This window comes from Lytechinus variegatus, chromosome 12 (assembly GCF_018143015.1).
Source record: "Lytechinus variegatus isolate NC3 chromosome 12, Lvar_3.0, whole genome shotgun sequence".
Taxonomy (NCBI): Eukaryota; Metazoa; Echinodermata; class Echinoidea; order Temnopleuroida; family Toxopneustidae; genus Lytechinus; species Lytechinus variegatus.
In genome coordinates, this window is record NC_054751.1 from 20,077,281 (window position 1) to 20,221,459 (window position 144,179).

The 144,179-nt window shown below is 35.7% G+C and overlaps 5 protein-coding genes across 10 annotated transcripts; 3 read left to right on the plus strand and 2 right to left on the minus strand.

Annotated features, from left to right (window-relative positions):
- Positions 1–21,340: 21,340 nt before the first annotated feature.
- LOC121425176 (adhesion G protein-coupled receptor A3-like) lies at positions 21,341–27,440 on the minus strand. Its single transcript, XM_041621179.1, has 2 exons — positions 26,484–27,440; positions 21,341–21,641 (listed from the first exon to the last, which is right to left on the minus strand). Exons 1-2 carry the CDS (start codon positions 26,711–26,713, stop codon positions 21,566–21,568), a joined length of 306 nt encoding a protein of 101 aa, XP_041477113.1. The 5' UTR covers positions 26,714–27,440; the 3' UTR covers positions 21,341–21,565.
- Positions 27,441–39,363: 11,923 nt separating this feature from the next.
- On the plus strand, positions 39,364–44,431 carry LOC121425325 (serine protease HTRA2, mitochondrial-like). Its single transcript, XM_041621355.1, has 6 exons — positions 39,364–40,088; positions 40,766–40,985; positions 41,415–41,606; positions 42,136–42,280; positions 42,655–42,862; positions 44,145–44,431. The coding sequence occupies exons 1-6, from the start codon at positions 39,580–39,582 to the stop codon at positions 44,308–44,310; spliced, it is 1,440 nt and encodes a 479-aa protein (XP_041477289.1). The 5' UTR covers positions 39,364–39,579; the 3' UTR covers positions 44,311–44,431.
- Positions 44,432–47,363: 2,932 nt separating this feature from the next.
- Positions 47,364–86,724, minus strand: LOC121425729 (leucine-rich repeat-containing protein 27-like). 6 transcript variants are annotated; one of them, XM_041621896.1, is made up of 14 exons: positions 86,592–86,724; positions 81,373–81,645; positions 79,627–79,757; positions 78,770–78,828; positions 78,075–78,221; positions 77,153–77,438; positions 75,357–75,383; positions 71,181–71,318; positions 69,423–69,511; positions 68,821–68,838; positions 65,842–65,927; positions 64,680–64,756; positions 63,613–63,739; positions 47,364–50,079 (listed from the first exon to the last, which is right to left on the minus strand). In XM_041621896.1, exons 2-14 carry the CDS (start codon positions 81,634–81,636, stop codon positions 49,948–49,950), a joined length of 1,581 nt encoding a protein of 526 aa, XP_041477830.1. In that variant the 5' UTR covers positions 81,637–81,645; positions 86,592–86,724; the 3' UTR covers positions 47,364–49,947. The 6 variants fall into 6 exon arrangements, with proteins under 6 accessions (XP_041477830.1, XP_041477832.1, XP_041477831.1 ...); XM_041621899.1 differs by lacking the exon at positions 47,364–50,079 and adding an exon at positions 61,828–61,890; XM_041621898.1 differs by lacking the exon at positions 75,357–75,383.
- Positions 52,927–54,004, plus strand: LOC121425730. The gene has a single exon (XM_041621902.1). The coding sequence runs from the start codon at positions 52,928–52,930 to the stop codon at positions 54,002–54,004; it is 1,077 nt and encodes a 358-aa protein (XP_041477836.1). The 5' UTR covers position 52,927.
- A 40,533-nt stretch (positions 86,725–127,257) lies between the features above and the next one.
- LOC121425061 (homeobox protein Hmx) lies at positions 127,258–137,163 on the plus strand. The gene is made up of 2 exons (XM_041621015.1): positions 127,258–128,389; positions 135,780–137,163. Exons 1-2 carry the CDS (start codon positions 127,867–127,869, stop codon positions 136,472–136,474), a joined length of 1,218 nt encoding a protein of 405 aa, XP_041476949.1. The 5' UTR covers positions 127,258–127,866; the 3' UTR covers positions 136,475–137,163.
- The last annotated feature ends 7,016 nt before the right edge of the window (positions 137,164–144,179 follow it).

Sequence of the window (144,179 nt, forward strand, 5' to 3'; positions counted from 1 at the left end):
TATTCTTGGAGGTAAATGAAAAAAAGAGGACAAACTTTAGCATAAATATCGCTTCCTGTGGAAATAAATATTGGGTTATGATTTCGAGCCATGCTGTGCTTACAGAGTGTATGCAGGTGGGGGCTTTCATTCTCCCACTAGGAAGAGAGATGAAAGGGTCAGCACTGTTCACATTCAAAAACAAAAATCTAGAGCAACCCCTGGATTTAATGGTCACTGAGGACACAATCAATGGATGTGGTGCGAAAGCCCTTCCATTTCGCAGTCCTAATTAGGCAGATTTGTGTCAAATGCATGCGTTATAAACTGGGGTAATCGTCAATTTATGTTTGAAATATGGAAAATATATGGGCACAACTGGGCGCTATCAGATTTTCTGGATCTTCAGAGAAAATGGTTTCTTTTAAAATACTATTTGACAAAAAATACACTGTTTTTTCATTGCATTTGTACTTTCAATCATGTGTTTATTGGTATGCTGTTGTTTTTATAATTAATAAATGCCATTAAGCATTGCAGTAGCTTTAAATCTTGTGCTTATCTCTCCACCTACATGAATATTCTTTTAAAAAGAACTCACTTGTTCATATTTTTCTCATTCTAATAACCTATTTTCCTACTAGAGCTCCAGATCCAACTAATGAAAATGTGTAACTATTAACATACATGTAGGTATACCCAATCAAGAATATAATTATTATATCTAAATTTTAATGAATAATTCTAGGTGCATAATTAGCAGATTGACTGAAGTACATTTCTTTAACCAAATAATATCAATATTCCTAACTGTATCCTTTTTTTCATATGGTTCATCTGTAGGTCACACAAATGACATGACTGATCACATCTTTCATTCCAGAGTCTATCATTCTTAAAAAGATGTAGATTATACCCAATGTTTGTTCTCCTTACATACCTACATGTAGTTTTATTCTCTGGACCCTTCCTTTTCTCCGGTCTAAATCAAGTTAAATTTCCAGTGCGAATGGTGACTTGAGCGAGGGTCAAGTTTGTATAGTTTTGGCTCAAACAAGAAGATTTAGCTGGAGGCATGAGCAGCTCAGTTTGGTATGCAGTCGTCGACCTTCAATTCACACTCTTCTCCAACACCCCCATCTAATTGTTGGACTGCATGATTGAAATGCATAAAACTTTGAAACGAAGTTCTGTGAGGTATAAAGGCCTATCATCCATCTCTGTCAACTATACATTTCAAAACCGAAGAAATATGTTTATTTAAAAATAATTGCAAATATATCTATATTTCAAAATCATGAGTCAATGTTGTATAAAAAGGATGTAGTTGATATATGAACTTGATTTTAATTTTAATCTGTTGAGGTTGAACTTTACGAGCTAATCACCACTAAATGTTTTATTTCATACCTGTATGATTTTCCAAGGCTGAAAACTGTAAAATAATTGTTTCATTCATTTTAATGTTTTGTAATGTTCATAGTACATTCTTTGAGTTTTGCCACTATGAAGTTACAGTGTGAAAATCAAATTCAAATCTATTAATTTTTTAATGGCATTGGAGTTTGTATTTCCACACAGCTTTTGAATTTATCTAAAAAATTGAATAATGAAAAATTCTAAGCATGTGGTGTTAAAACTGACACCAATTGGTGTTAATACAGGACCACACCCTGAGGTGTTAAAATAACACCCTAGAGATCGAACAAAGAGTGTAAATGTAACAACCATAGGTGTTGTAATAACACCTATAAGTGTAAAACCAACACCACCAATTTATCACCAGTGTAAAATAAATGGTGTGGTCCTCTATTTACACCGGTTAACACCACAGTTTTTGCTGTGCAACACCTGGGAGAAGTCTGGTCCAATAGAAAAAAAAACATAAGTGTTCCAAAAACTTTTATAACATACATGTAAGAAATGTCTTCCAAAGTTCACTAGACCAAAATGTCATGATGGGAAGACATCAAACAAACTCACGATGTTAATAGATTTATATACTTGTTTATTGGTGAAGTGCTTCCTACTATCGTAGATCTTTATTGTAAACCAAGTATGACACATTGACTTCTGAAATGTGTTGTTCATGTGAAATCTGCTCATGACTGATAAAAAATATACATTTCACCATCATGAGCTAGCATTGCATAAATAGAACAAATATGTAGGATATGAAATTATGAAGTAAAACCTGGGAGTTAAACCACCATATATCATATAAACCAAGAGTATGCTTGATAGCTTGATAACAATTGTTATTTGATTTACATGAATCTTCATTACAGTAAGTAATCATTCTTGATTTAATCAGGAATGGTAGATATTCATTTAATATAGAATGGTATATATTGCCACTTGTTTTTCCACAATATGCCTACTTTCGATTTGGTCTAATATACCACATGGTCATCATTCATTTAATCAGGAATGATATATATATATATATATATATATAGGCCTAGATATATATTCACTGACTTATTAATAGAATGGTATTTATTGCCACTTGGTTTACATCTGGTGGGTGTTTCATAAAGCTTTTTTGCAAGTTAAGAGCGAATTTAAGAACGACTGGTGAACATTTCTCATGCCCTAAATAATCATCAATGAACATTTAATGGTCAATATCATTTACCACAAGAAAGGATCACCAGTTGCTCTTAAAGGACAAGTCCACCCAAACAAAAAGTTGATTTGAATAAAAAGAGAAAAATCCAACAAGCAAAAAACTGAAAACTTCATCAAAATCAGATGTAAAATAAGAAAGTTATGACACTTTCAAGTTTTGCTTAATTTTACAAAACAGTTATGCGCACATCCTGGTCAGATGCAAATGAGGAGACTGATGACGTCATCCACTCACTATTTCTTTTGTTTTCTATTACATGAAATATTCACATTTTCTCCTCATTGTCAAGTGAAACAACGCTTGATTCCTCTGTGAACATGTGGAACTAGCATTGCTTAAAACTATATGATTCAGTCAAGTTGGTCCCCAAATTGTCAAATATGTAAAAAAATGAAATATTGTAATGTAATTAAAATAAAAAACAAAATAGTGAGTGACAGACATCATTGACCGTCTCATTTGCATGTCACTGAGTTGTGCATATCACCGTTTTGTGAAAAATATTAAGTGAAACTTTAAAATGTCATAATTTTCTTATTTTACATCCAATTTTGATGAAATTTTCAGAATTATGCTAATTTGATTTTTCTCTATTTATTCAAATTAACAATTTTTCTGAGGTGGACTTGTCCTTTAACTTACGATCAGCATTATGAAACGGCCCCCAGGTCAAATCTTATTGTCTACAATCAGTTCCTAGATACCATTTTGCGTACATCTACTTGGTTTAACACAAGTGTGCTTATGTATGTAGATGTACATGTAGGACTAAAACTCTTCATGAACCAAATTTTCACTTGACAAATTGCAAAAGATTAAGTAGATGAAGTGGAACTTATATCAATTTTGTAGGCATTGAACTACATGTAAATGATTAAAACCATGTACCCTACAAAAATTCCATATTTAAACAAAGTCACTAAAAGAGAAAGAGTGAATTGGCACTTGTACATGTATAAATATCAGAGGAACTAGAAAGTTGTGAATTTGCGATATGTACAGTTGCAATAATCATGATAAAGAAAAGGGAAACAAAAAATCAGTGAAGCTTAACGAGATGCTGTCCGTTCATCACCCACGTTATCACCCAACGATGCCCTCGATATCTCTCTACAATATTACGCATGAGAAGAGCAGGTGCATCCATTACCGATGCTCAAATGTGTCATTACTTCTTTGATGGACGATGGATGACCTATTGGACTAGCAAACAAAGCGTACCAGTACACAGCACACCAGCCAGCTGAAGAGTGTGAAAAATGTACTAATTGAGCTGGAAAGGGATAAAACCTGTCATTGCTACGGATCATTACATCATCTTAGCTAGTCTTCTGACAAGGACCTGTGAGTCATCATTTAAGATACTATTATCCAGAGCAAGCAGCTACTACATGTAAGATCCGGGACCACCTGCCTCCAGCTCAGTGGCATGCAGTCAAGACCCAGGGTACGAGGGAATGCCCCCACTCACAGGCCCACTGTGGCCTTTAACCTCATAGAGACAACAAATCATGCCTTATTCATGAGCACACAAATGCCAGCAACACTGACGTATAAGTACTGCATGTAAACATATCGTCCATATTTCGCATGGTCATTTAAACAAGTGGAGTGCATCTTGCATTCTCGCCTGCATTCTGCGATTCGATATAGCAGCAATGCTGGCTTTGAAAACGATCATAGAATAAATAATCACTCACAAAAAATACCATTCATATGATAATAAAATACTATGTTCACTGACCCTAAATGACCTTTGACCTTGATCATGTGATGTAAGTCTCATGCAAAACAATCAGTAATACTTGATTTCCCCATATTTCCATGTTTCATGAAATTTCAAACAATGACAATTCAACAAATATCCTAAACATGGCCAAAGTTCATTGACCTTACATGATCTCTGACCTTGGTCATGTGACCTGAAACTCAAACATGACGTTCACTGATTCTTGATTACTCATATGTCAAAGTTTCGTGAACTAGATCCATATACTTTCAAAATTATGATGGCAATCAAACAGGACTCTAAATGACCTTTGACCTTGGTCATGTGGCCTGACACTCAGGCAAGATGTTCAACAATACTTGGGTAAGGCCCCATATTCCACAGAACGGAGACCGTTGAAAGACCACTGAAAGACTGAAAATTGGTGAGGTCTTACAGCAGTCTTCAAGATCACTGAAATTTGTCATTTCTGTGGAATGGCTCAGAAAGACCCCTCAAAGAACTTTGAACGACTGATGGATATTTCTTGTCTTACTGGTCTTAGAGTAGTCCTCTCGAGATCTTTCAATGGTCTTTCAGAGATCTTTTATGCAACAAGTGATCTTTCAGAATTCTTTCCATGGACTTTGCCTGGTCTTTCAATGATCTTTGAATGATCTTTCAATGATCTCTCATGATTCTCCACAAAAATCTTGAGAGACTGCCGAAAGATCATTGAAAGACTATTAAGACCTTTGAAAGTTCATCTAAAGACCGCTGAGAGACCACTGAAAGACCATTTCCTGTAACACCGTTGTAAGACTGTTTTGAACCGTTTCAAAAAGTTTTGGAGCCCATGAAGACCACTGAAGGATTGGTTAGGACTCGTGTAAGACCTCAAAGACCATTGCAGGTTCATTGAGAGACCTCCGAAAGATCAACCAAAATTCATGGTCTTTCAAAGGTCTTTCAGCGGTCTTGATCTCTGTGGAATGGGGGTTTTACCCGGTATGTCCAAGATTCATGAACTACATGTAGGTCCATATACTTTCTAATTTATGATGACATTTCAAAAACTTCACCTTGGTTAAGATTTCAATATTGAAATGTTGCTGCTGAAAAGGGGCACGTACATGTATGTAGTCTCCCTTGGCTACTATACAGTGATAGGCTAGTGAGACTAAAATGTAATTCTCATTTTAATGTCCACTGGTAAAATGAGCATAACCTACAATATGAAAAGCAGTGGTATTTCATAAAGATGAAGAAGTAACTCGGTTAAAATATAACAATATTTCCAGATTTATATTTCATGTCTCATAATGTAGAGTACATGAATGAAGACAAAAATGATGAATGTCAAAATAACAATGTCATGACCTTTATGTCACTGCAATGTCATCACCCACAATATTTCAAAATTCATGTTTGTCTTTCTTATTCTTTCTCCTGAGGCAATGTTCACTTGCCACAGAACCGTTCATGCTTGGCTGCTGACTGAAGTTATGGCATGATGATAAATTTATGACTGGCTGACCCCAGCACAATAAATGACATACAGATGTGGCTAATGATATGAAGTCTGTACTCCGAATTGGACCTGAATTCCAAATGGCAAACCATTGCAGTAGCAATAAATCATTTTAGATATTGTTCACAATCCATTCAGATTCGGTAGCTATCAAATGTTTCTGATGGATCAGATTCACTTTATAGCAGCCACACAACCATCCTTTTTAACTCCATAATCATGATACAATGAAGTCTTACACCAAAATACACTCGGCACCATCCCACGTATACTAAATACAAAATTTCATTAAATCAATTTTCACAGCAGGGGGCTAATGAACTCTCACTGTTCAAGCAGCCTAGTACCCTACATGTAATCTCTGTCTTTATATCGGAAGTGGTTGGACTATATTACCAGGCTGCATTCAATCAACATTTTTTTAAAGACGTATTAGTTCAAAGCTTGGATGCGTTCAAGCGGTTTTCACTGACTGCAAAGTAAACATACTTCAAAACACAAACATGAGACACAGGACGAGGTGTGTTTTGATTGTGATTTTGCAGAATTATGGTAGCTGAGAATCTCTAGAACTCAAAGGAGATCGTGATCTGGTCAGGACATCCCTTGCGACTCTCCAAATTGATCTATATGCACATGTTCATGTACACATCATTCCTAGATCAAACTCACTGGTTAGGCCATGATGATGAAATACGTGAAATAGTTGTGACGAAAAATTGATTGAATAATATTCATATTAAAAGGACCATGTTTTGTGATCGCATTTGACTTAATCATTTACAATCGTAAACTTGGCTTTAAGAAATCTCTACACCCATGACCTATAGGCCGACCTGTATGGTTTATATCAACTGTGTACTCAATTCCTCACTTTTTTCTTTCATTTTATGATAATGTGGATATCCCCTTCTGATTTCTGTAAAGGAACTTAACAAATGAGATCAAATAAACTCCAACATCAAAGGGGAGGAGGGGAGAATGTATGCCAATGTATTGTTATACAGTATTGATGTGAGGAAGGGGAGAAGTGTATGATATCTGCAAAAATAATCCATTTAGGATGAGGAATGGAATGAATGGTGACAGGAGGGAATGGAGGAAGCAGGGAATCCGGCGCCAGAGATATGTGGAGCACAGCGGACCCCTAAATACAAAAAAAATTGGGTAATACTCGAAGTATATGTAGGCCACTGCTGATATATCTGCTTTCACGAAGATGGAAAGAATATCCACATACATGTATGTACATCTAAGGCTAGGAGTTTGATGGATGATAGTTAATTATTTCCATTTGCAACCAGAGACAGATACATACTATTAGAATAACAAAATCCTCAACCAACATTTCTCCCCATCCCCCCAGTTTTCTCCTTGTTTATTTCACTTCACAAATTTTTCATGGCATTGTTTAATTACATGTAAGAGCACACACACCTTTCATAAGATCTCAAAAACAGTAAAAAAGAAATTATTTCATGAAATTTCAACGATAGGGAAATACGACAACTTTGCTCTAATGTAGGTATTAAGTTTCTAAAAATTACACAAACTAAAATGGGTGATTTCTTTTTCCCCAGAAACAAATAAAAACAACAATTTTTAACATTAAGCATTAATCTATTTCTCACAAAGTTGCATTACATGATTATTATTTTCTTCATAACATCCAATGTAGAGTTTACGCATATGAAAACTTGTTTCATTCTTAATTTTTCTGTGAATTCAATATTTTGTTGGCTTTTTGCACAAAGTTCTTTCAAGAAATAGAGTATTATTTTGTCAATCACTCTACAACTCTAGTTCATTCTATCCAGCTCCATTAAATGAACATTATAATTTAGAGTTTTAAATAGTCATGTTCCTTTAAAAATTGGTAATTCTTCAGAGGTCCTGTCCTGCGTGACATACACAGTACCACATGTATGCTGTAGTGACCATGTGACTTGAAGTGATGAAGCGACTGTAATATTCTTTGCAACAGACAGGACTCTCTACGAGAGTTCCTTGAGAAGTGAAAGAACGATATTAGAATGTGTCTTGGTCTACTAACATCAGCCACCATGACAGGCTACCTTCAAGACGATAATTGCCTCGCTTATAAACACATTTACCCTGCTGACTAAATCGCATATGCAGCTGGGCTTTGCACCCTCGAGATCAAACTGTTCCCGTGGCGAAAGATCTCGATGACGAGTCGAAGGCAGATATATTCTGCGCTCATCCAGAGAAACCCTCAGAAGAGAAGTGCTCCCCGAATTTCCCTTTCAATTTCCAACAAGGTCTGCTGCCTGAGAAATCAATCTCCAATTGGTCCGGGCAGAATTGCTCTTAGATGTCGAGTCATTGACCAATATCAGGCGACATATGTGCATGTTCTCCAAGGCACCACGCTTCCAGAAGACATTAAAACATATGTTTACTTGCTTAAGGAATAGGAAAGAAGGGTGTGTAACGGAAATTGAAGAAAATGTCGGGTTATCAAGATTGAAAAAAAGTGTCTGGGAATGGAAAAGGATGGCATAAAACGTGATAGGCCTAAAGGTTATAGATTTGCCAAATACTTTATAAGAATAAAATTTCATATAGATTGAAAAATGAATGGAAATGGAATGAAAACCAAGAGACTACTGTACAAGAAAATAAAATATAAAAGTCAATTTCAAGATTTGCTTCAGGAAAGGTAGTGCTCATGATGTATGGAAATGGTGGAAACATGAAGAGCTGTAGGGCCCAAAGAAAGAAAATTATGTCCAGCAGAAAAATAAACACATGTCATAAAAGACTTTTCAATGAACTTCATATTTTATCATTTAAAGGTACGTCAACTTGACACATACTGAACAGGGAAAAATAATGAACAGTTTGGAATGGACCACCGATAGAGTTTCTTGTCAAACGTTATTTCCATCGAAGCCAAGTGGCTGTCACAATCGCAATTGAACATCCTCAATTTAAACATTATTCAATTTACCCTGACACTTTGAATTGAATCGATTTTGAGAATGTTACATGTACAAAGAAGACACCTGCAAGTGATTTTCTCACCAAGCGAAGTCTCAAGTACAATGCTTGTCACTACATGTATTTGTTAAATTATGGAGTGCCAGGGAGGGAGCGATGTTTTTAAGTTTTAACATTTGATGAATGGTCTATTTTGTCTAATATTCTTAAATTCAACAGATTGACACATAGGAAATATAAGGCAAAGAAATAAGAAATTACAATTAAGTTGCTGCCTGCATTTCTATAATTCTGATATATGAGAAAACAATATTGCAGACAGTGTGAAGACAGAATTCTAAGAAAATGTACCTGTACATTCAATTAAAATAGGCCTAACAGTATGCCTACATGTACAGTAGACCTACATGTATATGTAATTCAAATTAAAATACAAAACATCCAGATAAAAAAGTTAATAGTACAACATTACAATTCCAGCTCAGCTACATTTTAATGATTGGCCTAATTATTCAGTGTACTTAACACATGTACATGTACAGCATATGATGTACCTTGTAGGCCTACACTTGTACTCATAATGGATGATTTCAAGTACGGTGTTGGCCTTGGTGTTGGTATTGAAATTTGGATTGCTTCCCCTGGCTCTAAAACTTATTCAGAATTTGTCAAACTGATCCAGATCACATTATTGACATCTCAACAACTACATGTAGTGAGTGATATTTCGAGATCATCTTCATTTTTTGTCTGGTGTCAAAATCGTGTTGTGCCTAATACCAAACCAAAAGGTCAACACTGAACTTGAAATCACCCAATGTGTTTCATTGACTATATCATGTCTACATGGTATTCTGAGAGATTTATTTTTTAACCAATTCAAGTTTAAAGCATAGATGATATTATGCCTTATAATATATCAATAAGAGATCTGTTTTTGATAGGAGGTATAATAGTTTTCCTTTTATCACATCCCTATGGATCCTCCCAAAGTCCACCTCCTTCCCCCCCCCCCCCATCCCCATCTCCATTCCTCCTGTTTATTCCTCTCTTCATCTTTATGGATATCTCTCCCTCCCACATTCCCCTAATCTACATGGTCCACCTTCGCCTCTCCTCCTTCCCTCACTCCACCATGCAGGCCTACACTACAGTTCTAGGAGCCAAAGCCACTGGTCTTAAATCAAGGATGAAGAGAAATTGACATTGAAACAAATCTCATCTGTCATGGGTCCGTCTCATGTGGCCATTAAATATCAACAACTCATGATCAAATATCGCAGTGATGAAAGGCCTCACTATCCATTCCAGAAAACATGTTTGGATTAGGCCTGGAATATATTCAACATGGTAATGAGACATGAACATCGGATAGGCTACATGTACCTAGCTCTGTTGTTGTCCTGTACAATTATTTCATTTTCTTACAAAAGACCCCCATGTGATAATGGATTCAAGTCTTACCACTGCTTTCAAGTGTCAATATTCCAGTTTTAAATGAAGATTTATGAAATGAAATGTAATGCTAATATTCATGAATGCTGTAATTTTGTAAGGAATGAGGAAAATAAATTAAATAATGAAGAAGCATCTCAAAAGCCATGACAGTGATGACACAACTTGAGTCCAATACATTCACTAGTTACATTATAAGCTTGAATATCATACGAGGCCTACAATGTAGGCCTACAACTTCACCATTTGAAGAAAAAAATCTCTGTTGGCCAAATTGATTCAACTACCTATCCTTATCTTACTTCTTTGTACAGTGCAGAAGTAACATGTGTGACAAGGAAACATATGTTTTGGAATGGACTAATGAAAAAAATACATCCTTGTATGATGATGAAAATATACCAACAATATAAATGTAGCTTTTAAATATCTGCTGCTCACTAAGACACTGCTCTCATTACCTTCCTAAAAATAGTTTACTGGAAACTACATGTAGTTTAACATGTAATGAGAACGGTCAAAGCGATCTTGGAAGCGATCTTCCAAACCAGTTCAGAAAACCACTTCGCGATGTACATGTAGTTTTCAAGATCGCCTTGCCTCGTTCAACTGGTTTTAGCTTAAGTGAGGTCACAACCGTTATTCAGGAAGCGATCTTCGCACATTTTGAGCACGCTTCTCCACACGACAGGTGTAGAATGCCTACTCTCTGGTTTCAAATTTTGCGCGAAACATGTCACCCCACTAAGAATGTTTCCATAGCAACAAGATCGCTTTGCGTGAAGTGAATTTCAAAACCACTTTCGTGTGATCAAATGGGAACGTCAGCGAAGCGGTTTTCCAAATTGGTTTCCAGTAAACTAGTTTTAGAAAGCGTATTTGAGAACGGTGTCTATCAAACTGATGATTTAGCAAAGAACTCACTTCAGCCTAGAAAAAAATATGTATCCAGTTTCATTATCAGCAACACTATCTTTATTCATGAAAACCGAAAGAAGAAGGGAGGAAAGTTTCAATAATTTTAATTTAAATGGTTATATTTTTTCAACTTATCTTTTCAATAGATGTGACTGTTTACAGGTAAGAACTATATGTACGGCCATTTTATAAAAAGTATAAATACATGGTTTGGGACTTGGCAAAGTGGCGTACATGGAATCTTTGAATTCAAAGCAAAACTCTTCAGCATTTTTCAACAAAACTGAAAGATTTGCAAGCAATTTAATAGGTTAAACAAGTTCTTTGGACAGGCACTTCAGTTTAGAATTTGCTTTGCACTCATTAGATTTTACAATGCCATTGAGAAGATCAATGCCAATGACCTGTGTCTATTATTGGTTTATTGTGATTGTCAGCACAGGGTATACTTTTTCTTTCGCAATGACCATACAGAGCAGGGTTTGGTTTTAACCAGAAAGGAGAAGGTTTAAGGGGTCAATTTTGCATGTAGGCCTAAAATCTTGATGATCTCTGTACATTTTCCATTTGATTTGAATAGATATATGATTTTTTTTCATATTTCATACAGAGCAAATGGGCAGGGGACCTACATGTACGATAATATATCTGTACAGGCCTATATTTGTTTAATTTCACAAAGTGGTCCATGAGCTTACATCGATCATAAGACCGTTTACTCTGAGTGACTTGTTTTCAAAGATTCTGGACTCATCAACCTCTAATAAATCCACAAAGGTTTAATTCAGGAAATGTTCCACTAATCATTTCATATGTAGGCTTAAAGGTCAAGTCCACCTCAGAAAAATGTTGATTTGAATCAATAGAGAAAAATCAGACAAGCACAATGCTGAAAATTTCATCAAAATCGGATGTAAAATAAGAAAGTTATGACATTTCAAAGTTTCGCTTATTTTCAACAAAATAGTTATATGAACGAGCCAGTTACATCCAAATGAGAGAGTTGATGATGTCACTCACTATTTCTTTTTTTTTTTTTGAATTATACAATATTTCAATTTTTATGAATTTGACGATTAGGACCTCCTTGCCTGAAGCACAAATGTTAAAATAATGGAATTCCATGTGTTCAGGGAGGAATGAAACTTCATTTCACATGACAATGACGAGAAAATAACAATGTTTCATATTTTATATAATAAAATACAAAAGAAATAGTGAGTGAGTGATGTCATCAACTCTCTCAATTGGATGTAACTGGCTTGTTCATATAACTATTTTGTTGAAAATAAGCGAAACTTTAAAATGCCATAACTTTCTTATTTTACATCCGATTTTGATGAAATTTTCAGTGTTATGCTTGTTGAATTTTTCTCTTTTTATTCAAATCAAGTTTTTGTTGGGGTGGACTTTTCCTTTAATATTAAATCAATTTGCATAATTCTCACTACAGTATTTTTGGATATAATGAATTTTAGACATTTTAGGAACAGCTGACAGTTCATGAAAATAATTCAATGTCATGCTGTAATTTTTCTTTTATATGAAGTGACAGCTCACAACAAATTTTACATCCAAATGTATGAGACTATGATAATGACATAATGTAGCTGTAATAATCATACCATGGAGCTTATGTACTGAAGGACAAACACAGGCACAAAGCCACATGGCTCAGTTTGGAGAATTTCCACAAACTGATCAATGCAAAAAATGTCATAAGATACCCATTAGTTGTATTTTCTTTGTGATCTGTATAATGATACTACAGTTATGATCTGAATTTTAGTGAGGTTCAGTATGTGAATGATGTAAAAAAAAAAAAGCCCCCAAAATATGACTTCCAAATCAGGAACAATTTTGCGTGTGCACAACTGCACATGGTCCTACGACTCAATCCAGGTACTCCAGTCAAACACAGTTGTTAAAATTTAAACTGGAGTAAATACCAGGGGCGGATCCAGCCTTCGCCAATAGGGGGGGCCCGGATTTTTTTTTTTCAGCCATATTTTCCCCGATCGGCCACTCGAATATGATATCTGCCGGGATTTTTGGTTTCTTTAAAGGGGTAGTCCTATCAGTCACTTCTTTGCTTTATTCTTATGAATAAACATAAATATATAATACCATAATCATTATTTATATAATGCGAGCGCGAAGCGCGAGCTATTTTTTGGGGGGAATCTTATGTACTTTTTTCTAAACGTTTTGAACATTCTGGGCAATCCTGAAAAAAGATAAGTATGCAAGTGAATAATTATTACGAACGTGAAGCGCGAGCAGAAATGAATTGATGCAAAAGGTACTGTTAAGGACTTGCTTGCAGTTAGCCATGAAGATGTTACATATTTTTAAAAATAAAATAATGCGAGCGCGAAGCGCGAGCTGAAATTTTTTGACATGTTTACCTAAGGAATGGAAATTCTAAGCACTTTTGTAACTTAACATAATAGGTATATAACTAAACGATTGGTGCGAGCGCGAAGCGTGAGCAAAAAATTTCGTGATTTAGACCTACTGAACGAGACACTCTAGGGTCATTCCATGCCAATTCACCCAATGAATGTGCAATTTTGCACCCGACCGTCTCAGAATTCGTTGTAATTTGGTATACATAAAATTCAACATGGCCCAAGCACAAAACAAAAAAAATTAGTCCAATCGGTCCGTCGGTTCTCGCGCTACGGCCCGCCCTTTTCTCCTTGTTTTGACAAAAATGGGCGTGACCTTCAACTTTCAATGGCCACTGCATCGTTACGTGTTGACCAATTTTCATGAAACTGGTACCATTTGATAGGAAATTCAGAGAGGAATCCAAAACATGCATCGAATAATGTATTGGAGCAATTTATAAGGTCATGACCTTTGACCTTAACTTTGACCTTGAGTTTGACCCCCGGACAAATAATTTTTTAACTTGATTTTCGTGTATGTTAATTATTGGTATGATATTGACAAAATATGTTAAAATCAATGATGATATTTTATTTCTTCACCTTTAAAAACTCTTCCAAAGATACCATGAAATTTCACTCTAGTCCCACACACTGATATTCATGTTAGTAAAGTGTTTACCAGTTACATGATTTCTTCCAATCTTCAGTTACAGCATGCAAACACATGAAAAGAAATTAAGCTTAATCAGTTTACAAATAAAAGACTAAACCTTTATGCTAATGAATAGGTATCTGTTTAGGCATTTTATGATTCAGCAATATATATCTTATACATATATATATGTATATATTTTGATGATAAAACTGAAGACTTTACTACTATGAATATATATGATATATATTGCCGAACATCAAAATGAATATATATTGATGAACATCAAAATGCCTAAACAGATACCTATTCATGAGCATAAAGGTTTAATCTTTTATTTGTGAACTGATTAAGCTTAATTTCTTTTCATGTGCTTGCATACTGTAACTTAAGATTGGAAGAAATCATGTAACTGGTAAACACTTTACTAACATGAATATCAGTGTGTGGGACTAGAGTGAAATTTCATGGTATCTTTGGAAGAGTTTTTAAAGGTGAAGAAATAAAATATCATCATTGATTTTAACATATTTTGTCAATATCATACCAATAATTAACATACACGAAAATCAAGTTAAAAAATTATTTGTCCGGGGTCAAACTCAAGGTCAAAGTTAAGGTCAAAGGTCATGACCTTATAAATTGCTCCAATACATTATTCGATGCATGTTTTGGATTCCTCTCTGAATTTCCTATCAAATGGTACCAGTTTCATGAAAATTGGTCAACACGTAACGACGCAGTGGCCATTGAAAGTTGAAGGTCATGCCCATTTTTGTCAAAACAAGGAGAAAAAGGCGGGCCGTAGCGCGAGAACCGACGGACCGATTGGACTAATTTTTTTGTTTTGTGCTTGAGCCATGTTGAATTTTATGTACATGTATACCAAATTACAACGAATTCTGAGACGGTCGGGTGCAACCACTGGGTGAATCCAGATGGAATGACCCTCTATTCAAGTTTTGTAAATCATGAAAAGGATGAGGAAGTGGGGATCTTCCTTACATTTATAATGCGAGCGCAGAGCGCGAGCGGAAATTTTTTTATATACGTTTTGAGCTGATCGAAAACGCATTTGTTATGGACTGCTTGAACTTAGCCATGAAGACGTTACATTTTATTTCAACATTCAAATATTGCGAGTGCGATGCGCGAGCTGAAAATTTTTGACATTTCTACCTGAATGATGGAAATTTTAAGCACTTTTTGTAATCGTGGAAAGGATAAGACAAAAACTGAACATTATTGATGCGAGCTCGAAGCGCGAGCGGAAAAATTCTGGACACTCTATTCATGTTTTGTAAATCATGAAAGGTTCAGCTATTGGAAATTTTCACTCATTAATAATGCGAGCACAAAGCGCGAGCAGACAATTTTTTTATATTGTTATCTGAAACTGGATAATTATTTGAATGGAGAACAACATAAAAGGGCAGCGTATCTGATATCAAATCGCACATGGATGACACGTTCTGAAATCGTGTTTAAAGAACTAAATTGGCCCTCTCTATACAAAGTTCTCCATAGAGCCGCATGTGTTCTTATGTATAAGTGTGTCAATAAATTATCGCCCGCCATTTTATACGATAGACTTTCATTTGTCGATGATGTCTCTTCTAGAACCACACGTAGTTCTGACAAATTGCTCTTGAGATTGCCAAAATGTCGTACGACCTTCTACCAAAAATCTTTCCTATTTTCAGGCTCTTTCACTTGGAACAAACTGCCTGAACATATAAGATTTTCAAGATCTGTTCATTCCTTTAAATTCCAACTTAAACACATATAGACAAATCATATCGTTCATTTTAATCATTATACAATACACTTATCATACACTATTCTATTGTCCGTGCCGTTCCTATAGTACATTTGGTATCGATTGCTGCTCATTTCTTGTCTTTCTGTTATTACCACTTATTATCTAGACATTGAAACGTGTTGTGTTTTATTTGTTTTGTTTTTTTATCTTTTTATCTTGATGTATATAAGTGATAAAATTATCAAATGATGCAATATGTCTTCTGCTTGTTTTTTTTTTTTTTTTTTTTTTTAATTCCAAAAGTAAATTTATTAGTACTGTATAATACATTGCCTTGTGTTTTAACGATCTTTCATCTTTTTAAATGCTTATATATAATCACAGAGCCCTGAGGTAGACCAGCTTTTAATGTTAATATTTTGCATATTTTTATCATGTATCTTGCCATCTGTAACTCGTAACACATTTTCGTATTTTTACCTTGTATTTATTCCCTTTTTCTGTATCTCATAATGTCCTGTTACTATGTTTTTCGTGCATTGTATGTATTTTAATGCTGATCAGGCCACTCTGTATAAATATTCGAGAATAAATAAATAAATAAAAAAAGCTGCGTATCTGAATAAACGTGTGTTTGAGATATCGACCTAGAATTTGGGTACTCTAAATACCTTTTTTTACCATGAAAATAAAAAAAAAGCGAGCGCAAAGCGCGAGCTAAAAATATATGATATTCAGATCTGAAAAGGGGTCACTTTAAGCTCTGTATTGCAAGCACTTTGTGGAAAAATGGTGAGGTGAAAAAGGATAACAGTTAAAACAGAGCTGATATTTTCAATTATTGTTACTTTGAGTTTTGACATTATGTCATCATAAGAAAATGATGAATATCTTCCTATTTCTCTTCCTAAGCATGAGAGCGCAAAATCTATTAATATTATGGCCTGAAAACTGGACATTTAAAGCACTTTTGTAATTATGCATAAGATGCATGAGTTTAAAATCTATCAATGCGAGCGCAAATCGCGAGCAGAAATTAATGATTAATTGTCATCAAATGGTGATTTTAAGTAGTTTGTTTTAGAATTAATATTTAGATATACATAACTCACTAATCAAAATGGAAGCGTGCAGCGCTAGCTGATACGTTTTGACAATCTGACCTAAATAGGGATATTTTAAGAACTTTATGGAATACAGGAAAATAATAGGTAACTGACAAATCAAATTTTGTGAGCGCGCAGCGCAAGCAGAAATTGGTAATATTCAGACCATAAAACAGAAATTTTTACACTTTTGAAAATTCAATTTGTAAATAAAACAAAATAATGAAAGTTCAATTTCCCAGCTGAAATATGTTTTGTATATTGACTTCAGAATTTGATATTTTAAGGTCCATATTGAGCAAGATATCACCTAAAAGGCAATGCGAGCGCAAAGCGCGAGCGAAAATTTTATATCCCGACATGAAAGATTTAAAAGAAAAAGTAATTTCCAAGTCTTCCCCTTATCTTATTTTATTCACTTATCTTCCTCCTCTTATGCTTGCCTTCCTTCTTTTCTCCTCTCTTTTCCCTTTTTTTCTTTTTTTTTGCTCTGCCAATAGGGGGGGCCGGGCCCCTCGGGCCCCCCCTGGATCCGCCTATGAATACAATTTGTATTTGCTCAGTAGGTCCATGATTTGCTCTGCTTTCACATTCTACCCCCCCCCCCCCCATCTCTCCCCCTCACCTGTGTTGACTAATCCTTTGAGTGTTACTTTACCATAGAATTAGACATCCTTTCAATTTACTGGCTAGGGGAATGCCTTTCTCTCTTTGAAGTTCCATGGCAAATTGACCCCATTGTGTGGAGTACAATAGTCGATGGGCTCTCCTATTGGAAGGCACCACATCAGGACTGTATCCTGTTGTACGCTATGAAAACCCAATTCAGATTGGAGCTGGACATTGCACAGTGGAATGAAAAATGCATTATGTATTTTATAGATGCATGCATCGAGGAACCCGTACTAAGAACATTCTCACTTGTAAATGCACGCCTACATCACCCTACACTTATACAGGTATCAACTTTATCATTGCAAGTTTGCAACCTCTATCTTCAAACACGTCTTGCATGGCCGGAGTATATATAATAAAGCACTTTATTGTTCCAATGTTTCACGGAACAGTTTTCAAAGTGGGGAGCTGACCATGCAAAAAAATCCCAATCATATGGCCATTTGCATTTGACATTTTTGTACACGGTTTTGGAAAAAGTGGGGGGCTGAAGGCTGAACCCCCCCCCCCTTCCGCAGCCCCTTTGTATTAACCATTGAAAAAATAGAATATTATTGCATGGTTACTCAGTAGAACATCCAATTTGTGACTTGGTGCGTGTAAATTTGTTTCTAAAATTTATTTCAAATCACCCCTCATAGCAAAATCATTTCCAGCAGAGGGCATTCTAAATTTCGTACAATGCTTTTGAAATTGAAATACAACCAATACAAGTAGGCAAGCTTGAATAGATGAAACTCTGTAGGCCTAGACATGTACTTCTGCTGAATCTCATATGGCCCCTGCGAAACACAAAAGCTTTCTGAGCAACTTGCAAATTTTATGCCATTGTGTGAGACCTCTTTCTCAAAATTCACACTTTCAGATTTCATGTGTTGTTGTTTGCTTGGTACCAGTTCCTTGAAAGGGTTTCTGAAAGGACTCTGGACTGTATTTTGGATCACTGAAAATTAGGCTGCTTTTTTAAAGATACATCTTAAGGATGTCCTGTCAATGATGCCATACTACATGTACATGTAGATCTATAATTTGACAAGTACATTGTTATCTGAAAATGAAATGCAAGTAGGTTGATTATCAATTATGAAATAAACAGACACAGAGCTCCCCATTCAGCATCTAATACTATTTCAATAATATACATGTACATGTAGGAAAGCCTAAATAATGGCCATTGCAATGGAACTGGGCCCAAACTACTTTGAGGCCGTTCTCATTACACTTTCTAAAACTAGTTTACTGGAAGCCGATTCAGGAAACCAGTTTGGAAGATCGCTTTGCTAGCATTCCTACTTGATCACACGAAAGTGGTTTTCAAAATCACTTCACATAAAGCACTCTTGTTGCTATGGAAACGTTCTCATTGGGGTGACACGTTTCGGCGAAATTCGAAACCACAGCATGGTCATTCTACACCTGTCGTGTGGAGTAACGCGCTCAAAATGTGCGAAGATCGCTTCCCGAAGAACAGTTGTGTCCTCACTTATGCTAAAACCAGTTTAACGAGGCAAAGCGATCTTAAAAATTACATCGTGAGGCGGTTTTCCAAACTGGTTTAGAAGATCGCATCCAAGAACGCTTCGACCGTTCTCACTACACGTTAAACTAGTTTCCAGTAAACTACTGTAGTTTTAGCAGCATAGTGAGAACAGCCTCAATGAAACCACACTGGTATTCAGATACAGGTGAAGGACAAGGTGTAGCCTTGATTATTTTACAGCACCATACATTGGCTCCACGTTGTGGTCAGGAAAGAGAAAACTCCTTATACAGTGCATTATTAGTAGGTATGAAATCAACCATACGTTTGTATTTTCATCTCACCGGAAGCATGTGCCAAACAACGTCATTTTAACATGTTTTACGATCGGGTTCTTTGATACTTCCCCAGAAACCATGATTCTGGGCAAATGTTTTGAAACACACCTTTCAGTAAGTTTACGATTGGCATTCTGAAACATTGTTTAACCCTAAAGGGTTAAACATTGTTTAACCCTAAAAGGCCCCCCCCCCCTGTACATAAATCGCGATAACTTTTTTGCGCATGAAGCGTTCGCGCCGCCATTTCATGACTTTTTTCTCTTGAGTTTTGCGCAACTTTTAATACCAAATTTGTATACCCCATGCCGCGGTTGCGGAGTTACGTAACATTTTCGTATCACATGTCACGTTAGAAATTGAAATTTGTATTCGTTTGTGTGTAAAGTGTATGGTATTTGAATGAATGTTATACACATTGTTTTCTAACTACATTTTTATTTGTTTCTTTCTATATTATGTCACTTGTGAATTCAAGTAGCAGTTCTAGGATATGAAAATAATGAAAAACATTGCATAAAAAATAAAGAAATACATAAGAAATGCAAAATAAAGAAATACATAAGAAATTAAAATCAAAGAAAAACATAAGAAAAGTAGTGCAAAATACCAGAATCGCTTGCACAACTATATTCTTGGGTGCAGGAAACACTGAATAGACAAGTAATGTCACACTTAAGTTGATTATGCTATAATTGATATTGAATAAGTTATATATTACACAAACCCAAAATATACATGTATCTAGAATACTCAAGAATTTGCAATATGCAATATCTAATGTCCTAAAGTTTTTTTGATAAAAATTTGCATATTCACATAATTAATTATGAATATAATTTGCATAAATTATGTGATATCTCTTATGCTTTGTTTTCACCAGCTAGTGTACATGTAACACATCACTTGTTTATCTTCCAAGATTGCTTTGGCTCATTGCAAGAGAGTGTAATGCAATAAAACATGCCAAATGTTGTATTTCTCTACATAACGCGTGCAGAGTACTTATTTGCATATTTAGTAATTACTAATTTGCATAAGCATATCTAATAATTCAAGCACGAAATAACACAATTCCATGATAAACAACCTCTTCTTACAGCTGAAAACCTTGAAACAGGAATTTATGGACCGCAATAGGTACCAAAGTATGAAAAATTCAATTTTTTGATAAAAATTTGCATATTCGCATAATTAATTATGCATATATTAAAAAATACAATGAATATCAGTATTTTGACTATGTTTTCTTTTAGAGGACATGACAAAGGATGTGTGTGCCAAATTTGGTTGCGATCGGACGACCAACGGCCGAGATCTTAGGGGGGGCCCAAAAGGCCCCCCCCCCCCAGTTTTTCTAGCCTAAAAAATAGCCCAGTCTTTTTAGGGTTAAATGAAAGTAAGCATTGGACGCAACAGTGTTTTGGACTAATGATCTTATCACGTATGAAAACGCCAATTCTGGCCTGAAAAGTGAAAGCATTTAACACGCCCATAGACAAATATATGTACCTTGTACATGTACCTAAAATTTGGTAAAAAAATCACTTGGCAGTAATATTTTTACTGACATCATTCTGAAGTTTGTTCATACTGTTAGATATAAATATTTCGTTTATTGAAAGGAACTGGATCCAGAAAAATCATACACTGAGTAGTAAATCATTTGCTACTTTAATAGATTTTGCTAGGCTTTAATTGTGAGAACTTTGATTCACATAAAATAGGCGGGTAAGACAAAAACCATGAAAAAGACCGTACAGAACTTGTCAATTATCCCGCTTCTTAGAACTACATGTTTATCAAGAATTAAGCAAAAATAACACAATATTTCTTTTCATGACAGAAACTAAAAGGTAAGGTATGATAGAGTGCTGTGTATTACTGAGCAATTTCTCACTTCGATTGCAAGCACATACCAATATATATCTGCACTCAAAACATGTCCAATCATTTTTTTTTTCTTAACTTACAGTGTTTGAACAGAATCCAGTCCAGTAAAAGCACCACCTCGAATAGTCTTCATGGTGTTGTTGCTGAAATCCCTGAAAATATATAGAGTGAAATTGGAAAATTAGGACAATATTCACAAATAATATAAATATATTAATATTAATTAGAGAAAAATAAATGCAAATTTTAGTAAAACAGAACAAATAAAAGCCTATTAAATAACTTGAAAAAAATTCTTCACAGTCAAGTAAATCTTTCTTCAAATTCTTTTTTTTTCAAAAATTTAAACTATTCAAACTGACTTTTGTAACACAATTTTCTAGACTAGTGCACTGTGTAAAAACCATTTAAACACAATTACATTGTAGGCTTTCTGTCAAAAAAAAGGTTTTTATACACAGTATCTGCATGATGTTGGCATAATACTTAGTCAAACAGGACAACAGGTAATAAATAGTGAAGGGAGGATAATTCAGGGAGCATAAAAAAACATTGATTATTCTCTTTCTTTTCCCCTATTTGTATGAAAATTTTAAAACTCTCGGATAATCATTGCTTGAGCAGTTTTTGGCGAAGAAAATTGGAGCTCAGACCTTCGGACCATACAGATCATAATTCATGTATAGGCCTACAGTATACATTAAATCAATGTATAGGTACTAATGGTTGAAGCAGCATGATTTATAGCACCATGAAGCTATATCATCAATGATAACCCTGAAGAGTTACAATCACTTTTAAGGTGTTACCACACAGGGGATGCATTACTGGGTGATGGTGAGTATATTTGCATTCGTAGCCCAAACAAATGCACCAAAATTGAGTCCCTAATCTTCTGTGCAATCAATTCCACATTAAGCCTGCTAGTGTGTCAATATTGTCAAGTAAAATCTCACTCTGTATCTATTCCAGAGCTTGAAATTAAACAAAATACTCAGACTTCATTGTTGTTCATGAAAGTATTTCATAAAAAATAAAAGAAATATTACAAATTTATGGAAATCCAACCTTGCTTTTATAATTACAGTAGTCCATTGCCCCAAAATCTTGTCAGTGTCACGCTTACAACTTGCTTGTGAGGGGCTGCAATATCCAAGTATTCATGAATATTCATGAGATGACTTGTAGGCCTTTGACAAAGTAATGGTTATTCTTATATTGTATTCGGCCTCTCTGTAAAAAATACACCCTGACAGGCTTCCATGATACAAATAAGATCAAAATACTATACAAATATGCACTATGTTGTCCAACATGGTCTTCTGAAAATTTGTCTCTATTTTTTTCATGTCAGAAAGATAATAATACCGGTAGCTTGTAATCTCAAACTGCGTATTCTGAAAATCATCTCTGAAAGGAGATCCCATATTTTATTACAGACATGCCCATAATTCTTTTGTAAACTAATTATTGAATGATGGATAAATCAGTGTCTTTTAAGCACGTTATTGACATTAGACAAAATTTCCCAGGAGCCACAGGCACTTTCCTCTTGTGGGCCAGGGTGAGAACAAGAAGAAAAGATTATAGATTATAGTTTTCATATCATGGACTTTATAGTAAAACCCTGAAGATACATATACTACAACAAACAGACTGACAACAAAAATAATTTTCAGAATATGAGCACAAGAATTCCCTAAGAATCACCAAAGAGGACTGATGGGGGAAAAATAGACAATATTTGGTAGTGATTTCTGAAATTCAAAGAAGTATGTCATAACTCATTCACTGTCAGCAAATAACCGAGGCTTTTATAGTGCCATGAATGCTGCTAAAATAATTGAATCACTAGCATCAAGGTGTAAATTCATTTTGCAAGATTGTGGGGCAAGGGGGCCTTTTTGATGGTGATGATATTGATGATGATGAACAACTATACAAAATAACTGTTTATTTTTTGGCAAAGGGTAGAAGGGGTGTGAGGTCGAGGTCAAGATTTAATGAAGAATCAAGATGATATTAAAGGAGGCGATCTAAAGCTCATTGTGAAGGGAAAAGAATGACTCATTGTCTATGATTTTCAAGTATAAAGCAATCTGAAGACAAGTCAAAGAAAACATGTGATGATGTCATGATGATGACAATGGTGACGAGAGTGATGATGATGATGATGATGATGATGATGATGATGATGATGATGATGATAATAATGATGATGATGACGGTGGTGAGTGATGAGACGGATGATGATGATGATGATGATGATGAACTTTGTTGTTGTTAGAGGATAAAGGGATGAAAAGGGGCGGGGCAGGAATTACAATGTAGGCCTAATGTATTATGGAAATAAAAGTTCACCCTGATATTAAAGATAAATTCCAGTATTGGTAATGATCTCAAAATGAATTTTTACAGAATCTAATATAATTATTATATAATAATGACCACCCAAGTGTCTGTTTGTATGAATAAAAAATATGTGCCAAAGGATTCTGGAAGAAATTGTGTAATTGCTGAGAAATAAGCAAAATGAGCGCGGATTCGGTCACTTCTGTCGGGTCTTTATTCCAGCAATAATAATACACTGTCCCACGTGTGCCTATCTGTGTTGGTGATCTTCAGTGTGAACATTTTTCAGCGTAGATTTCAAGATTTCACAAAGTTCAGTTTATGTAACAGTACCAGATCTAGATCCTCGATGATATACTGACAATTAAGCCTGGTTTAACAGACTTTCTCATGAAATCAGTGTTTACTGCAACTACATGTACTAGAATTTCTCTTTAAGTTTGATAATCAAAGCAGATTTTTTTTATAAAAAAAATATTTACATGTGGATTTTTAAAGCACTACATGCAAGCAGTATTTGGCCCACATGTATTCCTACATCACTTGTGCAAGTGTTGGACATGCATGTGATGTAGGCCTACAACTATGAAGCTCACTTTCCCAACCAGCGTCCATCTATCATCTCTAACTTCAACCCAGACTTCACCTCATCTATGCCCTAGCCATGTTAACCAACCTTCCTCCTGCAAGTGCAAAGCAGCCGACCATTTGCTTTCCTGTAGAGTACACAACATAATAGTACACCATGTCAAAGCAATATTGCCAGTTTGCCTTCCCATGTCATACATCATATGCATCATGTGTACATGTACATGTACAATCCCCTCCTCCCCTCTGCATCCATCTATAGATACTGAAGCTCCATTGATAGAGATGGGAGATCACTTCTGTATCACGGAAAGGACAGAGCATTGTACACTAGAAGCCTGCAGCATTCAACCATTCAAAACTGGTCTGGTCAATTTAATGTACATGTTGGCCTCTATCATTGCTTTTTAATGAGGAATTCCTGAATTACAGAAACATGAGGAATTGAAATGTTGAGCAAATCATGTCCCTATCGATATGATCATACACCATCCCCTTTTGCACAGAGAGATGGCCAAGATCAGAGTTGCAGCTGCTGATGTGGCTGCAATTCCAAGAAATGGAAACATTATACCGGTATGTGAATGAATAAAGACAGCCTAGCAAAAATGGAGAATTCACATTATTAGGCATGAAGATAGTTTGCACTTGCAATCACAACCATGTGTGTGTTCATATTTTTATGATCATGATTTATATGAAGTTCGAACACTTTGGTTACTGTACATGCACATGCAGGAAAACTGCATGCACATAAGAAAAGGCCTGCAGAATGTCAGTACACTGTACAGTATCGAGAAAACTTAATTTGCAACACCAAAATTTGTAGTATACATACATGTAGAGCAGGGAGTAACACAAGATTCAAACAACGATTCTGATTGGCCGATCAGATATATGTTGCACAAATACAGTACCTGTGTAATGGCAATTTATAACATTGATTGTAAGCATGAAGAAGCCCTACATGTACATGTCATACAGAATAAGGATCCACGTAGGTATACATGAACATCATGTATAAATGTTGAATGCATTCCAGGCAAAAAGGTAAAGAAAAAAACTAATTTTTTCAAAAGAAACATGTACATGTTGTAGTCCTAAGTGTACCACAGTGTACATAAACTGAGGATCCTTCTAACTGTTGGAAGCCATTGTCAGGTGCCAGTCTTGCATGAAAATATAGACAACAGGACAGCCTGAATGGACAATAGCCAGGGCTGGACACCCATCAAAGGATCAAAGAGAATCGGGGATTATAAAGTCAGGAGCACTCAGCCTGACTCAGGCTAAGATATTACAGGGTTCAAACGCCTACATGTATGTAGGAGCTCCAAGAATCAAGATGCACATGTACATGTAGAGTAGGCCTACATGAATATGATAACCCCTTCCCCTAAACCAACACAAATTAAAGTTTGCACAAATCAAAAGCATAAATTAACAACACTGGAAAAAATAAAATACAATAATACAATTTAATGCAATAAATATATCTGCTTGAACATTAATTTTATCAGCTAACCTCTTCATGAGTTTTGATGACACGGGTAGTTGACTTATCACCTTATAAAGTTGATACATTATATCAAATAATATTTGTTAAATTTATTTTTTATTGGTAATAAACAAGATATGATCGATATTAAACATGATTTTACAAAATGGTGCCTAGATGAAGTCATGATGACCTTTTGACCTTGAATCATGTCATACACATGGCATAGATCCACATGTGTAACTGATAAGATTTTGAAGTAAACTGATGGAGGATTCCTTAAGATATTGTGCTAACAAGAAAAGGGTGGAATAATAACAATAAATAAATACATATATATATATATATATATATATAATTAATGAATAAATAAACAAATAAATAAACTAATACATAAATAAATAAAATGAATGAATGAATGAATCCATTACGTTATAACAAAAAAAATTGTTCATAATTGATTTAATATTCTATTCATCAATTGACAGAGTTTAATGTTCAATCAATTCTAACAAAAAAAGAATTGGGTCTATTAAAAAACATGGGGTCTACTCACAATAACACAGTATCTCTCGGGATGACATCAGGCGATAGTGGTCTCACAAGACTTTTATTAGTACAATCCATCTGCCTCCGAGCCTTGTTGCCCCCTCCCAACTTTCCTCTCCCTCTCTCCCGATCCCCTAAACCACATTTGCAGATTGCCGGACATGCCCCACTCAGCTGAGCCAGTTTTGCAAGTAAAGCAATGCAGACAAGTAACCTGTAGACATTCCCAGTAAACATGATGGCTGATGGTGATCTTTTCTTCTTAATGAAGTGACGATTTACTTTCCGTTATTTAAGTTTATGTCCATTCAATCACCAGCTCAAAACAATTCCTGACTCGGTTTCACGGTACATGTACAATAGTTCATAAGATTCAAAGAATTCTACCGGCACACCCATTACATCTTTCTTCTTTTTCTTTGGACAAGAAGCCAGTCAGTCACGCATTATTTATAAAGACTGATGAGTTCTGGTCCCATATTTACCAAAAATTAAAATTATCATTTGGCAAAATACAAACAGAACCAACGTAGATTTAATCTGGACTGTTTGCAAGTCGACGGCACTTGGCAAATATCTCTCAATAGGCCTTACTGAACCATACCATTACCAGAGCCCCCCGAGTTGTGGCTTGATGCTCATGCGCTGGTACGCTACTCGACTCACTGAATCCGGCTGTTAATATCCCACTTTCAAGTTTCTTTAACTGCTGTTTCTTCTCTTTCTGTTCCAAAATAACAATTGCCATGCGAATCAAAATGTAAATCATCAGCCAAAATAGTGGTTCAACTTCACTCTTCAGATGAAACGGGTCTGTTCAGGTCAAAAGAAGAAGGTACTTTCGTCCTCTTTTCTGATGAGTTTGCCTACTCTGGTATCACTATCAATATACGTACCGTACTATACTCTGGTCCTCCAACTATCGTGTGTGTGTGTGCTGCATGCCGGCCCTTGAATTCCGCAGCGCAGGATGCACACTGCAAAAATACGGTACACTGCGCTGCGTGGCGATTACACAGCACAGTCTTGCACAGATTGTTTACACCGTCCCTTGTGAAAAAAAGTAGGCCTACATGTATATGCCGTGATGAAAAACCATAATATTGATGATGTTGGACTCGCATGCTCCCAAAATTATCTTAAGTTATATATTTTTTTATCTCTTCCTATTTTCTTTTGCTTTGAATCGTTCAGTGACTTCATTTCATAATGCTAAAAACATTGAAGCCTATAGTCCTACTGATGTTGCAGTAAACGGCAGTCAACCCAAGAATAGTCCTATATATTGCAGGGGCCGCGGAACGGTTTTCAAAGTGGGGGGGCTGACCATGCTAAAAATCACAATCGTATGGTCATTTTTGCGTTTTTGTACACGGTTTTGGAAAAAAGTAGGGGGCTGAAGCCCTCCCCCCATGCTGAAGCATCGACGTCCAAACTTCTTTGATGGAAGGTCCTATGCTGACGTAGCTACTCCTACGACCAACATACACGGAAATGTTAGAAGGCATGGTGAGACAACCAGATCGAGGACTTCGACAAGAGAGTGGCAGGACTATTTACTGTTAGTGAGATCATTACTAAATGGTTAAAGACATGTATCTCCATAGATACCTATTAGATTGATAGAAGAATATGATACTACGATGGCAAAGATGGAAATGGGAAATTTTTATTTATATAACCATGGGTGTCGATCGGTATTCTTGGTTGGGGGGGATGATTGACACAAATGTTCTTGTGGATGGGGATCTTTCAACATATACCCCCACTAAAATCACAAGTTAGGACATTTGGGAGTGGTTGATATGCATGGTGTTCTTGGAAATTCCTTCATTGTTGTAGTGTACTATACTTGTATAATTTTTTTGAAAATTCAATTTGTGTTACAAGTAAGCCTATTCTAAACTCATACCGAGAAAACAGGACAAAAATTGACTGGACCATGTACATAGTGATCTGTTTATTGAGCATGATGTATACACAGGGGCGTCGATCCATTTTTCAGATGGGGGGGGGGTGGCAAAATTATGAATCAACGTTCCAAAGGCGCTCGATCACAAAAAACGAACAAACTCACCCACACACCCCCACACACATAGGCATATATATATATATATAACTCATGAGAAAGAGACACATATCTCACCTTCACCAACAATGCGAGCGCGAAGCGCGAGCTAAATATTTTTTTGTATGTCATGAAAACAGGAAAAATGTACCTGTTTAGGTTTGTTTGTAGTAACTCATGAGCAGGGTCGATACATGTATCTCACTAGAGAGCGAGCTAAAATTTCTTTATATTCTGACCTGAAAGCTTGATATTCTAAGCATTTTTGGCACCAATGATTAAGATGGGTATCTAGAAGAACAATAGATGCGCGAGCTGAAAATTTTGATCTGGAAAAAAAGACACTTTAATGGAAGATATATATCCAACAAAAGATTTTTGCAAATCAAAGTTCTTTTGAGGTTTAGAATTGAAAACGGGACATTCTATTCACCTATATAATCATGATAAGTATGGGTTTTTGGTACATGATGCGAGCACGAAGCGCGAGCTGAAAATTTTTATATTCCAATCTAAAAAACCGACATTTTGAGCACGATTTTAAATCAAATTCGAGTTGGTATCTCAATCTCGCTTGCTGATTTCAGTGTAGCATTACAATATTATTTTATTTTTAGTTGCACATGCGGAATTATGGGGGGGGGCAAAACGATATGTTTGCCCCCCAATATTTTATTGGTGGGGCGATCGCCCCCTTCCCCCCCACCCAGGATCGACGCCTCTGTGTATACAACTTCTCTCTTAAATCTAACCTGACTGGCAATATTTTTATTCTTCTTAATGCATGATGATAAAATGCAGATTCGGACCAATTAAGACTAGCACAAATTCAACCTGTGTGGCTTCTCGTGCGCCATCGGGCTTACCGTCATTCCTTAGAGATTTATCTTGCCACCCTTTTAATCCCGTTTATTTTTCCACCCTTTTGAATTAATGATTTATTTAAATTAATTTATTCACCACTGGTGGGATGGAACACCCTATCAACAAAAGTTGATTTTCGTTGGGGTCCATTTAGGTCATGTGCTAAAAATATCAGATACATAAACATTTCATTCTTTTTCATCTTGAACCTCCACCCATCTGTTTAATAGTCCTGAATAATAACAATATACACAAATTGCTAGGGAAACAAACTGATTGATGGCATACTATAATCACTTTGTAATTGTATATTCTCCTGTAAATTGATTGTAAACTTTTTTTGTTGAAATGCCGAATAAAATAATAATAATAATAATAATCATGATCAAACTTTTCATTTTTTCATCATCATTATTATAATTTTTCTACCCTAAATTATTGGGGGGGGGATGATAATACAGGCCATCCCCCCACTTGAAATATTGGGGGGGATATATCCCCCCCATCCCCCCCGTGATCGACACCCATGTATATAACACATTGATTGACCTGGTGAGTTCTGTGTTTATGCACGACTTTACCCGCAAAACGACTTGTTAATGTTATGAAAAAATTAACTTCGGAATGATATGTCCCAATTTGTACTTTTATTATTTTCAAAACAAATGGATCCCTTCCATAGAATTAATGAATATGGAAGTGACCAAAATCTTTGTTTTCCTTCTCTTATTATTGTCTGGTGATATTGAATCAAACCCAGGCCCAAAATTTAAGTTTCCATGTGGAAACTGTGAAAAACCAGTAAAATCAAATCAGTGCGGCCTTCTTTGTTCCACTTGTAAAAGATGGTATCATATTCACTGTCAAGAAATAAGCTTGGAAATATATTCAAATCTATATTTGAGCCCAGATGAAGAATGGTTTTGTTCAACCTGTTTTTTACCATCTTTCTGTGAATCTTTATTTGATGACTACAATAATACTATTGTAAACTGTGAGAAAGAAATTCGGGTACCCGAAAACATTCCAGAGCCAAATTTACAACAAAAAAACTCGAAGGATTCAAGTTTACTTTATCAAGATTTTGAAAACATATTTGCTGTAAAAGGTCTTCACTTTGTACATCTAAATGTTAGATCTATTCTACCAAAAATTTCAGAACTTCGAATTCTTTTTAAGAGAAAGAATCTTGCAGTCATTGCTTTCACAGAAACATGGCTAAATGACTCGGTGAACGATGAAGAAATCAATATAGATGGATACAAAGTAATACGCAATGATAGATTATTAGGCTCTGGGGGTGGTGTATGTTTTTATGTCAGAAATGATATTGCATTCAATATCATAGATGTTTTAAGTACAAGTGATTCTGAATCACTGTGGATTAATTTGCTTCTACCAAGATCAAAACCAATTATTGCTGGCGTCATTTATAGGCCTCCGAAAAGCAATCAATTTATTGAGAAGATGTCAAATATTCTCGATACATTAAAGAAAGATGATGAAATTATACTTTTAGGCGATATGAATGTTTGTCTATTTCAGAAATCTCCACTGGCAAAAAATATACTGACTTATTGAGTCTTCATGGATTTAGCCAACTCATCAAAGATGCAACCCGTGTCACACACACATGTTCTTCTTTATTGGACCATGTGATTTGTAATAACGAACAAAAAATAAGTCAAAGTGGTGTTATTGATCTTGGTATAAGTGACCATTCTTTTACTTTCTGTACACGAAAGAAAATTAGGCTGGCTATAGGTGTTCACAGAACCACTGATATTAGATCGTTGAAAAAATATAGCGAAGAATCTTTCAATTTTAAGTTGTCTGCCGTTGATTGGTCAGATTTAACCCAATGCACTGACGTAAATAAGGCTTGGTCAATTTTTCAAAATACTTTTATTTCAACGTTGAATATGATAGCGCCTCAAAAACGGATTAGAATTAAACAGAGATCAGAAAACTGGATGACTAAAGATATTATTTCTCTTATTCGAGAAAGAAATGTGGCGTATAGAAAAATGAAGAAAAATCTAAGCGATCAGGATTATGACACGCTTTCCAAAAGATACAAGAAATTAAGAAATATGGTTCAAAGAGAGGTGAAAAAGGCCAAATTAGAGTACCTTCAAAATAAAATAGAAGAAAATAAAAATGATTCTAAAAGACTTTGGCAGAATCTAAAAAGTTTGGGATTAAAAAAGAAAAATGGAAAGGACCAAGAATTAGTCGTTTCAATTGATGGAGAATTATGTCATGATAAGATAACTATTTCCAATGAATTCAATTCCTATTTTACAAATGTCGCAGCTACGTTGGTAGATAAACTTCCATCTTGCAAAGACATTTTTAGTGCAGACAGTGAAAAGATTCGTGAATTTTATGAAAAAAAAATATAAGCCAAGATAAATTTGAATTATTACCTGTTAGTGATCAATTCATTTTTAATGAGTTGCGTAAATTAAATGTATCAAAAAGCACTGGTTTAGATTTGATACCTGCTAAATTTCTAAAAGAAGGAGCAAAGAGTTTGTACAAACCATTAAATTTCTTGATAAATCTATCTATCTTTACTAGCACTTTCCCAGAGGATATGAAAATTGCAAAAGTAACTCCTATTCATAAGAAGAAAGATAAAACTGCTGTTGAAAACTATAGACCTATCAGTGTTTTAAGCATAGTATCCAAAATTCTTGAAAAGGCGGTATGTGTTCAGATCGAAAAATATTTTAAAGAAACTGATATGATTTACGAATATCAGTCAGGTTTTCGACATGACTATTCGACCGAGACATGCCTTATTCACTTGACTGATTATCTGAGAACAAATATTTCTAAGGGACAATTCGTTGGGATGGTACTTCTAGATCTTCAAAAAGCATTTGATACAGTTAATCACGGCATCTTATTAAAAAAATTACAAATATTGGGTTTTAACCAGGCTACTGTAGCATGGTTCAAATCCTACTTGTCGAATCGACATCAAGTAGTGGCTATTCGCGATATTCGTTCCAAAATTATGCCTATAACGTGTGGAGTTCCACAGGGAAGTATTTTAGGCCCAATCCTATTTTCAACTTATATCAATGACATGTCTATTTGTATAAAAGCTGGCTGTAAATTATTATTGTATGCAGATGATAGCGTACTACTTTGTTCAAATTCCAACCCAAAATTTGTTGAGGAAAAACTTAGCGAACAGCTGTCTACATGTGTCGATTGGATGACTGATAATAGATTATCGTTACACTTAGGCAAAACCGAAAGCATTCTGTTTTGTTCTAAAAGTAATCATAAAACTTCATTTGAATTTGAAGTATCATACAATAATAAGATAATTCAGAGGAAAGAATCTGTAAAGTATTTAGGCATTGAGTTGACTAGCTCCCTTTCATTTTCATCTTTAGTAGAATCAATCGTAAAAAAGGCGAATGCCCGTTTGAAATTTTTGTACAGGTATCAAAGTTGTATGGATCAAAAAGCAAGGCGTATTCTCTGTTTTGCACTTATTCAGAGTTTATTTGACTATGCTAACCCTGCTTGGTATAGTGGCATAAGCGAACTCGATAAAAAGAAGTTAAAAATTATACAGAATAAAATTGTTAGATTCATTAACTGTTCTGGTCCCAGAACCCATGTTGGCTATACCGAACTCACTGGAGCAGGTTTTCTTGAAGTCAACAAAAGATCAAAGCAGCTTATTTTGCACCACGTGCATAAAATCTATCACAATAGATCGAACCATTACATTGGATCAAACTTTAATCTCGTTACCGAAATACATAACTATAATACAAGAAACAGCCATTTCAACTTTTGCTTACCAGAAAGGATAGGGAGTATTGGTAACTCCTTTTATTACAATGCTATAAAACATTGGAATTCCCTTCCCAATTATATAAAGGAAATAGGAAACTTTTTGCATTTTAAGAGGAAATTGAAAGAATATCTTTCACTTGAGAGTCAAAAAGAAGATGCAAATGATATGTTATACGGTTGATTAAGCCTGAATACTGACCTAGGTCTTTTCTCTTCTCTACCAGGTATTATTATGTATTTTACATAGTGTGATTGAAGCTTCGATATGTTCTTTCTTCTATTTCTATTTCTTTTATCTCTTCCTATTATCCTCTTCGTGTTGTTATTGTCGTCAACGTTTTTGCTGTTGTTCTCCTTATTTATTTTCCTTCGTTATCAGTTTCTTCCGTCTCCTTCTACTCCTCGTCCCCATTATTCTTCTGTTGCTCCTCTTCCTTCTCCTTCTCCTTCTTTTCTTCTTCTTCTTCGTTATATTCTTGTATATATCTAATTTATTGTCTATATATATTATTTATTGGTAATACTAAATTCTGATTTTTTTTCCTTCATTTTTAATATGTAAATAGTATAATTGAACCATTTTATTATCTTAATTCAGGACCCCACTGGAAATAAGCTTTCGAGCTTTCGTGGGTCATCCTGTGCAAGCCTGTTGTTTTAATGCTACTGTATATATGTTATGGTGACTTGCCAAATAAAATCAATCAATCAACCCCAGCCCCCCCCCCCCCCGGTTCCGCGGCCCCTGTATTGCCAGCGGGAGGATTATAAAATTAGAAAATATAATATAACACAATTTTCACGTTAAATGCAAACGAAAAAAAATTGGGGAAATTACATCATCAGATCATTACCTCCATGATCAATTCACTCGTTTTCATGATATGCATATCACTGTTTCTCGTGAAATGTAAAATTTTACTGTCACTCTATTATTTAGTCATCCGTTTTCTGTAATTCACAATAAATTGGTATTCTACTAGAATATGGTAAAATAACACCTCCCCGAGATGTAGATTGAGGCCGAATGGAAACAGGCTTTCTTGTTAGAAGCATGCAGAACATAATTATTTACACAACTGATTTCATTTTAAGGAATACAAATCAAAAATTAATCTGAATAATCAGATACATAAGTTACAGTGGAGGTGATAAAGGAGGACAATATATTACAAGAAAAACGAGCAAAACAAGACACTGTAAAAAAAATCATTAAAAAAGGCATGTGAGGCAAACTACTGGCCATGGAGCAGGGAATAAAACATTCTGCATATAGGCCTATGTGAAATATATATATATATATATATACCGGTACATACAATCTATTTAACTTTTTAAAAATGTCTTCATACTAATCTTCGCGGGGAATGCAACATTCCCCCTTTTCAAGAATTCAGAAAATGTATCAAAGATTTTGCAGTCGCAAATATATTTTTTTCTTGAAAGCAAAATATTTCATCGTCCAATATAGGTGACTTGAGACCTAGACACCGCACTGGAAAGTGTTTTTTCCCCTCAAAACTTGCTTATGAACCTACTGTTCCAGGGGCGTAGATAGCGGGGGGATGGGGGGGATGCATCCCCCCCAGAATTATAGGTGGGGGGGATGGTGTGTACAATCATCCCCCCCCCAGGTTTCTGTGGGGGAAGAAGCAAAACTATACAGTAATAAAGCAATGAATGCTAGTTAAAATCAATCAATAATAATAGCAGTAATAATCATAACGTACAGCAATGACAAACGTGATAAAAATTGGACTTTTATTCAGAGTCAATCATCTTATATGCATTTACAACTTTTAAGTAATAACAACTGTCTTGCGTCGTCATATACAGTTAAGGATCGTTATTCAGAGTTTCACCAAGTACATCTCCTTATAATAATTATGTATTTGCAAAGGAGATAAGTTCAAAATATTTCATTACAGATTTAAGAAAGTGTCGCTTAATCACTCCCTTTCAGAGCAATTGCTTTCATAACACATTAACACTGTTCAAACGAATTAATAAGAAATTACCTATACACATACACTGACCCTTTTCCCTGCTGGCCATGTCCTCAACCCCTACTTTGCAAAGGAAAGGTGAAAATTTTCAGTCTCTAAGGAGCGAATTAGTAAATGAATGATTTTGGAATGAAAGTGCAAATTTTGGATGGCCTCAGTGATATCCGAGGTTTTTTTCACTCAATATTTTTGGCGCAATGTATTTTGGAATTACTTATACCAGTTATTTCTGTACGTGCGCAGTCTTCTAGGTTTGAAGGTTATAAACTGTTACATTTCATTACCTATGTTTTTATCATAATCATCATAACAAGGTACATAATAAGAAATGAATCGAAATTATAACAAGTTACTATCTATACAGTTTACTTCCGACAACCCGGTGAGGTTTATTCCATTTCCATACTTAATTCAATCAAGCCTTTGTAATCATGGTAATTTTAAGTGTGCTTATCATTTTAGTGTCCGCATATCTGCACGTGGATAAGAAATATAATGTTGAGCTTTTTTTATTTTACCCCTATTACTATAATTGTAATTGATATATTTTTTTTAGTTATTTGGCTGTTTATTTGTTTATTCCTTTAGTTGTTGATTCATTCGTTTGATCATTAACAATATCGCTACTTTTAAAAGAGTATACTACTATACTAGTAAAATAAGGAATACTAGTTATTCTAGATCATGTTTAGCAGGACTGTCATGACCAAGATGATAACTAGACATCCGACAAATGACATTTCTCTTATGATCATCTTTACTCATTGTCATTAATCAAACAAAAGATTACTGCCATGAAAAATGTGCAAGGAAGTTTGTTTATTACTGGATGCCCTGTTTATTGCTGAAAGCAAAGTGATTAAAAGACACACGAGATAATCCATGAGGCAGATCGTGTTATTTTGTTATCTTTAACTCGTCTGCTTTGGCCCATGATATTTTGTTTTTATCGAGTACGTTATCTCCTTCATTCTTTATATTTATATATTAATTATATATATATATATATATATATATATATATATATATATATATATATATATATATATATATATATATATATATATATATATATATATATATAAAGTATGACCCAGCTAGGGATCATCCCCCCAGGTCTAAGGACCTGTCTACGCCACTGTACTGTTCTACAGAACCGAAGGGTTGTCTTTGGGCTTTGATCCATTTACGTTTTGTAAATTTCGTTTTGAATAAGATGCTATACATGTATATACATCGATCCGCCCTTTCCCCCTTTCTTTATCCCTTATAGAGTCGGGTTATTTTGACCCATATGAGCCGGGGATGGATTTAGCCCCACCCCTCCCCCCGAGATCTCGGTCGTCGTTGGCGAGAGCTCCGCAAAAAGAAGGTTTTGCCTTTATAAGGGTGCGATGAAATAAAATCTTCAAGGCTGTGGCTGAATTTTCATAAATAATAGCTATAGGATAATGGGTGCATTTACAGCCACACATTAAAAAAAAATGGTAAGTCTATTCACTGGCGTACCTATAGGATTTTCCAAAGGGGGGGGGGGTAAATATTTTGGAGGAAATTTCGTCCGCGAAAAAAAAATTGACGTGCAAAAAAGCAAAAAAAGAAAAAGGTCTTCATCCCCCCCCATAAAGGATTTCCTACCACAAAAAAAATCTTCAGCTTCAAAAGAGGGGGTACATGTCTGCTTTCTTTGCATTTTTACCGTAGTAATTTGGCTTCTCAAAAGGGTAGGGGCACGTCCCCTGGATCATTTGTGACGCGTCGGGGGGGGGGGGGGCAAGGATACGTCCCGTGCATGTGTTGTGACTCGTCAGGGGGGGGGGCAGTCTGCCCCCTACCCCCCCCCATATACGCTAATGGGCCTATTGCAATTTGTTTCTTATGTAATTTATTGTTATATAATTCTTTGTTTTTTCGCATGTTTTTTTAATTATTTTTTTATGGAAGCCGTTGCCAACTAAATTCTTATCATAAACAATTAAGGCAAAATAATGGATTTTAATCAGTAGAGTGCAAATAACACATTAATGAATTTTTTGTTAAAAGCACAATTTGCATTGGATTTGTGCCTGACTGATTCACTGTTTTTGGACTGACATAATGATAATGCTGCGTAATTTCGTAATCGCTTACCCGGGCAAATTTGGCTCAAAAGTCAATGCGAGGCAGCGCGATTAAAAAAAATTGTGCGGCGGATTTGTCGCGAAAAATGTCGAGGGGGCAAAACCTGCCGCCCGAGCCTTTTAGGGTTAAAAGGGACATCATAATTATAGTACTGATTAAGCTGCAAAGATCGGGGGCAGAAAATTCTTTCTCGTATAGGAAAAGCGCGTGCGAAATTCTTTTCTTTTCATTTTATAATGAATTGAAAGTGTTTCTACTTTAAGATCCTCCCCTTCATTTATTCTGATAGGCCTAAATCTTATCCCCCCCCCCCTTTCAAGGGAAGGCAGTCTGCCTGGATCTGTCGGTGATAGATTATGACTAGGGGAGCGGAGCGTTTCATTAATAAAAGGGGCATTATTTACCCAGAGTAAATAAGGGTATATTAAAATAGGGCATTTAATGCCGTTAGAAAGTGCCCCTTTGCCTTCTTATAGGTGCCATTTCCATAATTCTCGTATCAGTTTCCCCAAAGAAAATTGCCCCTCACGGACGCGTTCTGTGCCCTCTATTTCATCTGACAAGGAGCCGTTTTCCCGTTTTATGTGCTAACGAGTGTCCCTTGGCCTTCTCTAGGTGCCTGTATAGTTACTCTTTTCATATTGCCCGATGAGCTCCCGGTTTCTTTATTCAGCGTTCTGCTTCCTTTTGTGATTCAAGTGCACCCTTTAATCGCATAACCCCTTTCAAAATATGATATGCCCCAAGCAGCCCCTTTCGCTACTTATAGCGTTTGATGAAATTCATCCCCAAATTAAACGGGTCCTTCTAATTCTCAAGTATGAACATAAAAATAGCAAACTACTGTAGTAATACATCTCTATCATGTCTATGTGTGTGTGTATTTGGGTTTTGTCTATACGTCTGGGACTGACCTTTAACGTCACTATCCGAAAGACGTGATCAGGGCTCGAACCTCGAACCTCTGCATCAATTTGTAACTTCCCCACAGCTTGGATTACAGGCGAACGCCACAACGCCCAGTTCTGGGTATGAATCAGGTAACAGGTCATAAGAGGTCGCTATTCATTTTTAGAGACCAGTCCATAGAGTGTCGACTCCCACAGATAAACATGATAATGGGCTCTAAGATAGAACCTAAGTCTATTGAAATCACATCGTTTGGATTCATCTATCCAAATCAAACCGCGAATTTCAATAAAAATAATATTCGTTTCCCTGGTTTGATTAAACCTACACCCAACTGAGACTCGATCGTCGAAGCACAAGCTTCAGTTTTGGTGCTGTTATGTGGACGTCAACACATTATGGATGCCCCCTGGTGGATGCCTATTGTTAGAAAATTTATAATGAGTTAGGTAGTGATGACGAGAGGAAGGGAAGTTTAACCAATGACCTACTAGGTCCATGGTTTAACCAATCGCATAATGATCCAAATTGTGGATGGGACAAATTCGAGTTGAAATAATATTCAGAAAAAATAAAAATGTACCATATTTAATCCCTTTTCCCCCTTTCTTCTTTTTCTTGCTCTCTATTTTCTCTTATCCATGTCCCCCAAGACCCCGCCCCATCTTTACTACCATGTTTAACGTCTCTTTGGTCTTCAATCCAATACTACTGCACTAATTCAGTAAAAATTTTGGCCCCACTTTCTGTATAATTTTGTTTTGTAGTGAATTCTAGGAGGGGATGTGACAATAATCTTGTCGTCGGCGGCAAAGCACCATGCGGGGCATATTTCTCACTCTTTATTTTCGTCATTAAACAATGAATACATGTTACAAATCGATACTTAGGGCATTTTCTATATCATTTTCGGAGTATTCTTGTGCGACAGGTCACTAATGGGCGTGGGCGTGGCCTGACTCCACAGCACAAGAATGCGCGAACTCGTCGACAGTCTTTGTGGGGGCATCCCCTTATGTGAGTCACATTCTAAATATAGGTCTGTCTGCATCTGCCGGTGACATCATTCGGAATTGCCCCCAGGCCCCAATTGCCGTGTATAATTTAGTAACTGCTAGTTTGTACAGACATTTTCATACTTGCGTCCTTCATGTCCTTCAACATTTTTCTGAAATTCCGTATTTGGCCTTTGATTTTTGCTTTTCACGAGACTCGACTGCAAGTCTCACTCTCACTTTTGTTTTGATTTCACGGGAATTTGCCCGGGAATTTGTCGTGTCGTTTGTAGACAGGAGAGGTCGTTTTTCAAGATGGCTGCCTCCATGTTCAGACAGAGCCTTAAACTCTCGCGGATAATGCGCTCCAACACGCCTCTTTTATGGCGATACTCTCCCACCTTGAAACCTCAGAACACTCAGCTGGTGATATCAAGAACTATAACTGAAAAACAAATGATTGAAAATCGGAAAATTTTCTTCAAAAGGATTGCACAGTTTGTTGGATTGGGTGTGTTTTTGTACATGATTTCGCCATGGGCAAGGCAACTGAAAGGAGCAAAGTTTGAATCAAGGCGGGACAAGAAAAGACGGCGCCTAACTGAACAACGTGAACTTGAAAACCGGGATATATCCACAGAAGAACTTTCATTAGAATATCAGGAATCACCTCGGTCAAGAGGAATTTTGCCTGTCGTCAAAGCGGCAGACGTGACAGATTTTGGAACAGGTTACGTGAAGCCAAGATCTCAACAGTTCAATTTCATCGCAGACGCTGTCGCTAAAGCTTCACCATCAGTCGTATTTATTGAGATTCATGGAAGGTATGAAATATTACTAATGTAATATAAGAGAATCATGAAAGTTCGATCAGATTCATATTAGCAAAAAAAAAAACACCCCCAAAACCCAAAGCATGAAAATAGGAGCAAATAATTATTACTGTAAAAACGATTTATATTTAATGCTAATAATAATGATGAAAACTAGTAATTTAATACTAACCACAAGTAATAACTCACACAATATCGATATGATTATCATTATCGATAGATGATATTGATATCAAAAGTACTAATTACAAATATGACAACACCGTAATAAAAATAGCAACAATATTTATAATGAACGTTAAGTCATGTAGGCTAGCCTATGTAGGTAAGCTATGAACTCTCAAAGCTGATTGCAACAATTCTTCTGTTAACTGGTTATCAATTATTTAAATGTTATGCTTTATTTTAGTCTGTAATGCATATTTTGAGTTTGACTTGTGTTTGCTATGTCATATTTGTAATCAGATATAAATAAAATTCAATTTTTTTTTCAGATATGGAGCTGCAATACTTAAAAAAATACAACTTAATTCAATTCCATAATGATTTAATTTTTTTTTCAAAGAATGTTTATAGATTTTTTCTTGGAATGTAAGGTTAGAACTGTGACAATGAAAGACATGAACTCATGCTAAACATGGTGTTTAAATTCTAAATTATCTTTCCAGGCATCCATTCCAGCGAGGTGTAGTTGGGCCAGTCTCTAATGGATCAGGGTTCATTGTCAGTCCGGATGGTCTTATCTTGACCAATGCCCATGTGGTCGCCAATAAGAGACTAGGCAAGCAATCTGTAAAGGTCAAGCTCTATGATGGTCGGCTAGTAGACGGCGAGGTCATTGCTGTTGACCCTGTGTCAGACCTTGCTCTGCTTAAAATAGATACAAAGGTTTGTCTTAAAGTAAATTAATCATAAAATAAAGTAAGCCTATGTGTTAGTGTTTTGAACCCCAATGCATTTTTGTGTGATAATCCCTTTCATCATTCATATATAGTTTAATTATTTATTGCTTATTCCTGGCATTTCTTTTTCTGCACTGCATCATGTAACTTAGACTAGATTTCAAGATGATAACCTTATTATAATATTTGTTTATATAGCCCTTTATAATCACAAAGAACCATACATCTCAATCAATTGATAATTTATTTCATGTCATAATGTTTAGGAGATTTAAACGTGCATGAATATTGCATTATTTATTGTTATATTTGTATATTATCAAATTATCAAGGAAAATAAAGTGACATCCAACCAACTACAACACTTTAATCATTAAAGTACAAAGTATACTTCTATTATTTCATGCTATTGCAGGATAAGCTTCCAGTGATGCGGATGGGGAACTCATCCGCTGCTCGACCAGGGGAATGGGTTATCGCCATGGGGAGTCCTCTGTCGCTCAGCAACACGATAACAGCTGGTATCATCAGTACCGTTAGCCGGACAAGCAAGGAGCTAGGTTTGAACAAAAGCATTGACTACATCCAGACTGATGCTGCCATAAATGTAAGTTAAACATGTAATAATTCAAGATAATTTTGCCTTATGTTTTGAATTGTACAAATATTTTACAGATAAAATTAAAAGTATAAACACAGCCAAACTTTCTAGTGAATTGCAGTTGGATAACGCATATTATTAGGAAGTGGACACCAAAGTTTAGAGAAGAGACAGATTTAAAATATATAGGATGAAGGTTGGAGAATGTGCTTTGAATAGTGGATATACAATTTTATGCAGGAATAGCAATAACTGAATAATAAGACAATTTTCCATGCACTTCAATATGAATTGCACATCATTGTGAATTAAAACAAGCATTCAAATAAATATGTCACACAATGAATAAAGAAGCATGTCACTGAAATAAAGTAAATTGACAGTTAATGATAAATTTGCAATCCCCAAATTACTAAATTTATGAAGATTTAAATATGCAATGTGACATGTTAATGTGGTACTACTGTGGTTTGAATATGATATAATCTGGACCAGCTGTTACGCATGGTATGCTATTTTGTTCTTTCTCTCCTAGTTTGGAAATTCTGGAGGACCTTTGGTGAACCTCGATGGTGAAGCCATTGGTATCAACACCATGAAAGTCACTTCTGGAATTTCCTTTGCCATCCCAATAGACCATGCCAGGGACTTTGTAGACAAGGTGCAGAAGCAGATAAAAGGTGGGACTAAGTCTCTTTATTGAGAATTACTAGTTTCCTAAACTCCAGTTTCAGTCAAAATCTGTCAGATTTACCGGGTAATCACCACTTTTGGGGTTCATTATAATAGGTGCATTATTATTATTGATTGGATATAGACTTTTGTATATACAGAAAGCCATGTTGTTTTAGTAATCATTTATTATTCTCTACCAGAAACATTTGGCACATGATTTGTATTTATATATAAGCTTGCACTACGGTGGTCATTTTATTGGATTCTGCATGCCTTATTTTCAAATGTTACCTCAGCTGGAATTTGCAAGTACGTTCACCATGAATTCAAACTGATTTTACTCATGTTTATTTAAGGGTAGATCTTTATTCCAATACAGCATCTGGTGGTGGCTGGTTCAGCAAATCCAAGCCACAAACTCCTGTGGTGACCACACCGTCCAAAGGAAAGCAAGGGTACATTGGCATCACAATGCTTTCTCTGACCCCAAGCCTCATCTTTGACCTCCGACAGAGGGCGCCAGACTTTCCCAATGTCAGCCATGGTGTGCTTATCTACAGGATTACCATTGGGTCTCCAGCGCAAGTGTAAGTTAAACCATTGGCCAGTATTCTGAAGTCGGGTTTAAATTAAACTCTGGTCTAAAGTTGTGATTTAATTGAAAATAGCAAATAATTCATATCTGGAAATAGTAACTAAAACAGTCTTCATCATTAAAGCATGGTGAAATTGAAAGTGAAGTACAGCAAATATTAGAAATATACAATGTTAGAAATATACAATACAATCCATTGATGTATTCAGATTAAGACTCGATAAGTTTTGGTGGTCTGAGCGTTTCAATCTTCAATGATCAAAACTGTCTCTACCCTCCACGTGTGCAAGTTTTAGCTTTGTTTATATTAACACATCGTATTGACATGGAAGACCTTATATTCAGATGAAGTGATCGAGGTCAACAGGAATACAGGATTACCTCACCTCATAACATGATGATGGAAGCAAATTTTTGATAATTTCAGCTTCTCAAAATTTTTAGACCACAGCCTAAGTTAAACCAAACTTCAGAATACAGACTCTTGAGTTATATGCCAGAGGTTATCGAACTAGGGTTTATGGAAAATGTGTTTTATACTGCATTCAATGGGGTGAACTAGCCTCTATGACTGCTTTATGATATTATTGTGTGAAAAAAAAGTGTACACTAAAAAAATAATGAATAGCATAAGAAATGAACTGTGAATTGAAATAAAAGTAAATGGTTGCAAACTGGCAATTCATCCTCCATCATTTTGTACAATGTTTGTTTTGAATACTTCAATGCCTGGGGGCCGTTTCATAAAGCTGTTCGTAAGTTAAGAGCGACTTTAAGAACGACTGGTGAACCTTTCTTACGCGCTAAACCGACGCCAATGGATATACCATTTACTACAAGAAATGATCACCAGTCGTTCTTAAAGTCGCTCTTAACTTACAAACAGCTTTATGAAACACCCACCAGGATTGAAAACATAAGTTGTGTCGGCATTAAATATTTACAGTGTGTGACAAACCTTGCACTGAAGTGTAATGCAGTATGCAGCTTTTGAATAAAGTTTTCCTATTCATGCTAGCTTTCATGTATGCTCAAAGCTTACCAGACCCGCAGTTAGTGCGAAGTGATTTTGTAAATTCTTGAAAAATGGTTTTTATGAACACATACATTTTATCTGCAAAAATATGACACCAAATGACTCAGAGACATCTTTCTCTCTGTATAAAACATTCCTTTTTAATTTTCCATACAAAGTACATGTTTGATTGATTTTTTACAAATGGCCATTTTCTAAGCATAATTTTCTTTTTTAATTTTTACATTCTACCACACAGTGCTGGATTAAAAGCAGGTGACATCATCACCCACATCAACGACCAGCCAGTCAAGTCTTCTCAGGAACTCTATGATAAGGTCAAGGCCAAGGAAGGTCTTAATGTGACTGCGGTCAGGGGCAGAGAGACCATGAAACTGACCATCACGCCTGAAGAATCCCAGTGATAGAACATGTTGGATGCAAGAGGTCATTTAAAACCAGAAACTCATATCTGATGAATTGCACTGCACGCTTGCTGCGTGTTGTTCAACGGACACTTTATAATTTAATTAACAATTGAGAAAACACATTTCTTGATACCATAAAACAGTTTTGACAGTACATGTATGTACAATAAAGTATATTAATGTATGTCATTGTGAAAATGGCAGACAAGACTTGATGGAATGCATTCTAATTCCAAAGACATAAAACCATCGGGCAAGTGCTAGAGGTTACAGGTACTTTGGCATTAGCTCATGTTTTTTTCAAGTCGGCAATCTTTTTTTTTTACCTTTTCAGTGATGCACTTCGATTTGATTTAGGGGGAGGGGTAAATCACGATCTGACCTAAGTATAAACTAATTTTTGCTTTTGCTTCATTTCTTGAATTATGAAAACCCAGTATTGTACTAATTGTCACTTAAGTGTATGGCTGGGGCATTTCACGAGGAGCAAAGTGGACTGGTGTGTGTGTGTACACTTGGTATTTAATGCATAAGGGCTGGACACGAAGAAGCAGACTTTCTGCTAGATTACGGTCTTTGATTCTAACGATTTTGAGGAGTTTTTTATCGCTTTTTTATAGCGTATCAACTTCGAATACTAATCATCTGAACTGAAATGATGTTAAATCAAAATTGTTTATGTATTGGACAGGGGTAGGAAATAACTGTTATACATCAGGAAATAGCTTTTGACAGTGTTGCAAGTTCACAGGCTATGCAGTAATAAAGTGAAATACCAACGAGAGTATTTGTGTAACGAATGAAATTTGTATAGGAATAAGAATGCTTGTGCTATTTTGTGTGTAAAGTCACAAGACTGAAACTTCAGCAGTTTTTTCTGCATTGTAGATTCTGTTCATGTGTGCAATTTTCAATTCTATTCAATTCTTTTATTTCATTTCCATTCAAAACATAATACAAAGTAATATAAAGCAATACAAATCAAGTACAATTTTGTAGGGCATTCTTACTTCGTAAAACAGAAAAAAAAAACAGTATAATATACAGCATAAATGGAAATGAGGGGGATCCACTAAAAAGCAAAGCTTGTAAAGTGTGGATCCCCTTGGAAATTGTGCAATTGCAACTGTCTGGGGTCTGGCTTAATTGTGTGATCTTTGGAAAAAGGTTTTCTGCTACTTTTATCAGTGTATTTTTATGTGATTAAATAGTGTGTCACATGTCAGACAAACCTGTTATAAATCAGCAGTACTTCAATAAGTAAAATTTTCAGTAGTGTGTTGAGGAGAAAGAGCAAGTAGGACAAGATCCAATATCTTGCTTACCGGTATTTTAATCTTTGACACTAAAGAAAGCTCAGACAGGTGATTCATAAATAGCTGTTCATAAGTTATGAGCGACTTTACTAATGACTCCTTTCTTTTGATAAATGATACAACACCATTTTTTAATAGGTGTTGATTTACTTCCTAAGATCCAGTCAAGTATTCGTAACTTACGAACAGCATTCTGAAACTTCAACTGCAATGGTTGAACTTTCAATTTTTTTTTACTTGTGCCATTTTTGTGCTTAGTGCCATCATGCTCAAAGCATGTGTCGTCTAAGATATTCCTGTATTAAAATTTTCCTGCTCTATTCATTTTCCAACAACAGTGTCTAATCGTAATTTGCCAAGGTAATTGGAAAGTATGGAATTAGTAAAAATACTAAAAGTTTAAGCCTATCTTCTCCAAGTTATATAATTGCTGAAGTGGAGGCAGTTTTTCAGATCAGGGCTCCGCAACACAAAGGTTTGCGATGAATTGCAAATATGAAAGAACACCCCTGATTGGTCCCTAGTCAGTATTTTAAACTTAATGCACATGTAACATTGATATTGATTGGTCAGTTCATTTAGCGATTGATCGCAAATATTTGTGTTACGGAGCCCAGATCATGCTTTGGTTGGCTGTATAACCTTTATCTAAAAATTTAGATGTAGAACTCTATTTAGGCAAGAGAAGGTTATCACCTATGTCATGGCTCTAACATCACACTTTTTTTTGAGCTGTCTTTTTATTTTGAGATGAGGTTTTAACAGCCCAGGTTTGGAATAAGGTTTATTTGGTCCCCACAGATTCATCATTAAAGGGGAATGAAACCTTTGGAACAAATAGGCTTGTTTAGAAACAGAAAAATCAAAGAATAAGAATAAAGAAAGTTTGAGAAAAATCGGACAAATAATGAGAAAGTTATGAGCATTTGAATATTGCGATCACTAATGCTATGGAGATAGCAAATTGACAATGCGACAAAGATGTGTGATGTCACTTGTCAACAACTCTCCCATTACTTTAGTATGTATTTCACTTAAATTGCCTCTTTTATCACATCTATCCATAGATCATATGTTCTTTCTACATTAGGGCATGTAATACATATTTTTTTAAGAATACATCATGGATAAAGAGTTTGTATCATCATAAGAAAAAGCAAAAAGAGACATTTTGAGGGTATTTTATAGTCCACCAAAGGGAAAGTTGTTCATCAGTGACATCACACATCCTTGTCGCATTGCCAATGGGAGGAACTCCATAGCATTAGTGATTGCAATATTCAAATGCTCATAACTTTCTCATTATTTGTCCGATTTTTCTCAAACTTTCGTTGATCTGTTTCTTTGATTTTTCTGTTTTCACACAAGCTATCTTGTTCCAATGGTTTCATTCTCCTTTAAGGAAAATGGTCATCATACTTTTTTTATATCGTACCAATGTCACTCTTGTGACAAGTCCCCTTTAAAAATCTATTTTAAGGTTTCCAAAGAGCCATGATATTCATTTAAAGCAAAACTTCTCCCATTTTTTAAGATAGTACATGCTTAGAATTTGTTACCTACTCCCCCAAAAATATCATATTAAAAGTATTAAAATCAAGGACTTGCCATACCCCCAAACAAAATTTCCACCCCCATACTCTACATTATATTCTTTTTGAAACTATTGTCAAATGTTAATTGCAAATGTACAATTTCTTGTGTGAGTTTGAATATTTTGATTTTTTTTACAAGACATTTTATTATCTGCTTGACACAGAATAAAATCTCTGTATTATCACAACATCGTGGTCATTGTAATTTATTTACAACTTCATACAAATATATGTTTATGTATACATGAAAGTATTGACTGGCAATTGATGACACAAATATAATGCAGCAGAAAAATGAAAGAACATCAAGCTTATTCTTGTTGGAGACTGGCTGATAAAGCTATAACACACATTTTCCATTGACCCAAGCCAGCAATTATACAAGCTCAATCTCTAATGGGATATACGGAAATCCAACTTTTTTTTTTACATAAATGTGTGGAAGGAGAAAAAAAAATATTAGAATGGAATGAAGAAAGTTACAAATTACATAGTTACGGTTAAAGAAAGTTCTTGACAAATGAAAACAAAAGATTTCCTTATTGACATTGTCACAGCTGGGGCTTGTTTCATGAAGAGTTACAACTGTTGTAACTTTGCCATTATGGCAACTTCCGTAGTAGCCTTGATTTGATTGGCTTCTGAGCCCTGTTACATAGTGGCAAAGTTACAACAGTTGATAGTCCTTTATGAAACGGTGCCCCAGATAATGAAGCTGGAGCTGACAACTTTCAAGAGCTGGTGCACTAATGGCACATAACATTAATAAATATCTAAGAAATACCCTTTTCACTTTACAAGATAAACTTTCTGAACAGTGAAACTGACCCCCCACCCTTAAGACAACACTATGCTATGTATAGTATATTAATACTATTGCTAGTTGGAATGTATTGATATCACATTCAAAGGCCTGTATAAAGCTTTAGTAATGATGCAACGTCAAGGATCATATTGGACTATCATTTCATCAATCCAGTCTTACAAAAGTCTAGTCACCATAATACAATTTTTTCTTGAATCTTTCACACATTACGTATTTTATGGTATACTGTTTCATTTTTATATCTGCTAATGAATTCACATTTTGAAAATTAAGTCTTTATATTCACCCAAACTTGATACAAGCTTTCATGCTTTCTTCAAGAAGATAAGTTTGATCTACATTAATGTAATTTTGAATGGACAGATTTCATCATTTGTGAAATATTCTTGATAATTCAAGAATACTCCCAAAAATGTCAAAATATATAACTGCAGTTTTGTTGGTTTATAAAACGTACATCTGCATGACTGCAAACCATTTCTATGTTTGGCTATTTCAAGTCGATACAAGAAAAAATATCATATAAAGTCAAAACATTAACTTCATTCTTTTGATTTCATTCACACAAATAATCTATAGATAATTTCATAAAGAAGGCATATAATATTACTATAAAACATTCAAGGTTTTGAGCACACACACAATTTAATACAGGCTTTTCATTCTTGAGAGAGAAAAAAAAATTAATCTGGAGGTTATGCATAGCAAACAAATAGATTGGAGATTTAAAGAATACGATATGTGAAGAATGAATGGACACCCATTACCATGAGTTTTATAGCTCAGTACATGTACTTGAGAAGATACCCGGGGTGTAATACAAGTTTGGCACCAGTGTACTAAAGATTGGAATATGAAATACCGGTACCTAAAACGTAAGACCATAGTGTTTTAACACTGAATTATAACAAAATTTGACTAGAAATATCACTGATCAAATGAACAGCATAAGTCTTAGGCAAGATAAAGAATAAAAGCTTCAAATTATAGCTTTACACAAAATGAACTACTTAAGCACTCTTCTATCAGATGTACTAACATTTGTAATGACTTTTGGTCTCAATTAGAAAGTTGCATCCAAAGTCAATATGAGCAATGAAAGACAAGCACAATTTTTTTTTTCGGGGAGGGAGATAAATGTATATTACTAGTATATGACAGACTGCGGTGAAGGCAGTCAATGACCGGAGACATTGTCAACGGCGTATGCTCCAGGATGAGTGAAAGGTCATAAGTTGTATATCATATACATGGACTATACGTAAATATTTTAATTTTTATTTTATATTTTTATTTTCAATGTAGGGGCTAAGAATAAGTGTTTTACAGCTGGGTTTTTTTTATCAATTTTTTTTCTTTGCCGATCAAAGGATTTAGGTTTTCTTTTGCTTTGTAGTACCACTGCTTTTTTTTTTTTTTTTAAAGAAGGGATGTTCTTATACAAAAAGATTAAAGGCACACACCATTTGGATATAAATCATCCAGAATAGACCAAGATTCATGACTAGCAGACATTATAAAATGCTCCTGGAAGTTGCCTCATGGTATGAAGTCATTATCTCACTATTCCTGGCCTGATGGTTGTCACAGGCTAAGCAGGGATGGCCGAAGCATCTATTGCTGGAACACCAAGTTTGCTTTCCCCCAAAGACGTTTCTTTTACAGGTATTTCCAATGCTTTTTTAGAAACTCTGGGATCAGCAAATAATTATCCATTTCCCGCAAGAAAGCTGATGCCCATATGCCTTGTAAGCAACTATAACTCTCTTATTAAAATATATCTTCAATCCTGAAGTACATAAAATCAAATACAAGTGAGGAGGATTGTTGAAAATTCAAGGTTCAAGCAGTCAATTCATTGCAGTCTTATTTAGATCAGTTACATAGTTCATATCCTTCACTTTTGTTGGGGTCTGTACCCTGAAGTGTTTGTTACTGACATCGATGGGACATCATCTCCAGTGAAGGCCTTGAAGCGATATTCCATGTTGTCTTTGCGATGATGAAGAGCTTGCTGAAGCCTCTGTGCCTGGAGGAATGTAAACATCAAATTCAGAGAAATTAAAAAGTATAAACTTAAACCACATGGAAGAACAACTTTATACTCAAAATTTATTCAAAGATCAAGTCTATCCCAACAAGAGTGTTGATCTGAATAAAGAGAGTGCAACACTAAGAATTCCATCATATGGGATGCAAACCTAGCAATTTTAAATGTCATTTCTTCTCACTAAACAGTTAATTTGCACAACAATAATTATGCAAATGCATATTCAATGATTATGTAAATTAGAGAGCTCTGTAAATCATTGCCTCTCTTATTTGCATATGTCACACAATATTTGTTTGTCTTCTGTTATATGAGATAGACAGACCTGCCAACCTGATTAGGAACATTTCAGTATTTTTAAAGCTGAAAATCAGTATTTAAAAAAAATACCATAGGACAAGACATAAAGCTGAAACTTCAGAAATCAGTATTTTACATGAAACAAACAGTATTCTTCTCACTTTTCAGTACAAAATACTGAAAATCAGTACTACTTCTTGGCAGCTCTGGATAGATATTTAACTTTTTTTCTTAGATTTGTCATCAAGGAAGCTCTTGATTGAATCACAATAAGACTAGGTTATTGCAATTCTACAAATCTATGGATGAATTCTTGTTAAACCATGTTCTACACTATTATAATCAAGAAAATACATATATCATAATCATATTATAAAATACAAAAAATAGTGAGTGGGTGATGTCATCAGTTTTCTCATTTCCAGAGACTCTGTGTTATGCATATGACTTTGTTATTTTACATCCAATTTTTGAAGAAATTTTTTCATTATGCTTGTTTAAATTTTCTCTATTCATTCGAAACAATATGCTGCTGGAGTGAACGTTGTTTTAATGAACTTTAATTCTAAGCAGTGCCTGAACTCTGAATACCAATCAAGTGTTAATTTCATGAGAGCTGTTGAAATCACTTTAAAAAATATCAAATTAGAATTAATCAGATAATTGTTTACAAATGTCTTTGATATGGCAATGAAAACAAGAAATTCACAGATAAACCACTTCAAATACAAGGTAATGTACATTTGACATAAATTGACATAGAGAAAATAATAGATCCTGCTGTTATGTTGAAGAAAAAATCCCCTGAAGAAAATATGGTATAAGGAGACAGTAGAAAACAACAAGTGGAATGCCTCTGGCCGTCTCACCTGCATCACGCGGTTCAATATAGCAGCAGTGCTGACTTTGAATACTACTCTAACTCGCACAAGATGTTCAGTGATACATGGTTACTCTTATGTCCACTTTTTATGAACTAGACCAATAAACTTACAGAGATATGATGGTTATTCAACAAAAAAACCCAACATGGCCAAAGTTCATTGACCTTACATGACCTTTGACCTTGATCATGTGACCTGAAACTCGAACAGGATGTTCAGTGATACTTGATTACTCTTATGTACAAGTTTCATGAATCAGATCCATAAACTTTCAAAGTTATGATGGTAATTCAACAGATACACCCAATTCGGCCAAAGTTCATTGACCTTTTGTTATGTAGTATGAATATAACTTCCTGTTATCCTTTCAGTCATTCACCCTCACTTGTTTACAAACTCCCCCAATGCCATCTTAGAATCCCCAAACCCCCAATACCATTTAACTGCTAAGCCTTGACCATAAAAAGACCAACCCTCAGTGACGTCAGCTAACTTCATGGAAGAAGTATGACTCACACTACAGCCCCAGTCACTTGCACAGAGCATCACCACACCCCTTATACCAGAGAAAGTTTGATAGACAGTGACCTGTAGACCAATCAGAATAAGTTTAGATCACTCCCACCTTTAATAGTTACACCCCAAAACAAATGATATAAATAAGACTTCTTGATTATTAAGAGAGAACACCAACGATAGAAGACTAGACCCACACTCATCCAGATAGACTGACTGACTTCAAGACTTAGACGTCCATCGAATAGAATATTAACTTCACTCCAAATCTTAACCTTATACTTCAAACTATTATATTCATCGTCTCCTGTTATATCTGAATCTTCATGTACTTCAAATTGTGAACTGTCAACTGCAACTGATGATTAAATACCTAGTGATATTGAACTGCATATAGTTTCTGCAAAGTTTCTTCATTACGCTTCAATAATCACCGATCCCATTCCCCAACACGACATGGTGGAGAACCGGCTTTAATAAAATACTTCAAATGTGCAGCTACAAAATTTGCAAACGAACTGGACACATCATATTTTAAAATTGAATCTGTGAGCAGACTACTTCAAACTACAGCAACATAAACTCAACATAAACTCGAGTCGAAAAAAAAAAAAGGAAGAACAGAAGAAATTTAAGCATACAGACGGATAGATCAGACGGACAGAACAGACGGATAGAGCAGACGGAAGACTCAGACGGAAGGACTCGAGCATACTACAAAGACAACGACGATTTCAAGCCTGAAACGAAGACACCTACGATTGCCATCACATCGAGTGACTATCAACTTAACCCTTAATTAACTAAATAAATGACTCTGACCCTTTCGCTGAATTGTGCATTGTTTAATTAATTTTGGAAGACATATTTCGGTAAGTGAAACCATTTCTCTTATTGTTCCACTGGTGAAAGAGAGTGAGTGAGAGATTGAGTTTTCAGATTGTTTATTTGCCCAGCAACAAGTAATTTTGCAACGCTTTCTGTTCGTTTTTGCCGAATCGTGATTAGATAGTAATTTAACTGTCAGGATTACTGTTAATTAGAAGTTTATCAATATTTTATATTTACGGTTCAATTCTGATAACCGAATTTGATTTTATCACTTTAATTCATTACCCTCTATAATCATGACTTCAACCAACACCTCCCGACAAACCCTACGACAAACTGACTTTCTACCATCCCGTTTCTCGGGTGATAAACTTGATAGGGACAATTCGACTGCGCACTTCTTGACTTTCGACGACTATCTAGATGCGCATGACATTGACAAAGCCGACCCCGACCAATTCCAGACAATACTGCGAACGTTTAGACGGACTTTACAAGGGCAGGCGCGACTTTGGATTGACGGACTTCAATTCAATACATATAACGACCTGAAGGATGGGTTCATAAGACGGTTTAGTCCCGCTAAATCGTCATATAGCCATGTGACAGACTTTAAAAATATGACTATGACAAATGACGAGAGCGCAGACGCGTACTTGCAAAGGTTGAGAACAACAGCAGCCTACATAGACTATGGGGAAACCCAGATTAGGCATAAGTTGTTGGATTCTTTGCCGTCGGACTGCCGCGCGACCATACTTATGACCGCCCCTGACCTGACCTCAGAAGAAATAGCGGCGAAAGCCCAACTTTTTCTAGACCTCAACCATAGACAGACTAAGCCGACCAAGGAGTTATCTTTCTCTGCTCAAGAGGAAATAGATCAATTGAAGGAGCAAATACATTATTTAAACCTCAAGACAGACAGAGACAATGATAAAAGGCCAAAATCCCCCACCCAACGACCCCCAACCCCACGACAACGCAGTGCTAGTCGTAGTGCTAGTCGCAGCGTAAGCCGCGAAAGACGACGTGACATCAGTCACGATAGACGAGACGAGCGGCGCAATGACATACAAAACAGACGAGGTAGGAGCCCCTATCGATCGGACGGACGGACAAACCGACCGCCAACACGCAGACTTACATGCAACTACTGTGGCATTCCTGGCCATATCTGGCGAGAATGTCGAAAAAGACTTAGGGACATGACGACCCCACCACCCCCCTTCCCTGACTATAATGACTACTATGCCCCTGCATACGGTAGCTATACCAACAACCAATACTACCCACCACACCAACAGCAGCCCCAATATCACCAGCCCCGCTACCAACAACCCCAAAATCAACCACGCCCACAGGATTTTTAAGACGGGAGAGAGCCAATAGCGCTCATTGTTCTTTCTCCCCGACTAAGAATAGGCCTGACAATGACATGACTTCTACTCATTTAGGGATTGACGAAGTTGACTTACAATTAACGGAACGCAACTTTACTAAGGGACGACTACCTGATAGGACAACTGCATTAATTCTTTTTGACAGTGGTGCATCCAAATCCATTATATCCGGACGACTATTGAAATCCTCTCCCTATCTCTCTAAATTGACACCAACCAAAGTATCCCCAGTTAGATTCAAGTTAGGCAATGGACAATTTCTGACATCAGACAAGGCGGTAAAATTTCGACTAGAAATTCAGGGACACAAATTTGAAATCACAGCACTAATCGCCACCAATCTTGTAGGCGTAGACCTAATATTAGGCACTAACACGCTTTCTGATTTAGATGGAACACTCCACTTCAGAAATAACAGGTTTAGGATCAAGTCAAAACACATTTCCTTTGCCCCACCGAATACAGTGATAGTTTCCCCAGGTGAGTCAACATTCCTGACTTTGCAAGGCAAGACCCCACCCCACATCCGAAACTCTGACATTGTGTTAAAGTCTAATAAATATCTATCCCGCTATTGCCCCACGACAAGCATCGTTTCCCTGCATAGAGGACGAGCTCAAGTCCTCGTAACTAACTTGACTGACAGACCTGTAACCTTCTCTAAAGGCAGACCTATAGCTTTCCTAGACACTACAAGACTAATTAATGCCACCCAAGACCTCCCAACGGACTGCTTGAACATGACAATGAATTCGGAAAACAATCTGTACACTAGACAACATGATCATGATGACTCAGTCAAACAGAATAATCTTAGGAAATACCCCCATCTTGACCCTAATGACCCCATTGCTAACATGACAGAAGATGAAATTATCCGTAAACAAATTGACCTTAATAGTAGCGTTCTCACTCCTCCCGAACAACAAGAAATAAGAAACATACTAAAGGAAAACAGAGATGCTTTCTCCTTATATGGTGAAATTTCTAGCTGTCCTGACTTTGAAGTTGACATTGAACTGAATAATGAAGACCCCTTCTTCATAAGACCATACTTCGCTACTGAGGATGGCAAGACTACCATCGAAAAGGAATTGAGCAAACTTGTCAAACTAGGAATATTAGAAATAGGCCATCAACCATACACCTCTCCAGTTCTTCTCCTATCGAAGAAGAACACATCTGAAAAGAGAGTTGTTACAGACTTTAGATTCCTGAATTCACGTATCAAAAGAAGGAATCACCCTTTCCCACTATTTTCGGAAACTCTCAAAAGAATCGGCAATGCTAACACAAAAGTACTAAGTGTAATAGATCTGAAATCTGCATTTCATTGCATCCCCCTCTCAAAATCCGCTCAAAAGTACACAGGCATTGCTTCCTATCATGGAGGAAAGCATTACTACTACAAACGACTAGCCCAAGGACTAAATGTATCCCCTGCCATTTTCCAGGCAAGAATTGATGAAATATTGGCCACTATACCCAATTCTAGGAACTTTTGTATTGCCCATCATGACGACATCATCCTTTTCAGCCCTGACAAAGAATCCCACAAGACCCATTTGACCAGTGTATTAGAAGCCCTATCAAGCAATGGTCTTAAAGTAAGCCCCAAGAAGTGTAAACTTTTTAGGAATGACGTAGAATACATGGGACACAGAATCATGATTACTCCTCAGGGAGAAGCATGTTTCAAACCAATGACAGATAGATGCAAAGCGATTGCAAATCTAGCTAGGCCCAAAACTCCAAGACAAGTCAGACGATTTGTTGGAGCAGTTAATTATGTAGCAGGATTTTTCCCCAACACACAGACTATCCTAAAGCCCCTTCATCAACTAACTAGAAAGAAGAATAAATTCCATTGGACCGATGAACATGAGAATGCCTTTAATAAGATTAAACAACTAATGACTAATCCACCCATCTTACACATGCCCCAATCAACTGGACGATTTTCGATTTATAGTGATACATCTCGTACTGCAACAGGTTCATACCTAACCCAGGTTATTAACGGAAAAGAACAAATAATCGGATATTATTCCAAAGTACTCCCAGACGCATGTAAACGTTATAGTGTGACAGAATTGGAATTGTTTGGATTGTTGATCAACGTCACAGCCTTTAAGCATTTGCTAAAAGGATGTGAATTTGATGCATTCGTTGACCACAGTTCGATAGTTCAAATTCTCAAGTCTAAGGAAGCCCCATGTACAAACAGATTAGAGAAATTGATCCTGAAATTATCCCAATACTCATTCAAGATAGGATATAAGAAAGGTACTGATTTAGTATTGGCAGACTTTCTTTCTAGAGCACCAACCACTGGTGAGTCAGAAATAGATAGAGTAATCCCAATTGCTTATTGTTTGTTTGATGAGACCGATTTGATTAACATGAACACCTTAAACCCAACCCAACAAACCGATCGTGTAGTTACTCGAGCCTATGCAAAGAAAATGGGTATCCCCATTCCTGAAATCCATCCCAAGAAACCTGACAAGTGTGAACAAACCCCTCCAAGTGCCAATCTCCCAACACAAAAGCGAGCCGACAAACCAAACCAAAACAAAACCCCATCTCTACATCCCAGACCATCTACCACTCACCGACCCCCAAGACAGGACACACCTCCTGTACGCCCACAACATGATTACCAGCCTTCCCATTCACAGAATCATGACCAAACTTTTCCTCATCCCAGACACACCCCACCTGTCCCAAACACAGAGCCCAGACTTGTTGACAGATGTAACGACACAGTTAATGACCATTATCGTGAAGTACCCAGTGAACTCTATACCCCCTCGAGACCGCTGACCTCAGAGGTACACAACATTAAGGCTAAACACATTCCAAAGCAGCAAGAACTAGACAAGATCACTGAGTTGATAAAGAGAAAGATAATTAGGGACTACAATCTACCTGTTGATTTGAGAAAACTGAAAACAGAACAAGAAACCTCACCATTCTTTAAACCTGTCTATGACTATCTTGCCCATGACATATTACCAAGTGATAAGAAGGCGGCAAAGACAGTCAAATTAAAGGCAGAAGAGTACATCCTTTGTGATGGTGTACTATTCAGACTTTTCTTTACGAAAGATGATGACTTCAGACTGCAACTTGCTATACCTGAGACTCTGACTGACACTATCATATCCCAATACCATGACAACCTGCTTAGTAATCACCAAGGGACCCAGCGTACATATTTGACAATAAGACGCAACTTCTTCATGCCAAATATGTTTGAACGAATTAACAATTACGTTAAAGCTTGCTTACGTTGCCAACAATTCCGTGGCAAGCCTGATAAGACTAGACCATTTCATACTAGGGTACCGGACTCTTACAGACCATTTGGCCGCATTAGTCTCGACTTTAAGACAATGCCGACCTCATGTACTGGATTTAGACATTTGATGGTTATCTGCGATGAAATTACAAGGTTTGTAATTTGCGCGCCTCTAAAATCGCTTGATGCTGAGACAATTTGCGAGGCACTCATCCAAAAAGTCATTTGCATTTTTGGACCACCATCATGTCTTGTGACTGATGCAGCGGCTTCCCTTACAGGTAAGCTACTTACTGCATTATGTACAACTCTGAACATTGACCGCAAGGTGATAAGTGTAGAAAATCATGGGAGTCTACACACAGAGAGACACATTCAGACCCTTTCAAACTTTCTGAAAGTTAACCTCAATCAATTTGGCACCGATTGGGTGAGATTCATTTCTACAACATGTTATGCATACAACTCATTTTCTTCCCCTCATCTTGGAAACCACAGCCCATACGAGCTAGTGTTTTGCCGAGAACCTCCTAATCTTTCCAATCTATCTTTCAACCCAATGTCTGGTCTCTCATCTTCTTATGATGAGTATGCAGAGCATCTCAAAAAGAAATTTGATCAATTGTCCAACACAATGCTGTCATTACAGAGAAAACAGCAAGAGAAACAAAACACAAAGATCTCAAATAAATTGGATAAGACCCCAATCTACTCCACTGGTCAGCTTGTTTATCTTTACAAACCGACATCATCTTCTTTGACTGCAAATTCAAAGAAAATTGCAGCAGAATGGGTAGGACCTTTAGTAGTTCATGATGTAATTGATAGAACCCATTATATTCTTGCCACAATGAAAGGAGAAATCCTCCGGGACATATTCAATTACAACAGACTCAAACCCTGCTTCATGAGAGCTTCCAATAATAAGAAAAATATCACACATATTCAGAAACTGAGAGAGGCATTAGGAAGAAATACTACTGACAAGGAACAAGGGTGCATAAACACATTAAACTTCATCGATGAAAATGATGAAAAATTGCCCGAATTCCATGTTACACCAGTAGAATGTTCCCAGATGACTAACTCAGTTGATACATCAGACTATTTGCATGCCATGACAGAAAATAATGGATTAGCTTCACCCACCCCTCTAACAAAACCAGACCTAGATAGGCAACTTGACCTCCTTATGACTTCCCCCAATAATGGACACATGAAAATACACAGAGGACGATTCAAGGACGGACAATTACAGATCCTGACATCATATGATAAAGTATGTGACGATAAACCCACAGAAATTAGGTTTTGGTGGAACATTGGAATGTATAAAGACACTGAGACATTGATCAAACAGATACTTACTGAAAGAATTATTCCTGTGACAGGTACTCCACAGAGATTTTTCAGACAATTGTATTTAATGTAAATAGTAATTGCTTAATGTTTAATGTTGTATGTGATTGAATAATATTGTTAACAATGTGTTTAATTAAGTTTAGAACGGTATATATTTTATTGAACAAATATTTATCATCTCAAGGTTGATTACCTAGATAAGTTTGAATTTATACTTGTCATATGATGATATCTATCAAGTTTGAAAGTACTTGTTTATTTTGTTCTTTTATAACATGAATAAGGAAAGATATTCTCCAACAGGATAGGAATGATGGTAATGATTGAATTCTATGTTGATTGCTTCATTTGAATGAAGTACATAATGGGCCTTCCTAACATAGAGAACTGTCAATTCTAGAGCGCACCTGTTAACTTTCCGCTAATTATCATGTTGATCAGATGCTAAGATTTATATAGCATACAATTTTTTTCTTGTTATTACTGTTATTGCTTGAACTAATTTAGTGTTATAGTTAGAGTGAAATTGATCTGTATTCTTCATTAGATTGAAGGAGTTTGTACTATGTAATTAATGAGCATTGATTTAATAATATTTGCTGATTGTTACAAAGTGCATAAGTCTGCACATGAGTTGATGTATATAGTATCATTATTGGTTGATCAGTTGATTAATTTACTTTATTTCAATATTTTTTTGTGAATGTGTTCGATGTGTTAGTTATATCTTTACTTTAAGTTGAAATTAGTTAAGATGTAGTATGAATTCAATCCTCTTAGTATAAATAGTACGTGTGAGAGAGAGTGAAAGTACAGTGGACAATTGAGAAACACTATTCTGGTTTCACTCACTTTTCAAAATATCCTTTGTAATCCATTTGTATACATTTTCCCAAATGAGAGGAGCCTCATTTTCCAAAGAAAGGGGATGTTATGTAGTATTAATATAACTTCCTGTTATCCTTTCAGTCATTCACCCTCACTTGTTTACAAACTCCCCCAATGCCATCTTAGAATCCCAAAACCCCCAATACCATTTAACTGCTAAGCCTTGACCATAAAAAGACCAACCCTCAGTGACGTCAGCTAACTTCATGGAAGAAGTATGACTCACACTCCAGCCCCAGTCACTTGCACAGAGCATCACCACACCCCTTATACCAGAGAAAGTTTGATAGACAGTGACCTGTAGACCAATCAGAATAAGTTTAGATCACTCCCACCTTTAATAGTTACACCCCAAAACAAATGATATAAATAAGACTTCTTGATTATTAAGAGAGAACACCAACGATAGAAGACTAGACCCACACTCATCCAGATAGACTGACTGACTTCAAGACTTAGACGTCCATCGAATAGAATATTAACTTCACTCCAAATCTTAACCTTATACTTCAAACTATTATATTCATCGTCTCCTGTTATATCTGAATCTTCATGTACTTCAAATTGTGAACTGTCAACTGCAACTGATGATTAAATACCTAGTGATATTGAACTGCATATAGTTTCTGCAAAGTTTCTTCATTACGCTTCAATAATCACCGATCCCATTCCCCAACACGACACTTTGACCTTGGTCATGTGACCTGAAACGCGCACAGGATGTTCAGTGATACTTGATTACTCTAATGTCCAAGTTTAATGAACTAGACCAATAAACTTTCAAAGTTATGATGGTAATTCAACAGATAACCCCAATTCGGCCAAAGTTCATTGACCTTTGACCTTGGTCATGTGACCTGAAACGCGCACAAAATTTTCAGTGATGCTTGATTACTATTGTGTCCAAGTTTCATGAATCAGATCCATAAACTTTCAAAGTTATGATGGGAATTCAACAGATATCCCCAATTCGGCCAAAGTTCATTGACCCTAAATGACCTTTGACCTTGGTCATGTGACGTGAAACTCATGTAGGATGTTCAGTGATACTTGGTTAACCTTACGTCCAAGTTCCATGAACTAGGTCCATATATTTTTTAAGTTATGATGACATTTCAAAAACTTAACCTCAGGTTAAGATTTCGATGTTGATTCCTCCAACATGGTCTAAGTTCATTGACCCTAAATGACCTTTGACCTTGGTCATGTGACATGAAACTCTGTTAGGATGTTCAGTAGTACTTGATTAACCTTATGGCCAAGTTTTATTAACTAGGTCCATATACTTTCTAAGTTATGACGTCATTTCAAAAACTTAACCTCAGGTTAAGATTTGATGTTGACGCCGCCGCCGTCGGAAAAGCGGCGCCTATAGTCTCACTTTGCTTCGCAGGTGAGACAAAAACAGTATAAAAAGAACCACCAAAAAATGTGCATCCAAAAAAAAAATCACAAGAAAAAATAGAAGGGATAATAAATTATAAGTTAAATGTAACTTATAAACAGAATTCAAAGGCCAAATAATGCAACCTATTTACATTATAACACATATACAAAACATACATGTTAATATGACATCCTTCCATCAATACACTGTACACCTATATAGAGCTTTTATTACCAGAAATCAAAATAACCTTGATTTTAACAAAATACCAATAAGTAATTAATGTTGAATAGAGAAATAAAAAAATGTCTGAAGCAAACTGAAGTACACGGCAGAAAATAACAAATAGAAGAAATAGAATTAATAGAACTACAAACTTGACAAGCAAATTGTATACTACTTTCAGACTGATCAAGCAGGAGAGTAGACCCACAACGTAATACAGCAAGTGGTCCTCTAAAATACCGCTTTGCATTGTGGTCTTTTCAATTATTTTGCTTCTTACACTGGTTCTTGATATCAAGTACGAAAACCATTCCAGAAGTTCTTGTGGTTGAAAAAAAATATGTTTGTCGAGACGTATGAGTATAGTTCCAAATTTCATTTTACATTTTACCCAATAGACTAACTAATTTTCAAAGAAACAAGAGCGATCAAACTCCTTGATCTCAAGCTACTATAGAACCACTGGAAAAATTTGAGAGATTGGCCCAAGATAAAACACTGCAGTATGCCTCTATTCAATATTATCCTCAAGAGTTTTGTGCCCAGTGATAGAAGGTAGAGTAGAGCATAAGGGATAGAGTTCACAGAAGCAACAGATCTTGACAGGCAAGCAAAACAGGTTTCAAAATCAGGTTTACCATTTCACAAGGGTTTTAGCTGGGTAATAGTGAGCTTTGCCAATGCTCTTAACTGGTGAGGTATATGAAATATAGAATTTGTTAGTAGCATCTATCGACATCATGATTTTCACCAACATTATTGTCATCATCATAATTGCCACCATTATCATCATTTTCATCACCTTCAATCACCACCACCACTGCCGCCGCCACCATCGTCATCGTCATCACCATCACCACCACCATCATCATCGTCCTCATCATCATCATCATCCCAACCACCAGCACCATCGTCATCATCATCCCAACCACCGCCACCACCACCATCATCATCATCATCCCAACCATCATCACCACCACCTCCATCATCATCATCATCCCAACCACCACCATCATCGATATCATCATCATCCCAACCACCACCACCATCATCATCATCATCATCCCAACCACCACCACCATCATCATCATCCCAACCACCAAAATCTTCGATATCATCATCCCAACCACCACCACTATCATCATCATCATCCCAACCACCATCATCATCATCATCATCATCCCAAACCATCATCATCATCATCCCAACCACCACCATCATCGATATCATCATCATCCCAACCACCACCATCATCATGATCCCAACCATCACCACCACCATCATCATCATCATCATCATCCCAACCATCATCATCATCATCATCCTAACCACCACCACCACCATCATCATCATCCCAACCACCATCAACATCATCATCCCAACCACGACCACCATCATCATTTTCATCATCTTCACTGTCATTGTTATTATCATCCAAATCAAAATAACCAGATAGTATCTTGTGCACAGGATATGTAATAATATCCTAGGACAGTCACCTTCAAACTTTCACGTTAATTCAAAATTTTTAATTCCAAGCTTAAGAATCTATAGATAATACATTTTTAAGTAGTAGGTCTTTAACACAGGTTTGGATCCATGTTTGAACATATCAATATCTGCCATTGATTTTTTTTTTTAAAGTCTGGAGAAAGTTGTTTCTTCAGCATCTCTTTCACTTCACTGAATATCTTGGATTTTACACATGAATGTGTGTCGAGGAGAACATCCCCTGACTGTGAACAAAGATTTCAACTCAGCTAATCCAATGAATGCACTTACAAACAATAGTATTAAAGGATTTTGAACAAAATGAGAGCATTTATTGGCAGCTACAAAGAGACTATGTAGGATCAGAGTCACATGTTCACATTGTACATAAGACAGGTGCCACATGCTCCCATTGCTACTTGAGAGAAGTCATATGTTCGAATTATCTATATTGATTTAGAGAGCGGTGTTGGCTCAGAGAGCGTTGTTGGCTCAGTCGGTAACGCGTCTGCCCGTCGAACCAAAGATCGTGGGTTCGAGTCTACCCCGGGCAGATGACTGAAGCCAGTGCGTTGTGTGTAAACGTCTCTCCCATGTTTCATAGATGCAGGCTATGTTACAATGGAAAACACTCCGTCCCTCGGATAGGACATTAAATGGAGGCCCCGTGTAGAGGAGAGTCACCACCTTTGCACGTTAAGAACCCACTGCACTCTTCGTATAAGAGTAGGGGGAAACCCCGGGTGTAGTGGTCCACCTGCATTTCCCCCAATCAGTTATATCGGGAAGAGAGACCTGTGGGTCATAGTGATTCAGTTCGCTTTTCGCCTCCCAGGCACAGGTGACGCCAAACAAATAATAATTGATACCAATCCTTACCCCCAAATCTTACACTTATACTGATTACCTAGCATCTCTTACCTCTGCTAAATCTTTTTGCGCTGCTTCTTTCTCCATTGTTGGGTTTCCTCGAGGTCTTGATTTTCTTTCTTGTACTCTCTGAGTGTGTTCTTTAATCTTATTGATCAGCTGCCTATCTCGTTCCATCCTTTGAAGAAGAAAACAAAATCAGAGTTTGCATTGGGGTGTATGGCCATTTTGCAAGCAAGCTGAAACAAAGACTTTGCATGCACATGCATTATAAACATCTAGTTTTTGCTCATATTTCATAATAATAATTATGTGAATTTGTATGCATCATGTGTATATCTGTCTATTACTGCTTTTACAGAGAACTCCATGAATAAATATCACAAGTTTATTTACGACTAAAGGATTATTTCCATAAGCTTGGCAGTTGTCTTGAAAAATATCAAGGAAGAACTTTAACAGAATCTTTCAACATACACAGATCAACAGACAGGTAATGTGGAATTTTTGTCTCCCCTGCATAACAGAAGCGAGTCATATAGGCATCGTATTTCCAACAGTGGCAGCAGCAGCATCGTCAACATTGAAATCTCGGTTAAGATTTCAATTTTCAGGCAAGACAAAATTTTGTCTAATGTCCCTATTTTAGACTGTCTCCCAATTTTCCCCCACTTTCTTGTATTTCAGGGTTGACAGGTGTGCTTTATCTTACCTTATCATCAGAAAACTCAATGCAGAATTAAAATCTACATGTACTAAAACCTATTCTTTGTCCCAATCACAACATAAGACCTAAGCTCCCAAATGTTAAAGTGTATGGTCAAGTAACTGTATAACCCATGCCTTGTGTGATTTGAATTAAAAAAAATACTATTAAAACTGCAAAGACAGAAGTCAGAAGGAATTATAGGGGAAACTGGTCAAAATCACAGAAAATTACTTCTATTCTGTTCATTTTTATCGCCTGAAAGGAACATAAATAAATCATCAAGTCTAGGATTCTCACCGAAACCAGTTTGAATGTAAAAACATTTTAGTAAAAAAAAATATACATGATACCTGGTATATTGAATCATATCATGTGCCTACTTGAAACAAATGAGAGAAGAAGCACTTACTTGGTTTGGTCTATTCTTCTTTGTTCATCAGGGGTGATCATATTCTTCAATGCTTCATGCTTATTCTTGACTTCCACCTGTAATCAAAGAAAAACAGAAAGTTATGCATCCTCACATACAGTGGTGCCCCAAAGTTACAGAACCCCACCAGAAAATGAGCATACCAAAAGTTTCAATTTCTGCCATGTTATAGATATTTATTTGTGAAGTCATGTGATAAAATATTACATCCTATGATGTTTGTTCTACAAGCAATATACAGAGCGGGGGGGGGGGGGGCACTTCCTTTGACGAGTGGATACCATGCGCAATCATGGGGTCTCGAAAAGCACCCTAAACACGTATTTTCCATACCCTAAACAAGTATTGGCATTTGAAACCCTACCCTTAACAAGTATTGGAAGCAAAATGATTCTCTATTCCGTGAAATGAATCCCTAAACAAGTACAGCAATGCTGTCATGGGTCCGTCAGTCGTTGCGGTTTTACCTTTACACACCATTTGGTTTATACGGCCCCACCTTCCACACCTTGCGCACTAAACACGTAGTGTTAGGGCAAAAAGCATATCTTTTATATTTTTATAAAACATTTTAATTGTTTTATCATCCCCGCAAATTTGACCCTAAAGCTTTCCTAGCGAAATAGATACCCTTTTTTCATTATTTTGGTGCTTTTGACACCCTTACCACGCTACGTACGTAACGTGCCCTATCTTGAAAAAGACATCTTTTTACATGTTTTTTGGTCGCGCATGGTATCCACTCGTAAATGTCCATGTAAGTGGCCCCCCCCCTGGAATACAGAATGAAGGAGTGCATTTTGTGGTGGAGTTCACTAACTTTTGGGTACAACTGTACATGTAAGACAATTATTGAACTCTAGGCATACATTAAAATTTTCTCAGGAACTTTGTTCACTCATTCCTTACCCTGCAAAAAATGTTCACTTCTCTAACTTCCCTTGCTGTACATGAATACATTTAAAAAATATATAAAAATAAAACTGTAATATGGGTTCAAATAATGCGGTTCTAGTAGGTTCAAGAGAAGCAGTGGTTAAATCACTGAAAAGGCTACCCTGGGTAAACAATAGATATAATTGCATTTATAAAACTAATATATTAGAAGTTGAGAAGCTTTAGGAGAGATTTTCCTACTGACCTTGATCATATCCTCTCTATTCATCATTTTCATATAATTTGGGTTCGTATCGTATGGCATCTTCAGTTCAGGGTCAACAACAAAACCTAAAAATACAAGATGAATGAAAACAAGAATAACTGAAAACGTAGGTTTTCAATTGATTATTTTGAAATGAATGATTAAATACACGTGCGAATAAATGTAAATGGTTTACTTCCCTTCCACAGTAAATAAACAACAAAATGTGGTAAGACACATACATGAAACCATTGATCATACTAAAAAATTTACAGGGAAGATGGTGTGCTACCTGCAGGACGAATATTGCAGCTAATATTATAATAAACACATAAAAATCATGTTTCATGATGCGATGAGTTTTAGTTGCAAAATATTTTAACTAAAGTGAATGTCAAAATACTTTCAAATGTTGAGGGACAGTTGAATGAGGTTAACTTCATTTTAAGACAAGGCAGCATGAGACTGTGTCTATTGGGGGGATATGACCTCAAAACAAGTTTGATATATTTTCAAAATGAAAAAAAATGTGAAGTAACACATCCTACATCTTCTTCTTTCCACACCTTCTTCCTTTTTTATCCTTTTCTTTTCCCCGTCTCTAATTGTTATTTTTCATTACTTTAAAAAATCATGGGGGATATGGTTATCCTCCTGCCTGCAGTGCCAATTCTTCATTTACATGAAATACTCGGATTACAAGTGATTTAGATAGCTTGCCTGTAACCAGGGTCCTGTCTTACAAAGAGTTGCGATTGGTCCGATCGATCACAACTATGGAAAGCCAGCAACATCAATATCTATAACATACATGTTTGTTCAAAATATTTTGTAGAAATGACCTATATTCATACATACACTGTTTTCTTGACAAATCAGTATGGCTTCTCTTTGTTTTCAAAGGACATTGAGCAAATTGCCTAAAGAAAAAATTATGACAATGATGTTTTTCCATATATTTGAGATTGATCGGATCAATTGTAACTCTTTGTAAGACGGGGCCCTGAAATGAAAAAAATATATATATCTGACATGCCATGTTGTGAACTGTCAAAATACAATGACAAGACAATTTTGACGTGTAACTTAAAACCTGGGGGGTCATTGATAAATCATATTCACCATTTAAATATTTGTTGGTGATTACATAGCGTGTAAAAAAGGTTCACCAGTCATTCTTAAAGTCACTCTTAACTTACGAACAGCTTTATGAAACACCCACCTGAAGTAAATGCAATATTTTTTATTGCATCTGTCGCAAAGAAAAAGTTCAATTCAAAATTGTAAAGTGCATTGCAGTGAAAAAAATGAAAAAAAAAATGCAGGGGGCAAGTGTCAAAGTGCAAATCCCCCCCCCCCCCCCACTCCACCCCTTTCACATCAACCACACAAAGACTTGAGCTCTCCTATAAAACTCAACTTTTATTGCAGAGATTAATACCCATAATGTGTAACACGGGCATATTTCTGCCAATACTGCGATGACACAGTTACTGCTTCTCCGCAATCACTTAGTTGAATCGACACATTCAATATTATCAACAACAATAATAGTATTGGTAGCAATGACAGTAACGTAAAAAAAATTAAATAATTAGGAATGACAAATTATTACAACAATAATGATAAAAAAATATCAACTCAGTCTCACCATCACTCAGTGATAAAAAAAACTATGCAACAATCAAATTCAGTGAAAAGGTGAAAAAAAAAACATGATGGAACTAAAAAGTTGGAACTATTATTATAAAAAAATAAAATTTGATTATCAAATAATTCCAAACAAAACATCAAAACAGGCGTATCTGGTTGCTGAATGGCTGATAAAACCCTGATACCAAGTTTGGAAAGTGCACAGATTTGAGAAAGTATCAATTATTAGCCAACTGATGTTTAAATATTCAACATCTATCCGACAAGAATGTGCAAATATGACAAACCTAAATTATAGCTCCTCACTTTGCGAACTTCAAGAAATGTTAGAAAATCACAGTAATTACTAGGTTACACATGCTGCAGCTATAGCAAAACTCAACTGATATCGTATACATCATGCAGGGAAAGTTTTCTATGTTTTTTTTAATTAAAGAATGGGCTGGTATCCAATTCAATATGCAACCTAGAATATAATAATAATTGACTGCAGAACATAACAAGTGGAACACCCCAGCAGTCTCGCCTGCATTACGTAATTCAATATAGCAGTAGTGCTGACTTTGAAAACAGCTATTGAATAATTATTCACAAAAGAAAACACTCATATGAAAATAAAAATACTATGTCCATTGACCCAAGATGACCTTTGACCATGATCATGTTACCTAAGAAGTGTGCAAAACATACTTGATTACCCTCATGTCTATGTTTCATGAACTGCATGTGTACTAGATCCTTAAACTTTCTGACTTAAGATGCCCATTTAACAAATATCCACCAACACAGCCACAGCTCATTAAATGACCTTTGATATTGGTCATGTGAACTGAAATGTGCACAGAATATTCAGGGATACATGGTTACTATTTATGTCCAAGTTTCATGAACTAGATCCATAAATTTTTAAAGTTATGATGAAAATTCCACAAATACCTCCCAACATTATCCAAGTTCATTGACCCTAGTAAATGACCTTTGACCTTGGTCATGTGACCTGAAACTCAGGCAGGATCTTCAGTGATACTTGATTAACCTTATGTACAAGTTTCATGAACTAGGTCTATATACTTTCTAAGTTATGATGACATTTCAGAAACTTAACCTTGGTTGAGATTCCAATGTTGATGACGCTGCTGTCGCCATCAGAAAAAGCGGCACCTATAGTCTTGCTATGCTATGCAGGCGAGACAAAGACCATTCGTCTTAAATTTGTACACTTGTATGTTCCAAAATTTGTCAAGTTTATAATAATTAGAACAGCAACAAAATGTTAACTTGTTAATAAGAAAAAAAAAGAAAAGCAGCATCAGAAATTCAGATTACCCTGTTTCCATCCAAGACCTAAGTAAACCAATGTAATCAAAATGAGAGAGATAGGGAAAATCTAAAAGGGGTAAATCGCAAACATAAAGACATACAGATATACAAATGAAAACATTGATTTATAAATCAGAGACAGTTGCGATCTATTACGGAAATTTTTTAGTCTATAGCTATGAGATGCATCAAGTAGGTTAATTACACATGCATGTTGTTAATGAAATAATTGAGAAACTAGGGAATTAATGTTGGGCATGAAACAGGAAATATATTTAAATTATGTAGGTTAATTAATTATACATGTACATGCATTACGCTGTTAATGAAATAAAAAGAAAAAAGAGACTTAAATGTTTGTTTTCATATAAAGGAAAATTGAAATGAATTATGGTCTGTTATTTTGCACACTTATATGACTACATGCATACACTACTATAATAAAGAAGAGCATGATTTGAAAATTTGCTTAATTGTTTGGTGTACATTAGTACAAAGGTATATTGTAGGAATGATTTAGCAATATATGAGGGTTTGAACTTGTGACCTTTGTATCTCCTGTCGAAACCATCCCCCACCCCCATAAAACTACAAGATGACCAACTTACCTTGCTGAGCATTTTTAACAGCCCTGATGTAATGCTTCCGCTGCATATCTTTCGTCTCCTGCCTCCAGTCTTCCAAGAGCTGCTGGTCTCTGTTACCATAGAAACCAAAGAAAGAATGTAAAAGAGAATTAGAGGGTGACGACAACCTAAGCGGTGATGATCATAATGCTGATGTGGAAGAGAAAAAAATGATGATTATGATGATGATGGTAAGGATGGTGGCGATGATAATATTGGTGATTGTCTAAATTAAATGATGATGATGATGGCGGTTATGGCAATGATGATACTAATGATAAAAGATAACAAGGATAATGATGATGATGTTGATAAAGATTATGATGAAGAGGACGGCAGTCATTATTAACAATTTTTCTCAAAATATTACTTTCAATAATAAGTTGAATATGGTGGTATCAAAAGCCAAGGTTGAATTTCATAAAAATTTTACAATGTAAAGGAATTTTTATTCAAAAAGTCACTAACACTCTGGTGAAGCGTTGGCCCTTTGACAGCCCCCTCCCCCTAAAAAAAAAGAACTTTGCAAATTATTTTTTAAACATTAATGCATATTTCAATGCTTTCACTGAAAAAGATCAGGGAATAAATGTACAGTTTTAGCAAAGGGTGCTAAGTTCATGCTTGTTGCTTTAAGACCATGCATCATTCAAATTAGCTCTCAGCATACTTAAATTGAAATACATAACCTATAATGGTCTAATGAATACCATTGCATCCTGGTGGGTGTTTCATTAAGCTGTTTGTAAAGTTACGCAAGACTTTATGCACGGCTGGTGACCTTTCTTGTGCCACACTATCCCTATGTCACTCACTTCGCACCTAAGATCATGTTCCAGTTGGGCGTAAAGTTGTGCGTAACTTTACGAACAGCTTTAAGAAACACCCACCTGGTGTATAGCTTGCTTGTCCATATGGAGAGATATCTTGATATCTCATTGGAATCATGTTTGATCTTTGTAATGAAATAATGAGTATCACACCAGTGCATTGAATGGCAGGAAAATCGCTCTATAATAATCGTCGCCCGCACCACGGACCGTCCTCGTGGAATAGATACAGTGCGCTATCAAACCTCGCGATTTCACCACGAACCGTCCTCTCTGTTACCATGCCCACTGTGGTGGGGTAAATAATTCACTTCAAGAAAATATAAAGATACAGGATGAAACTTTGGAACCTAAACTATCGAACGAAGACGACGGCAAATAATTTGCTTTTCTTGTAGGTGCACTTTTTGCTGGTTTTAAAAAGCTTTTCTTTAAATGCGTTTTCTGCAAAACTAACTTCCGTATCGAAGTGCGCAGAGAGGACGGTTCGTGGTGCGTGCGACGATATAATAACAATTACCAAACGGTTAAGGTTTTTAAAGACATCAATAAATCAGGATTCATGTGCCCATATTCTTAACTCTGAATAAGATAAATATTTAATTTTGATCTAAATATAGGAAGCCAAATGTTCACAAATCTCAAATAGTAGATTAGTTTAACATCACATTTGACATTCAAATCTTTCATTACTGACTGGGAATATGCAAATCAGTTTTCTTCACCATAACCATGAGGAAAGAGTTAAATGAGCATAAGAATCTACAGAGTAAACAAAGTTTCATCAATTTTGGCGCCCCATAATCTTAGCACTGACTCTGACCATACTCTAAGTTAAACTGTACTTCAGAATAGAGCCCATGAGAAATCAATCATATCCTTCAAAGAAGACCCTAAATCAATGACCTACTTTCTTTTCTGTTCCATCACAAGCTGTTTCTGTTTGAGCTGAGCCAGCTTGGCCAGTCGTCTCTCTTCCGCCATCTTGGCTTGCACTGGGTCAATGGGAGGAGGGTGAATCTTCTTCTGCTTCTGTTTCTTTTTTCTCCTGTGAAAAACCCCAAAGTTGGTAGAAATCTATTAGAATTGACAAAGTTATGATAGATTCAGGACCCAGTTTCATAAACACAATTATTCTATTGTACATACAGTCAAACCTGTGTATAGTGGCCACTGTAGACAGGTACAGTGGCCATCTTGGATTTACCATGTATTGCAGATACTGTACAATATACTGGATACACATGCACAGTATATATTTTTAATATTGCATTCATGTATCTATTTGAATCCGCTATCTATGTTGATTGTATAACTAATATTTCAAAAGAATATGTGTTAAGATGCATCTGCAAGTGCAAAGACTAGCTATCAAACTACTGTCATAGTCCTAAGTTGCGATGAAGCTGATTTTTAGTGGCCGCTACAGAGGGAGGGATATTGAACGAGGGATGCAAAATGAGTATAGACAGGGTCTACAACACATGAATTTCTTGTGGGGTAATTTTAAGTGGTCACTATAAGCAGGTGGCCACTATAGACAGGTGACCACTAAGACAGGTTTGACTGTAATTACAATGGAATCCTTGATTTTAATGAACCCTGTCACGATGATAATTACCATATAGTTCACAAAGTTGTAACTCTTTATGAAATGGAGCCTTGGTTAAAAGACAAGTCCACCCCAACAAAAACTTGATTTGAATAAAAAGAGAAAAATTCAACAAGCATAACACTGAAAATTTCATCAAAATCGGATGTAAAATAAGAAAGTTATGGCATTTTAAAGTTTCGCTTATTTTCAACAAAATAGTTATATGAACGAGCCAGTTACATCCAAATGAGAGAGTTGATGACACCACTCACTCACTATTTCTTTTGTAATTTATTATATGAAATATGAAATATTTTTATTTTCTCGTCATTGTCATGTGAAATGAAGTTTCATTCCTCACTGAACACATGGAATTCCATTATTTTAACATTTTGTGCTTCAGGCAAGGAGGTCCTAATAGTCAAATTCGTAAAAATTGAAATATTGTATAATTCAAACAATAAAAAACAAAAGAAATAGTGAGTGAGTGACATCATCGACTCTCTCATTTGGATGTAACTGGCTCGTTCATATAACTATTTTGTTGAAAATAAGCGAAACTTTGAAATGTCATAACTTTCTTATTTTACATCCGATTTTGATGAAATTTTCAGCATTGTGCTTGTCTGATTTTTCTCTATTGATTCAAATCAACATTTTTCTGAGGTGGACTTGACCTTTAAGATCATTCACTATGATGTTAGATGGAAGTTTGTTTTTCTTTCTATTTGATGCTCTATATATTATTACATTACTTCCAAAGTTAAATATATTTGATATATGTTTGAGCAAAAAAAAAAAAATATTTTAAACAAGTATAATAAAATAAGGATATGTCAGCCCACACAAAATTTATATGGTTTTCTCCAGTTCAGAGGAAGCTGATTTGATGGAGAGATTAGCGCTAGCCAGGGATGTACTCGAGGCCGCTACTTCTGAGTCACAAGGCCGTCAGAGAAACCATTCTCCTACGGAATTGGTACACGTGACTTGGACTGAAGCCTCTAAAGGCCGGCAAAATATTGCCTTGACTGCATCCCTGTCTTATAAAGAGTTTCAATTGATCTGATCAACCTCAATTATGGAAAGCCAGCAACACCCACATCTAAAATGCATGTTGGTTCAAAATATTTTAGATGTGACATATATTCATAAATTCCTTATTTCCTTAACAATTTGGTGTGTTTGCTTGTGTTTACAAAGGACATTTTGCAAATTTCCTGTAGAAAAAATTATGATACTGATGGATTTCCATACAGTTATGATTGATTGGATCAATTGTAACTCTTTGTAAGATGGGGACCTGGTGTTAGCTTTGACTTGGAGTGGAAAAAATAGAGGTGATTCTTGGAAAGTCGCTATGAAGAAGACTATGGTGATGTCTTAGGGGGTGTTGCAAGAAAATATTTGCGATTAACTGCAAACATTCTGTTGCAATTTTACAACTGATAGATCAATATAAGCTGTAGCAAATCGGATTAAACTTCTTGTTTCAAGGAGCAGATTAGCAATCAATCACTAATTTGCAAGTAACTGCAAGACATATGATTAATTTAGGGACCAAATTATACTTGCGATTAATTGCAAGTTTCTTGCAACACCCCATTAGTCATATATCGTTAATACCCCTTTCAGTAACTTGCCGGCCCGGGCCAGGCCCAGGCTAAGTCGTAAAATTTTGAGTTTATGAATGGCGCGGGCCAAAATAGCCCGCGCCAGGCCCGGGCTATTTTGGTGCTGCTTTTATCAGCACCAGACCAGCGCCAGGCCCGCACCAGGCGCCGACCAAAGAGTTTATGAACGGATAGCAGCACCAGGCCCCGGCCAAAATTCCTCACACGGTCAAAGGTCACACAATTCTGGCTGTGCCTCCGCATCGCGTGTACATCAAATTTACCGCGCGAATATTCAGCGAATACGGAGCACTTCCGCTCTGTATATGGCGTGTTCAGCTACCATGACAGTTTGCCCTTACGTGCCCGAGTTTTTGAATGGGTGATCGTAAAAGTGGCGCGGCTCTGCTATAGTTACTGAAAGCATTTTTTATCGCTTGGTGCGGACTATTTTAGCGCGGGCCTGGTACGGACCCAAAAATCATGAGTTACTGAAAACAGTATAAGATGATGAAATGAAACATGTAGAGATATTCCTCAAAATGAACACAGCACACATGATATACATGTAGAAACAAGAGATCAGAGTTACCAATGCTTAAAGTGCGTTCTAGCTAAACATGATTCAGCAAGCAGTTTTATAGGTTACTAGGGTCCCGTAATACAAAGGTTAGCAATTAATCTGTAAATGAACTGGCCTATCAAGATCATCGTTGTATGCACATTTTCCTTAGTAGACGGACTAGGAACCAATCAGAATTGTTCTTTCAAATTAGCGATTAATCACTAACCTTTGTGTTACGGGGCCCAGATTTATGAATTTGATTCACGATTGATCACAACCCTATCTTTGCCAACCATGCTTGATATCATTCATTTCATGAAATGATAGATGGAGCAAATATTGAACAGCAAACTAAAAAAGTCAGATCACTCCATTGTCGATTACAACATAAATACAGAATATTTGCAGTTTGGCACAGAAATTTCACAAATTAGAAAAAGTAGAAAGCATTCAGTTTTTATCATTCTCAAACCAAAAAAAAATTGTAGCATCATTTTATTCTTGAATAAAAAAAATATTTGCTATTCTAATTAAAGTCTGACAAAAAAATCAAGAATGTGATAGTGCTTAAATGATGCAAATGCCAAACAAACACACATACATACACCCAGAATCCTCCATTATTACTGTTGTGTTGACAGGCTAATATCAAATGAGGTGTTGGTGCTGAGAGTGCGAAACTACCAATAAGACTATAACATAGAATGTACAGAAAATATAATAATCCCATCAGGTTCTGTGCTGCTAGTTTTGCCCTTACTGAAACCAGTTTCCAACACCAAACTTGAAATCATCCAAAGCAATTAACATTTAACACTAACTTTATTTCAGGTGTCATGTGGCTGGTGTTAGTTTTGCCCTAACACAGAAACCATTTTAAAATCAAACTTTCAACACCAAAACGGCAATCACCAAATGCAAGAAGCACCAAACACCAGTTTCATTTCAGGTGTGATGGTGTACCTGGTGCCCTTACACCAGAACCAGCTTTCAACATCAAACTTGACTTCATCCCAAGCAATAAAGCATTTCCATTGAAAAAAAGAAGAGTGAGGTGATACTAGTTGTGAGTTTGAACAGGATGAACTGCTTTCATAATGCAACAATATCAAAGATTGTCTCCCTATTTATTTAAATAATACAGCTTGTGATAAGCTCTAAATCTATATGAGCATTCTGATTAAGTGCAATCAAAGAAGAGATTTGAAAGGTGTTGTCTGAAGACCCTATTCTTGAAAACAATAATCCTCAAGCGTGTAATATGTTAGTCATTATAAAATAAACATGTAATTGATGGTGAAAAAAGAACCATACCTTCTTCCTGATGATATTTGTCTCATGCTGGGGTAAATAAGGAAATCAGATTAATGTACACATGCACCAAAGAAAATGGGGAATTCGGAATGCACACCATGATATAGGAAAGGGATATTGCCACTTGGTCTAAACCCGCTTGGTCTAAACAATGCACACCATGATATAGGAAAGGGATATTGCCACTTGGTCTACTTTCCATTTGGCCACATCCCTTATGGTCTAAACAATGCACAACCTGATATAGGAAAGGGATATTGCCACTTGGTCTTAACCCGCTTGGTCTAAACAATGCACACCATGATATAGGAAAGGGATATTGCCACTTGGTCAAAACCCACTTGGTCTACTTTCCATTTGGCCACATCCATTATGGTCTAAACAATGCATACCTTGATATAGGAAAGGGATATTGCCACTTGGTCTAAACCCGCTTGGTCTACTTTCCATTTGGCCACATCCATTATGGTCTAAACTATGCACACCATGATATAGGAATGGGATATTGCCACTTGGTCTACTTTCCATTTGGCTACATCCCTTATGGTCTAAACCCACTTGGTCTACTTTCCATTTGGCTACATCCCACATGGTCTAAATATGCTTTGTTTACAACCAGTTTGTCTATCAACCACTTGGTCCAATTGACACTTAGCTCATAAATCATTTTTGTTTAATTGTCAGTTTGGGCTATTGGATATCCACTTGGTCTAATGCCATTTAGTTTATATGATTAGATGAAAACCAAATTTTCTTTTGACAAAGTGTGAAAATGTAATTAGACAAAGTGGAAATAGGACCATTTGATCAAAGTGATAGTAAATCAAGTGGGTTTAGCTGATCTAGTATCAGAAGAACCGAGTATAAGACCATCTGCTAATTGACTAAATTGATACAAACCCATAGTAAATATTAGGTCACACATCCATCGTTTATGAGTATTCTAATGATTCATATCATTTACACTGCTTATGTTTCACTCTTATATTGGTTTCATAATAGGATCGGAGCACCGGATTAATAATTGAATGTGAACAGGGCAAGGGGTGGGATTAGGCAATATTAAGTCGGTTTGTAAAGTTAGAAAGGGGATGGGATGAAAGACAAATTATTCCTATAAATCTTCAATTATTTACCAGAGTACAAAATAAATAACGATGAAACTTATCTAGAAAATGCAACGCATGCTAATATTTTGAGGGTTTTTTTGTTAATGAGAGTATTGATTCTGTAAAATCTTTTTCTATACTCACTATGATTCATGAGCAAAAGAATCATTTGTTAATTGCTGATGTGGTTTACGGTACACCATTTGTTAATCACTCATAAGTATAAACATTTCACTCATATCCTCATTATTGCTTGTAAAACTGTTGTGAAGTTACTTAACCCATCATTTGAATTGAAAGTGAATTTAAAAATTGTGTTTCTTTTTATTTTCATACTAATTTCATATTTTGCTTAGAGACTGCAAACCATTTGAAGGAGCAAATTAGAGCTTGGAGAGATGATAGATTAGAGTATGTTGGAATTGGGACTTGCAAAATTTGAAGAAAAAAAATGATTTGTTACACATCATTTTTTCAAAAATGTATGTTTCTGTCTATATTCCCCAAATAGTGGATACATCATTCAGTTAATTGTAATAAAAAAATATAAAAAGTGTCATGTTGGTTAACATAACAATCATTGCGCTTTCAATACCTAAGGAAAATCTGATCAAATTCTCTCTTGCATTATACACTTTTTAACTACTTCATTTGATTATTATTTCAATTGAACAAAAAGCTACATACTTGTCTTTCCCGAGAACCCCTAACGCCCCGGCTCTCTTGAACTTCTGGTACTGAAGCTGTCTATACTCCTCATATGTCATGTGTTTGTGCAGCGAGACAGACTTGGGCCGGGGAAACTCTAGATCCGACGTATTGCTCATACTCGACCGGATAGACAGTCTGCTGGATGACTGAATGTGATTGAGACGCTCGGAAGGGTCAAGGCGATTCTTTGGCTCATATTCATTCTCACTCCCAGAGGAATGAGAAGCAGCATCACTTAGGTTCAGGTCCTCAATTCGCAGTTCTGAAATGACAAGATTTACAAAGAGATCTTCAAATTTTCATGTAATCATTGCAGTGAAATGAAGACTAAACAAGAGTGTTGCTAAGGCGAGCACATAATATGCTGGCCTGTAAAGCGGAAAATGGAGTTATTGGTCAAGCAAGAAAAGTGGAAGGTGGTGACTTCACCTTTGACTGTCTGACCTCAATATCAATAGGCTTCCTTGGATCCATTCTAGTATCATACACACCAAATTACATGAGCCTAGGTTAAGTTAAACTGGAGTTATCGTGTTCACACGAATTTCAGAAGTGAAAGATGAAAACATGTCACTGTCATCTTTACCTTCGACCTCAAAATCAAAAGGCTTCCTGGGATCCATGCTAGTATCATTCACACCAAATTATATGAGCCTAGGTTAAGTTAAACTGAAGTTATTGCATTTACAAGGAAAAGTTAACGGACGGACACCAAGCGTGATACCATAATACGTCCAGTCGAGACGGGCGTATAAAAATTTTGAGTCAAATTATATCTTGTGATCATTAAACACACTTAGAACAATGTCATCCTGTTGCTTTAATTCAGCTAATTTTTGTAGTCAAATTGTCCTTTGTAAACTTTTTTAAATATAAGAAGCATGTGGAATAACTTTACCAGCCGACTGAAGCCTTCGACCCCTTATAGCCATCGCCTCTCTTAGGTAGCGTAGTATCTCTTTTACTCCTTTTTCTATCGTCTTCTGAGGTGGAAACTCAATAGGGTTACCCCGGAGATTAAGGCCAGTCAGAGACTTCACTTGACCTGAAGGAAAATGATCATTAAAATCATTAACTTAACATGATATACATGTCAAAATTATTGTCTCACCATGCAAACAGGGAAATCAAAAAGAAATTATGTTACAAACTTGAATAACAGCTGATTGGATAAGGCATCAAATAACATTACACAGAAAGAGTGCAGAATGCCATCAACAACATCATCATTATTATCACTATCGTGATCCTCTTCATTATTATCATGATGATGATCATCATGATCAGGAGTTCAAATCCAAGACGTGTTAGACCAAAAGACATTAAAAGATGGGAGTTTGTTTCCCTGATTGGCGTTCAGTTACTTTAAGGGATAGACCAACGTCACTTTAGTGATACACAGTGGCTGCCTGGCCCACGATCAATTGGGCAACACTAATTTTGGAGTATTTATGTTTCAAATTTCAAAATCAAACTATAAAACATGGATTTTTTTAATGAGCATCATAATCATTGCCATCATCATCATCCACATCACCATAATTAAAATACAAAAATTCTCAATGGTGATTCAATTCAAATAGAATATCTAACCCATTTCTGGTGGTAGCTCTGATATGCGATTCCCTTCCAGTAATAGAGTCTTCAAGCACCTGCATCATAATTGAAACATGAACATGAACTTTACAAATGAATTCCTTACACTTTCTATTATCATCTTTCTATTAATCACAAAATAAAGATAATATAAAGAAGCAAATGGAAGCTGCACATCCATAAGTCATTAAAAGGGGAGGGGGGGGGGTAGGAAAATCCCCATTTCATACTATCAAGTCAAAAATTCAAATAACTGATTTTCGTTTAATAAAAGGTATCAGTAATAACTAACAACAGATATTACTTCAATGGCAAAATTCTAAAGCTTGCTCCTCTGACTTTAACATGGTTCTCTCTCATGAAATTGATAACAAATGTTAGAAATTTGCAACAAAGTGGCAGACAGTCAAAGAAACAGATGAGAAAAAAGACAAAAGTTTACTCTGCACTACATATCTTGTGTCAATAGGTGAGATGTTCAGGGAACATGTGTACACGTAGGTCTTTGATAACTTTGGCTTTTATCTTTAGGTAATCTAGAGTATGCCACTAGAAATTGTTGCCTCATAAATACTAAATATTATTATTTTTGTATAATAAATATCATTATTATTATCATTATCTTTCTACAATTTATTCACTCGTTCATGTCTGTTTCAGGTACATTTATTTTTTTGCTTCCAACTATTTTGCTATGTGATATCATACAGATTCTGTATGCATGGCCCTAAAAAACCCCAAACAATTGTTTTCATCAATGCCAAAGGTTCCCTGGATATGCAAATAACTCAATAAATCAAAAGAAAACTCTGCAGAGTAGCCTACAATTGCCACCAATACCAAGTTCAACTCACCGATGGCAGCCGATCTCAGGAGGAAGGTGATGTATATTATTATTCCTGAGATCCAGCCATTTGACATTCACTACCTCCTCAAATAGTTCAGGTGGAATATTCTGCAGAAGGTTCCCCTCTAAATACAGGAACTGTACAGAGAACAAGAAGAATCAAATGTGGAGTACAGAAAAACCTGTGTTTAATAGAGAAAACCTCTCTACATTTACCAGTCATCTCACAAAAATGTGATCACTGGAATTGAAATTTAGATCTTTTAAGATGTGAATCACAGGACTGTAATGAAATTTGATATATAGGCCTATTAACTATTAAATTTGTATTATTTAATGCTTTATTCAATAAACTGGTTTATTAGATATTCACTTATTCATGTTTTTGGATGTATCTTTGATGGGTACCTAGTGAGGAGTGACAACAGGGGGTGTTTCATAAAGCTGTTCGTAAGATACAAATGACTTTACGCACGACTGGTGATCATTTCTTGTGGTATGTGATATCCTTATGTCATTGATTTATGTCCTATGAACATGTTCCAGTCGTGCGTAAAGTTGTGCGTAACTTTACGAACAGCTTCATGAAACACCCCCCAGGGATTCAATTATTTCAAGGTCATATAAAGAAAGCTGTGGATGCACTGATGACCAACCTTGATGGCCTTTCCTCTAAATTGACTTGGAGATTTGTTGTGCCCCCCCCCCCCACTTGTGCTGTAATACACATGTAGAAAGGTACGATACAAAAAGTTGGCCTTGCTCTCAAAATATCAAAATTGAAGGAATGTGACTAGCTATTCCATCAATCACTTTTTAATCAATTGACGAAAACGCTTATAATCCAATCTGCAAAAAATAAAAAATAAATAATACTATTACGATCCCCTATAAGTTTTCGGGTGACCTCTTGAGTTGTTGAAGGGGAAGTTCCTCCTGACATAAGATTTGGTTTTTATCAAAGCAGAAAATCAAAAGAAACATATCAATGAATGTTAGGTATGTGAAAATCCACAACAGAATACGAAAAAATTATGAATTTTCAAAGTATTATTGTGTGACATTATATGCAAGCAGCTGTCCCATATGTCATATAAAAAATCAATTAATTCCTTTTTACTAAAGGCTCATGACGACTGGAAATGTAGAAAAATGTACAAAATAATATGTCTGATGAAATAATGAAGGTAACAATGAAATCTTTTCCAATTACTTGAGAAAATTGATCATGGGGTATTTTTATCACAGGTACATTGAGGATCTGGTTGAATGAGAAAAGTTAACATTTCAAAACTTAAAAATCAACAATATTATTCTTTGATGAATTTTCATCAAACCATTTATTCATGTTTCTCTTTTTCTTTGTTCATTAAAAACAAATGACATCAAGGTGAACTTCAACTTCAAGGGTGATAGTTTAGAATATAGCAGCATATCATAATCGTACCATTAACATGTATTTTAATGGCCTGGAACTTCTGTTATCCTGAACTAAGTATCAACTTTGCAAACCTACCTATATATTACATGAATGTGAAACAGTATATTTTGGTAGTGAGTATAACAGGGAAAGACTAATTTCTTTTCAAGGCTATGTTTTGAGCTCACCATCCCAATTTTGCTATGGTATTCTAGTTTACAATGAAACCTATGGGGATTATCAGGGGACTCTTAATTCTTTTCCAGGGCTCTTTGGGGAGGTAAAATTCGCCCCGAACCCCCTTGTCATTTTTTCCCTGACAAGTATACTGACCTCAACATGATCCATGCCATAAAGCTCCTCGGGTATCTTAACCAATCCTTTCTTGCTCAGGTCCACTGCGATGGCTTGAACCGCTTTGGCTGACTTGAGGATCATTTCTACTTCCTTGCTGTGAGAACTCATCGTCTTAGTGTCTACCCTGTTACCTCCTTCCTCTTCGGTGACATCACCACCATCCTCTGTTGTGCCATCTGTAGAGAGCCTGGCAGAATCTATGATGAAGCCATTCTCACCATTCTCTTCCTCCCCTGCCATCTTGTCTGTCTGAATATCAAGGAATGAAAACATTCTGTCAAATAATGTGTTACATTTAAATTCAGTAGGGCCTAAATAATAGTTGAGAACCCCATTGTAATATCTAACTTGGTGCATCATATACTTTTATCAAGAGTATCCTTAATTCAACAGTTGCCAAGATCTACCTATCATCAACCAGACAAATTGAAGGAGTGAATCCCATAAATTAGACAAACTTGCACGGGTAATACATTTACTGTACTTTACCACACAGAACACACAGTCAGGGCACTGAATATACATGTACGGTAGGCAGATTGTTGCCACAGGTAAACTTCAGGATTGTGATCTTCAAGATTCCTTGACAGTTCAGTTTGAAAAAATCTGACTCGACAGATACACCACTCATTCAGACATCGCTTTGCTTGATATGCTTGGCTTCGCCCACTCACTCAATGAACAAGGTTATGATCTGACCTTGACCTCTTATTACGACTCCCTGTGTGTGGTGAAATAAGGTTGGCAATGTTGGCTTATTTTCACTTGTTATTGGGGATAAATGCTTAAACTGCCAGTTCCCATTACAGCTAGTCATCGTTAAATTGGTTGTCAAGTAAATTGAATTCTTTTTTTCTAAATTAAAAATAGAAATGAACATTTTCTTGACATTTTACTTTCCGCCAATAGAGGGCGTATACAAAAATAAGATAAAATTCAGGTTTTTGAGCACTCTGGTAAATAAAAATATTATCCCCAAGTCACTAATGAAAAATAAATTGCAACTGTATGGAAATTAGTATTTTTTATTACAAAAGTGATATTGTAATTAACCTTTGAAGTGTGTGCTGGGTACTACATTTGGCATACCATAGATATACATTAGATTCCCCAAAGGCAGGATGGTTGCAGTGAACTAGTGGCTTCGCCTTAGTTTTGATATGGACTGAAGTTAGTGACCAATCTGCCTGCGGCTGTGGCAGGTCACCTGTTTGTGCACCGCATTTTTATATGATTTTGTTTGCTAACTTCACTTCAGTCAATATCAAAATTACTGCAAAGCCAAAGTGATGTCTGACCGAGTCTGAGATTTGAATGACGTCCAGATGGATGCCGAAATACAACCATTCCCGATTCGGAAAAGCGGTGCGGTGGGCATATTGGCCCACTCACATGTATTGCGAGGTTAGTATTAGTATACTAACCTCGCACCATGAACCGCGTTTGGCAGTGGATTTCTAACTAGTGGGTCGCTTGTAGTGCTGCAAGTCAGGCGGCATGTTCGGGTTCGGTTCGGCAATTTTTTTCCGAACTTTGGCTCGGTTCGGGGTTCGGCAATAAATGCCAAATTATATTTAACATATAAAAAAATAAAGATCGCCGACCCACAAACAAGTGATCTCCAGCATGATCTGTCATATATTTATAATAAATTTTGTTTCTAAAAAGAATAGTTATGAAAATTGAACTTTCTTTTGTTTTAATCTTTAAACAAAAAATAAGTCATTTCTACTTTCATTTTTTAAAATGAAAATTAAAAAAAGAGAAAAAATATTGATAATGAATCAGGACAGAAACAGAATTACAAAGATCAGAATATTTTTTTCATGATTATTTCAAGTAGCTTGATCATGATCGATTACGATTAGGCCTGGGAGTAAACATCGATTGATCGAATGGTTCGATTGGCATGCCGCCAATCACCAATCGAAAAAAAAAATTAGAAAAATTTACACTAATCGAATGTTCGGTAGATCCTGATTATGACATTGGGATAACTCGAATACCCAAGTAATAATAACAAAAACAAGAAAACAACGATGACAACGGTTTTTGAATACTTCATACAGGTTTAAAAATTATAATGTTACCGAGGTAATTTTTCAAAAATGATCAATGATTGTATCACATTCACAGTTACACACCAACATGAAAGCGCTCCGAAAATTTTAATCCCACCCGACCTTGCCGTCGATACACAAAATAAGTCATTGTCTGCGTGCACAAAACAATAAGTAAACACACGACCAGCTCACTTGAGCTGATTGGACCTTCGGATAGCCAATGAAACTTTGGGAAACAAAGAAGGCAGTGGTTCCCTTATCAGGAAAGGTCATGACTTCAGAAATGAATTGAACCCTCCCCCATCTGTGTGTGTGTGTGTGTGTGTGAGAGGGACAGAGAGAGAGAGAGAGAAAGATAGGGTGGGAGCCGGACAATTCCTTTCATGTTTCAAAACAATGCAACCTTTTTATATCCCCCTCACACAATGAAAACGACATTCCAACATGCGCCTGTCTTCCCCAGTACTTTCTCGACTAGTCTCCAAAAATAGACCCAGTTATACATGTAGGTTCAAATGATAAAAAAATCGTAATTTTGAAGGTATTTCAAATGAAATATTTTGCAACATATTTTTTTTTTAAATACATGTGTAGCATCGTGGACAGTGCCACAAGTGGGGGCGGAGAAATGGTGTGGGCAAGGGATAAAATTTTTCAAGTGAAATGCTCCACCTGGGGTCAATCTCAAAGAATACTTCATGAATGAGTTGTTTACGTCTTTGGGCTGATCTGGGCTGATTCATTCATATGAAGGGGTGTGGCACTTGGAGGGATGTATGCATGATGCCAGAGTAACAGCATTGATTTAGGAAAGATTATCATTGGAACAATATACTGAAAGATTTAATCTCATTTCATGTTTCTTTTGATATAAAAATCATGGAAACGAGGGAAAAGGGCCTACTTTCATTTATGCTAAACATGTGACTTTGATGGAGATTTCTTCATGGGGGGGGGTCACCATAAATTAGGTCACCTATTGTGACTAAAAAGATTCCCCAACGAACAATCGAATCATTCGATTATTTTTTCAGGAAATAATCAAATGGTGAAAATGACAATCGTCCCAGGCCTAATTACGATGTCATTGCCAACGCAGCTTCTCAAATTGGAAAGTGTTGATCGGGAATGTCGAAACAGTAGACTTACAACCTCCACTCAACTGTTATTATACCGGTAAAATTCACATTCCAAAGAATATGAGTGTTTTAGAAAGTCCCTATTTTCAAAAGTGGTGAAATCTGGTCAATGAATTAATTTAAAAAGATAAAATATCAGTCCATTCTTTGTCCAGAAAGATCGACGCTACGTGACTTCAAACATATTTCCAACACGAAAATGAGTACATGGGACTACACTGTATTTTAGTGTTGTGAAATCACCCGGCGTTGATCGTCAGAACTAAGACGGAACTGATAATTTATCATTTCATTTTCAGTAATTGACCAGATTAAACCACTTTTAAGAAAATATTGACAATGGAAAAACGTTTCAAGTTCGGAATACGAATTTTACCTGTATAATAGCAACCGAGAGCAGGTTGTTTGGACTTCCTGTTTCAACTTTCCTTACCAACCATTTCCGGAACATCGATCAGGGAACATGCGTTGATTTGGTTTGAATTTTTATATTTTCTGTTTTTCACCCTCATTCCTTCATCTCTTATTTATTTATTTATCTTTTATATTAATATGGAAATTTCAGAAGGTGGAATATATATACTTTACCATTACTTTGTCAGTCACAAGGAATTGATTTGTCTTTTTCTTTTTTTTAAATACAAAATAATGCACGTCCGATTACAGCAATACGTAATTCAACTACACTTTTTAACTGAGTTAAGCTTAAAAAGTCCCCACATTTTATAAGGAAAAAAATATATTCATGTTTATAAAAAAATTGAAAATGATAAAAATTTAATCAAACACGAGACCGAAACTGTCGTACTTTGTCATTTACGAGGAATGAATTTATGGCTGGTTCTTTTTCTTTTAATATTAAATACAAAATGATTAGGTCCGATTACGATCACGATCGATTATGGCATTACGTAATTACACCACACTTTCATACCGAGTTAAGCTTCAAAATGTCCCCTCATTTTATCAAGAAAAAATATATTTATGTTAATAAAATATTCTTAAGTTGATAACAGTTCAATCAAAGACGTGATGGGAGCTATCATAGTGGATTTTAAAAATATATTGAGTGGAATTCTCTTTGTGCACAATCACTAACCAATATTTTTTTGTTCAATTTTATACTTAAATCTAGTATGTAGTCATCACACTTACGCATTGCATGTTAACATTTTTTTTTTTACCGAACTTCCGAACCAGGCTTTTGTGTTTGGTTCGGTCCGGTTCGGAAGTGCCAAGTTCGGCGAACTTCCGTTCGGTTCGGCGGCAGCACTAGTCGCTTGTGCTGCGATCCCAGAACAACACACGACTTTTATGGCTTGATTTTGAGTGAGCCAACGCAGTTCAGTGGAACAACCAAAATAAAGAGACTGAAGCTTTGTTTTACTTTTGGTCTAGCCGGTGTGAAACTCAGAGCTACCAACTAAGTCTCACGCATTATGCGTGAGACTCAAGCATTTTGGACTCTTGTTCATCCCCTCAAATCTCTGTCTCACGCATCTATCACAGCCTATCCCCATAAACATTGTACACAATGTCTGTGATCTCACTCAGATTCACAGACAATCTCACGCATAGTAGTAGCTGGTCTTTGAACTTGGCATCTCTGTCTGGAAACTACAGTACAGCCTAGGATTCAACATTGTCATTGCTGCACCAGGATATTTGATAGATAAACATGCTAAATAAAGCAAAAGAATAGATCAAGATCTAATGGAAAACTATAAAACTAGCCATCAATTTTCGACCTCCCTATGCAACGCCTTACTCTAGTCTTGTTGGGGCAGTCAAGTTGGAAAAAATTTATATGTGCATTGCCATTGCATTGTCACTGACGTTAAGGCCTAACGTTACACAAAACAAAGCACATGGGACTGCTATTAATTTTTATCGAGAAAAAACAAACTGAGTAACATGAACATAAAGATTTATACAACAGGAACTTCCGTGCATCCAATTCAATAACCATACATCTATACATAAAGTAACTTACAGCATAAAAATATTGAGCAACAGCTGATGTTCTTTAACCAAACCAAAGGCAGAGGCAGAGCCACGGTCCAAGCAAAGTTTTAGTACGAGTACGTTTCCATGTTAACTGCCAGCTGCCAACGTCTAGTCTTTTTCGCAGCCCCAGCGTCCATGGCCGGCCGCGCGTTTCCGTTTTACACCCTGGCGAAGGCATTTTCCGGAAAAGTAGCCAAAAAGCGACTAGTGAAGAGTCTACACACGTCGCTGGTTGCATGCAGCGTGCGACACAGGCGAGTCCACCACCGCATGCAATTTGCACAGTTACTGATCAGAGCTCAGAGTTCCTCGGCACTTCATGTACAGAGAGAGCGGCAGTCAGGAGTGAAATCCGAACATGCTTTTGCAGTCGCGTTGTTTATGATAGTTTTTTTCTAAAAATAAATTAACTAAATGAATAGAATGACAGACAAAATCAAAATAAACAGATACTTATAATGGAAAGACAAATTGAAGTTTGATGGATTGATACACTTAGAAGCTGCCGAAAGATAGATATAGAAGACTGATAAATAGATAGAGACAAGATAGACAGATAGATAGAAATAGAGAGAGAGAGAGAGAGGTGGATAGATAGAAAGAGAGAGAAAGAGGGAGAGATGGATGGATAGATAGAGAGAGGGGGAGAGACAGTGAGAGGTCGATATATAGAGGGAGAGAGAGAAAGAGAGAGAGAAGGATAGATAGATAGAGGGGGAGAGATGTTGTAGATAGAAATAAGGACGGACAAAGAGAAAGAGAGAAAAAAGACAGACAGATGCTAGAGAAGGAGAGAGATAGAGAATTTGAGAGACAGATAGATAGAAAGATAAAGAATGAGAGAGAAAGAGAAGATAGACAAATTAACAGATAGATACATAGATAGATATATAGATATAGAGAAATATAGAAAGACAGACAGATGGATAGCTAGATGAGAGATAGATAGATGTTAGATAGATAGAGGGAGAGAGACAAAGAATATTAACAAATTAACAGATAGATAAGTTAAAATAGATAGAGAGAATAAGAGAAAGACAGACAGATGGATAGATAGAGAGAGATATTAAATAGATAATTAAAGAATGAGAGAGACAGAGAAGATTATTAACAAATTAACAGATAGATAGATACTCTAGTTAAAAAAATAGATATATAGATAGAGAGAAATAGAGAAAGACAGACAGATGGATAGATAGATAGATGGATAGAGAGATATAGATAGAGAATTTGAGAGATAGATGTCAGATGGATCAAGAATGAGAGAGTAGAGCGACAAAGTAACAGATAGATACTGTAGTTACATAGGTAGGTAGAGAGAGAGAAATAGAGAAAGACAGACAGATGGATGGATAGAGAGAGATAGAGAATTTGAGATAGATAGATGTTAGATAAAGAATGAGAGAGACAGAGAAGATTATTAGATAGATAGATACTGCAGTTACATAGATAGAGATAGAATTTGAGAGATAGATATATAGACAGATAGAGAGAAAGACAGACTCGGCAAGGCAAATGATCAAGGCAAACCTTCGTATTGAACCTGGAAAGTATAAGCTCAGCTGCATTTGCAAGTACGGTATGTTCTGCGGATAACTTCGGTGCGGACTTTGGATCGCGCGCCCATCTGATAATGTAAACAAACGTAGACGTAGACTCTTCACTAGTCGCTTTTTGGCTACTTTTCCGGAAAATGCCTTCGCCAGGGTGTAAAACGGAAACGCGCAGGCCGGCCTGATCTGACTAAATAAGACTCAGAGGTTGTGAAATGGGTGAAATGGTATAACCCATATAAAAATAAAATAATAATAAAAGTAGAAAGCATTTGTTAATTTTTTGTGATAATTTCATCCTTAAGGACGGAAAATAATTTTTAACATTTTAACATTATAATTAACAATTTAACTTCCTCTTTCCCCACCACGTTTCTCTTCCTTTCTCCTTTTCCTCGTTTTCATTGGTATATTTGCCAGCCGATGGGGGGGGGGGGTACGTGTCCCCATGCCTTCGTAGTTACGCCACTGATCTTCACTTTAACCAAAAAGACCAAAGGGTAATTTCTGTCGTCTGTAAAATGGCCAGCCACTATAACTGATTAATCTGATGTAGAAAAAAAAGAAAGAACAAAAGAACAAAAAAGTTCATATGTAATTGGTTATATACCAGCAAGGCATTGATGCAACTGATAAAACTGGAATTAATTTCCCGTAAAAAACAATGCTAAACTTGTATATAACCAATTACATATAAACGGGGTTTTAAGTTCTTTTTCTGCCTACGGGAGTTAGCTCAACAGAACTAAACAGAAAAAAAAGTGTTGTCGAGCTGTGCAAATCATAAAAAGAGATTAACGAAAAACCACAACATTTGAAAATGCCCTGGGGCGGTATTCTGAGGTCATTTTATCTTTAAAATATTTTATTTTATCTCTTAAAATGAAATTGGTATTCTGAGATGACATTTTATCTCCGAGATAAAATTTACAATTTTATCTTGCGTATAAATTTTATCTTGCGTATCTACAGATGATACGCAACAGAACAATGCCTGCGTACACATACCCATCGCGTATCTGGCCATTGCAACGCAGATGATGTGCTTACGCCCATGTTACTTTCAAGACAAAAATGAAATAAACTTAAAAGAGGGTAGAGGCTATTTTATCTCTGCGACGTTGATTTCACCAATATTTCTGGGTGAATTAACCCCAAATGGTGACATGAAAATGAAGAAAAATTATATATTTATTGAGAATAACACCTTAACGTTGTTCCTGTACAATCAGAGAGTATTTCATAAGACTTTTCTTGACTAATATTGCCTTTGAAATGATGCTTGAAAAGATTCGATGAAGCCTCCAAAAAATATGAGAGTATTGTCCTTTTTGTTAAAAAGAAATCTCCGTAAAGACGCGTAAGCGTATAGACCAATTTCACGGCCGGTTTATGTATTTGGCCCTCTATCGGCGACGCCATTGCTGCGGTGGGCAAGTGCGCTGACCGCGATTGGCTCTGTGTACAAATTCAATGAAAGATTACAGATAAGCTCTGATATTGTGTCATTAACTTCATCATAAATCAATAAAATAAAGCATGGACACCTGGGTAGACGATGTAAGACAATGGCCATATCTGACCGATGAAATTATGATGAATTTTTGCACTTTGGCTACTTTTTCCCCTTAGTTTTGTCAGTAAAAGTGAGTTGATGATGACCAAGAATCGCTGTTGGTTTTCATCAGGGAGCTCACTTCTTGTTGCTAGTAAATTGTGTTAGAGTAGCGGGAGAGTGTTCGAGAGAGAGTGAGAGAGGGATAGTGTAATACAGAGAAGGAGATAGTGAGAGGGAGAGAGAGAGAGGGATAGTGTGAGATAGAGAGGGAGAGAGGGAGAGAGAGAGAAAGAGAGAGGGACTGATATTTCCATCTAAGCATGATCAAATAAATCCCCCCCCCACAAAAAAAACCACCACCACCACATTTTATGCAGGCCTATAGGTATCAAAAAGGAGGGGGCAAGGCAAGAGAATAAAACAGAGAGGAAGGAGAAAGGAGGAAGGGGAAGAGAGGGTCATGGCCCTGTTTCATAAAAAGTTGTTATGATAGCAACTCCTGCTGAACTTTAAAGTCCTTTCTGTTGATTTTTTTATCCACTGGCGATGCATTCCTTCATCACGGCCTGGAAAACTATGCAGGGAGTACGGCTTCACACACAAACAGGCTTCATGAGTCCAAGGCGAGTGAATTTCACATTCACTTTGCTTCCAATCCTGAAGCTTTCTCCAATTGTTGTGGCAATTGAACACAGCACAGCTGCGACCTAAACTTCTCCGATTAATGCTCATTGTGAATCTTACAAGAAATCTGCTCAATTGGTCCAAAATAAAAAAAAAAATCGAACGAATGTACCAAATACCCTATTGACTTGTGTACTATAAAAGTTGATTCGCCCACCGCAGCATGGTGACCAGTCTGCTGCCCTCTCACGTTGTGAAATTGGTCTATAGTGCAAGCGTATTTGAAGTCGATAAATTGACGCAATCCCAACCCTTTGCCACACCTCCCGGCGGAATGGATTTTGATTGGTTGAGTGATATGAGAGAGCTATAAAAGCGCGTTTCTAATTGGATATTGATTTAAAAATAGGTGTGTCTTACAGAGATAAAATGAAGATAAAATGGTTCTCAGAATACCAATTCGGAGAGATTTTAAGGGTATTTTATCTCACTGATTTTAACGGAGATAAAATATTTTATTTTATCTGAGATAAAATGGATCTCAGAATACCACCCCTGGAACAAAATATACGCTTGTTTGATTTTGACTTGAAACTTGCAATTAGATACTATAGGTCTATTCGCTTATATAGCTCACTTGCATGATGTAGACCTATTTAATACTCAATGCAGCAGGTGGCATCTGGCTGGGCGATGCCACGTGGGACAGGGGGACTGACTGACCCCTTGATTTTTTTTTAAATAATGAAGAAAAAAAAGTAGGAAATAAAACAAAGATAAAGAAGGAAAAAGCATTGTGTCGGATTGGTTTTACTCTTTTATACCCCTGTTAAAATGAATTTTTAAGAAATATGATGCTATCTATTGCCCCCCCATCAAGATATCTGGAGCCGCTATAGAGAGCATTAGGCCTATTGATAATCCCTTTGTAGCGAAGAGGAATTTGATCCTTTTTTGTGAACAATTCTTCATGTTATGGATTGATAAGGACAACTTATTACTGAAATAAGAAAAATGAAAACCCGGGAATGAAAATGAGACTAAAAACTTTGGGATAGAATAGTAGAAATGGATGAGAGGGGTAAAATACTTCTGCTTATCTTTTGTAAAACCAAAAGAAAAGGTCATGCTTCGGTGAAATCAAAACAGGAGAAGAAAATTGAACGGAAAATAAGATGAGGACAGGGATATTTAAGTTCAGAAAGAAGAAGTTCGTTTGCTCTGGGATGTTTAAGACGGAAAGCAAAATTCATGAATAGTAGAACGACCTTGGCTTAAGTGGCGGAGTGAGCCTGATGGTGAGTCAAAAAAATAGAGGGAGTCAGACATGCGGCGTCATTTGAGGGAAATTTCTTAAAGGCTGCGAGAGAAAGAAGTAAACAATCAGCATTTTTTTTTACAATTTCCTTAAGTTTATTGATTAATTAATTAATTTATTTATTTGTTTATTTTATTTTATTTTATCTTATCTTATCTCATTTCATTTCATTTCAATTTACTTTATTTTATTTTATCTTATGTTATCTCATTTCATTTCATTTTATTTTATTTTATTTTATTTTATTTAGTTATTATTATTATTTATTTATTTATTTTTTGGGGGGGTCGTGAACATTTTTGGTGGTCCATGGCCCCAAAGCCCTCATCTGTTATCCAGTGATCGCATGGAGTGGAGGGGGTGGGGTTGGGTAAGCAAGGGTGCTCGACAAAGGGAAAAAGAGGGAATATTCTCTTTTTCTGACATAATCTATTTCAATTAATTTATTGTGTAGGGGAGCATATTTTCAGCTTCCGTATACTATGCTCTTATGCATCTTTGATACCAGGGGCCCGTATAGTAACAGCTTATAGCAATCATCGTAAAACATTTTTCTACATTCGATTGCATTGACCACAATGTACAATCAATCGCGAAAACCTTTGTGTAACAGATGAAAAAAATATTATATCCGATAATGAATTATTTTTAGGAGGTTGAATCGGAGTCTAAAATACGAATGACTTCGTGATAAACAATTTAATAACATAATTAAGTTAAAGACGGTGTGAGATGAATTTCAAGTCCAAGTTCATGTTTTATTTTATATACAATGTGATCGAGACATAAAATATATACATTTTCCTTTTTAAACAAATATATCGTAGTTTTAACATATATCATTTTATACTTTCTCTTTCTTGTGTGAAGGCAAGTGTGATATAAAATGATAAGAAGGAAGGAAGAAAGATTAATGGAAAGAATGAGAGACAAAAGAGATAGGGAGAGAGAGAGGGGGAGTGAGAGAGTGAGCGAGCGAGAGAGACTGGCTATTAACTTTTAATGAATCTTATTCCAATATTAATGAACGACGTGATCCCACCTGATGAGTCCGCGAGAAACAAAAATTCAGTAGATCACTTTCTAAGAATGAAAAATTTCAATGCGAATACAATAAATGCCACAGTGCAAAATAGAGTGGGAAGATTAAAACGGAGGATGGTACATTTTCCAAAAATAAAATATCATCATTATTTTCCTAACAGCAATCAGTTGGACTTCCTTTCCATAACTGCACATAGGTACACCTGTTGCCAGGTGTGTATGGCTGCGTGACATGACCCCGGGAAGCGGGAGTGCTGAAGCACCCCCAAGATTTTCCTTGAGGGGTGCTGTGTGTATTATTCTCCATGGGCAGCACCCCCGGAATTCTGGTAGTTGTTTACAAATTGAGAGATGTAAGCAAAATGCTCTTTATTTTGTAGTGAACCCCATTTTTCCATTTTTAAAATTATTTTATTCTTTCTTGTCAAATTTCTCGGAACCAAAATCACCCTCTTCTGTATATTGAACCCCCTTTTTTGCTTGCCAAATTTCTCGGTACTGAATTAATTTTTATTTTGTATTAAGAACCACTTTTTCGCATTTCAAAATTTACATCAGCACCCCCGTAAAAAAAATTGATCCCAGGGCCCTGCGCTCCCCCTTTTAAATACTAATGCACCTGATGTCCCCATTATTTTCATCGAAGGACAAAAGAACATTTTTTCCATAGAAAAAATGGGCGGAGTTGCGCTTCTGGAATAGACGATCCGCCTTGTTAACTTTAAACAATTTTGTAATGATCATTACGTGTATAAAAGAATACTAATTGCACCTGGTTTTGAGAATCGTAAGACTCAGGCCCATTAATTATCACCCTCGTTTATTTCAGACACCAATGTCTCCATATATATGCATACATGTATGTATAGCCCCGAGGGCTGGCCTATGTGTATTAATTATGCATCAGTGCGTTCAGCAAAAGGCGAAAAAAAATATCTTACTTAATACACTTCAGGTACACGCTGAGAGCTGTTTCATATAGGTGCAGGCTAATGCAACGTTGCTCAATGCTTTTAAATCAGTGATTATATGTGCAACTTGATACATTTAAGACCTCATGAATTCTCATTATCAATTATCATTATTTTGATGCAGACCACATTTAGGGGAGGATCCAAGTGGGGAGGGGGGCGAGTCGGCCCCAGAAACGTCTTGTGTTACGTCTTGTGTAATATGTTTTCTAATTGTTAACTCTATAACGGCGGGGGGGGGGGGTCAACCCCCTGTACATTTCCCACGACCATTTCACTGGGCGGAATTTTCTACCGTTCCGCTCGCTGATTTATTTTTTCTTTTCAAGTATTGATAATATTTTAAGATGAACACTTTAATCAAAGGTTTTATCACCCCTACTAGAAAAGGCCTATATACGCTCCTGGAATTAAATGCAATTTCAAAATGGTTTCGCACCTACAGATTGATTATGATAATCCAAATAAAAAAATGTCAGTTTGTTTAAAGATCAAGTTGATTTTAAAAAAGACATACAGTGGTCAATGAATTTAGCTTTTCTTTATTTGAAACAATATAACCCCGGTAGAATAAGATGTATTTCAAGCAACGAACCCCTCCATCTCTCTTTTTTATAATTATTATTCACGCGTCATTCTTCCAGAGCCGTTTTCAATTAGCACTATAAAGGCACCAGGTACTTAATCAGTAAAATGGCGGAACTAGAGAAACACAATACTTCAATTTGCATGAAGAAGAAAGATTTTTTTTCATTTATTCCTGAAGTGAGACGGGCCTTTATTTGTGTTTTGACATCTAAAAAAAAATCCGATCTGGCCTCATATTTTCCCGCCAATGATAATGACGAGAGGAAGGAAAAGGTTTACCAAATGTCACTTCGCATCTTTATTTCAAGATTGTTTGCAACACTCAGCCTCTATCATAGCCAAAAAAATAATGCAAAGTCGCTTTTAGGAAAATAATTGTTATTTGATGCTCATACTCATTTTGTTCGAACCTTGGGGGAGAGAGATGGCTGGCTATTAAGCTAAAGTATCGGGCAGATATATATGCGGCAAGTTTTCGCTCGCGTTTTTCATAATAGTCGTCTTCGAAATGCACAAGGTTAAATTGCCACTGGGTGTTGAACGCTCCAATTACAATTAAACAGGCATTACATCCAAAATCGAGCGGGAAAAGAAGATGATTTCTCAATAAAAGCTCCTAAAAGCGACGAAGTGGGCAGGCCGGGAAGGAAATTGACAGACATAAAATAGAGAGAAGAGAAGCAAGTCAAAGAAATTCGATATTAGAAACGCCACTTCAGGGAGAAAGAAGATAGTGGAAAATTTGTTTGAAAGCTCGACGTATTTCCATTTCCTTCAAATAGAAACTTTAGGGTTTACGAGAAATGTCCTCAGTCTTGTCAAATCCCGTCGAAGGCCTCAGTCTAGAATCGTGTTTAAGAAATCATATTTTGCAAAATAGACGACACACGAGTAAAGTACATGTATACCATTAAATATTTAGAATGCTGGACAGGAAATGGTCACATCGAGTATTTTGAAGGTATAAATGCATGCATAATCATGAAATTACATGAAACGGAAATTAGATAGCCGCCTTAAAATGACAATGTGAGTAAATCAAATCGTGTTTAAAATTACTGGAGTAGACTTTCTTTTAGAGAAATGGTCATTATATTATCATTCAACTGAATCTATTTCAAAATATAGATAAAAAGTATTAATGGAAACGAAAAGTAGATCTTTTATCATCACACGCGGGATCATACGTAACAATTACTCCAATGAAACAGGCCGGTCGAAGATATATAATACATTATTTTGAACAGTGACGCTGTGAGCGGAAAAAAATGAGGGGGCATAACATGGCGTCTATTACATCATTTCTTCAAAGTCTCGAGATTTGAAGCGAGAGAACAAATATGTTTACCCGGAAAAAATGATAATGTAATTTTGTTAAAGATTTCCCCCCTTTCGTTCCTTTTCTCCTTCTCTTGCGTTCTTCTTCTTCTTATTTTTTTTTGTGGGGGGGGTAGGGCATGACTCCCTAGCCCCCTATCTGTACGCCAGTGATTTTCAAAGCTCACTGTTGATCTGTTTGTTGTTGTTGTTGTGACTGCGACATCACTATTAAATAGGTCGTCGCTGGCTGCCATCTATTGCATCCTATACCACCAAAGCATGTAAAGTACCCTATCTAACTTCAGCCCCATTATACCCATATCCAAACATGCCAGATTTTATCCCTGGATCAGCCCTGCTGTAGAATATGAATGTCATATAGATCGGGGTGCATGTGAATATTTATTTGGGTAATTGATGGATCTGAAAGCATAAACTCCAATAAACTAGCACTTGCAGCATCGAAGGGAATGAAACCATTAAAATTTGTATGAACTTCACATATCATTGCAGAGTGCGCCATCTATCGTTTTGCTAAACCATACCACAGATCAACGCCCTTGACTCAAACAGAAACACCTACTGACCAATGAGCAGTGCCCCATTATAGCAGAGTTATTTTTTTTCAAGGAATGCGTTTGGACCTGATCCAGCTGCTACAGGGATATTCCACACTACAAGACACCCATGCATAACACTTTTGCCAGACTTATTTTTGCCATAAAAAAAGTTCTAGTGAGAAACTTATGTTTTGCCAGCTTCAAATTCGGATCTACATTCATGACAGCAAGAAAAAAAAACTGCAAAAGTTTTATGCAACGGAACCCAGATAATGTCCTTATGCGTCTCTCTTGAAATGTCTTGTGTCCCTATATCCCCCTTTCTCTTAATCCGTTTCTATATCTAATTCTTTCTCCAACCCTTCCTTCTTTCCTTTATCCTTTTTTTCTTTCATTTTTCTTTCTTTCTTTCTTTCTTTCTTTCTTTCTATATCTTCGAATTTTCTCCTCATTTTCTTGTGAAAAATAGTCTTCTTCCTCTTTATACATGTGGGATTACCATTGTTTTGACGTTTATGGTTCCGTCAAGTTGGTCCTTACTGTCAAATCAGTAAAACAATTAAATACTCTATAATTCAAACAATAAAAAAATAAAAGAAATAGTGAGTGAAGGGCATCATCGACTCTCTTCATTTGCATATCACTGAATAAAAAAATTGTGCATAATTCTTATGTGTTTTGTGAAAAATAAGCGAAACTTTACAATATCACAATTTCTTATTTTACATCCGATTTTGAGGAAACTTTCAGCATTATTTATGTTTGAGATTTTTCTCTATCGATTTGAATCAACTTTTTTGGGTGGGACTTGACCTTTGAAGATATATTTTATGATACATTTGCATGTAAATAATAATATCAATATTTATCGGTAAGATTGTATCCGAATTAACAAGATGTAGTACTTCGTCCATGATTCAAACTCAAGATCACCGTTCTAGCTCATTTGCAAGACTAAATATATTAACGATAGAAAAATTGATGTCGTTCTTCCGTGAGGCCGAGTCACCGGGTGTTACCGACCGATTGTGCCGGCGCTGTCATCTGCTCCGCTCGCTGCTCACTCTTTGGCCCGGTATACGTCAAACATAATTTTTCTTCATAAAAATAATTAACCTGGTTAATGACCTACATAACTTTTTAACATTCTATATTTCAAAACATACACACAAAAAATGAAGAATGTGTCGACGAAACACACACACGCACAAATAAAACAGCAAAAGAACAAAAAAAAAACAGAAATAAAGTGAGCAGCAGTCGACCAACATTAAAGCCCCATAATAAACTCATATACACATGTAGTAAATATGAATATTATGAGAGGGGCAGTTCAATTCATATCTGAATCTTATTATTCTAAAAAAAAAAAAAAATATGGAATACATTGGAGCATTTCTTTTCTATTTCTTATAACAGCTACACATTCATCCTCATTTTCATTATATTATTTTTTTAACTTAAATATATATTCCGCTCTTCAGTCTCCTTGCTTTTCTTATTTTCTTACATATCATGTTTACTTTAGTCTATTACTTTCTCTATCTGTAATCTATCTTATTCGTTCACTCGATCCACCTTTGTCGATATAAGATATTATTAATCGCATATACTTTAAGGTACTAATGTGTTGTTCCGGCTTCGTTTTAAATCCAATCTACAAAATCACACAAAGCGTGGTTCCTTAACCTCAGTTAGACTACCTTCACAAAGCAAAGGACTCATGATCTATATGACAAGTAAATAATACGACTAAAGCTTATAATGTTAAGAAATCTATCAGCCGTTTTTGTTTCGATACTTAGCTTGAAAGAATATTATTGATGTGCAATTTATCTATGGGGTTACAAAGCTGCCGCCACTATAAGGCGGACTAATGTATGTCTGACGCCCGATGGGCCGGGTGGGCATTCACTGATACTCCCTCAAAACAGAGACCAGTCTTCCGCTTGGCATAGCATACATTATTTTCATGAAGTTAAACCGAAAAGATAAGGAGGGCATTTAGGCTGGATACTTTTCGATCATGATAATTGCCAGCCTTCAAAAGAGCAAAATTCGTCTTCATAATGGACCAAAACAAGGAAAAGTGGAAAGATAATGGAAGTATTTGTCATCCTGGCTTTCAAAAATGGCGACGGGTGAATGGCTTCGGTCTGTCCCATTGAGCGTCTTGTATGTCGATTTGCGTGACATGAAAACCGTTCTTAGGTCCGCCCCACGGAACAAACACAAACACAAAACAAATTGACCCCCTCTTTAAGCGGGCAATTTAAGTGGGTTTCTGTCAATGGCGATTTAGTGGTATGGATGAATGTATCTCTTTTTTTGTATTCACTTGCCGATCGATTAATGCAAACATGGCTAGCATCTTTGAACGCACCTACAATAGCTTGACTAAACAGACATAGGTGATCAGCGTCGAATTAAACCATTGATGATCGAATCAGGATGTAATCTCTTGGAAAATCGTGACAATGTGACGTTGGCTGGCGCCACGGTGCCTATGTGGGGTAAAAAATGTCCAACGATTTCAATCAATGCCATTGGCGCATGCGCACGAAAAGTTGTTTGGTCCTGTTGCATGATCAAACTTGCAATTGTGTTGGTTTTGATTGGCTGTTGGGCGATGGCGTAATGACCACGCCCTATCATAAAATAGGTATTTTTTCGTCACCAGATGTCACAATATTTGTTCTCAATAATTTTGAATGAATTACTTTGAGAAACTTTGATATTTATATAGATGTGAACAAGGAACAAAGAAGATATCGGCTTCCGACTTAAGTCTCCTAATCATCAGCTTTTTGATTTCGTTATCAAAAAACAAAAATTGAGAGAGAGAGAGAGAGATTGATAATAGTTAGCAAAGATATAATTTCATCATTGCTAATAGAAGTGTGATAAACCCTTGGTATTACAGCTATTCAAGTTCATTTGTAAATCTAATTGTGAAATGAAGCATAGTTTAACTTTTTTTCATGAGTGTAGGGGCAAGTCCCACGGAACTGCCATCCCACATTATGCACGGTGGTTACAATTAATAGTAGAGTAAATTAATTATTATGTAAACGGGTCCTTTCCCATGTTGTAAGAAAACTATCGCTGTAATAGATGTATTAAATAATGGTAGGGGCAAACTACGATAGACAATACACAATTCAAAAGAAGAAGAAGAAACTAATTGTGCCTTGACCTTACTATTTTTTTTTTGAAAAAAAAATAGTGGGAGAGGTGGAGTAAAAAAAGAATAAAAAGCTGAAATAAGATAATATAAGAAAATGTATAGATAACACATTCATTTCAGTTCAATTTCATTTTGTTGTCTACATGGAAATTTGTTTTGCTCACAATATAAACATTTGTCATCAACATTACATATTATATAATAAGATTATACAGAATGACATTATAGAAAGTGACAAATACAAGAGAAATTCTTGTAGTCATCTTTTGGAAGAATAAATGTTTTCCATTGGAGATTAAACAAATTTTTTTATTAAAAAATCAGACGTCGATGCAATCACCTTGGTTCTTGCTCATCCTGCCCCCCCCCCAAGAAAAAAAAACAGGGAAAAGGGCAAAATGAACAAACGAAAGTACAAAGGCGAACGTTCAAACAACAATGTTAACCAGGAAAGCAATGGCAACCACGACAACGGCAAAGAAAGTGTAGCTTGTCAATTAAATATAAATTCACCTTGGTATCAAGTGCTTGTTTTAATGAAAACTAATCATAGAGGATCAGTATCACGCTTATGTAAATACTTTATTATGTCAAATGTAAATTTATTTGTGATAGTACTCAATTTTGATTTGCGCTATTCAGATGTCTATTTTTTATCAGAGATTGAATTCGTGAAAACATTATCGAACTTGCTTGCCAGATAAAAGAAATTAAATCAGGCATGATCGGAAATGAAGATAAAAACTAATATAACTGTTCTCTCGAAGGTTTTGTCGACCTCGATGAATTCATGAACCTAAAATTACAAAGATGTTTAGATGGGGAGACATAATAGTGATAATATAATTACAAATAAAAAAAAATGCAAGACAATCCGTCCTGATTAAACAGCAATGAAAGTACTTCCTTTAGACATATTCGTTTTCGATTTGAAATTGACAATCTGTCATAGTCAATTGACCTTATTTCGAATATTGAATGAATACAAAATATGAAATAACCAGGGGCGTATCCAGGATTTTCCAAAAGGGAGGGGCTCACATTTTTCAGAGGAAACATTTGACAAAAAAATGTTTAAAGACATTTTGTCCAAGAAGAAAATTGACCAGCAAGAAAAAAAAAGGGGGAAAAGAAAAAAAAGTCGTCACTTTCAAGGGGGGGGCACACTTCTGTTTTAACAGCTTTTTACATTAAAAGATTTAATTGGGCCTCTCAAAGGGGGAGGGGGGCACGGGCCGGCTGTGCCCCCCTCGATCGGCCTGTGAATAGCAGCCTAAACAGATTAAGATGAAAATAAAACAACTCGGCGACAACATTTTAATTCTTTCTTTGAATTATTTTCAAATTATAAGTCTAATGTGTCTTTTATAAAATAATAAAATAATCGGTTGGCGCCCTCAAAATCAAGACACCTCTAAAATGCAGTAGCATCGATTGTATCAAGGACGCAAAACGAACGTAGAAGAACAACCAATAACATCATTTGTTAAACACAATAAAAGCCGTAGAGCATGTTATCTGGATGCTGATTGGTGTTTTAACGACACAGAGACCGAAAGTAGAAAGAACATTCGTCATAAACATGACTTCTTGGCGAGAGAGGGAACAGGCGAATTTTCATACTTCCCGGAAAATTCTAAACAACATGTTCTTTGAGTGGTCACCCATGAAACCACTGTGTTTATTCAATTCGAATTAAAAATTAATTCTCATATTGATTTTTTCGATGTAACGGACGCCTCAAAAGTTAGTTCAAATCGAATATACGTCAAGGTTAAAGGAATTTTTTTTAGCTTGTCGTCAATCGGTGATAAAAACCATCACTCATCGCTTTACAATGAGGAATGAAAGGGAATCCTATGGATCATTTAACAACTTTGACATTCATTTCACAATAAAATACCCATTCATTTTGGATTAATATCCTACATATCAACGTCAAAGGCCTCCCATAGAATTGACACACTGCACGAGTTATTGGCGGTGGCTCCCAACAGAAGGTAGCTTCTTTTCTCTCGGGGACCAAAGCCCCGGGTGTTGAGAGTCTGTCGCCGATGAACAATACGAAGAGGGGTAGGCTGAATTGGCAGGGCAAAATAAAGAGAGGAAAACACAACACCAAGCACTTTTGTTCCCTTCCTATCTTTCCCTTTTGTCAAACAATCGTTATCCTCCTTTTGGCAAGGATAATAATGCTACTAAAGAGACCACTTTTTTAATAGAATAGTCGTCAAATTGCTAAAATATGACGATTGCTAGCGGCAAGCCTGAAACCGTGCTGTCGAGAACAAAACTGGGCCTGCAATCTAAATCCATGACGCCGATCTGGCTCGAAATGCTCTCTACTAGGGGTTAGTGAAACGATATTAATAAGGTTTAAATACCTCGATTCATTGTTACCGTTTATCCCCAAATCCTTCTCCATGTTCAGCGATTATCATAAGAGTGCGATAAATTACCCGGTGAATTCTGAAAGATATAGAAAATGGGAAGACAATAACCGTCTGGTATGTAGCCCACTTGCTTCTGATTAAATATAGAAGATAAAGATGGTGTCATCCCGAATTTATGAGCCCATAATGAGCACATTAATCATAATCTATGATAGCAAGGGATACCATTTGTTGATTCCAGATGCATAGAAGCGCACTACAGATACAGGCTACACGCAAATCTACTTCGGAAGAAAAGGATATGAAGAAAATAATAAGCTGCCGGAGCTTCGAGGATTAGCAGTATAAAAAAGACACTGCAGTGTGATGTCTATTATAAGCATGTCACCTCGTCATCAGATATTCGCTGTTTTTCTGCAGTCTTCATCTTTTAAGTATATCAGCCTAATCAATATGAAACCAAATATCAAAGATGGATAGAGGAAGACCGAAATATCATATACAGGGAAGAAGATTATCGAAACGAAAGAGAGTAATTGGTGTGTGGGAGGTGTGAGGGTGTGTGCGCGCGCACATTTTTAAGTGGGTGTTGATTTGGGTATGTAAAGAAAAGGAGAGAGAAGGATGGCAAAAATGAAACGGACGTAGACAAACCCACCAACACACACCCATACACGCACAGGCGAACCCTCCACCTACTCTCCCACACGCACTCAAATCATCCCGCACCCTATATGAGAGAGAGATAGAGAGTTGGAAGATGACGACGGAGAGAGCGAGAGGGGGGGGATACAATATAGGGAGGGGAAGGCGTGGCACAAAGGGTAGTTACGAGTTTTTATAAAGCCATTAAAACACCTTTTATGATACTTCATCGATAATCAGGCTCATTCAAGAACTTGTTTTATGGCCTCCATTACCAGCTATTCTTTGGTTTAATGAACCATACAACATAATACAACATCAACCATCACACAGATTAAGCAGTTGTCCTGCAAATTACTTATAATATGATTAGAAAAAAATCAACGATAGGGCGACAATTTTCCCGTTTTGCTTCTGATTTATTCCTCACCGTGAGTTTATAATCATCTTGAGTGCGAATGCTTATTACTATTTGCTTCCCGAATTACAAAAAAATGTTCAGAAACGATGAAGTAAAAAACACATTAACAGAAATGAAACTACGTATGTCTTTTTTATTAAAAAACACATTGCCGAAATAAGCAAAATAACAAACATTAATTTTTAAGATTAAAAAAAAATATTAAGAAACTTTATCAAGGCAAACAACAATGTGCTCTTTCATTTGCAAGAAACGAAACAAAGAAATAAGTATGATGATCATAAGGTCGATTATCATAGATTTTGGGGCATGTGACATCGTAAAATGCCATGTGATTATTCAATAACGCGTTTGCATGTAGGTTTTGAATTAGAAAATTGATAAACGATAAAAGAACAAAGGAGATAAACTTTCTTGTTCAAAAGATCGAACATCTAACCTTCACATCGCTGTATATACAATCGTGTTCTCGATAAATTATTGTATTTTTTTTCAGTTTACATATAGGAAATATCCCGTCATGTTATGATTAATAAGATATAAAGCTAATTCATTCTTGCTTCCCATGACCATATATCATCAGAAATTTCTGTCAAAATAATTTCTTTTTTCCAATTAGATTAGACAAAAATCACATCGGCTAGGCTTATTAGTTTCTTTCAATCTTTACTTTGGTTTTGAGTAGAGCTGAGAGAAAATACATGTAAGATTCTGTAAATAATGACTCATTATGTGTTCTTTTCAATAATTTGAATCATCGTCCATCAGTGTTTAAATGACTTGATATAGTTATTGTTAGTGAGGAAAATAATAAAAAAACAACAACCGAGTAGTACCAACCAAGATATTGATTTCAAAAGCTAACATTGAGTACATTTATTAATAAAATTTGATTTGTAATTCCCTCTTGTCTTATTGTCTGGTAAATCATGGACATCGATACTAAGGAAAGTGAAAATAGAGAAAAGTTCATTATGTGTGAAATAAAGCATAATAAAAAATGAATAGAATCAGAACGAAGAGGAAGACGGAGGAGACGAAAAAGAAAGAAAGACGAAAAAGAAAAGTAAGGTTGTATTATTGCAATAGAATTAATTTTATATTTTAGTGGAATAATAATTCAGAATCGTGTAGGTCCCAATTTTATCAAATTGAGGCTCTATATCATTCTATTGATAAATACATTGTAACAAATATCGGACAAAATTTTAACCAGCACGAGGGTAATTATGTGTCCAGCCAATTTTTGGGCAATATTTTACCCAATGCGGGGAGCATATTGTCCAATAAGATTAGAAAATAAGCAGCAATTACTTTAGAATGGGCAAAATTCATTTTCATCACACTGGATAAATAAATATGCCCAAAAGAAATGCCCAATGTTGGATAGACACATACTTACTCCCGTGGAGCATTTTTACCCAATATATTTTAGATTGTATCTTTAAATAAATAATCTCATATGACTTCCCAACATCAATTCATCTAACAGAATGGTTATCTTAACTTCATTTCGTTTGCCTGCAAGTTTGTTGCTAATTCCCATCGTTAAGAAATATAACCAAGAGAAGCCACCTGCCGACGGAATTAACGACGGATACAAAATTATTATCGTATTTAACCCGTAATGAGTTTGTAGTTTCATTGTATTTATTGTTCTTCGAAGGCTCACATATATCGCATTTGCCATCCCTGCCATGCATGTAGTTATATTATCATAAAACCTTTGACATTCTCTCCACAATAAAAAGAAAAAACAGACAGACCGTCTATGTGTCATGGGTGACCGCTTCAAAAAGATACCAATAAATCATAAAATTATGAGCGTTTTGTGCAACCCGATCAATTATATTCATTCATCACAAAAGTGTCGGGTATTCCTCCGAAACATGAAAATAGATCTCCGTCTCTTTTGTTACACAATGATACAGTGCGTGGTTGATGAATGGCGATTTCTAAATACCAGTGTCGACTCAGTACACATCGCATTTGATTTTGTGCATCCAGATTGCTATATGGTATAATATTCCCCCTCTAATTCTTTCCATTTCCATATAAAAGTTGATAACGTCAAAACTTAAATTTGCTGTTATATACTACCATGTAAGATAACATTCTGCTCAAAGAACATAGTTTGAATGCTCATCGTGTATTATATGTCGTAGATCATCATTATGAACATAATCTTTTTATATGCTTATGTGAAAATATTTATATATACTATATATATTCCTTCATGAAAATAACGAAGAACGCGAAATGTTAAAAGTGAATTAACGATATCAACTACTTAATGATTCGCATTCGTTTCTTAAAAAACCCCACAAACAAACAGTCATTAGATAATTATGGATTCCTTATTAGCATGATTAGGAAGCACTTGATATAATTTCTTGTATACAGAATAGAAGATTCTTGTCAAGATGAATAGATTCTATACGATTACAAGGTACTTACTTGTCTTTTTGACAAGAGCCTTTACATTTTTTAAGAGACAGGTTATGTTTATTTTTATATATATATTTAGAGTGCAGTTAATGTAGTTCACGTGTACATTTTAATTGTGTCGTGAGCACTATACCAAATTGCAAACTTTTGACAAATGGAATCTTATTTCAAACCACATTTTGATTAATTTCCCCTATTCATTGGAGTTTTTCACCCGAAGTTTGATTCTTCATCCCAATTCACACGAAGATCGAAATTAGAGAAAGCTAACTCGACCATTGCCGAATTTAGAACTAAGACAAGGAGTTAAACGTAATCGAATGTAAATCTAAATGTAAAAGTAAATTTGAACGTCAAAATAATTATATTGTAAACGTGAATGTATATTTAAATGCAAATGTAAATATGAATGTAAATGTGAATGCAAACATAAATTAAAATATAAATATAGATGTAAATGTGAATATAAAACTAACATGACTAATGTGAATGATAGATATCCGTTTTGCACTTTTTGATTTCATCTTTTCTCGAAATTGTAAGAATTTGGAAGGTACACTTTAATTCTTTGTATCTAATGAAGTAACTAAGCGCTATTGTACAATCAGAATTTCTTCAATTTTCTTGAATGATTAATCATACACATGTTTATTCATATAAAAGAATAAACCAGATACCCAATAGAATTTTCTTCCCATTTTCGGACTGACACTGAAAAAAAAATATTGTCACCTCTTACAATAAATTTAATATGAACGACTTTTATTTAGATATTCAGGGACACATCCAGGGGGCAGGCACATCCGCCCTTGAGCCCCCCCCCCATTCGAATCATAAAAAATATTTGTAGTGGAAAATGACTAGCATACGAAAGTGAAAATCTGTCAGATTTTTCATTTCAAAAATACACCCTTTTGGATAATCCAGGATCCACCCATCGATATTTATGATTGAGAAAGATAAGAAAGTGACTAATTTTCAGCCATTTTGGAGGATTTGTGTAAATATTATTAGTAACACCTCAAAACCATGAATCCTTAACTCGATTCAACTTCCGAATGTCTATAAACATTATAAAACAATGCAACGCTTTACCACACCTCAGAAGATAAGCTTGGTAGATAAAAAAAATGAGCACATTTTCTCCAAATCACTCTTTGTTTTTTACTTATCATTTTTTTTTTAGCCAGAACGGTTTGTCAACCCTTGATATGTGGACAATGCTTGGACCCTAATCAGTATATAATGTCCACGAGCGTACCTACGGGAGGGGGGGTGCAGGGGCAGTCTGCCGCCCTGACGAGTCACAACCCATGCAAGAGACGTATCTCCCCCCTGACGTGATTGAAGAATTTTTTTACCTTGTCAATTTTTTTTCTTATTTCTGGTACGAAATCCTATATTTTTGGTTGAAGACCCCTTTTTTTTGCTTGTCGAATTTTTGGGCGGACTAATTTGCCCCCCCCCCTGTGGAAAATCCTAGGTACGCCAATGATAAAGTCTTTAACTTTGTTTAGGTTTAAAAAACTTAGCTCATGCAGGCTACAGTCACACAGCTAAAACGGAATATAAACTGACCAATCATCATGGTGTATATCATTCAAAATGATAATACTACGAGGGTGTGTGTGGGTGTTGGGGAGGTGTGCGGTGTGTGTATGTTTGTCCAATTGTGTTTTGTTTTGTTATGTTTAGATAAAGCTTTTGTACAAGGAATGTGTGAGGAAATCAGAGTGATAAAAACGGAGTGGTTGAAGGAATTTAATACCAAATCTTCCTTTTGGGACTTTCTTAAAATGAAAATGAGAAATTATGCATCGAATTTTTCTAAAAAGAAATCGAAAGAGAGGAGACTCAATATACAAAAACTTGAAAAAGAAATTACATCACTTGAGGAAGATCTAGTGCAATCTCCTAATTGTCCTTCAGTTATCAAAAATATAGAATCTAAAAAAGGTCAGTTAAAGAAATTATATGATGAGTCAGTAGATGGGCTCAAGGTAAGGTCTAGAGCGGTTTGGTATGAAGAGGGTGAACATAATAAAGAATACTTTGAACAGTTACTTCGCTCCAATAAAAAGAAAACTGTAATAAGGGAACTGATTAATGACACTGGGGAAGTAGTGAAAGAAATGAAAGAAATACAGTTAATTCTTAGAGAGTTTTACGGAAAGTTGTATTCAGGAAATTTAAATATAGAGGCTGACTTAAAAGCTAACAGTGTATTTTGTAAAGACTTACCGCACCTAAGTGTTGAAAGTATGAATTCTTGTGACGGAAAAATTACCAAAGAAGAATGTTATAAAGCGCTACAAAGTATGAAACTTAACAAATCTCCTGGAAACGACGGGTTTACTGTAGAATTTTATCTTACATTTTGGCCGCTTTTAGGAGGGTTACTGGTAGATGTCTTAAACGAAGCATTTGAAAAGGGTTGTTTATCAACCTCTCAAAAACAAGGTGTTATAACATTAATTGAAAAAGATGGCAAAAATCCTATATGCTAAAAACTATAGACCAATTACATTGTTAAACACTGACTATAAGATAATCGCAAAAATAATGGCAAAACGAATAAAGGACGTTTTGAATGACATTATTTCTCCTGATCAAGTTGGCTATATAAATGACAGACACATTGGTGAAGCTATACGTTTGATAGATGATGTAATTTTTCACTGTAACAATTACTGTGAGGAAGAGATTTTCCTTATAGCAGTCGATTTCCAAAAGGCTTTTGACTCTGTCTCACATAACTTTCTTTTTAAAGTATTAGAAATTTTTGGGTTTGGACAGTATTTTTGTTCTTGGGTTAAAACCATGTATAACGGAATTAGTAGTTGTGTTATGAATGGAGGTTTCTCCACTGGTTATTTTGATATTAAGAAAGGGTTAAGGCAGGGTGACCCACTTTCACCGTATCTGTTTTTGGTAGTTATAGAAACCATGGCTCACGCGCTTAGGAATGATAGTGTTATTAAAGGAGTGGAATTTGGTGATTCTGAAGTTCGACAAATTTTATATGCCGATGACATGACTTTGTTTGTTAGCAATGAAACATCAATTAAAAGAATACAGGACATATTCCAAGCTTTCCATGACTTAAGCGGTTTAAAGGTTAACATAGAAAAAACTAATATAATGAGGATAGGAAAAAACAGGAATGACCTGGGAACACTACCATTTGGCAATATTGTAACGGAAATGAAAATTTTAGGCGTATATTTTTCCTTGGATGTAAAGAGGATGGAAAACCTGAATTATAAGGAGATTTTGAGTAAAATAAAAAGGATTCTGGGATGGTGGAAACAGAGAGACGTGACAATAATGGGGAAAGTACATTTGCTTAAGACATATGCCTTGTCAAAACTGAATTATGTTTCGTCATCATTAGTTATTCCAAAGTGGGTAGTAACAGAGATCAAGAAAATTTGTTTTGAATTTGTATGGAACGGAAAAGACAGAATTAAAAGAGACATTTGTTACCAGGACTACGGAAATGGCGGCTTAAGGATGATAGATTTTGATTTATTTGTGAAAACTCAAAGAGTAATGTGGTTAAAACGGTTGCTTTATGGGGAAAGAAATATGGGCTGGAAGCGTTATTTTGACTATAGCTTTAGAAAAGTGGGAGGTAGGTTTATTTCACTCTGTAATTACGATGTTAAATTATTAAATTTAAAAGCACCAGTGTTTTATTTTGATATGTTAAGGGCTTGGCAAGATATGGAGGAAAATCGGAATTTTAGTGCAGGAAAAGCTAATCCAATTTTTTTCAATAATAAAGATTATATTTTGAGAGGTAAAATGATTTTTGATGAAGACTTGTTTAAGAAAAATATTTATCTAGTAGGTCACATTCTCGAGGAAGAGCAGGTGAGAACAATCGATTATTTTCATAATTTAGGTTTGAGTGCTGAAAATATCATGGAAATTTGGAAGTTAACTGATGTAATTTTGAAAAGCGGAAAATATAATGGGAATTTCCACCATTTATGCTCGAATGACGTACACAAGTACAATATCTCTTTGAAGATGTTTGGAAAGATAATTTTACTGAAAGATGTACCTTCTAGAAAGGTTTATGAAAATTTTGTAATAAATTTACAACATCTCTATACTTTACAAATAAGGGATGGCCACAATAATTTTGATGTCTCAAAAAAAGAAATCTCAGGAATATTTATAAGACCTAGAATCACAATAATCTTACCAAAAGTAAGAGAATTTCAATATAAATTACTTCATGGTGCAATATACACCAACGAACATTTGTTCAAATTTGGTTTTAAAGATACTAATATCTGTTCATTCTGTAAACATAACCCGGAATCTTATGAACATTTATTCTGGCTTTGTAATGATGTTAAAGCTTTATGGCAGAGGGTCATTGAAAAACTTAGTTTGATAAAGCTTCAAAATGCAGAGTGGAAAGATATACATGTGGGAATTAATGGATCCGATCTTGAAGTGAAATTTTGTAACACGGTAATTTTTTTAATGAAATATATCATTTTTAGATCAAGGTCAGAAGGTAGAGTTCCTACTCAAGAAGAGAGTATTCAGAGAGTCGTAGAATATCGAAATGAAGAAAAAGCAATAGCTATTAAAAGGAACAAGTTAGACAAACATTTATTAAAATGGGAGAGAATGTACCGAAATGGCAGGACTGAGGGCGATATCCAGGTGTGATTTGGGAGAAAGTGACTGTGTAGGTGTGTGTGAGGGTGTATGTGTGTATGTGAGGGTGTGTGTATGTGTGTTTTGGGGGGAGGGATAATGAAGTTTTCCTTTGGGATGGGTGATTCTTTGGGATGTTTTTTTTTTCTTTTTTCTTTTTACTTGTCGATTTCTTTTTTGATTTGCTTTGTCTTTGATGAGTGCAAGCCAAGTAATCTCATATAGTTTTAAATCATTGTTGAATATTTGATACATGAAAGGAAAAGTGTTAGGCATATTATATGTATTTTTTTAAGGGGATCCTAGTGTCAGTATATCTATTTGTTAATTGGTTTGTTTTGGATTTGGGTCTACTTTGTTTTGTTCTTTCTTTGTATTCCATGTATAAATAGCCCTCCACAAATGTGCAAGGGAAGACTTTTTGATTGGGGCGGGGGGGGAGTGGTGTTACAAACATTTTTATAACTGATTTCATTGTTTCTCCTTTAAATTATATATGATTTATGCTGGTATTAAGTTAGTGAAAAATGTCCAAATATGAAATGTAAAATATTATGTGTTTTGAAATGTTATATATTTTTGTTCATGAAATCAGAATAAAACAATATGAAAAAAAAAAAAAAAAGTTTTGTCTGTGCTTGTGCTTAGATGAAGGGGGGGGGGGTGTTTTGAAGACAGATTAACCTTCTCTCAGACCTTCAGTAAAATTATGTTGCATGTTCATTATGTTTAAACAATTATCAATGATGAATTTCTTTTTATATGAAAAATGAAAATGCTTTGTTGATTGTACTATAACATATGATTTTTGCTTTTGGAGAGAAATAAATTGTTACTTAACAAAAATTGTAGTAATGGTATGATTTTGCCAATACAGCAATTTATTTTACTACAGGTGAAGAGAAGAAAACAGGAGGGAGAGGGGAGAATTGAAGAACTCGTCACCATCCGTCGGCGTCTTCGGCCTTACAGCGGACATGTTGAGAAAGCACAAGTAATTACACCATCAAACGGGCTGACACCATTGTCCTAAGCCGGTGTGAAAACCAACATGATAAATATTCAGTCTTGAAAATTAATATCTTAAATGCAATCAGGGAACCGAGAAAAAGCAATCACGTAACTAGCAGAATGAGAGGGGGAAATAAACGACCGTGAGATTTGTGAATAGGGCTTATTTAAAAGGTGTCGGAATCAGATTAGAAGAACAATATTTTCCCATTTGTCATTAAGCATGTTAAGATGGGAAGCAATTAAAATGGTAATGTGTAAACCATCTCAAGTAGAACAAGAAATACCACCACGCTATTATAGCTAGCGAACATACCAGTTTTGCATTGTATCAGGGAAGGAAAAGGGTGGGGTGAGAAGAGCTAACTTTAATAGGTACAGTACCAATAATAACACGAAGAAGGAGAAGACGAAGAAGAAGAAAAAGAAGAAGAAAAAGAAGAAGTGGAGGAGGAGGAGGAAGAAGAAGAATGAATAGAAGGAGGAGGAATTGGAGGAGGGGGTGAGAAGAAGAAGAAAATAAGGAGAATAAGAGTTGGGTGAAGAGGAGGTGTATTATAGAGATTGGTAGGAGAGTTAGATAAAAACCACTTATCTTCTGGATAGTCATGGAATTGCACATTTTACTCCATAGACACGCACCACGCACGCCCACACAACACACTAATAAATAAAACACACACAAAACATACACATAGACGGACAGCCGAACACGCATAAAACTTCTCCTTATAATGCTACTTTAGTCAAATCATTGAAAATGATATCAGATTGAAAATAAATGTAAGAACTATCTTAATGAACAAAAAGACACACTTAACCCTAAATAGACTGGGCTATTTCGATGCCTAAGAAGACGGGAGGGGGGGGCTGATTCAGCCCCCCTTTATTTATTTATTTTTTATTTTTATTTTTGTTAATTTTTGATGATCTCGGCCGTCGATCGCGCGATCGCGACCAAAATTGACACGCGCGATTACCATGGCATTATCTACAAAACTATAATATCAAATTCTGCGAAAATCTCATTGCTCATTGATTATGTTAATTTATGCGTAAAATCATAAGTTTGCTCTAATTAAAAAAATAATGCCCCTAAAATACTAATTTTTGTTTCACTTACTCTTTATAGGCATCTGATTAAATTCATTAAAAAATGTCAACACCACATTTATTTTATTATGTATTTTATTGTTTTCTACATTTCCTATGTATTTCTTAGTTTTTCGACTTTTTGTTTTTATTGTTTTTTCAATGGAAATTGTCAGAGACTTTATTTTGACCATAAACAATATAAAATTAATTGATTTTAAGCAGTAAAAGGAAAAATATGATGCATTTTATGAATTTTGGCTAAAAAACACTATTTGCATTGGATTTGTACACAAACTCACGTTTTTGAGCAATTTTGTGTCTGCATGCACTTACGAAATGTTGCGTAATTTCAAAACCGCGTACCCGAGGGTCACAATTTGGTCTTTTTAAAGTTGCGCGAGAAGTGAAAGTAAAAAGTCAGCGAGTGACGCGGTAAAAAAAATTCGCGCGGCGGATTTATCGCGAAAAATGTCGAGGGGGGGGGGGCTGAATCAGCCACCAGTCTTCTTAGGGTTAAAACAAATCAGTTAAATTGAATAGACCAGTAGTCAGCTGGGTGCAACTAATAATGATAACAATGTAGCATTTATAAAGAGCCGATTTATCTAGTTTCCTTTTCAATGGCGCACCATATATTACCCCGGCTGTAGCTTCAGCTTATAAAGTTGCTTGGTGCATTCAAGGAATTAATCCTGCCGGGTTGTCTGATTTTCTATTTTTGACATATATTCTAGTCAGAAATAACTCAATTCTAGTAAAATACGATTAGAAAATAACCAAACCAGTCAAACCAATTTAGATTGTTCTTCCAGATGTATAAACGTCTGGAAGTGAACATTTGCCAAACCAATAACTTTGTAATATGTTTCGTTATTGATTATGTTACGCCTGTTTATATTTCATCAACTCTAAATAAAAAAACCTTCAAAATATTATATGATATACTTCGGCTATTTCACGTCATTGTTACATATTATTGTATCAAACTGTTACATGTATTATTATATTGAGATTTACCACCATTCTATGTTATTGATATATAAGTTTAACCTCCGGCTAAAGCCCCTTTTGCAATTGACGTACGATCATTTGCGACCTTTTGGTCGTGTGACAGGCTGCAACAGGCATCAATCGCTAAGTCATCTCATAAAATCGCACAGAGGCTTTCACAAATGCAACAGCAGTCGTACAACAAAAACAACCAGTAAACCCCGTTGCATGAGTAAGTCGCATATGCTCTTATTGTGCTCGTGCGATCACACGCCAGTGTCGTACGAGGGATTGCATACATGCGAATGCAACGGTAGTGCAATGTTGTAAGCCTTTGCGATCGGTCTTGCAACAGTCTTATGGGCTATATTATTATCGCACCCAGTCGCAAGACTGGTCTCTGTATACATGTAGGTCGCTAGCACATGTGAAAGTGTTTTGCGACCTCTAGTCGAGTAAATGCGACTACTTAGTTGTGTCACCTCTCGCACCAAGTCGTACAACGTTGAACAACACTCACAAGAGGCGGTCGTAATCTGGTCGTACGTCAATTGTGAAAGGGGCTTAACCCAATGTTCACCTTCCACCTGGTCCTCGTGAAAGAATATTAATTATCGAGGTCAAATACATTGCACATTGACCATATTCACTAAGGACCAATCCAGTGACACTGTATAACCATCGGGTAAGCATGGTCAGTGCCATTTAATATGTTATGGACCCAACCTATGATTAATCAGAATAATGCCTCCCCCCTGAAAAAAAATCGTTATAAATTATTGTTGATAATGAACCTTAATCGATTATTCGTCAACTGACATTGGAAGGCCTATCCACAGTGATCAGGGACCAGTTTTCTCCAGGAAAGGCAATTGCAACTTCGCAAAGACCTCTTTTGTTGATCAAAAAAATAGCTTTGCATCTTGATTAAGTTAACTTGCAAACAAAATTTCACAAAAGAAAACCCATTTATCTTTCGTATTTGTTCAGTCAAAGACAATTTTCAAGGCTTTGTTGGAAGCCTACTGATAGCTTAGAGGTGTCTTCAAAAAGAATCCTTTGTGCTTCTTAAATTGCTCAATAGCTTGGAGAATTCGAGCCGATATTGACACAAAGATGATTAGAAGAGAATTTCATTGCATAATTAAGAGAAAAATAGGGATTCGTCGAGGGGAATGATTGTATTGATAGGTTGGATAAATGGAAGGTTTGTTCCTAATAGAGTCGGAGTTCATGAATGGTTCAAGATTTAAGAACTTCTTAAGGAAGGCGTGCAGACTAGGCGCTTGTACAAGAATCTGATGAACTGGTCTATTGCGAGCCGAATAGGTATTAGGAGCCCCATTCTCTTCTTTAATGGGGCTTTGCTAATCCCATTGTATCTGAGCAATTTCCACTGATGACATTGAAATTGAGAATTGGATGATCCTCTCTAATGGTTCACTTTCCTTAATTTGCGTGGTCAATAGTCATTCTTGTGCTACAATGGGGCATTACCATCGCGTAGTCGGTGGGGATTACAGCGGAGAGTTGGTCTATTGATTAGCTGTAGACTGTGGCAAGGGACTTGCCCTTTGTGAGCGTCAAGTATTCCTTTGACATGTTTGAGCACAACTTTGCCTCTAAAAATGAGCAATAGCCCAGAGAAGCACAAATCATTTGATCGATATATAATTGCCGGTCTTCAGGGGGAATGAAGCTTACTCCAGAGAGAGGATAAAGTATACTTATACTTCGAAGCCAATGAGGCATCCAGAGACCATTTCGGATCCACTCACGTGTGGTCTACCTATATACCCACATTCTGGTTTCTTTTATTTCTTTAAAGACGTTTATGCACTTTTCGCAGACCGCTAATGATTGTTTAAGAAGAAAGCCTTATCAATCGGAATAAAAGAACAGATATTTGGGCCATCATGCCTATCCTATGCTGCCTAAAACGGACCCAGAATGTCAGTGAAAGCTGAATAATGATGAAAAGAGAGAAGGGTGACCGATTCCTTGTGCCATCTCATGTGAGCCCGATAAAGTTGTCCTAATCAACCGTTTTGTTCCCATTTTATACAGACAAAGACATGGTCGACAGCCGGCCATTTAGCCCAGTCCCACTCTGATGAAATGCTGTTTGTAATGATACTTGGTCCAAGGCCTTTCGAAGGTTAGCATCCGATTAACAATGTGCGTCGCATATGTTGCCATTGTCTCCTAATGATGTGACAGGCGACGCAGTTGGTTAACAACCAAATAAATTGGCTCGATCATTAGGGTTTGATTTATTCAGCATTAATGGCATTGCTTATTTTAGACAATTTGATTACAAAAAAAGATATTCAGTAATACACCAAACTGGACTTTTCTCTCGACAAAATGTAGACGAACTCCGCAATCATGGCAATTATAGCATTTTTTGAACTTTAATGAGAGCTTAATCTTTAGTTACTTATGAAGAAACACGCAACTGTTGATTGTGAACTGAAAATAAGTTATAATGAAACTTTAAAATCGTTGAAAATACTTGAACTAATGATATTCAAAACCATCCACAACTAATATGAGCATTTTGTCTAAACTCGAAAATACTTTTCCTAGTTTAATTTCTGCATATAAATTCGACAACGTTGAAAGGGTGAACAATGTATACAAAAATTTTATATAAATTTGCACCATTTAATTTATCATTTCAGAGAAAATTATGTTGTCATATCATTCAAAAGACGATTATTTTTCTCTCTAGTATTGATGGTGCTATATCTTAATACAAATATCTTCCACCTTCTCTCCTTTTCTCTTGTATTTGCTTTCTTATGATATTTATTTTCCAGATGTTAAAGACGATCACATTTTCTGTTTATGATTTGCATGCTTATATGGTGAAAAAATGTATTTATGTACATAGAAACTAAATAAAAGTTGCACTGTGATTTATAAGAATATTCTATTTTTTCCAAAGTGGAATACAATTCCCATAATGTAGTGTGACTTGGGTTCGAATCACAGCCATGGCGTAATTTCCTTCGGCAAGAAATTAATTCACAATGTGCTGCCCTCCACCCGGGTGAGGTAAATGGGTACCGGCGGAAAGTAATTTCTCCAAAAGATGTGAGCTCCGGAATCGGTAGTCAAGCTTAGCCGAGGTAATATTGGAGCGCCTTGAGCACATATAAGATGGATGTGTGCTACAAAATATCCTATATTATTATTATTATCATTAATGTTATCATCATCATTATCATCATCAGCATCATTAATATCATCATCATCATCATCATCATTATTATACATTTACGTTGATTTAGGTACGTGCAAATTTTCCGTTTTTCATTTAAGATATTAATCACTGTGTCTGGCCATTACCATTGCGAGTCAAACCTGTCAAATTCATCATCTATATATACCTCTGTCACATTGCTCGTAATTATATTCTGCCCTTTTTTCCTATTCAATTTTCATTTTATTCTTGACTTTCTTGTTTTCTTTATCCCCCCCCGTTTTTTAATACTTTCCTCACCCATCTTTTCCCTTAATTATTAGATTTAACATACTTTTTCTCATTATACTTTGTTACTCTAGCTGGCGTATATATATATTTTTTCAAGATATATACTAAAGTATTAGTATCGAAATTATTTGAGCTTAATAATTCCTACAATGTGGAATATGAACCAATTTAAAGTTTCGGTGTTTTTATTTTTTCTGTAAATCGAAAGTGAAACTGATTTCAAATGTCATATAATGCAAGAAATAATAATAATAATAATGATGATCATGGTGATAGTAATGATATTAACAACAGTGATCATAATAATAGCATTAAATGATACTAAGAAAGACCATATTAATGAACTATAATGATGAACAATACTGATAATGAATAAACAAAAATATCAATGATGATGATTTTAAATGAATGAATGAATGATTACATTTATTTCCAACGATAAAAGCATTAATACATTTTTAAGAACTTGATCAAAACAATGGAGGTAGCAACTCAAAGCACAGCTTGTGATGAGTACACCGTGACATAAATACATAATACATAAAAAATTTATCTAAACATAGTACATTACAAAACAATCAAGGGGAAAATGGGGGAACAAAAAACAGGAAAACTTTATATAAAATACTAGTATATCAATTGAAACAGTAAATAAATCTCAAACCAATCATCCCACAACTAAAACTATAAAGCAAATCACAAAATTTAGTGACCAGACGTACATTTTAGTTGGTGCATTTCTGATGTCTGTAGGTCAACTGTCCCAATATAAACGACATCCTGTGTCTTGGCAAATGAATTAATGAAGAAGAGCGTGTATTTATTTATATTAATTCTGATTAGTATAATAAAACTGAGAAAAAATTAACAGACATAGGCCGATTGATACACTGATAGATAAAAATAAGTTGCTGGTAGGTTGTAATAATTATTTTCTAAAATAAGCAATTCAAACTCAGTGTATAATGTGCTCCAGCTATGATTCCAACCAGGCCTATTTTATTTTGTTTTGTAGCAAGTTTATTTAGAATAGACGGAAAAGTACCACCCCAAACTAAGTTAAAGTAAGACAAATAAGGCAATAAAAGTGTGGAATACATTATTCGCAATATATAAGATGGTAAAGGTAACTTTATCTCAATATAATTATATATTATTTGATATTTTCTTCTCCATATTTTAAATGTGAAATTTCCAAGTAAATTATTAATCAATGGTTACACCAAGAATTTTTTTTCAACCTTATGAATCTTAATTCTATTCAATTGTAATTTAAAACACGAAGTGTCATAGGGAAGACCGGGGTTAGTTGGTACATTTTTGACAAAAACGGCTGTAAAATCCAAATGGATTTTATTCGTGAAACAATCAATATATCAACTTGAAGCATATATCTAAGGACTTCAAATGTACCCCATAAAATTTTTAACTGTATTATGGTTACTGAAAAAATCCACCTTGAACAACATCATCGCAAACGTTCCAACTTACCCCATATACGGGGTAAGTTGGAACATGGTACGGGGTAAGTTGGAACACTGCATTGTCAATTAAGAATTATACTAAAACTACTTAAAACTGTAATATTACATGGTTTTAGCCTATTTGCTTTATTTTATTCAAGTTCAAAATATTAAATTGTAGATTCGTTGAACTTTATGTTTTCTATTATACAGCCACTCATGCAAGCAGACTGTGTAGGAGAATTCCACATATTTGGGTGCGTTTGATTTTACATGCAATTAAGTGTAATATCCGCAATTTCATGTACTTGTGCATCAAATTCATAAGACCAAATTAATTGTTTATATTTTTTCATTAATTATGCAAATAAGCATATGAAATTTGCCCTAAATTTGTTTTGTATGTTTTTTGCCTTTAATTCTATTTATTAATCTACTAGAATGCTAATTTTTGGTAAGAGTATCAATTTTCACATTTATAAAAAATATCCACCAAAAATTGCAAAAAGTATAATTCATGTATTTTTTTTTTTTTTTTTTCAAACCTTAAGTTTGTTTTTTCCGATTAACTTTGTCAGGACTCTTTTGCGATCATAAATAGCATAAAATAAATCTATTTGAACCAACAAAAGTAAAAAATCATACATTTATGACTTTTTGTTGAAAAACACAATTTTTGCATTGACCTTGTACATGTACATGGAATCGCGTTTTTGAGCAATTTTGGGTCCGAACATGCACGTACAAAATGTTACGTAATTTCGATACCGCGCACACAGGCATCGCAAATTTGGTCTCAAATGATGCGTGAGACTTGAAAGTAAAAAGTCGGCGAGCAGTGTAGTAAAAAATTTGCGCGACGGCGTAGTGACAAAATTTCTTGAGGGGGGGGGGGCTCAAATTGACCCCCCTCGGTTTGATAAGGGTAAATATTGCATTAGGGGTCTAGAATAGGCCTTAAATGCACACTCAGACCTAACTGATAAACAAAACAAGCATGGTATACAGTACATATTGAGAAGAGTGTGAAATACTTTATATATTTTTTCTCATAATCAATATTTTTATTCATAATTGTGTTTGGGGTAAGTTGGAACATGTTCCAACTAGCCCCTTCAACTTTGTTCCAACTAACCCCGGAGGCCCAAAACTTACAGCACAAAAAAGGAACTTCAAAAAAAGGAGTACATCTTCACTTCCTCCTCGTAATGCTGCAAATCGTCAGACATCGTACGCATCAGACGGAGCGATCTCCACCAACCGAGAGCAGCGACTACAGAGAAGGCAGTTGAATAAGGACTTAGAAGCACAAGTAAGCAGCAGCGAAAGCGAAGTTGACTCACCTTCAACATCATCTTCATCTGAAGTTCCAAAAGCTGCTTCGAAAGGTAAAAAACCCGCAAAAAGAAGGCGAAAGGGATCAAATAAAATCAAATAAATTTTGAATACGTTCCTGGATAAAGTTGATCTTATCCTCTACTTTAAATGACCGGTGCTTTAGTGCACTTTATATCCTTGAATGTGAGAGGGCTTCGGGATCATCTGAAGCGAAGTAAGATTTTTCTTTGGTTAAATCAACAGAAAAGTGATATCGTGTTTTTACAAGAAACGTACTGGACAAGTGATCTAGAACCTAAAATTAGAAATGAATGGAAAGGTCAATGTTATTTTAATCATGGAACGAACCATTCAAAAGGGGTTGCAGTTCTGATTAAAAATAATCTTCATATTGAAAACATACGTAGTAAAGCTAAAGGAGATGGTAGAATACTAAATTTGTCTTTCACATGTCAAGGTGAATCTTTTAATTGTATTAACATTTATGCACCCACCAAACGATCTGAAAAGGGTTCCTTTTATAAAAATTTTATGAGTTGGATTAAAAACTTTGTAAATCCAAATGAGAAAATGATTTTTGGTGGAGATTGGAATTATGCTCAAAACAAAAAATTAGACACACAAGGAATTTTATATACATATGGTGCAGATGACTATATCTTAAAGTTAAAAAAACAATACTTATTGTTAGATATCTGGAGAAAGTTATATCCAGCATGTAAGCAGTTTACATGGAGACAAATTTCCCTCAATTTATTTTCTCGTTTGGATTATTGGCTAATTTCAAGAGACCTTAGCCACTATGTTCTTTCTACGGATATCAGACCATGTCTCAGTTGTGACCACAATGCTATTTCATTGAAATTAAAATTTTTTAACGACGTACGAGGAAGGGGTTACTGGAAATTTAATAGTGATCTACTTAAAGATGATAGATATAGGTTGAATATTGAAAATGTAATATTTAAATGTAAATTGAAATATGAAAAACTTGATGCTCAAGCAAAGTGGGAAATGTGTAAAGTTGGAATAAAAGAATATACAATTAAATATGCTATAGATGTACAACGAAAAAAGAGAGAAAAACTTGTTCAATTGGAAAAACAATATTTTTTATTAAACAAAGAAATGGACAGTAGTCCTAATGATAGAAATATCGAAGAAATCAATCAAATAAGGAAGGATATCGATGATTTGTATAATTATAAATGTAAAGGAGCTTACATAAGATCGAGAGAGAAGTGGATGGAGGAAGGTGAAAAATCAACAAAGTACTTTCTTGGCCTTGAAAAAAGAAACGGAAAAAAGAAAGAAGTTGATTGCCTAGAATACAAGGGTAAAACCATCAATGATAAGGTGAAAATATTACAGAGATTACGTGAATATTATGATGATTTATATAAAAACCTTAATTGTAAAAGTGATTTGGATTACGAAAAATATTTATTACATACAAATATACAAATCCTAAATGAAAATGAAGCATCGAGTTGTGAAGGTGATATAACCGAAAAGGAATGTGCTGAGGCTCTGTCTAGAATGCAGAACAATAAATCACCAGGTAGCGACGGCCTCACAGTCGAGTTTTATAAATGCTTTTGGAGCAAGATAAAAGATATGTTAATGAACAGTTTAAATGAAGGACATAGAAAGCAGCAATTGTCTCCAAGTCAAAACATGGCCATGTTGGCGTTATTGTTTAAAAAAGGAAATAAAAACCTTATTCATAACTGGAGACCGATATCAATCCTAAATGTGGATTACAAAATTCTTGCACAAGTTCTTGCCAGACGACTACAAAATGTAATAACAAGCATAGTATCACCCGATCAAAATGGTTTTATTAAGGAAAGGTCTTCAGCCGAAAATATACGTCTGGTGCAAGATATAATTGATTATTATCAGGGCATGAAAGCTCCGGGCATTATAATGTTTTTGGATTTTGAAAAAGCATATGACAGTATAAGTCATAATTTTCTATTTTATCTTTTAAAAAGATTAAATTTTGGAAATTCATTCATTCAGTGGATTCAAACAATGTATAACAACGCAAAAGGCCGTGTATTAAATCATGGCTGGATCTCTGAACCTTTTCAAATTAAAAAGGGTGTAAGGCAGGGGTGCCCCCTCTCATCACTACTTTTTACAATTGTTGCAGAAGTTTTGGCGACTAAAATTAAACAGAATCATAAAATTGAAGGTCTCAGTTTACCGATTTCTCAGATGTATGTTGATCAAGTAGATGTAAAAATATCCCAATTTGCGGATGATACAACTATATTTATGAAAAATGAAAATTCTTTTTATACTTTGATGGAAGAACTAAGACTTTTTGGTTCACATGCTGGGCCAAAGATTAATTTGCAAAAAACAAAACTGCTGAAGTTTAATATTGATATTGTCCCCGGACAAATAGAATGCACTGAAGAACCGATAAAATATTTAGGTATATATGTTGGGAAAAATGAGAAAGTTGTTGAAGATTATAATTGGCAAAATAAACTAGATAAGATACAAAATATTATTAGCGTATGGAAGCTAAGAAATCTAACATTTTTCGGAAAAATTATTATCATCAAAACTTTGTTGGTCTCGCAAATTGTGTATCCTGCAAAAGTAATTAGAGTTCCCCCCCAAATAATCAAATCTCTAAATAAAATGTTATATACTTTTATTTGGAATTCTTCAAAAGAAAAGGTTAAAAGAAATGTTTGTATAAATAAAACAAACGAAGGTGGTCTCGGTATGGTCCACTTAGAATCGAAAATTGAATCACTTAAGATTTCGTGGATAAGCAAGCTGTTAGAGCAAAGCGAACGTAGTTGGAAATTTCTTTTTAATTATTGGTTATCAAAGATTGGTGAAATTCCACTATGTTTTGAATACAATATTTCAACAAAAGATATGCATTTTCTTTGTACAAAAGCAAATATGCCCAGTTTTTACTATGATTTTTTTTGTAGCTGGTCTAAGTTAAGATATATTGGTATATTTGGAGTAAAAGACATTGAAAATGAAATTATTTGGAATAACAGCAATATAACTTTTAATAAACGTATGCTGATATTTGAGAAATGGAAGCATGCAGGTATAATTAGGGTAAAAGATGTTATTAGAAATCGTCAGTGGTTATCACCAATTATTTTAAATAAATCTGTCTATTCGTCTCAGCTTTTATTTGATTTAGAATATGTTAAGTTAAAAAAGTCTTTTCCTGTTTATTGGTTGAATAAGTTGTTTAAGGAAAATCGTGTACTAGAATTAAAGAAAAGTGAACGAATTTTAATTTCATTAAAAAGTGGAGTACAAATAACTCTAGATTCTTTACCAACAAGAAAGATATATTCTTTATTGTGTTCAGAGGTATCCGAAGAACCAGGCATTGTATCTTTTTGGTCTAATCTGTTCTCATTACCAATTTCCTTTAATTGGAGCCATGTATTTTATTTCAAGTTCCATTTAATTGTGGATAACAGAGTTAGACAGTTTAGTTTTAAATTTTTAAACAAGATTTTACCATCAAGAGACAATTTATTTAAGTGGCATGTATTAGAAAGCAACACATGTAACATTTGTGGAGAAGTTGATACCACTTTTCATTTCATACTGTATTGTAAATATGTTCGATTATTTTGGAAAGTTATAGAAAGGTTGGTATTTTATATTTTCAAGATTACTATTTCTATAGATGAAAAAACATTAATTATAGGTTATGATCTGCAAAATGCCAGCAATATTATGTGTAATCTATTTTGTGTTATTGCCCAATTTGTTATTTATCGAAATTACATAAAAAGCATATTCAAAGGAAAAAGATATAATGCGAATTCTTTATGGATTGAATTCAAACTTACTATGATTATTTATTTAGAAAATTTATGTAAACAAAAAAACAAGTTCGGAATTTTGAAAAAAATGTGATATCCAAAAAATTATTGCATTATTGAATTGAATTGTTTTTTTTTATTGTTTGTATATAAATGTACATGTTATTGTGAATAAATACCTCGATTAAGAGGATAAGAGAAAAAAAAAAGGAACTTCACCGTGGCATATTAATAATCTCATTTTGTATCTTGGTATAAGTGTCTATTATACTCCCAAACTGGCCAACTTGATCTGTAAACTTCTCTGAGATAATCAAATTATTCTAAAAGAGAACAAAATTACTCAGAAGGTCAAAAAAAAATTCCTTTCCAACTTCACCAGGCTTGTTGCACATGTGTTGTCTGTAATATGGTGGATGGCTGTTGATAATGACAATAAATTGAGGGCAGTATTGCAGAAATCTATTGAAAGACGTTAAAGAAAATTACGATGTTTCAACTTACCCCGTGTTCCAACTAACCCCGGTCTCCCCTATAGCTTTTACGATTACTGAAAACAATGAAATTACATTTGCGGGGATTGACAGATAACTTATTTGCCTGGAATCACATACACAGTAGAGGGATTTATCATTAATTGCGAGGAAGTTCGATCTTTGCCACTAAACAGAATATTTGTATTATGATGGGATATTTGACACATTTGCGATATCATTTATGTACAATATAAATAACAAATGTCCTAACAAGGACCCTTGCAGAACCCCACACACTATTCAGAACTAAGAAAATAATTTTCTTAGGTTCTGACAAGCAGGTTTTATATTTAGTACATTGAAATCGATTGGAGAGGTAGCTATACTATACCAACTATGTGTTATTCCACGGATCCCGTAGTGCTTTACTTTAGCTAACATGATATCATGATTTATAGTGTCAAAAGCCGTTGACAAATCAACAAAAACACCAAAAAGAATTGCGTTCAAATGTGTCCACAATCTTGATTACGATATCAGTAAGATCCATACTTGTTGAATATTTGTTTCGAAAGCCATACTGATAGCTACCCAAAATTTATACAATCTTTTCCAAAATCTTTGAAAAACAAGATAGAACAGATATACACTGTAAAAAAATGAAATGCTAATTTAGCTGTGCTCGTATAGTGTTGCACTATGCGAGTGCCGATTTCTAGTTTAAATTTGAACTAGAACATCAGCATTCGTAGTGCAGTCACTAGACAAGCACCGTAAGTTCTAAATTAGCACTTCATTTTTTTACAGTGTATAGGACGGTAATTTGATAATTCTCATTTATTCCCACTCTTAAACATAGGGTTACTCGAGCAATTTTTAATTTATCTGGAAAGATTCCCATCGAAAGAGATCAATTAAATATATAGCACAGAGGTTTACAAATTTCTTTTATTATACAATGACACGTGGACTAAAATAATCATTTCCAGAAGCTGTCTTATTCCGAAAGGTGTTTACATACTGCATACTTCAGCTTCAAATGTCGCATAAAAAACACATTTTATCACAACATCGATAATAATGATGACAATTATAATCATCAATGCCAAAATTATCAGTAATATTTGCATTCATGGTTGAGAAATACAATATGCCAAAGTGCTTCTCGTAAAGTCATCTCTACATGAATAGCATTTGAAAGTTTCTTCAGCGAATACAATCCTATTTAAACTCTCGAATCGTTGTGATTAACTCAGTTCTGCACTGGATGCAAAAAAGGGAGAACAAGAAGAAAATAACTGGAGCAACTAAAGCGACTAAACATGCTAAATGGATGCCTATTATCCCTCTTTTGTATCCTTTGCATTTCCTTGATTCGATATGTGTGTGTTCTATTACAATTCACCCGAGGTGTTTAAGGAATTAGAAGAGGCCGCACAGTCATTATCATGGTATATGGGTAATTTAAATACATCTTAAAGTAAATTCCTCAAAGGGTTTAGCCACTTTCAATTACTGAAATGCTGTAAAGAAAATTTCCTGGCCATTTGATAGGTCTGATTGAGAATAGACACTTTAACTATATTAAAGGGACAGAAGAGACGATATATGTATACGGGAGAAATAAGGATATGATGAAAGGGGTGGGTGGGGGAGGGAGAGAGAGAGAGAGAGACAGACGTGGGAGAAACACAGGGAGGCGGGGAGAGAGAGGGATGGAGGCAGGGGGAGGGAGGGGGAGGGAGGGAGAGAGAGAGGGGGAAAGAAAAAAGAAAGGAAGATCTGCTGGTTAGAATAAAATGTGTGTAAACTGAGAAAGGAATAACACCTTCTTTCATTCTTGACATTTGTCCATATATTTGTGTTCACGTTTTGCTACTAAACTTTCATTATGATTTTATTATCATTAACATATTTCATGGAAATTGAATCAAACATGAATGGTGAATGCCAGAATGTTCTATATATAACTAATTGGATGACAAGTTAAAAGAAACAAACTTAAAGACCATCAAAGTCTATTCTATTTTAAGAATACACTGTAAAAACTGTGGTGTTAAAACTGACACCAGTTGGTGTTAATAGAGGACCACACCCTGAGGTGTTACAGTAACTGTTATACCCTAAAGGTTGAACACAACACCAAAGAGTGTACATGTAACATCCAAAGGTGTTGTAATAAAACCTATATGTGTTAAACTAACACTTTAAATCTATAACACCGGTGTAAAATAACTGGTGTGGTCCTCTATGTACACGTTAACACCACAGTTTTTGCTGTGTATTGCACTTATCGTCCATGTCATTATTCAATATGAAATTATATACCCTTCAATATGATATTATATACCAAAAGGGCACTGTCCGACGACGTCGTGTAAGCGAACGATGGATTAGCTCTGACTTGAGAAAGCTTACTTTTATTACAAAGAATAATAAATAATTAGACCAATTAGATCCCTTACGCAAATCTTTGGACTTTCTTTCTTTACGGGACAACAAATAACCCATGGGGACCCGGCGCAAGATATATGGCTAAATGAGGTTGTAACAGTATTCCCACTTCTGACATTCTGAATAGGGTCGAGTAATTTGGTTAAGCCGGTTAGGTGCATGGTGCGTCGCCGCGTTTAGCTTTTCATTATTCGCTCGTTTTTGTTACTTAGAACGATATATTACGTTATCTAGGCGGCTCCAGCTCTTGCCTCAAAAAAGCGCAAGATACTTTATTTTCGATCAATGCATAATAAGCGAGATAATGCAATTACTAATGAGCGCTAGGAATTAGCGTGGTCCGCCTGATTACCGAGTATGCACTTTGTCATGTCACTATACCGTGCCCATGTATATTCTTTTTTTATTCTTTTTCTCTCGCCCCATTCCTCTTCTTTTTAGTTTGTCGGCACCATTAATTGGTGTGTTTTGGTGTTCGACGTCGCATTAAGTTTTCTTATCTTGTATGTTTGTGCTTGTGCGCTTGTGTGCGTGGTACGTGCGGGATATGTAAAGATAGACAGAGATAGATAGAGAAAGATTAGAATGGAGAGATGGTGGTAGAAATATGATTTATGAAATAGGAATAGAGAATGAGAAAGAAAACATATTTTACTCTCGTGTAATACGAGAGACAAAATAGAGTAAAAGAGATAGCGGGAATCAGGGATGGGATGTTCAGTAAAGGTGATAGAGACCAAAATTAGTATTTATTTAAAAAATTCCCATGTAAACATACTATTGGGTGTGAATATCACGGCGAAACAATTCCAGGTCATTCACGATTTTCATCAGTCATACTTCAATATTGCCCTCAGTGTCTTTTATCTAACTATTCCTGAGCCATCGATCGAATTTCATCTAAGAAAATTGAGAAAATAGACACATTACATGGCCAAAGTTCGAGTTATACAATTGGCTGCTTCGCCACTTTTGACCACACGTGCTGGTTAACATATTTTGTGTATGAAATCATATTTCTAACAATACAACCAAGATTATGCGAGCGATGGCGCCTGCCCCCAACGACGGAAGATGAGACGAGCATAATGTGAAGGGTGAGCTTGTGTGTGTGTTTTTTGTGTGTGTATGTATAACGCACAACGCAATTCCCTAGGTAGCTATCTCAGCTTGTCGAAGATAATCACTGACAACTTTTTGTCACAGGCCATTGGTCGCATTTATCCAGCTCTGGCCTTTTTTAACCACCACGGTCATTATACCTCCTCCCCGTCTCTCTGTCCCTCTCAGTCCACTTTCTTTCCTCCTTCACTTCATTTAAAGGAGAGCCCATCAGGTCTTTGTGATGCTTTCACTATTTTGATTGATAAATTGACAGAAAGAGTCAGCTATCATTGGCGCCACTCGATATCAACACTTTGTGGACACTTCACTGAGCCCGCCCACTCCCTTGCTCAACTGGCAAGCATTCGCTATCTTAACTCTGGAGCAGGTGGATTGGTCTTTATGGTCGGGAAAGCATCTCATGCTCTGGGTTCCTTTTCATCAACCATCTCATGTCGACGGTAATACTTGAAGTTATACTGCTAGAGAACCCTATTAGCCGCAGATTTTGATCAGGAAAGAATTTTGTGTCTTAAAAGTTGAGCAATGATAGAAAGGCAGTTGAACAAAATAATATTCGAAATACTGGAGATACTAGCTTGAAGTTGATAAAATAAACAAAAATAAACTTGTCATTGAAAAATCAGAGAATCGTCACCCTTTGACTCATTGAAATCATTTTTTACCTGTATCTATGGACAGTAGTCGTGAATTTTCAGGAGAGGATCCAGGAACTCCGTCTCCACGCCACGAAACAAGCAAGATGCGTCAATCACCAGATCGTCCGAGTCATCACACAGCTCGCCCCGCCGCATCTCTGGCGTCGCAGCCACTCCGCCCTGCTCACTATCATGACGATGAGGACCACTACAGAACGCACAGCCCTCCTCCGAGCCAGCCTAGGGCGAAGGGATTCAGTATCGAGAGCATTCTATCTCCGACGGACAAGCACCAGAAATCACCGAGGTCGCCACCGATGTCACCCCCGAGTCCGTCAAAGTCGACCAACGGGTGCAGTGATGGACCTCTGTACAGCAGCTCTCGACATCCTCTCTCGCCGACAGGTCCCGGGCTTGGACGGGCGGCGTTAGATGAGCTTGCCGCACACAGAGCAGCGGCTCTCCATATCCCGACTGCTGCACTCCCCTTTTCTCACCTAGCACACAATCCTGCATTTTATGCCTGGATGCATGGGGCGTCCTTCTTGCACTATCACGGTGAGTTACAGCTACTAGTATAATAACCATCCTTCTCACCAATTTTGATTATTCTTTTTAATTGAAAAGAAAGTTTATATACATATATTTAGATTAATCTATTAAGTAGCAATTTGACAGAAATATATTTGTTATTTACCCTCAGAAGGCGTAGAAAAAAAATGAATATCATCAAATAAAACAATAAGAATTCTTCTCAAAAGATTTTGTATTAAATGGTCTCGATTTCTATTTTCATAAATTCATAGTTTTGATAATCTTTGAGCTCATCACTATGGCATCCGCCCTCTTTATTGTTTTTTTTTATTCAAATTTAAAATGAATAAAAAAGCAAGCACAACAAGAAACAATAATACATTTAAACAAGAAAACGTTTAAACTATTACAATATTCCTACAAAGCTTGTTATGTATTTATGATAAAATAACTCTTCGAAAGTGGCGATTTAGAAGATGGACCCCGTTTGAAATGGCATTGGTTAAATATAGGTCATTTATATAAAAAAATTGTTGACACCGCCACACTGGAAGAATAATGTTGAAATATGGACTCATTTTTTTCATTTAACATGCACGTTTATAATATTGTTTCCATACCCTTTCTGGTAGGAGCTGGATTAAGGATTTCTGTCAGTATTACTATATTAAAAAAATATTATCTTTGTAGTTTAATAAACATTTATAAATCGGGAATTCTATCATTCAAAGATCCTCTGTTATGATATATTTAAATGATGAAATAATATTGGCTACTTGGTTTAAACCAAGGTTTTTTTTTGTTTAAAACTTTAAATCAGAGAGCATTTAAAACTTTCATTAAAAATTCAATTTTTATGAAGATAATTTCCTAATCTAAATTGTGGAGTTATCTGTATAATATTGGGTCTTAATTTTTTTGTGGAAAATATCTTTTTAGTATTTTCCCATATTTTCTTTAAGAATCAGAGTTGATTTTATTTAATGTTTAATCAGTTTCACGTCATCCCTTTGGAAATTTATCAAATTGTTTCTCAATTATTGATCATACAAATCCACTTGGCACTTACAAAATCCGAATTAACATTATTCTTGACCCAATGAGAATTGCCAAAGTTGTCCAACTTTTTTTTAAATGAAGAGTCTGTACATTAAATGTTGGTAACCCTTCTACATGTATTTTGCATTTCACTTGCTCACCTTTGTTATTATTATTTCTACTTGTACCCCTTGGAAGACCAGCTGTGAAATATTGATGGGGATGAAAATCAATGGGCTATCCGACCGTATATTATTGCAAATTCATTTTGTCTAAGAGTACCTTCAAAATGCCTATATACGCCTTTGCTGAATCTTATGCGATTTTAAAAAATTCTTGTAAAACACAAACAAACAAAGTCTTTCAAAAGTTTTCGAACAATGTCCATTTAAAATTATTATAACACGAGCGTACAGATGGGGGGGGGGCTTCGGGCCTGACAGAGGGTAATGCCCCAAAAAGTTTTACAACCAAGAAAAAATACGAGAAAATGAAAGAAAAAGTAAAGGAGGGGAAAAGAAAGGGGGTAATATTATATTATTATCTGAATATTATGTGAACATGCAAAAATATTCGATTTTTGTAATAAAGATATTTTTTCCTCCTATACGCTTCACTTACTTTCATCTTTTTTTTAGAACATTTGCTCCATCCTTCATGCCCCTCATTTATTGAGCTCATACAGAGCGATATAATTATTTATAATTATTATATTTTTTCCGTCTCTCACGACATAAATGCCCCACTAATTATTGTTAACGACCTACTTTTATGAAGAAAAAAATGATTACACAACAAATATAAATTCAGTTTGCGTAGGTAGATCAACTCGTTATAAGTGACGGTTTTTATTTTCTGTTGTTATGTGAATGTAAAGTTTGAATTATGAAGAAATTAATGATCATGATGAATCACGAAAAGGCATCATTGGCCTATTATACAGTATATTCGTAAGAAGATAATCACTTTCGACAGTCATATTTCTTATTGATGAGTCTATATGACCATGCATAATATGACACGTTTTTTACATGCAAGCGTCTGTTTTTTTAATGAGTATAGGACAGTCTGGAATAAGTGGTATCTTATATCAACCTGTGAGATTATAAATCCACAATGTTTCGTCAAACATCTTGACGCAAAACGGTCGTATTTATTTAATACACTTGTTTACTCTGACGTTATTATACGAACTTCCAAAATTGATGTAATATTTTCACATCAACGTTGAGAATACTCTCAAGATGTTTGGAATTTAGAACTATACCTGTTTCAACATGCGATTTTTCATGATAACAGAACTCGGACGTCATGATTCCATCTACATGATAGGCGATAACATGTTGAAAACTACTTATTTTACGTAACCATGCACTTGTACATTGGATTAGTTTAATCATCTCAATATTTTGACGTTATATATTGCCCGTGTTATAAGATAACATCCGCTTTTTACATGAACTATGTTATTCGAGTGAAAAACAACATTTAACTCCCCTCCCTTTATTAACGGCCATTCTTTGATTTAATTGGTGCGAATTTTGTTTCGCACACTTCAAGCTCAGCTAATGTATTCTTTTTTCATTCTTATCGAAGATATAATTAGTAAATAAAATAATTGAAAAAGATTAAATATAAAACATCTAATCGTTTTGTGCCTTTTGATAATTATTTTAGTATTCATTTTGTAATGAGCAGATGAGTGAATATAAAACCTTGCCTTGGGCGAGACTTAAACATAGTTTTTCTTCAAAACTGCATTAATTACTCTATGTGGGAGAATATTTACAAAATTGAATAACTATTGAATTTTATATTCTTAATGGGTGGATACGTACTTGCCTGCCATCACCATCATCGAGCACGAATTAATAATTATATCTATTATTGCATTTTTTTTCTTTTTGGTATTTTTCGATTTTTACTTCATAAAAACACCTTTGAGTGAAAGGTTTTTATACACAAAATATAGAATTGTTTTTCTTTTAGGTTAATTTTATAATTAGTCTAAAACTTTTTTGCTTCAACAACGTGCATCTTATGCTTGTTTAGTTGAAACGTTCATAGGTTTTAAGAGATGTGAAAGTTAATTCGGTCATTGCAATGTGTTGCCTATAACACTGTCTTATATTATATATTTTTAACTGATCTTGTAGATGAAATTCATTTTCAATTCAATTCAATTCTTTTATTTCATTTCCATTCAAAACATAATACAAAGTAATATAAAGCAATACAAATCAAGTACAATTTTATAGGGCATTCTTACTAAAAAAAAAACAGTATAATATAGAGCATAAATGGAAACAGAATTTAAAGAAAACATCAAGATAGGCATTTTAATGGTGACTAAGGGCTGAAATAGATGGGGCTTACATTTAGCAAAATATCTTTAATAGTCGTAGTGTTTGGTAAAACATTTAAATATCACCACTTTTGATTAAACGATCACGTCATTACCTGTTTCTACTCTATTGACGTCCCTTCTCGGATGATCTTTCAAATTCCTCTGGCACTTTAATTCGTGCCAGTGGTCGCGAAATGCATTCTATCAATTTCTTGGATTATTTACCCCTCTATTCTTCCACCTTTTTGAATCCCGAAGAAACCACAATGCATTTAATCGCTGCCTGAAAGTAAAATTCCTAGCTCTTTAGTAGCCCTTTTGTATTCGTTAATTGCCCTTTAAGCATCTGTCCCACACCGCGTCCTGCTTCATCATCTTACAGTATTCACCCTTTCTTTCATTCGTCGAAAAAAGGGTGAATTAAAGGTATTCAGATAATTCCATTCAACTTCAATTCTATACGAGCTCTAAGTCTATTCTTCTGGTAGAGTTACGACAAACTGTCTTATCCATAATATTCAAAACAAAAAAGTGCACTTTTAGCTCTTGTTTTATCAAGCATTATCTTTGCAACATGTTTCGAGGTTGCGAAAAATCGATAGATTGTCGGTTTGTCGGGACTTTGCTACAACTGCTTTAATTATGGCATTAAGTGTTTGCAATGAACTGAAAGAAATCGACTGTTTGATGGAGCCTACAACTGCAATCGATCAGAGATGATCTACTGCTGAAATAAACAGCTTGTTCAACGGTGATCGTAAATTATTTTTCGTATGCGTTCATTACCAAACAACACCGTTACTCCTCATGCACGCTCTCTCCCTTTCTCCCTAGCTACCATCTCCCCCTCTCTATCCTCTATCTCCAAGCTCTTTTCTCTTCATTTCTTTCCAATTCCCTTCCTTTGGGTCCGTCTTTCCGGGTGCTTTCCTCTCCTTCATCGTTACATCACGTTACATCTCCTCGCTGAACATTATATCTCCCTAGAGACTCTCAAGACAATCTTTATTAGCATCATATGCCCATTGAAGGGTGTTTGAAATACTTTCCATTTAGAATATAGACTATTTTGAAATTAAAATTGATTTTCGATAATTGACAATACTCGTTTTGACAAAACTTGCCCCTCTCGTAAGTAATACATATTGAACTCTGAGTAGATTGTATGTTTAGATTAAGACATAATTATTGTGCATCACTCATTTTCAATATTCATTAACGTTTATCGTCTTTATTAAGCGAGCAACTATCACCTCTTTCAAACGAGCCTGAAAGATTTCATAGGCCTATATAATGGGACCCCTGATGGATACATTTTTTTCTGCTAAATGATTTCATAACGATATGTGGTTGTAAATCCTCTTAAATTCTGGAATTAAAACCACCTAAAAGTGTTTGTCAGTGTTCACTTCTTTACTGCATTACATGATAGTACGTCCCGAAGTGGAAGAGGGTGAATGATATGAAATAATAAAAAAATCTGATTCAAGTTTTTAAATGGAGCGAGTAAAAAACATATTGAGAGGGGATAAAGAAGGGAAAAGGGGGTAGGATAGAAAGAGGTGCATAATAAATTTCAATTCATTATTCATCTTATTCTTCGGTTTTTTTTATGCAGGCCAAAAGTTGAATATTTTATGTATCTGAATTATGCATGTTATGTGACATTTTATTCTAATAGTGATAACAAACTACTCCATAAAACCTAGTTAATATTCCCTTGTATGTGATTAGATTATAAACTTGCATTACATTCACTATAGTAAAGAGTCCACGGAAACATTATCCTTGTTCAAATTGAAAATCATGCTACGAATCTTGTTTTTAGCGGGTGATAAAGATTGATAAAATGACCAAATTTCCGCAGACAGTTTAGAGAAACGAATTGACAGAGTCTCACCGCGGTGAAGGGTACCGCTCATCGTATTACGAAAACCACTCAAGTTTAACGAATTCTAACGAATTGCATTCATTAATTTAAATATTGTAATGTCGGTAGTCTTTTCTTATACCTAATCACTCCTAACGCATCACACGCGCGTCGTTTTGCCCACATATCCGCCTTTGGTAAAACGCGCATAATTTTAACTTTGTGCGTCTTTAACTCAAGAACGATTTTTTTATTGAGGTGAATCAAAAATAAGGTAATGCCAGTAGGCTGAATCGTGTTAGCATTTCCTCCCACTTAACTGTAATTACTGTAAGAAAGTGAGCGTGTTTCCTGCTTTTACATTCACGCAAATAACTGGCAATATGATGATGATCTCGGTCTAACTGTTTGACTGAAGACTCGATGAATGTGAAATGTCACACACTGATTTCTTAGGTTAGAACCCCCGTGAGTACGCCCCCCCCCCTCTGGATGTTAACTTGTTAAGGTATACTACCTTGATCATGTTCTGTTGAAACAAAACTCATATAGATGAATCTATGTTTTTAAAGCCCATTTTCAGTTTTTGGTAAAAGGTGCACGTCTCTATTCTATTTACATTTTTATTTAAAAAAGTCAATTTTGTGATATAATTTGACATAATTTTCAGAAAATGATATTATATTTCACGCCCTCTCTTTTCTTTCCTTTCTGTTTTTTTTTTTTTTTGGGGGGGGGGGGGCGGCGGCACGAGCCCAGAACCTCCCCCCATCTATACGCCAATGATACCCAACACGATTATTTGGGATCAAATCTAGTCAATTCTTTAAAGAGTCACAGTGACCCGTCGTTCTAGTCAAAATGTTTTCATTGTATTGTAGTCATTTTACAGAATTTTAAATGTAATAGACTCTATATAGTTTCATCAACTGCTTCCTCGCAAATGCCTGATCTATAACATACGGTGTGTACTCAATTCCATATACATCTCATAGCTATTTATACAACAATTGTGATTAGAATAAGCATAATCATTTGCAAATGAGTAATGTGTTGTCGATGAACAAAAACTTTTCCGAAGTAGATTTTTTTCATATGTGTATAAATTTGTGCATGAATATTCATCCAAGTTTTAGAATGCGAGATAGATGTTACTGCGAGACCCTCATAATGACCACCCTATTCTTGTGATACGCTGATCACGAAAATATACATGAGGTTTACCCATCATAAATACAGCATTAGAAATCACTCTTCCCTTTTATCAAACGCATCTTTATGAGAAATGCAGATTCAGGAAGGCAGTTATTCTGTGTTCTTATCATCGGATTGTGCACGGTCATTAATTTACTAGGTATAAAAATTTAACCCAAATTTTGATGCAAAATTAATGTTTTAGTCAATAAGTGTATGCTTCTTTTTTGCCTGGCCCAGAATATCGGGTTCGTAAATGATGAGAATAATGCATTAATTCTACGGGTATTGTTGAAATGGGTTTACATGCGCTCATTATTAATCTATTTAAGTCAAAATAAGAGCTTGGAACATCGATAAATGGCCAAAGAAAATACCGAGTCGGTCATTATACGGGATACCATCAATCGAAAGCTGTCATACACTCTTTGTATAATAATCATTTTGTAAAGTTGTATACCTGAGATCCGATGCACTCATTTATAATGTATAACTAGGAACCGATAAAAACTCGATTCACTGCTTCATTCCTGCAGGAAATCTTGTTTTGACAGAGGTAATGACTTTCCCTAATACCATAGCTTGAAGAAAAGCAATTATATACAAAGTCACATTTTTCATAGGAAAATGATAAAACACAGTACAAGTTTTACAATTTTTTTTTAGGTGTATTATACCAAGTTTTGCTTGTAGAATAAGTAATGTTTCCTGTCGTATATTGCTGCATGGTAAATAATTTCAGCTGGAGCTGATCAAATATTCAAACGAATATAGTAGTAGCTTTCCTGTACATAAAGTAGTCTATTCGATATCATTAAAACTCCACATTAAATAGGCCTATACAATTTTACAAATTGAAAGAAAGCATAAAACCACGATTCGTGACGTTGAAGAATTGTAGAAAAAACTATTTTGAAATGTTTGATTTATTTCTTCTTTGTATTTCTTTTATTCTCCTAATCAAGGCATGCCGGGATTCAGCTCTCACCCACCGATAGCCCAGCCGTTGACCAACAGTAGCCGCCTTGCTATGGCAAAGGACATCTCGCCTAGACCAACTCAATCTCATAGCAGCTTCGGAGAGGAAAGCGGCGAAAAAGATAGCCGTGATCGCGAATCACCAGATCCTGAGCTCCGTCGAAATGACGGACATGAAGAGGACGATGACGACGACGATGACCCGTCTCCACAAAAGAAGAAGAAAAAGACGAGAACTGTATTTTCGCGGAGTCAAGTGTTCCAGCTTGAATCGACGTTTGAAGTCAAGCGTTATCTGTCGAGTTCTGAGCGGGCTGGACTGGCAGCAAATCTTCACCTGACGGAGACCCAAGTAAAGATATGGTTCCAGAACCGTCGTAATAAGTGGAAGCGACAGATGGCCGCCGAGCTGGAGGCCGCAAATCTGGCTCACGCAGCTCAGATACGCGCTCAAGCGAACCTCGCGCAGGCCAGCGCTGCACACGCCCATGCGCATGCGCAACGCATGGTCCGCGTACCAATTCTTTACCATGAGAATCATTCTAACACTGGTTCGAGCATGCACTCGCCTAATGTCTTGCCTTTCCCTATGCCCTACCATGGATCGTACCATCAAATTAACTCCTCATCAACGTCAACATCATCGGCAAGATCACCGCCGTCGACGAGTATCGTCACATGAAATTTATAATGCGCCGTTAGTGGAACGATATTATTCTTTAGTAAAGGAAAATGTTCTTGATTTTCTAGGGCAAACTAAGGTATATGCATGTGTCCTTATTCAGAAAGAAAGTGATAGATGGTAGGCGGATGAAGTTTTCAGAGTGCTGCGATTATGGGTTGTAAAACAACTCGATTTATTTATTGTATTGATGGACTCCGGATGGACTTGCAGAGTAACCAAAGAATGATAAAAGCCTAGAGTTTTTATCTTTTGAAATTTGGATCTGCTTTCTGGTAACGTTATCATTAACTCTAACTATCACTGTTTCGACGAGCAGTACCCTCCAACATTAAAATGATATATACCATAACAATTATGTAAATCGTGTATCAAGTGTACCTGAATCCATGAGGGATTTGCTGTATATTGGTTTTAATATCTTAAAAATGGCTCTGATACGTAAACGAATTTGATTAAAGCTTAAAGCATATTTATATTAATAAAAATCATCATTAGTAAAATTTATTTTCCACAAATTTGAATCTCGTGATTTAGATTTTCCCATCAATGTTTCGTTTTCCCCGATCTCTCTCGAATCAACAGCTTTGATCCATTGAGTAACAACGTACCTGGGGTGGTATTCTGAGATGCATTTTATCTCAGATAAAATAAAATATTTTATCTCCGTTAAAATCAGTGAGATAAAATACCCTTAAAATCTCTCCGAATTGGTATTCTGAGAACCATTTTATCTTCATTTTATCTCTGTAAGACACACCTATTTTTTAATCAATATCCAATTAGAAACGCGCTTTCATAGCTCTCTCATATCACTCAACCAATTAAAATTCATTCCGCCAGGAGGTGTGGCAAAGGGGTGAGATTGCGTCAATTTATTGACCTCAAATACGCTTGCACTATACGCTTGCGCGTCTTTACGGAGATTTCTTTTTAAACTAAAAGGACAATACTCTCATCTTTCTTCGAAGTCTATATCGCATCTTTTCAAGCATAATTTCAAAGACAATATTTCAACGTGATTAAAGCAAATAGACACGCGTACTATTTAAAACAAAGAAGAACTCTCACTAAGAGAGATTGAACTTTTTATTTTTGCACGAATGAAATCATTATTTCAAATCGGGTGTCTATTCAAAGAGCATTATGTTCATTTACTCATTTACTTTATATCGTTTTGACATAATATAGAGCAAATAATCACATTTTGTTTCAGTTGTTGAGACAATTATTATACTCACACTTCCTCGATACGAACGAAGCTTCGCTCGATCCAAATCACGTCGGAAATTATGATATGTTCCGTCAATTCAGTGATGGTAATTATTTGTTATATACAGTGATCGAGATTCACTTTATATCAATGGTCGGTACTATATACAAAATGATAAGGTCCCTATACTAGGTTGGAATTGTTGATTGTATAATGGTATCCATTATTGTTCTCCGATATCCGATGTCCCATGTATCTATATTTTTTTCGTCAATGTACAATTATCCACGCACAAATATCAATGTATGTCTCATCATAAAAATTGTGTTGTTACAATGCCACTATTCAATGAATGGCCATCTTTTTTTTAAACAAACACTTTGTCTTTGTTTTAAATGATATACAGAGGTATTTGGAAGTCCATGGTACTATAAACACTGTATATAAAATTGATTTTAGGTGCCTAATATATAACAGTTACCTTATGATGTTCAAATGGAAATGAATATATCACTTTTCAAGTGAAGCGATGCTGTAAATTATTCAGTTGCAATGTTTCGTGCACTATTTGTTTTGTCAAAAATGTGTTTTTTTTTTATTATACAGAGAATTGTCGATATTGATATCAATGTTTCATATGCCACGTGAATAAACTAGAGAGGCAACTAATGACTTTCTGAGTTCTATTCTTGACCAGGTGATCTTGTGATCTGGGGACCGTCTTACAAAGAGTTGCGATTGATCCGAACAATCACAACTATGGATAGCCAACAAAGTCAACATATAAAATGCATGTCTGTTCAAAAGAAATTCTAGAAATGATTGTATATTCATAGATTCCTTGATTTCTTGACAATTTGGTGTGTTCTCCTTTGTTTACAGAGGACATTTTGCAAATTTCCTGTAAAAAAATTATGACGCTGATGGATTTCCATAGAGTTACGATTGATTGGATCAATCGTAACTCGTAAGACGGGGCCCTGATCTATGATTGATGTGAATATGATTGCATATTTCATGATAACTTCCCCGTTACTCTGAATTTCATGGGTCTAAAATAGCTGTATATCGCCTTTGATTTGCCCTTAGCCGAAGGTTGTGTGATTTGGATTAAATACTTGAACACTATCATTTTAATCTAAAGAATTATTATTTGGACAATACAATTTAAAAAATGAATATCAAATCTTTAGGATACAAATTACACGAAGAGTTCGACTTGTCACTAACCGCAGCCTATCTTGATTTATTTCAGATACTCGTAATAGAAAATGTTGCTAAAAACAAAAGGGAACAGGCGTTATCTTCCATCGCTCACGGCATGTTCTGAGGGGTGTGCGTGTGTCTATATGTGTGGGAGGGCGATGCGTGTGGGTGGTTGCTTGTTTGTGTGTGTTCGGGGGTTGTTGCGTAGTATAATTACTAAACTCCTTGGTGAACAAGTCCAATGGATTCACCATCTTTTTAATTACCGTCGATTCAGCTTTGTAAAACAGAAATACGACGTTAACACAACTTTTCTCTCGAGTAGAATTCCTTGGGGTCCCGTTCTCTCCACCCCTCCCCCGCAAATCAGCCAAAGATTGCAGACAATCATTCCCGCCAAGCTTTACTCGCACAATTACTAGTACTCTAATATCTGGCAGACGATGACCGCTCACTACATAAATTTTCGTACAAAACGATGATAAAAAAAGTCAACGCATGACCAATCAGTCGATTCTCTCCCGATTATAAAAAAATTGTAGAGACAAGCAGGGAATGATAAAAGAGAGACTTCGACAGAAAAATGTATATAAGAGACATGAAAAGATTTATGAAATTGTGGAGGAAGAGAACGAGTGAGACAGAGAGAGAGAGAGAGGGGGGGGGGGGGGTTATGTGTGTACGTTAGCGTGTGAGCAAACCTGCACGCATTGGCGGCGGAAGCCAAAAAAAATTAGGTGGGGGGGGTCTACCTGAAATTTTGTGATGGACATATGTAAAAAAAATTGACAAGCAAAAAAAAAAAAAAGGTCTTCAACCTCAATTTTAGGAAAGAAAGGAGAAATTTAAAGGGGGGTCCACCAGAATTTAGGGGGAAAAAAAGGTTATCGACTAAAAATTTAGGGGGGGGACCGTCCCCCCCCCCTACCTCAAATTTTTTGTTTCCGTCGCCTATGCCTGCACGCACGCGCACATGTATATGTATATATATGTATATTATATACATAACGCAATTTTAGCCATGGGGGGAATGCAGTTCCGGAATAAAATGATATTTCAGGTTAATCATGATAAAAATCATGATAATTTTAACGCAAACTATTTTTTTTTGGCCCTTTGAAACGTCAGGTATTAAATCAACCACAAGGGGCTTTTCCCCCAGCAAGGATACAACCACACACAAACTTTTTGATAGAAAAGTACTCCCCATGTCATTTAGGTACCACTTTCTATACATCAAATATACACAGTTAATCTAACCTAATTCAGTTTACGCCCAATTTATACCTCTAAATTATACAATGGAACATTCTAAGGCGTTTGTCTAGTTCAAATTTGAACTAGACAAATCAGCACTCCGAAGTGCAGGCACTAAACACGCTCTTTAAGAGCTAAATTAGCACTTCATTTTTTAGAGTGTACTACTACAACTACTACTACTACTGCTGCTGCTGCTGCTACTACTACTACTACTATAATACTACTACTACTACTACTACTACTACTACTACTACTACTACTACTACTACTACTGCTACTGCTGCTGCTGCTGCTGCTATTACTGCTACTGCTATACAACTACTACTACTACTGCTGCTGCTTTTACTGCTACTGCTACTAATAATAATTATACTACTACTACTAATAATAATGATAATAATAATACTGCTCTTGATAATGATAGCAATAGCGAAAAGCAACATGGTGATAATAATTGTTAGAATATGATAGTGCAAATAATAGTAATAATTTTGATAATTATAAATGGTAGTAACCAACAGAAGTAATGATGATAACAATTAATACCCCCTATCCCCCGATAAAAATTCAAGTGACACACCAATGCATGATCCGACTCACTTGCCATGGCTTACTCTAATCTTAAAGAACAACTCCACTACCGCAACAAGTTGATCTGAATAAAAAGAGAAAAATGCAATAAGCATAACACAAAAAATCATCAAAATCCGATGGTAAATAAGAAAGCAAAGCTTTCTTTGATACCCCCCAGTTATGTGCATATAATGGTCGGTTTACAACATTAATGAGTGGACTGAGGAAGTCATCCACTCACTATTTCTTTAGTATTTCATTATATGAAATATGAAGCATTTTAAATTGTCTCCACATTGTCATAATTATGAAACAAAGCTTTATTCCTCCCTGAACATGTGGACTTATCACTGTTTTAAATTGTTGTGGTTCAGTCATCTTTGTCATTATTATGATGTATATTTCAAACAATAAAAACAAAAGAAATAATGAGTGAGTGACATCACTGACTCTCTCATCTCCACATCATTGAGCTGTGCAAAATAACCGTTTTGTTGAAAATAAGAGAAACCTTAAATTATCATGACTTCTTATATTACATCCGATTTGAATGACATTTTCAGCATTATCCTCACTTACTTTTTTCTTCTATTGATTCAAATCAACATTTTTCTGGGGGTGGACTTTACCTTTAACGGATTCTCAGGCCGTAGTTCCATTGGTTTCCATCGTCTAAATCCCAATTGAGTATATGTTATATTTCTCATACTAACCAATCACTAATCATGCTTATTTCCTCTTTCGCCACTTTATGATTTCTTCAATGAGTTTGTTTTCCCTGTAACCTTACTTTTTAATTTAGATAATGGAAAATTTCAAGTTAATCTACGTTAGCGCAAAAAGAAATAATTCAACTTTTATAATACATAAAAAGAAACGATGAATTTTCCATGAAGATCTGTATTTATATCTCTATCTTTGTGCTTTAAGAGACGTTTTTTGTCAATAAAAAAGAAAAATGTCTGAATTTATTAGGTGAGTGCCCTTCGAATTATGACCAGTGCTCTGTTCAAGAAAGTTACCGTGATGATACTTTGAAATAATAGGATAAAAGGCATGAAATCCGTAATTCTGATTTACTGCAGAACGATGTAACCATCGTTATAATTAACAAGAGAGTTTACACGGCGGCGGGGCCTCGATAGAAATTATAGCAAAGTGACTTAAATATGACGACGATATTTTTCAACATTCTATTTAGACCTTCCTATTTGTGTTGCCCTGGAAGTTTAGCAAGGACTGTGTAACTACTACGAATATTGTAGTATGTCTTTGTTGTGCTCAAGTCACCTCCCTTATATATAATAAAGAGATTATGCTGCTGTCCACATGAAAAAAAAACGAAATCGAAAATTATTGATGATTTCATATCTTAACCACAAATATAATAGACAAATAACCTATCATTGTGGAGCCTAGGGTCTCATTTTTCGTCTGGTATAACTCTTACGATTTTTCATTTGCGCATGAGTGAGTAAATACAATTTGAAGGAAAGGATACCCAAAAGTCTTTTCACGGGTGATATCTGAATATAATTATTAACCAAGTGATCACTGATAGATACACACTGTATGGAATCCGTGAAATGTATATATTTGTTTAAAGAAACTTTTAGAAATACAAGCATTATTTCAAAGAAACACAACTTTGTCGTTTCTGGATCATTTTATTTTTTAAAAGCGGGTGATTAGCTTTTCAAACATGTGATTTTCTGTTTGAAACTCAGACGACGCCGGCCATGATAATAATTGATACCAGATGAAACATTAGTCTTAGCCAATCATCAGTCTGCTACTATGTGGTTTGGAGTTCGGACCATGTCATAGCCAATCATCAGTCTGCTACTATGTGGTTTGGGGTTCGGACCATGTCATAGCCAATCATCAGTCTGCTACTATTTGGTTTGGGGTTCGGATCATGTCATAGCCAATCATCAGTCTGCTACTATGTGGTTTGGGGTTCGGATCATGTCATAGCCAATCATCAGTCTGCTACTATGTGGTTTGGGGTTCGGATCATGTCATGGCCAACCGCCAGTCTGCTACTATGTGGTTTAGGGTTCGGATCATGTCATAGCCAACCACCAGTCTGCTACTACGTGGTTTAGGGTTCGGATCATGTCAAAACCAATCACCAATCTGCTACTATGTGGTTTGGGTTCGGACCATGTCATAGCCAATCATCAGTCTGCTACCATGTGGTTTGGGGTTCGGATCAGGTCATGGCCAACCACCAGTCTGCTACTATGTGGTTAAGGGTTCGGATCATGTCATAGCCAACCATCAGTCTGCTACTACGTGGTTTATGGTTCGGATCATGTCAAAACCAATCACCAATCTGCTACTATGTGGTTTGGGTTCGGATCATGTCATAGCCAATCATCAGTCTGCTACTATGTGGTTTGGGGTTCGGATCATGTCATAGCCAACCACCAGTCTGCTACTATGTGGTTTAGGGTTCGGATCATGTCATAGCCAACCATCAGTCTGCTACTACGTGGTTTAGGGTTCGGATCATGTCAAAACCAATCACCAATCTGCTACTATGTGGTTTGGGTTCGGATCATGTCATAGCCAATCATCAGTCTGCTACTATGTGGTTTGGGGTTCGGATCATGTCATAGCCAATCATCAGTCTGCTACTATGTGGTTTGGGGTTGGGACCATGTCATAGCCAATCATCAGTCTGCTACTATGTGGTTTGGGTTCGGATCATGTCATAGCCAATCATCAGTCTGCTGCTATGTGGTTTAGGGTTCGGATCATGTCAAAGCCAATCATCAGTCTGCTACTATGTGGTTTGGGGTTCGGATCATATCATGGCCAACCACCAGTCTGCTACTATGTGGTTTAGGGTTCGGATCATGTCATAGCCAACCACCAGTCTGCTACTACGTGGTTTAGGGTTCGGATCATGTCAAAACCAATCACCAATCTGCTACTATGTGGTTTGGGTTCGGACCATGTCATAGCCAATCATCAGTCTGCTACTATGTGGTTTGGGGTTCGTTCAGGTCATGGCCAACCACCAGTCTGCTACTATGTGGTTAAGGGTTCGGATCATGTCATAGCCAACCATCAGTCTGCTACTACGTGGTTTATGGTTCGGATCAGGTCATGGCCAACCACCAGTCTGCTACTATGTGGTTAAGGGTTCGGATCATGTCATAGCCAACCATCAGTCTGCTACTACGTGGTTTATGGTTCGGATCATGTCAAAACCAATCACCAATCTGTTACTATGTGGTTTGGGTTCGGATCATGTCATAGCCAATCATCAGTCTGCTACTATGTGGTTTGGGGTTCGGATCATGTCATAGCCAACCACCGGTCTGCTACTATGTGGTTTAGGGTTCGGATCATGTCATAGCCAACCATCAGTCTGCTACTACGTGGTTTAGGGTTCGGATCATGTCAAAACCAATCACCAATCTGCTACTATGTGGTTTGGGT

Excerpts from the sequence above, each read along its gene's own strand:
- LOC121425729 (XM_041621896.1), bottom strand. The coding sequence starts at position 81,636 with ATGGCAGGGGAGGAAGAGAATGGTGAGAATGGCTTCATCATAGATTCT. Across the intron at positions 63,740-64,679 it reads AGAAGAATAGACCAAACCAA|GATGGAACGAGATAGGCAGC; the intron begins GTAAGTGCTTCT and ends TCTTCTTCAAAG. Across the intron at positions 50,080-63,612 it reads CGCAAAAAGATTTAGCAGAG|GCACAGAGGCTTCAGCAAGC; the intron begins GTAAGAGATGCT and ends ACATTCCTCCAG.
- LOC121425176 (XM_041621179.1), bottom strand. The coding sequence starts at position 26,713 with ATGTTTACTGGGAATGTCTACAGGTTACTTGTCTGCATTGCTTTACTT. Across the intron at positions 21,642-26,483 it reads CCGAGAGATACTGTGTTATT|GGATTTCAGCAACAACACCA; the intron begins GTGAGTAGACCC and ends ATATATTTTCAG.
- LOC121425061 (XM_041621015.1), top strand. The coding sequence starts at position 127,867 with ATGGACAGTAGTCGTGAATTTTCAGGAGAGGATCCAGGAACTCCGTCT. Across the intron at positions 128,390-135,779 it reads GTCCTTCTTGCACTATCACG|GCATGCCGGGATTCAGCTCT; the intron begins GTGAGTTACAGC and ends CTCCTAATCAAG.
- LOC121425325 (XM_041621355.1), top strand. The coding sequence starts at position 39,580 with ATGGCTGCCTCCATGTTCAGACAGAGCCTTAAACTCTCGCGGATAATG. Across the intron at positions 42,281-42,654 it reads GGTGCAGAAGCAGATAAAAG|CATCTGGTGGTGGCTGGTTC; the intron begins GTGGGACTAAGT and ends ATTCCAATACAG. Across the intron at positions 42,863-44,144 it reads ATTGGGTCTCCAGCGCAAGT|TGCTGGATTAAAAGCAGGTG; the intron begins GTAAGTTAAACC and ends TCTACCACACAG.
- LOC121425730 (XM_041621902.1), top strand. The coding sequence starts at position 52,928 with ATGACTTCAACCAACACCTCCCGACAAACCCTACGACAAACTGACTTT.